A 132,021-nucleotide genomic window follows, 5' to 3' on the forward strand; every position below is an offset into this window, starting at 1 on the left:
TCACTTCCTGAATGAAGCCTTTCCAGGTGCATTGTGGGCATTTTGTTCCTGTGACAATCAAAGTGTCTGACAGAACCATAGGGGAAGGGGGGGAGAAGGAGGGGGAAAGAGGAGGCAGTGAGGGTTGCTAAATGTCCAAGATCATCAGGCCATCTCATCATACTCCCAGCAGCCTAGTCAAGGAGCGTATCCTGAAGGCAACATAAGGTATTCAATCAAAGTCATCTTGTCCTTGAAAGTATCTATTATTGGCAAAATCATATGGAAGTTTTCCGTATGGGCTGTGTTGAAAGCTGCCAGGTTGTCCCAAGCTGATGAAATTTTAAAAGAAGAAAAAATTTAAAGGAGACAAAATGCCTTGAAGTTAAAGGAGGAAAATGAATGTTTCAAAGCTCAAAGTTTCTTGGATCTTTCAAAGCCTTCCTTAGGAGCAGATTAACCCCTTTCCAGGCTTGCAGAGCACCATTCTCTAAAGGATGACAAAGCAGTTCTTCTGTACTACTAGAACAGAGAGCTCTGCCCATGGTTGGTGACTCACTGACTATTTGTCTATCTGAAAACAAAACAGGCTTCTGCCTCCAGAGATAGTGGGGTCCTCATCATTAGAAGTATCCCAGCAGAGACTGGAGGACTCCCTATATGGTATGCTACAGATGAGATTCCTGAATCAGGTGGAAAGCAAGACTAGATGATGCCTAATGTCTCTTCCTGCTCTGGAGTTCTGTAAACTCAATCCCATTCCTACCCTGGAGAGATTAGGTCAAGTCATGGCAAAAGGAAAAGTCCTACTTCAGCCCTGAAGGGTTATAGCCCAATCTTTCTCAAAAGGGTCTGGCAATTCCAAAAGGACTTATGAAAAATGCTCTTCCCCTCTAGAAAAAGAACTGATGTTCTATGAATACAGACTGAAGCCTACTTTTTAAACTTCCTTTATTTTCCTTGCTTTAATATTTGGTTGGTTTTTGCCCCATGGCTAAAATGAAGGCAACTAGGTGGTGCAGGGGATAGGGTGCTGGGCCTGGAGACAAGAAGACTCATCTTCCTAAGTTCAAATCTTACCTCAGACACTTACTAGCTATGTGATCCTGGACAAGTTCATTAACCCTGTTTACCTCAGTTCCTCTTCTGTAAAATGAGCTGGAGAAGGAAATGGCAAACTGCTCCAGTATCTTTGCCAAGAAAACCCCAAATGAGTTCATGAAGAGCTACACATAACTGAAACAACTGAACATCAAAATAATGTGGAAAGTATTTTGTATGACTTCACATGTATAATGGGTATCATATTGCTTGTCTCAATGGGTTGGGGAAGGGGTTGATATGGGAGGAGAAAATTTGGAATTCAAACTTTTTTTAAATGAATGTTAGAAATTAATAGATTACTAGATGGAAACAATTTTTTAAAAAATAAAATGGATCTGGAGAGGATGTGGCAAAACTGGGACACTAATGCATTGCTGGTAGAGTTGTGAACTGATCCAATCATTCTGGAGGGCAATTTGGAATTATATCCAAAGGGCTATAAAAGAATGCATGTCCTTTGATCCAGTAATGCCATTACTAGGTCTGTATCCCAAAGAGATTTTTTTTAATGGTAAAGGACCTGTTTTTATGAAAATATTTATAGCTGCTCTCTTTGTGGTGGCAAAGAATTGGAAACTAAGGGATGTCACTCAGTTGGGGAATGGCTGAACAAGTTGTGGTATATGATGGTGATGGAATACTATTTTGCTGTAAGGAATGATGAACAGGATGATTTCAGAAAGAGCTAGAAAGACCTGCATGAACTGATGCAGAGTGAAATAAGCAGAACCAAGAGAACTTTGTACACAGTAACAGCAATATTGTGGAATGATCAAATGTGATAGACTTAGCTACTATCAAAAACACAATGATCCAGGACAATTCTAAGAGTCTTATAACAATGAAAGCTCTCCACCCTCAGAGAAAGAACTCTTGAAGTAGAAATGCAGATCAAAGCATAGGGTTTTTTGTTTGTTCTTTTGGGTATATTTTGGGGTTTTGGTTTTATAAGATTATTCACTTACAAAAATGAACAATATGGAAAGGTGTTTTGCATGATAATGTATGCATAACCCAAATAAATAAATAAAATGGATATGATATTGGTTAATTAGGTCTATATACTTCACTTCAAGAGACTGAAGAAAACTCTAATCTGGAGCTCATAAACTGAAATTCCCCCCAATAATGTGGTACAGTGGAATGGCAATTGGACTTGAAATCAAAAGACATAGGTTAGCACTTAGTAGCTGTATGACCTTAAGCAAGTCCTTTGGCCACTTTGAAACTCTGTTCTTTTATCAGTAAAATGAGAGGAATAGAGCATACACAGTCCTCCACCAACATCTTCATCTGATGCTCTGACCTGGCAGAGAGGTGACCCTGGATTCTGAAAGCTATTAATCAATAAGCATTTGTCAGGGAAGCTAGGTAGCACAGTGGCTAGAGTGCCAGGACTGGAGTCAGAAGGAGTTGGGTTCAAATCTGGCCTCAGACACTTCCTACCTGTGTGGCCCTGAGCAAGTCACTAAACCCTGATCTCCTAGCCTTTGCCACTCTTCTGTCTTAGTATTGATAGATTCTGACAGAAGGTTAAGACTTTTTAAAAAAACATTTCTCAGGTATCTTCTATGTGTCTGGCAGTGTGGATACAAATGTAGTCCCATACCTCATGAAGTTTATCTTCTACTTGGACTAAGGGGAGATAGAACATGTTCACAGATAATTGGAGGATAGCTGATGATTTCATTGATATAGGGAACTCTCAATTAAGGAAGATCTCTCTACCAATCAACATGGACTGGTTACCTTCTCTAAAATTGAGTCTTGGGTGTCTGAAACAGTGAAATGTTAAGTGACTTGTCCAGGGTCCCACAGCCAATATGTCAGTCAGAGGTGGGACTTGATCTTAGGTCTTCCAGATCTGAGATTAGTTCTCTTTCATCACTATCTCTTATTGCACCACTCTGCTTCTCCTCAGAAATTAGCAATAATAATAATTATTATTATTTATATAATACTTCAAGGTTTACAGAGGAATCTATAAATATGATCTCATTTTCTCCTTATAAACAAATGTGGGGAGGTAAGTGCTGTTATTATCCCCATTCCCATTTTACAGATAAGAAAACTAAATTAGACAAGTGATTCGCCCAGGTTAAGGAAGGACTTCCTTAAGCTCAGAAGTATCTGAATCCAATTTTGAATTCAGGTCTTCTTGACTCCAGGTCCAGTAGTCTCTCTAACCACCATGTCATCTAGCAATTTTTACATAAATATGGTATATATTCAAAGTAAATTGTACACAATGATTTTTCAGAGGTGAGATTATTCATAATTGGAGAATCAGGAAAAGCTCTCAAAGGAAGGTGATGAGCTAAACTTTGAAGGGAACTTTGAAGAGGAGGAGGCTATAGTCCCTTTGCTTCACCTTGGGATAATGGAAAGAGCAATTACAGAGGCAATGGGTCTAAGCTCCAGATCAGGACTTTAATGTGAACCTAAGCAGCCACCTCTCCTCTTAGTCCCATTTCTTTCCTTCATAAAATGGAATCATGATCTTAATATAGCAGAAACTGTTAACTCTTCTCCAATTGCAGAGGAGGTTGTAAAGTGGGTAAGGGCATCCTCAACTTTAACTACACATTTGTCCTGCCAGATATTGTTAGATTTAAAATGGTTGAGGTCTTAAACTGTAGTGATTAAAATAGTGGAAGATATAAATTGTGATAGATATAAGAGAGGGTGAGTAAATTTGACCGCAGAAATATGTTTCACTACAGTGTCTTGGTTTTTAAATCAAATATAAGGTGGTCGCCAGGGAAATATTCCCAATTATTCAAATACCCAAGTCAACTGGGTTTATAGAGATTTTAATTAATACAAATGTGGAATTAAAGAAAAGAGAGAAAGAGAGAAAAAGGAAATAAGTATGAAGGGCCTTAAGCCAACATGGCCTAGACCTGAGTCTTAAGAGAGAGAGATCAGTCAGTCAGTCTTTTAACACTCACCACAAGGTCTGTCTAAGCAAGGATTCTAGTGACACCAGGCCAGTTCCATCTCAGCTGACTTCACCAGAGAGAGTTCCAGCCAGAGTCCTCCTTAAAGAGCCTTCCAGCCAGAAACTGTTCCAAAGGGCCTCTCTCCAGAGCCTCCAGAGGGACAGAGTCCCCTCAGAGGAGCTCCAGCGAGATCTCCTTAGAGATTGTCCTCCACGAGCTTCCCTTCTCCAGAGCCTCTCTCAAGAGATTCTTCCCAAGCGATCCTCATCAGAGATCCTCCAAAAGGATTTTTTTTCAAGAGATTCTGCTTTTTCTTATATAGGGGTTTTTCTCCTATGTCACTTCCCCTAAGTCCTTACATCTACCAATCACTGTAGACTTTTTCCAAAGGACTGCCCATCTGAATTCCTGCTAAGTCGACAAATCTCCTCAGTAAGTCTGAACCAGAAAAAATGCTGCTGTGTCGACTAATCTCCTCAGTAAGTCTGAACCAGTGAAAACACAGCTGAGTCAACTAATCTCATTAAGAGAAAACTTGCCCGACCCTTTTAGGTACCTAGCATCTCATTGTATCAATTCTAAAAAATAGGCATGGCTCAAAGAACTCCTTGCCTTATTATAAGCATGGGTCCAAGCACTTTCTTTGTTTAGCAAGGAGTTTTCTCCCCTAAAGCAGTCTTAAGTACGGGTGGAGTAGAGGTCATTCCCATAGCAAGGAGTTTTCTCATCAAAATGGGGAATGTTCCCAGTCCAAGGTGGAAATTTTTAACATTCACAAGTCTGAGAAATTTCAAGGTTTACAATATCATGTTATGACACCCAAAATTGGTCCACTTTTCCCACCTGTCTCCAGATCATAAGAGGCTTGGCACAGTAGAAGGAGGAGGGAGGCAAAGAGACAGGGGGAGGCAAAGTTCATCAAGAGAATGATATGGAGTCCTAGAACTAAAAATATGGTGTTTCTAATGATTGAGTACATTCTAGGAGATGAAAGACACATAGAACTGTGTCTTGGGGAAGACACAGTGTTCTTATGGATCCTATGCCAAGGCAGGCAAGAATGTCCCCAAGCTCTTGACTCAGGCAGAGACACTCTGGTGACATTCCCCTCTTTGCCTCTGAGGGAGTCTCCTGCTGGGGCAACTGGACTGAGACACCAGCAAGTTGAGAACAGCTGGAGACAATGATGGAAGCCTTATCAGCAGGAGCAGAGACAAGTCCCTGACACCTGGCTGAACAAATATAAGAGGATGTTGGGTTTCACATGCTGGCATCTTCTAAGAAGAGCAGGCTGAGTAATGAGGTACAGCCTACCTACAAGAGAGAATACACCAGCCTCAATAAGAAGCATGTATAGTGGGAGCCCTACCCATTGTGCACTGTGATTGAAACTATGCTAAATACTCAAGGCAGGGTCGCACCCCTGGTATGGCTATTTTCTAGTAACTCCAATTTGACTATATTTGCTTTCCTTGATTTATAATTAACTTTTCATACTAAGCATTGAGAACGAAGGAGAGTCAGTGATTACACTCTCTGGTGTTGTGTCAGATGCTAAAATTCCCTGATTTATTTAGGCATGAACAAATGAGCCAGAAAAGTAGAAGATCTCTCCCTCACATCTTGCTTCTTGGCCCCTTAATGTAAGGAGGGAACCTCTGACCCAAAGGTTATTTTTCCAAACGCTGTGCTGTTATGAAAAGCACATGAGATGATGTAAAGAATTTCATAACCAGAAAGTCTCATGTCAATCAATGTAAGCTATGATTATTGTGATTACTCCCCAGTCTACCTTTCCTTTGTAGCCACCTAGTGATTCCTAACTATTGATCTAGAGTTTTCACAACTTAAATCAGAAATTGTTCCCAAGGAGCCCCTCCTCTTTAAGAAGAATATGAGAGAGTTCTTAGACTATAACTATTCCCAAAGCAGACTCCTAAGCCAAGGGGCTGGGCTGTGGGAATCTAGAGGACCTAAGTTTCCCACTTCCCTGGCATCTGGCATAGTTTAGCAGGTTACCATGGTATCATTCACCAGAAGCCTAGGGAGATAGTGACAGGAAAGCTGGAGAGCAGAGGGGACCACCATCTGTCTACATGGATTTCAGCAGAATTGGTTCCACGTGAAATTATGAGCAAGACCATAAAACTGAGAGGGGGAAAAACAAGATTCCAGAGTCATAATATCATAGAATTTTGAACTGGAAAGAACATTAGGACACAACTTAGAGTTGGCAGAGCTGGGAGAGATTTAAGAAACCTTGCAGTTAAACCCACTTCCTTTCAAAAAGAGGAAACTGGGGTTCTTGTTGAGGAAGGAAATTGGCCAAGTCCAAGGTCACAGAAGCAGTTATATAGCAGAGCTGATATTTGAACCCAGAGTTTGACTCCAAATTCTATGTTCTTTCCATTGCATCATGTTGCCACCTCTAAGAATCCAAATAGCTCCAGATTATGGCAGTCACCTTCATTCTCCAATAACACATAGAGGCTGAAAAATGGAAAATTAAAGGTGGAAAATAATACCCCATTCCCTCCAACCCTATCACTTTAGAACTTCTTTCATGCCTTTGCTAGGAAGGGACACTGAAATGGCATAAGGAAAACTAGGGGTTGGGTCCCAACTCTGTTACCAACTGGTTGTACAGCTTAAAATGAGTCCCTCCCCTTCTCCAAGGGCTTCAGTATTCTCCTCTATTGGACTAGATGATCTCTAAGATAATCTTCCTGGCAGTCTGTGTTCCTAATGTTCAATTTTCAAGAAAGCAGAGACTGAGATAGAGGGACATATTTTTCCCCTTCTAAAATCTCCTTTTGACCCTCGCTGCTATTGCAGCCTCTCCCATATTGGTCTGTTTGAAGGCTGTGACAGATCTGCCCAGAGTCAATTGAGCTGGGAAACCTAGAAGAGGTCTTAGGAGGACTCTGGAGGACTCAGGTGGCTGCAATTTTCATCAGACTGCAATTAATACATAATCTGCAGTGTCTTAGTATTTATTTTTTGCTCTTTGATTAAATAACAGGTTAATGTATGATTTTTTTAAATTTAGTTCTTGGGGCACACACACACACACACACACACACACACACACACACACACACACCATTTCAGGTTTAGTTAGCTTTTGGTCACAAGAAATGGCTTATATTTCCATACTAGCCACTAAGCCAAAGCCAAACATGGCCATAGGAATGATTTTAAACTAGCCTTCTGGGACCTCATCTTCATTAAATTTCAAGGCTGTCAGTGACAACAGCTAGTGTTCCTCTCATTCCCTCTTCATATCCCTTCTATTCCTTTCTTCTTTCCATTGTCTTTCTCCCACTATGACCCTTGCCATCTAGAGCAAGTTAGACTTCCTTTTTCTGGTCCTCAGTGATCTTTTCTGTAAAATAAAGAGATTGGAGGAAATGAAGTAAAATCCCTTCCATCTTTGATATTATATATTCTATATTTTAAGGTCCTTTTTAGTCCTACCATTCTAATTCACTAAAAATCAGGTTTGAGTCACTGATACTGTGCTTGACTTGGAGTCAGAAAGACATGAGTTCAAATCCTACCTCTGACATTTAATAGCTATGTTTCTGAAGGCAAGTCACTTTTAAAAAATCTATAAACCTCATCCATACAGTTTCCCCATCCATAAAATGAGGCTAACAATGCCTATTAATCTATCCCACAAGATTACTATGTTTCAAATGAGATAAAATGCTTTGCAAACTATGCATTATATAAATGCTAGTTATTGCCCTAAGTTCTTTTTCCTCTTAGATTTTGTAATGTTTGAATTGTAAGGGACCTCAGATGTTATCCAGGCAAACTATCTCACATCACAGATTAAAACAATGAAACAGAGAGAGCAAGGAACTTCCCTATAGTCACAAAGCTAACAAGTGGCAAAGCAGGGACTTGAACTCTACTGATTCCAAGTGTTCTTCCACTATATCAAATGTACCCCCACAAGGGAATTAATTAGATGATATGGCTGTCTTTTCCCAAGAAGCCTTCTCTTGGAAGATCTCATTCCTAAGGACCTTTCCTTTCTTTCTCTTAGATGTTACAGAGTATGTGGCTTGTACCTCTCCATGTTACTTTTCATGTAATACTGAGTCATGAAAGTGATCCTTGTTTGTGTCTTATCCCCCAGCTAGATTACCAGCTCTATGAAGGCAATTCTCTATCTGTATTTCCCCCAGTACCCTTATTATGAATTTAATTTAAGTCATAGAATTTTAAAAATTTAAGTGACTTTAAATGTCACTTGGTACAGTCCCCTGATTTTACAGATGAGGAAATTAAGGCTTAAAGAGGTGATTTGCTCAAGGTTACAGAATGAGTTAGCTACAGCACTAAGAGTAGAACCAGCCCCCCTGTCTAGAGCTCCTTCCCCTATAGAACATTGTCTCCTTCTCATACCTCTTTTTTCTTTTCTCATTTCTTCCTTCCTGCCTGTTCCCAAAGCCCAACTAGAGCTCATAAGGCTTCTAATGAAGAAGACTAGCCCCACTGAAGAGACTCAAAGCTAGTCTCTCACTACAGTAAAACCTCAGATTCCATTGGGAAGATTTAGGATTGAGAAGTAACCATAAAATTTATCTAATCCAAATCAATCACTCCTTCATTTTTATAGAGGAAGAGGCCTTGAGAGAAGAAAGGTCACACCGGTAGGAAGTAGCAGAAAGGAGAGTTGAATTCAGATCATTCTGACTTCAGGTCCCATGTTCTTTCCACTATATCATGCTGCCCAGTATCTGGAATCATCTAGGGACGCAGAGGCTTGTTAGTCTAGAAGTAGTTTCTGTTATCCCAGATGATCCCCATGTCAATTGTCCTATCACAGGCTGACTGCCCTACTTAGCCAGCACCCTGAGGACCAGCCCCAGGGAGCAAAGCAATTTCTAGGCTGTTGGCAAAGAGACTGCCAGCCCTCGGATCATTTTCATCCCTTAGGCTCTCAGCAGAAACTGGATCCAACAGGGAACTGACTAGTTGATTTCACATTTATTGTGCCTGTTTCTTCCCAGGAAATCTGGGGACATATCTGCTGAACGAGAGCTACAGCTACAATGAGAGGTAGGATGCCTGAGTGCTAGTCCTGGTTCTACCAGTTAACTGGCTGTGTGACCTAAGACAAACCATGTCCCCTCTCTGTGCATCAGCCTCCTCTGTTGTAAAATTGGGGGAGAGGTACACTAGAGGAACTCTAAACCTTCCAGCTCCAGCAGGCTGTGAGCCATAGAGACTATAGAGAACTAAATTGCATTCCTTGAAATTATAAATTCTAAAGAGACATAGAATCAAAGAAGGAAATAGTGGAGAGAAAGAAAAGAAAGATCTACAAGCTGAGAAATGGCAATCAACCTACTGTGGGCACCTTCACAAAAGGAACAGAGGAATAATTTCCCCTGCTGAGCCTGGAATAGATCCCAACTAGATGGCATAGGGGATATAGTGTTGGACTTGGAGGAAAAAAAGACTTGAACTTGAATCTAGCCAATGACAATTTACTAGCTGGGTGATTTTGAACAATTCACTTTCCCTCTTTCTGGTTCAGTTTCCTCCATTGTAAAATTAGAATAATAAAAGCTTCTACATCTCAGGGTTTTTGTGAAGATCAAATGGCATAACATATAAAGTGCTTTGCAAATCTTAAATGCTATCGATGATTATTACCATTGTTAGAAAAAAAAACTTGATGGTCTCTATTCATGACTTACAGGTTAAATAATTACAGGTTAAAGAATGGAGTAAATTTTATCCAGATGTTAGGTAGAATCTGCCTTAAGAAACTTAAGGCTAGTTGATTCACTCCCTCTAATATCAAAGACAAAAGAGCACTAATCTGGAGTATGAAGACTAGGGTTCAAATATTAGTTCTGTCAATGACCTGCTGTATGCATCAGGTCAAGTCATTTCCCATTGCTGGATCTCAGTTCCCTCCTCCCTAAAATATCAAGATTGGTCCTTAATATGGAGCAGTTATCTTGAGTTCAGGGTGACAGGTCCCTTCCGATGGTCCTGGTGCATTCTATGTCAGAGCTAGTTAGGAATTTAGGAAACTATGCCATTCAGACCCCTAATGGAAAGTAGTTGATGATTTGCTTGGGGAAAATTAAGACTTTAAGTCGCTAATGTCTTTTACTAAAGGTCATATACCAAGTCAATGGCAGAGCCTGGATTAAAACCACTTTTTCAGGAAGAATCCCAGCCATGTTTCACTCCACTCAAGACTACCCTCATTCTTCAAACTCTTCTCATCTTCATCACCAGTCACTTTCACATCCTGGAGAAGCTCCATCCCTCAGACTGGTGACTCTCACCCAGATCACTGCTTAAAGAGAATCTCCAATCATCCTTCACTTTATGGCTCCATTTAATCTCTAAATTTCCTCTCTTCATCAACACCTTCCTTGCTCCCATACAAGTTCCCTTCCACTCCTTTCCCTTTTAGGTGTTATCTTCCTCCATTAAAATGTAAGATCCTTGAGGGTAGGGACTATCTTACTTCTTGTATTTGTATTTCCTTAGCACAATTCCTGGCATATAGTAAAGACTTAAATGTTCACTCTCTCTCCCTCTCCCTTGCCTTCTCTCCCTCTCTCTGTCTCTGTCTCTGTCTATCTGTCTGTCTGTCTGACTCACAAAACTCAGGTCTTCTGATAGTAGGAAACAGATGAGGGAGGGCTTTAGCACCTTAAGGAATCTTGCCACACCTCCTGATCCCTGTTGTAAAGGAATAGGTAAGACTAGATGCTGAGACCTGGCCTTCCTGGATATCTCCATCACCTCATTCTTAAGTCATGACTAGTTCTCAGCTTCATTGATCCAGAAACTCAATTTGATTACTTCCCCTAAGAATCATCAATTTCTGAAGACTGAGATAAGAGAGTTTTAACTAGGGTAGACTTTGCCCAAGGGTGATAAAATCTAGAGGCCAGCAATTGAGGGCTTTTTTTTTTTTTCAGTTCCCAATCACAATCCCATGACTATATCCAGGTAAACTCTTCCTCACTCTCATCCTAAAAAATAATTTCTCCTTATTCTTAGTCCAGTCTTCACCAAACCCCAAATAATCCTTCAATCGCATAGAAATCTCAGTGTTCTGCTTTCCTGGAAGACCACTCCTGAGGTGAACCATCTATTTTATGTGGTCCTTCCCCCAGACAAATTCCTAGTTAAATATGAATTTGATTCACAATGACCACTAACAATTTACAAGCATACTAGTGAATTCAGGTGTCAAACTGGCAGTAGAAAATCCATGTCATATAAGGATTGGTTGAAAGAAATGGAGAGAGGGTTGGGAATGGGAGGATTTTCTAATAAACGACTTAAGGAAACATACTATCTTGAGATACCTGAAAGGTAGTTGTGTGGAAGAAGTATTTGTCCTATTCTACTTGGGCCCTTAGTGAAACTAAGACAATGGGAAGAAGTCAGAGGAAGACAGATTCTGACTCACTCACTGTAAGGGGAAACTCCCTAATAATAATAGCTGTCCGATAATGGAATGGGCTTTCTCACTAGGTGTGCAGCTCCCCATCACTAAAGGTTCTTAAAACATGAAAGTCTTGTTGATGATACTGATGATGTTGTTTTTGTTGTTATTGTTAGAAATGTTGAAACAAAAAGAATTCATCCATCATATATGGATTTAGACAAGGTAATTTCTAACATCCTCTCCTCCTAGCCCTCCTAATCTCCCTTAATGCTAACACTTTATTTCTGTTGATCACAGCTAATTTATGTTGTCTATATCTTGTTTGTATACAGTTTTTGCATATTGTCTTCCCAATTAGACTATGAGCTCCTTGAGAGTCAGAAGTGTTTTTTGCCTTTCTTTGTATCCCAGTGTCCAATACATAGTAAGCCCTTGGTAAATGATTACCAACTGACTGATTATAGAATTAAATAATTCTATTAAATAGACGCACCACATATATTAGATCACTGGCAAAAAGGGCTGATCAAGGAGAACTTTTCCTCTCTACAAGCTAGGAGCAGGCCTCAGACTTTGTGTTCTCTTTATGTTATTTCATTAACTGAATTAACATTCAAAGATGGTTTGCTGAACACCTATTAAGCTCAGAGGCCTATATTAGTCATTAAAAATAACAAGATAAAAAAGACACATTATTTACCATATTTTCTTATGAAGGATAACACATGTACACAGACAAGTATGATATAAATTAGAATGTGTTGAAGGCAGAGGAGAGAGTCAAACAAAGTGCCCTAGGAAATTGCAAAAAAGAAGAGATCAGGTTCAACTGGAATAATCAGGGAAAATTGCATGGAAAATTATAGGACCATAGAATTGGAAATATAAAGGATATTAGAAATCACCTGGTCCAGTCTAATTACTCAAATCTATAAAGAGCTAAACCAGTTGTACAAAAAAATCAAGCCATTCTCCAATTGAAAAATGGGCAAGGGACATGAATAGGCAATTTTCAGCTAAAGAAATCAAAACTATTAATAAGCACATGAAAAAGTGTTCTAAATCTCTTACAATCAGAGAGATGCAAATCAAAACAACTTTGAGGTATCACCTCACACCTAGCAGATTGTTCAACATGACAGCAAAGGAAAGTAATGAATGCTGGAGGGGGTGTGGCAAAGTCAGGACATTAATGAATTCCTGGTGGAGTTGTGAATTGATCCAACCATTCTGGAGGGCAATTTGGAACTATGCCCAAAGGGCGACAAAAGACTGTCTGCCCTTTGATCCAGCCATAGCACTGCTGGGTTTGTACCCCAAAGAGATAATAAGGAAAAAGACTTGTACAAGAATAGTCATAGCTGTGCTCTTTGTGGTGGCAAAAAATTGGAAAATGAGGGGATGCCCTTCAATTGGGAAATGGCTGAACAAATTGTGGTATATGTTGGTGATGGAATACTATTGTGCTCAAAGGAATAATAAAGTGGAGGAATTCCATGGAGACTGGAACAACCTCCAGGAAGTGATGCAGAGTGAGAGGAGCAGAACCAAGAGAACATTGTACACAGAGACTGACACATTGTGGTACAAGAGAACGTAATGGACTTCTCCAGTAATGGCTTTACAATGTCCCTGAACAACCTGCAGCGATCTACGAGAGAAAGAAAAAAATACAAACTATCCTCAAGCAGAGGACAAACTGAGGGAGCGATGCTAAATGAGCGCCCTAATGCAAATACCAACAACAAGGAAATGGGTTCAGAGCAAGGACACATGTGATACCCAGACGAATCGTATGTCGGCTAGGGGAGGGGGGGGGTTGGGGGTTGGGGAGAGGAAAAGAAAATGATCTGTTTCCAATGAACAATGTATGAAAACGACCAAATAAAATAATGTTTAAAAAAAGAAAGAAAGAAAGAAAGAAACCACCTGATCCAACTCCTTCATTTTACAGACAGGTAAGTGAAGCCTAGATATGTTAAGTGAACTACAAAGGTAACATATAATAAGTAGCAGAGCTGGGATTTGAATCCAGGTCTTTTCACTTTAGAGCCAGCATTCACCTATTCCACTATGACAATAACTAGAGAGCACTTAAACTAGATTTTTAAAAATACTTAATTTTTTCCAACTATATATAAAAACAATTTTTAGCATTTTTAAAATTCTGAGTTACAAATTTTTTTCTATTCCTCTCTCCCTTCCCTTCTCATTGAGAAAGCAAGCAATTGGATATAGGCTATATATGTGCAGAATGCAAAATATATTTCCATATAAGTCACATTGTGAAGGAAAACACACACATACAAAAAAATTTTTAATAAAGACAGTAAAAAAAAGAATGCTTCAATCTGCATTCAGACTCCATGAATTATTTTTCTAGAGGAAAACAGAATTTTTTAATCATAAGTCCTTCAGAATTATCTTGGATCATTGTTTTACTTGGATTAGTTAAGTCATTTACAGTTGATCATGGTACAGTATTGCCGTTACAGTGCACAATGTTCTCCTCATTCTGCTCACTTCACTTTGCATCAATTCATTTAAGCCTTTCCAGGTTTTTCTGAAACCATCCTGCTCATCATTTCTTAAAGAACAATAATATTTCGATCACACACATATACCATAACTTGTTCAGACATTCCTCAATTGATGGACATCCCCATAATTTCGAGATTTTTGCCACCACAAAAAAAGAGCTGCTACACATATTTTTGTACATATAGGTACTTTCCCCCTTATTTGATCTCTTTGAGATTTAAATCTAGTAGTGGTGTTGCTGAGTCAAAGGGTATGCATGGTTTTAGAGACCTCTGGGCATAGTTCCAAATTGCTTACAAGAATGGATGGATCAGTTCACAATTCCACCAGCTGGGTTTTAGTGTCCCAGTTCTCCCACATCCCCTCCAATATTGTCATTTTCCTTTTTGATCACATTAGTCAATCTGATAGGTATGAGTTAGTATCTTAGAGTTATTTTAATTTGCATTTCTCTAATCAGTAATAATTTAAAGCATTTTTCATGTGACAAAAATAACTGATTATTTCATCTTGAAGATTGTTTGTTTACATGTTTTGACCAATTATCATTTGGAGAATGATTTATGTTCTTATAAATTTGATTCTGTACTCTATATATTTGAGAAATTAGGTATGAGAAACTTTCTGTAAAAAATTTTTCATGATTATAGTTACTATGTATTTCTCTCCACTCTATAACCCCTCTTCCTTTCATCCTGTTCCTCCTCAAAATTGTTTTCTTTCTGATCTCCTCCTCCCCCCCAATCCACCCCCACTTCTATCAGTTTTCTCCTTCTCTTATCACCTTCCCCTCCTACTTTGCTATAAGGTATGAGATTTCTATACCTACCTGAGTATACATATCATTCACCCTTTAAGCCAATTCCAATAAGAGTAAGGTTCAAGTGTTGTCCACCAGCCATTCCCATTTTCCCCTCCACTGTAAAACCTCTTTTGTGTGAGATAATTTATCCCATTCTACCTCTCCCTACCCCCTTCTCACAGTGCATCCCTCTTTCTCACCCCTTAGTTTTATTTTTAGATATCATCCCATCATAGTCAACTCATGCTCGTGCCTTCTATCTGTGTATATTCCTTCTAACTGCCCTAATAACAATAAAGTTCTTAGGAGTTCCAAATATCTTCCTATATAGGGATATAAGCAGTTTAAGCTTATCAAATCTCTTATGATTTCTCTTTCCTGTTTACTTCTTATGCCTCTCTTGAATCTTGTATTTGAAAGTCAGATTCTATTCTGCTTGTTCTTTTCATCAGTAATACTTGGAAGTCTTCTATTTCACCCAAAATCCATTTTTTTTTCTTCTAAAGGATTATACTTAGTATTACTAGGTAGATGATTCTTCATTGTAATTCTAACTTCTTCACTTTCTAAAATGTATTCCAGTCCTCCATTTTTAAATTGTAGAAACTGATAAAATTTGTGTTATTCGGGTTGTGACACCACATTTTTGTTATTTCTTCCTGGCAGCATATATTATTTTTTCCTTGATTTTGCAGCTCTGGAATTTGGCCATAATATTCCTTGGAAGTCTTCATTTTGAGATCTCCTTCTGGAAGCAATTTTTATTTTATCTCCTGGCTCTGGGATATCGGGGCAATTTTCCTCGATAATTTCTTGATATATGATATCAAGACTCTTTTTTTGATCATGGATTTTAAGTAGAACAATAATTCTTAAATTGTCTCTCCTCAATCTATTTTCCCAATCAGTTGCTTTTCCAATGAGGTATTTCACATTTTCTTCTATTTTTCATTCTTTTTAATTTTATTATATTATTTCTTGATGTCTTGTGACATCATTAGTTTCCAATTATTTAATTCTAATTTTTAAGAAATTATTTTCTTCAGTGAGCTTTTGTACCTCCTTTTCCATTTGGTCAAATCTACTTTTTGAAGAATTTCTTTTATTCAGTGAATTTTTATACATATTTTTCAAGTTAGCCAATTCGGCTTTTTAAGGAGTTCTCCCCATTCAATGGATTTTTGCATTCTTTCAACATTTGGCCTATGTTGTTTTGTGGGTTTTTTTTTACCATATACTATCTTTTAAAGGTTATTTTCTTCACTATTTTTGGCATCACTTTTGCCAAGTTAATACTTTTAATTATTATCTTATATCACTCTTATTTTCTTTCCCAATTTTTCCTCAACTTTTCTTAATTGTTTTTTTTTCCTTTTTGAGCTTTTCTGGGTATTTTGGGGGGCCTAAGACCAATTCACATTTTTCTTTGAGGCTTTGGATGTGTTTGTTTTTACTTTGTTGTCCTCTTCTGAGTTTGTATTTTGATCTTCCCTGTAACCATAGTAGCTTTCTATGGTCAAGTTCTTGTCTGTTGTTGCTTGCTCCTTTGTTTTTCTCCCAGTCTATATCTTGACTTTAAAATGTATGTGAAAGTTGGGCTCTGCTCCCAGGAAGGAGGGGACTTTGTCCCAAGCTTCAGTTTTTTTGTCCTACTTTTTTTAGAGCTAAATCTAGGGATATTTATGTTTGCAGTTCTTCCAAGGTGGTATGATCTAAGGAGAGGTGTCGCTGCTCTCCTGACCTGTGCTCTGGTCTATGAGTAACCAACTCTCTTTTGTGTCCTGAAATTGTTCCCAGGATCCCCATTCTCCTGCAGCCACTCTAGTGTGTTAGTGCTCCTCCTTGCCCTGGGACTGCAATCCAGAATCACATATGGGCAGTGCAACAGAATCTTGCACCTAGTTCCAGGAAAAAGTCCCTTGTAATCTTCTTCTGACCATTCATCTGATTCCAGGCTGAGTGCTCTAGAAGCTACAGTTGCCAATTCAGTCACCTCCAAAAGCTGCTTCTGGCTTGCTGGGGCTCAGCCTGAACAAAACTGTGATCCTCTCATCGCAGTGAGGCACAACTCTCCTGAAAGCCTTCTAAGTTGTCTTGGGAAGGAAAATTGTTTTACCTCACCTTTTGTTGGTTCTACTATTCCAGAATTCATTTTTTTTTTTGCTTTTATTTTTTTTTTTAATATATTTTATTTGGTCATTTCCAAGCATTATTCGTTAAAGACATAGATCATTTTCTTTTCCTCCCCCCCCCAACCCCCCATAGCCGACGCGTAAGTCCACTGGGCATTAGATGTTTTCTTGATTTGAACCCATTGCTTTGTTGATAGTATTTGCATTAGAGTGTTCATTTAGAGTCTATCCTCTGTCATGTCCCCTCAATCTTTGTATTCAGGCAGTTGCTTTTTCTCGGTGTTTCCACTCCCATAGTTTATCCTTTGCTTATGAATGGTGTTTTTTTCTCCTGGGTCCCTGCAAGTTGTTCAGGGACATTACACCACCACTAATGGAGAAGTCCATTACGTTCGATGATACCACAGTGTGTTTGTCTCTGTGTACAATGTTCTCCTGGTCCAGAATTCATTTTGAAGCATTAAAGTTGTCTGAAGGGGAATTTAGGAAAGCTCGGACAAGTCCCTACATTTAATCTGCTATCTTGTTGAACTGGATTTTGAAAGAAGAGATCACTTTCAATAAACAGATATGACAAAAGAAAGCATTCCAAGCTTGAGAGCATCCTATGCAAGTGTATAAGGTGAGGTATTGACAGAACAAGGTCAGGGAATAATGAATAGTCCAGATTGGCTAGAATATCTGGTATGCGGAGGAAGATAACATAAAATAAGACTGGAAAAGCAAGATGGAGCTACATGATAGAGAGCCTTGAATGTTAGGACCAGGAATGTCTATTTTATTCTGTAGACAGTGGAAAGCCTCTGAAAAGTTCCCAGCAGCACATTAACTATAAACTCTGAGGAAGGCCAAAGGAATTATTTGGGTGCCCAGTGATAGTCAAACTCTGTATTGATAAAACCCTTCCCTCCTTTGTCCTGTATAGTGAATCAAACCAGAGTTAGCTGATTGGGCCTATTTTCATAACTCTACTTACTGCTGTTGTTTTGTTTTGGCTTATGTACTTAGTGAACATATCAACTTGAGTTTTATGCCTTGAGGCAGCTTAATCGCAAAGGGCCCTGTTCCAGACGTGTAGGGAATAACTAAGCAGATAAATACTGTGTTGTGCACATGAGAAATAGGGAAAGGAAGGAGAATGAACTAGATCTTGGAGTCAAGAGGCATGGGTCCTAGTCATATTTCTGCTGCTTTCTTGTTACACGACCTTGTAGAAGTCATTTCCTCCTGTTAGCCTTCAATTCCTCTGTGAGGTGAGAGGTTCAAATAGGTAATATATAACCTTTTCAGCTCTGATTTTAGTGTGTATGTGTGCACATATATGCTCTAAGAATTCTTCCAGCTTTAATACACAATAGATTTTATAGTTGATGAATCTCTAAGGGCCAAGAAGCCCTTGTGGAGGCAGAAGGGACAGGGCCATTTCTAGTGTCTGTGAAAAAGAGGCAACCGATAAAGAGGGAACCTAAGAGAAAGGGATGAAACTATAGTGAGTGGCAGATCTTTGTGTGTGTGTGTGTGGCTCAACAGGTTTGTCTAGTCAAGTCAACAAGCTTTTATTAAGCTTTAAGTGCCAGACATTGTGCTAAACCCTAGGGATGTAAATACAAACAAAAAGAAAGAAACTGTCTGCCCTCAAGGAGCTTCTCTTCTAATGGGGGAAGACTAATATAAAAGGAAGCTAAAAAACATTGGGGAGTGAGGAGAGAGAAGGTACTAGCCCACTGTGGGAGGAAAGAGGAATGAGAAAGTTCAAAAAAGATCCAAGAGAGGAATGAAGATATGGATGAAGTAGATGTTTTCCTTAAAATGGAGATTCTAAAAGGAACCAATCAGAGGAAAGGGCCACAGAAGCAGAGTAAACTTTCAGAGCTGGAGCATAGTATAAAAAGTCTAGAGCATCAGGGCCCGGTGAGGAATGTCTTAAAACTGATCTAGGGAGGGTGCTATTGAACTGTAAGTCAATAGGTCAGTAGCATTATATAACAGCCAAAAAGGTTCATGAAAGCTTTGGCTACATAAGAGAAGCATAATGTCCAGAAATAATGTCCCTGTTCTCTGCCCTGGTGAGACCCTATCTGAGGTGTATTTTTAGGAAAAGCATTAATAAGCTAAAAGATATCCAGATAACAGCAAGGACAGTGAAGGGGCTAGAAGTCATGCAAGGTGAAAACAGTTTGAAAGCTCTTTTGGAATATTTAACCTGTAAGAGAAGACTTAAGGGAGAAATAAGAGCTGTCTAGAAGTATTTGAATGGCTGTCATGTGGGAAAGGGATTAAATTTATTCTTCTTAGTCCTGTGGAGCAAAACCAGGAGTTACAGTGAAAGTGGCAAAAAAAAAAGGCAAATTTAGGTTCTAGGTAAGGACTAATTTTCCAATAAATATAACATATACAAAAGAAAAATGGACTGCCTCAAGAGTTTTGTTGGCCCTTACTGAAAGCCTTCCAAGTCCTAGTGACCATTACAGGTGTGATTCTTGCTCAAGTGTGAATTAGACTAAGTGGTCTCTGTCATCCCTTCCAACTCTAATATGTTTTTATAGAAATAGAAATTCAAGTTGTGGTAGGACTTAAATTCCCCGGGGAATCCACTCTTATCATATGTAAACTGTTGCTCCTCTGGCCAGTGGTAATCCTGATCTCTAGATTCCCCATTTGTCCATGGCCTAGAGTAGAATTATTGCCTCAAAATTTCATCTTCCCCTCCACTGAGGGGAATACCCAAAAAAGGATAAAGAAGTCAAATGGATACTGAACCATTAGGCAGAGAGAAGAAATATGGAGGAAAGACAATTGACTTTTCCTCATGGGCCTGACCTGGGTCTTAGAGAGCTCAGTCTTGTACCTAAAAGTTGGGTTTTTTTTAACCCAAATGTAGTACTTCATATTTATCCAAATAAAATCTCATTCTATTAGATTCAATCCAATGTCAGAATATTTTTGTATCTTATATACTGACTGTCCTCCAACTCATTAGCTGTCAATCCAACATTGTATCATCTATTCATTTGATAAACATGCCATCTATGCCTGACCCAAATCATTGATAATGGAAAACAATATGTTATAGTGTAAAGAGCACTGAGTTTGGAGACAGAGAACATGGGTTCAAATTCCAACTCTTATTATTTTGCTGCCAACATGACCTTCAGCAAGTCACTTAACCTCTCAGTTTCATTTTCCTCATTTGTAAAACAAGAAGGTTGGAAAAGATAGCTTCAGAGGTCACTCCCTCCTCTAAGACTAAGATCCTACATTAAATAATATTGGACCGAGGTTAAATCACTTAGGAACACCATTGGAGATCTCTCTCTGATTTGACATTGAACCATTAACAGACATTTTTGGCATCTGGTCTTTCAACCAGTTCTGAATTCCCCTAATTATACTATATTGTCTAGCCCATATCTCCCCATCTTATTAACTCTCATCTCCTTAATTCTTGTTTAAATTTCTCATATCAAAAGTAATGAGTAAACTCACCTTAAAATCCCAGAAGCATTTATTATGAATGCAAGAAGATATATAGATATATATATAGATATATAGGTGCTACTCATTGAGAAGCATGGCCATCTCAGTAGAGCACACCTATGAAAGAGACATCCCTAGCATTCAAGTTTTTCACAGAGATTGTGAGAAAGATAACTATGGACTGGACAACTTTCCAGCAGCAATCTAAACTGTTAGATTTAAAATGGTTGAAGGCCTTAAACTGTAACAGTTAAAAGAGTGATGTTGTAAACTGTAGTGAGTTAAAATGGTGGAAGATATAAATTGTGATAGATATAAGAGAGGGTGAGTAAATTTGACCGCAGACAATATGTTTCACTACAGTGTCTTTAAATCAAATATAAGGTGGTCGCCAGGGAAATATTCCCAATTATTCAAATACCCAAGTCAACTGGGTTTATAGAGATTTTAATTAATACAAATGTGGAATTAAAGAAAAGAGAGAAAGAGAGAAAAAGGAAATAAGTATGAAGGGCCTTAAGCCAACATGGCCTAGACCTGAGTCTTAAGAGAGAGAGATCAGTCAGTCAGTCTTTTAACACTCACCACAAGGTCTGTCTAAGCAAGGATTCTAGTGACACCAGGCCAGCTCCATCTCAGCTGACCATTCAGTGGCAAATTCTGAGACTACGGCAGCTCCAGTGTAACGTATGCCTTCCCTCATAAAAGAGGAACCATCGGTAAATAAAATCAGATCTGCATTGTCTAAGGGAGTATCCAAGAGATTATCTCAAGGCTTTTCTGCCATGGACACTAATGTTTCACAATTGTGTAATGGTTCTCCTGAAGTTGGTAAATCTGGAAGCAAGGTGGCAGGGTTAAGAGTAGTACAATGTTTTAAAGTAATGTTTTCACTATTTAATAAGGTTATTTCATATCTTGTAATTCTCTGATCTGAGAATGGCTGTGTTCTATGTTTTATCAATAATGCTTCTACCTCAGGTGGGCACATTATTGTTAATGGACATCCCAATACTAAATCAACAGTTTTTGTTACTAGTAAGGCTGTAGCAGCTACTCTTCTAAGACATGGTGGTGCTCCTGCTGCTACTGGGTCCAATTTAGCAGAATAATAAGCAATTGGGTGCTGAAAAGGTCCCAAAGTCTGAGTTAACATGACTACTCCTCTTCGCTCATGCACATACAAAGTAAATGGCTTGTTGTAATCTGGGATGCCTAGAGCAGGGGCAGACATGATAGCCTTTTTTAGATCTGACAGAGCTGACAAGTATTCAGGCTCTAATTTGAGGGGTTCAGGAACTGAATCCTTTGTTAATGCTATAAGGGATTTAGTTATTTCTCCATAGCAAGGAATCCATTGTCTGTAAAACCCTATTGCTCCTAAAATTGCTCTCAACTGTTTCTTAGTAGTAGGAGCACTTAAATTTTGAATATTCTCAATTCGTTTTGGGGAAATATAATGAGCACCCACAGATAGGATGAATCCCAAATATTCTACTTTAGGGAGACACCACTGAACTTTATCCTTCGAGATTTTATGTCCTCTTTTGTACAATTCCAAAAGAAGGTGTTTGCTATCTTCTTGACATGTTTTTGCGTCTGTTGAAGCCAAGAGTAGATCATCTACATATTTGATTAATTTACTATTTTTAAATGTTATATTGTCTGTGTCTTGGCTCAAAATTTGCTCAAATAAACTCAGACTTTCCACATAACCCTGTGGCAGCCGACTCCATGAATATTGTGAGCCCTTCCAGGTAAAAGCAAAAAAATGCCTGGAGTTCTCATGTATAGGTATGGAAAAGAAAGCTGAACACAAGTCTACTACTATAAAGTATGTAGCTGTGCTAGGAATAGAGGAAATAATAGTGTTTATGTTAGAAACTATGGAGTGTCTCTTTATAACGTGATTATTCACTGCCCTCAGATCCTGTACGAATCTATAGAGGTGCTTGCCATCGGGCCCTCTTTTTGGTTTTTTAACTGGCAGGATGGGCGTGTTGTATTCAGATTTGCAAGGGATTATTATTCCCTGTTCTATTAATGAGTTAATAACTGGTGTAATACCCTCAATTGCCTCCTTTGAGAGGGGATACTGAGGGATGGAAGGAGGTGGGCTAGATTTAGTTTTTATCTGCACAGGAACAGCAGATTTAAGTAAGCCTATATCCGAAGAAGATGTGGCCCAGAGACTCGGGTATATCCTTAGGTATTTCAAAAGTGGAAGGCTCTTTTGCCTCCTGGTTTTCCGAGAGAAGTACAGGAAGTAAATTTAAAGATTCCTCTGGTACTTCCAATGATAAAGAACCATCTGGTGAACAAGTTATTGTGGCTCTGAGTTTGCATAGAAGGTCTCTCCCCAGCAAATTTAAAGGGGAGTCAGGCATTAAAAGAAAGGAATGTTGTACCTCTAGGGGTCCTACAGACACCATTCTAGGGGCAAGTTTTTCAACTCTTTGGGGTATTCCTGATACCCCCACTACACTTTGTGAATCAACGGAATAACAATTTAAATCTGGTACATTCTTCAACTCACCCTTCTTCTGAATTTTTGCCTTTGAAGCCAAGTCTGGTAATAGTAGGCAATGGTCATCTCCTTATAGAGAAACCCAACAAATTTTGTGACAGAGCTAAAGGAAGTTTTAAGAACATAGGGAGAAAATGAGTGTTATCACAGCTACTAGGGTACCCTATGGGATCTTCTGTCCAATTTACCAACACAGTTGTGATCAGGAGAGATATTCTAAGCTTCTATAGCTCTCTAAACTACATGCATGCACCTTCAGGCTTACTGGAGACCAAGATGGTTAGGAACAGATACAATTCCCAAATTCAAACATTAGTGATTGGTGTGGGGGATGTAGACCTCAGCACAAAAATGAGTTTCTGCCCTTGAGAGGGATAGGGATTAGGGCTGAGAATTAAATAAAATATTATAGACAAATAAAGTTTCTATTCATATCATCTTTTATCTAATCCAGGTAATTTCTAAGTTAATGGCATTAATAGAGATAGTTCAATGAGAAATATCATTGTCAAGTGGATGGCAATAGTAAATACTTGGGCATTCATAAAGTAATCTGACAGATGGAAACAGAAATCAATCTCTCAAACCCAGGACACAGGAGAGATTCAAAATAAACTAGAGAAACAATCACAAAAATGTGGAGATAAAGGGAACATTAACTGACTGATGGCATTCTTAGGTTGTGGACTAGCCACAAGGCACTCTAAGTATAAGTAGCTTAGTAATAATGGTTAGAGTTTATATAGAATTTTAAGGGTTTCAAATCACTTTGCAAAAAAATATTTTACTTTATCCTTACAATTCTGGGAGGTATATGCTATTATTATCCCTATTTTACAGATGGGAAAATGGATACAGAGATTTATAGAGAGTTATAGTCTGAGGTTGGATTCTAATTCAGTTCTCTATCCACTGTTTCACCTACCTTGCCTATTATTTACAATGACAGATAAATAACAAGTATACCATAAAAGTGATGTTAAGAAGCTATAGATATGAAAAGAGATATTTATGGCAATGACCAATATGGAAGTGTGTGTTGCATGATAATATACGTATGACCCAGATCAAATTGCTTACATCTCAGAGTGAATAGAGATAAGGGGAAGGAGGGAAATGGTTTAGAACTTAGTATTTTGGAAAATGTGTGTTGAAAATTATTATTATATGTAATTGGGTAAATAAAATGTCTTTGAATTAAAAAAATATGAAAAGAGTTACAATAAAATGTGTCCAGCTTATGTGGTAGTGAAAGTTCATGCAGGACTGGAATGTGAATACTCTCCTATCTGGACTGATGATATCTCTTTTTCTTTTTCAGTCTTAAATTGGAGAAATCCTGCATAGCTATTCTGGGTTCTATCTTGTTTGCCTCTAGAAATCAAGGAATCTTTGTACCAGTCTAAGCATCATATAGATGAGTGATCACTGGATGAACAACTCCATCCGGCCTGTGGGGATGAGTTTTAGAGAGTTCTGAGAGGGTTTTGCACAATTATAATTTACCCATTTGTTGACAACAATGCAACTTATCCTTATTAGGGCAATATGAATCATTCAGCTGGCTGAGATTCTGATAGTAGGTTCTAGCCAACCAATTAGACAGAAAGAGGGAAAATCCTGGGCGGCATTGTATGATTGATCCAAATGAGTGTCGGATCATTCCAAGAACTACAGTAATAGACTGCATGTGATGTTTTGCATGTATAATAGACCTGATTAGTTCACCTGATCAATATATCCATAGGAATATCAAAAGAGATTTTTTCAAATGTTTTGCTTTAAGTTTAGGCAAACTATAGCTACAATACTCCCCTGGGTGACCAATCTAGTTAACCTTATAAAAAAAAATGAGGTTGGTTTGGCAGGACCTGTACATACTGAAGCCATAGCTTTGTGACTAATTGATAGTTGATAAACACTTATTAAGCATCTACTCATTGGGAATATAAATACCATAAAAGGGCAACCCTGGCCCTAAAGGATCTTACAATCTAATGGTGGAAGATAACACACAAAATAAAATTGAACCAGGTGAGGGGAGACACTAGGGAAGGTACCCAACACAAGGGCATATTAGGAAAGTCAGGGAAATCACCAAGTCATGCAGCCAGATGAGAAATAAGGAGATATTCTGAGCTGAGTTTCCTCCTTAGATGGAGGTTTTGAAGTTCATAGATCCACCCTTCAATAAGAGAGAAAGAAGGTGGTAATGCCAAGGTCTCTCATTAGAGACCTTGCAGAGTGATGAGATTTTCCCCATAATGAACTTCCTGGAGCAGCTTTTTCAGATGTTCTATCACTATCTCTTTAATAATATGTTCTAGGGGAGCAGCTAGGTGGCTCAATGGATTGAGAGCCAGGCCTAGAGATGGGAGGTCCTAGATTCAAATTTGACCTCAGATACTTCCTAACTGTGTGACCTTGAGCAAGTCATTTAACTCCCATTGTCTAGCCCTTATTGTTCTTCTGTCTTGGAACAAGTACTTAGTTTCTAAGACAAAAGGTAATGGTTTCAAAAAATAATAATACGTTTTATGTAATTTGCTAGTATTAGGAAACAGCAAGGTTTTTTTGCTGATGAAAATACAGTACAAGTGGTATGGAGTTTTGCTGCTGATCTATACATAATAAAAGCAAGAATTTGGATTAAGTAAGGGGAAAATAAAGACTTTGCCTCCTTCATTTAGTTTATGTTCTGCCCCAAATTCATTTGTAAGCTAAACCAGAAAAAAACAAAAAAAAAACACTGATAATTTGAAACCTTAAATCAGATAGTTACTTGGGACAAAGTCTTATAGTTTCAGTCCTGAACATAAACATTAAGAGGAAAAATATTTCATCTTAACCTGAAAGCAATCTGCCTGGCTCTTGATAGCTGGCTGCAGTCTAGCTATAACTAAAGAGCTGTCAGCCTGCCTTTATCACAGATAAGCCTCTAGTCACCACACCATTGTAGACTGGAACTGAGATGGATGACAGGTTGTCCTGAAGGAATGAAGCTCAAAAGTTGGTTGCAGGAAGCATTGCTCAGAAAAAAAACTACAAGCAAATAGGGTACAGAGAAGCCCTTAAGAGAGCAAAAGTTGAGGTTCGGCTTAATGACATGAGCAGAAGACACTGACATCTTTGTTGCATCAAAGGCACATGTGTGCTCTGCCATGCACATGACCTGTGGGTTGAGGTAGGAAGAAAGGGACCATAAACTATGGTATTAAGTGGACTTGACCTACAAAGCATGGACTTGACTGATATTTGCCTTATCCAGAAAAGGGAAGTGTCCCAGGTGCTAAAGCAGGAATTGAAATCCATCTCATCCATCTGTGCTCCTTTTTTGTTTATGAATTTGTTTATAGGCTAAAAGAGAGAAGATACTAGGATAACTTTTGCCCTTCCCCAGGCCTATAGCAGTTTTGTCTTGCATGCATTCTTTCAAAGATCAGCCAGTGATTAAGCAAACCCATGCAGTAATTCCTTCAGTGCCTCCAAATATAGTTCATCTAGGGTTACTCTTCCTGATACGCTCTATATTTCAGGCAAACTAGATTTGTAGCTATTTTCTGGCCTTGGCTCTATTACCTCCTCTTGTCTTCTATTCCTGGAAGAGTCCATTCTCATATCTTCCTGTAGGAATCAGTCTCTTCTTCCTAATGCCTCTAAAATGTCCCTACTCAGGAAGATTTCTCTGATCTTCTCTCCCCCTCTACCCCAATCTCCTACCGCAGCACATAACATTTCAGTACTTTAAGCATCCCTGGTTTCCTTAGTGTGGGCCCCCTCTCTTTCATTTTTGCAGAACTCCAGTCTCCCACATCTAAGGTAAACATTTTTGTTAGGTGTGTCAACTAGAAAAAACACAGAACTATTTTTTTTTGTTTTTGTTTTTTAATATATTTTATTTGATCATTTCCAAGCATTATTCGTTAAAGACATAGATAATTTTCTTTTCCTCCCCCCCCCACCCCCCATAGCCGACGCGTAAGTCCACTGGGCATTAGATGTTTTCTTGATTTGAACCCATTGCTTTGTTGATAGTATTTGCATTAGAGTGTTCATTTAGAGTCTATCCTCTGTCATGTCCCCTCAACCTCTGTATTCAGGCAGTTGCTTTTTCTCGGTGTTTCCACTCCCATAGTTTATCCTTTGCTTATGAATGGAAAACACAGAACTATTAAATAGTCAAAATCACTCTTTAATCAAGGGAAAAGGGGTTAGCACTACTACTACTACGACAAGAGAGCTGATTTCCAAGACTGAACCGGAGTCAAGACGCCCTTTGGTCAGCTTTGGTGCAGTAGGTAGTATATCAGTCTAGCAAGCTGAAGGTCCTGAGTTCAATCCTCAGTAAGGAGGGTGTGATATACTGAGAAAGGTTTCTGGAGACAAAAGAGCTATTTGACTTTGGATGGGGTCTGCCTCCCACCTGAAGTGGATGTCTATTGTCTGGTGAAGTGGGACCTTCCCTCAGGGGGAAACCTCTCCTGTGACAAGGTCAAAACCTGGGGTTTCTACCCTCAAACTAAATAAACTGGGGATTTCTAGATTTCCGTGTTGACACTACCAACAACAAATATATAGTCCAATATCAGGCCTCTACAGACAGAGCCTTTTAGAGTTATGTCCTCCTCCTTTGTAGTGAACATTACCAGACAAGAACATGTAATAAATCCTAAGCATTGTGTTAAGTTCTGGGAGAATAAAAACAAAAATGAAACAGTCCCTGCCCTCAAGGAACCTACATTCTATTAAGGGAAAGAACCAAATAAAACGTCAATTACAATGGTGGGAATACATGTCTCTCAATCAATCAGTCATGGGTGATGGTCATTGTAAAGAAACTTATAGATCCTGCCCTCAGGAGATGCAGATTCTGATAGTCTAGAGAGAAGACAAAAGGAGATGAAGAATGTGGGAAAGGGAGATCTTGGGTTTCTCTCTGGATTTCACATATCCTCTTACCATGGATAATTAAGTGGCCTGAAGATGTCCTGACTAACCCAAGTGATTTTATTGTCATTCAGTCATTTTTCTCTCTGTAATCTCCCCTTTGGAATATACTAAAGAGATTTGTTCACCCTCCAAATCAAAATAGAATCTGCAACTTTGATATGCTGCCACCAGGTGGTGGTGGTGGTATCTCAAGCACATGGTCCAAAATAGACCACCTATGCTTTCCCTGAGATTCAAATGAGATCTAAGGTCCTTAGGACTCGTAACCATGAATTTCCTATATTGCCTAAATTAAAAATATTCCATTTTATTAAAATAAGTAAAAAAATAATCTTAAGAGGCATTCTTAAATCCTGAGGAAAAGGTCTGGCGACCCTGCTTTAGTTACAACTCCATAAATTCCCCTTCACTATTTGGCTCACACGGAAGCCAAAAAAATGTTTATCATATTTTAGAAGAGTATTTCTTCCCAATATGGATTGAACTTTCAGCTCTAACATTGTGTTGGAAATATATATATAAAGAAATACACATATGCATATGTGTATATGTGTGTGTGTGTGTGTGTATAGTGAAAATTGGATTTAGCTATCTCCGAATTATAACAATGAAGATACTTAGCTCTTCCTTTATTGTAAAGATAAGATTGTAATATCCTAATTGTAACATTGAAGTTACTTAGCTCTTCCTTTGTAGTGAAGCTAGAATTATAATCCCCAATCTATTTTTAGACTTTAATCTACAAAAAGGTGATAACTCAGTATTTTAAGTACATCTACCCATTTTAACCACAAAAAGGTGTTAAGTAACTACAAAAGGTGAATTTACCAAAAAAGGTGTTAAGTAACCCAAAAAGATATAATCTAACCAAAGAAGATGAGAGCTAAAGAGTAGGCAGTCCTGGAGAAAAGTGTCTGCTGTGATTGGTAGATGTGAAATTTAGGGGAGGTGACACAAGAGAAAAAGATTCTTTAAAAAGAGGATAAAAGGCCAGAAGGAGATATATTCAATTCGAGTTTCGAGTTGGATGAAGGATCTCTGACTCAGAGTTGAACTCAGAGGAGAGACTGGAGACAGACACTTAAGGAGTGACCTGAAGACAGACACCCAGACTTCTTTTCATTTAGATGATTATCATTGGTGAGTGAAAGGCTGACTTAGTGACCCCACCTTTCTGGAGGCATGAAGCCTCCAGGAAAGGCCCATCATCTTGAGACTCTCTTCCCCTAGCTGGGGCTTAGAAATTTCTAACTGGCTCAGAGGAAGCCAGAGTTTTTTTTCTCTCTCTCTCTCTCTCATTCCTTAATATCCTCCCTCTATTGTAAATAAACTACCATAAATTCCATTTACTTTAGTAATTAATTTTGGGATTTAGAAATTAAAATCCCTGGTGACCACCTAATAATATATTTCAGTCTCAACCACAATTAAATTTAACAATAAACATAGATACATAGATAGATAGATAGATAGATAGATAGATAGATAGATAGATAGATAATCTGTTCCTAACTTGAGTTGCTCTAACCCAGGATTACACATTAAAGTATAGTAATGGGAGTGTGGACAATAAAAATGAATTTCTACATCTTATGTAGGAAGTTAATAAATCCTAAAGTAATAACACCACCAACAACAACAACAAAAGCAATAACAACATACATATCCTTAAAGAAATAAGTATCTGAAATACAATAGGTTATCTTTCTCCGTAATTTTCACAATACTTTCTCTATTATTTCTCACCCTCTAAATCTTATCTAATCATCAAAGATTCTTCACTGGGGTATGTACATACCAGGGTGGCCATGTGTCCTTAAATTTCCTGAACTGATGGAATTTGCAGCAATTGTCTTCAATCTCAATCTCAGTCACAGTGTGAAGTTGTTGACTTTCAGCACAAGAACATTTTGAAAGGAGCAAGGCCTGGCCAAGATATAAATTGCATCTTCTATGAGTCCACTTCTCTAGGGGTCAAATGTCCTGTATTTGATGGATTAAGTATGGAGCCCAAGGAAAGTAGATTGCAGTTCCCCAGCCAATCCTTGGCTTCAATGATAAATAATTGTTCACATAAAATTTTATTCATGTTTAGTAAAGATGTTAAAATAGAAAACTAGGAACTAAAAAGGTCTACTTGTTAATGATGTAAGGAAAATCCTGGCTTAACAGTACAGTCACTGCTATGACCATATAAAACATTTGAATGTTAGGACAAATTTTTATGATAGTCCTTTTAGAAAGCACAGAAAAAAACATAAAATCCCAGCCTTCTCAATTAACAAGTAATTTCTTCAGGGACCAAAGACCATAATTAATCAGAATCGTTAGCACAAAGAGCTCCCTCTCTCTTGAATTTCAAATACTGAGGGGAAATTTTGGTCCAATAGAGTATGGTTACAAAGAAGCAGATAAAAATATTCTAATAATGTGTTTTCCTTTTTTTTTTCAATTAGCAAAAATCTATTTCTTCTTTCTCCCACCTCCCCCAATGGAAAAAAAGAAGAAAATTATTGTAATAAATATGTAAAGTTAAGCAAACACATACTAACAATGGAATGGGCTTCTTCAAGGGTTTGTAAGTTCCTTATCATTACAAGTGCCAAGTAGAGAGAAGAATTCCATTTTCTGGGAGTCTTATAAATGGGATACTTGCTCAGAGAGGTATTAAACTAGATGTTCCAGCAAGTATGTTATAGATGTAGAAGAAGGCCACACATGAACCATGCTTCCCATTTTAAGGCAAATAGGAAAAGGGTTTAGGGAGAGGGAGAGAGAGTTGAGGAGAGTGAGAGGGTTAGTGAAAGTGTTATCAAAAACACAGGAAGGAAAAAAAAGAAAAGAGTCTTAAAGAATAAATTAGAAAATATAGAGAAGAGAAAAGAAAGTTCCAAAGGGGAAACAAACAAGCAGGTAATATTGGAACTGTCGTGTGAAACTTGAAATAGATTTTTAAAAACTTTACAGTATGCAGATTCATGGCTTCATATGTACTCTTTATTTCTGTTTTCTTCTTTATAATAGGAAGTATTCACATTTGTTGATGTTTATCAAGTTCTTGATTTTTAAAGTAAATTTTTAAAAATAAAACAGGAGGGCAATCCAAAATTCTTTCAAGTAATAATATCAAGACAAGACAGATTCAGAGAGAATGAGACAGAGAGAAAGCATACTAAGGTTTAGTGAATTGCAAACTGAATATGAATGAACCAAGTAGTGTGATAGCCAAAGAAGCTAAATCAGTTTTGGTTTGTGCTAATGAAATTACCTGGTTCAGGGGAAAGGAGGTTATGGTTCTACTATCCTCCATGCATAAATAGATTACACCTTGAGTATTGTATTCAGGCTTAGGGACAGTTTTAGTAAGGACATGGATGAGTTAGAGAATTCACAAAGAAAAGTAACCAGGATGGAGGGGAAACTGGAAACCAGGCAATATGTGGATTAGTTGAAAGAATGGAGGATGTTCCTGTCAATTAAAATATTGTTTAAGTGCCTACTTAAAAGAGTCTTATGGTACCTTATGCCTGCTGGAATACAAAAACAAAAAACATAGCCTCTTTCCTCAAAAAAAAAAAAAACCTGATATCCTTTTTTTTATTTTATTATTTATTTATTTTTAACATGCTTTTTTTTTTTAATTTTGAGTTCCCAGTTCTCTCCCTCCCTTCCAATCCTCTCCCAACTATTGGGAATACAAGAAATGGGTCAATTATACATGTGAAATCATGCTAAATATTATTTCATATTTACCATGTTGAAAAAAAAAAGAAAAAAGAAACTGATAAGATGATGCTTCAATCTTCATTCAGACTCCATCAGTTGTTTCTTGGAGATGAATAGCATTTTTCATCATAAGCTCTTCAGAACCTTCTTAGATTGCTGTATTAAGGAGAATAGCTAAGTCATTCACAATTGATCATAGTAGAGTATTACTGTTATTATACACAATGTTCTGGTTCTGCTCACTTCACTTTGCATTTATCCACATAGGTTTTCAATGTTTCCTGAAACCATCTTGCTCATTATTTCTTAGAGTAAAAGAGTATTCCATCATAATCATATACCACAACTTGTTCAGCCATTCCCTAATTTATAATTATCCCTCCAATTTCCAATTCTTTGCCACTATCTTTAAAAAAAAAAGGCTGCCAAAAAAGTTTTTACATATATGGATAATTTTTCTTTGATCCCTTTTGTATACAAACCTAGTATTGCTAGGTTGTTTTATAGCACTTTGGGCATAGTTACAAACTGAAGATTTTACATTCTAAAGAGAGGAAACAATGTGTACATAGAGAATTAAATATAAAATAAACAGAAAGTAATTTTGGTGAGAGTACTAACAGTTAGAAAGGTCAGGAAATGGAATGCATGAAGGAAGAACCTGAGCTGACTTGAAGGGAATTCTAATTCTAATTCTAATTCAATTCTAATAGGCAGAGGTGAGCAGAGAAAGTATTCCTATCATAGGGGTATAGACTGTGCAAAGATAAAGAGATGAGAGATACAATGTCATGTACAGAGAACACCTAGAATGCTGACTTAATTGAAAAGGAGAGTATGTAAGAGAAATAATATGCAATAAGCTTAAAGAGACAGATTGTGAAAGATGTTAAATGCCAAGCAGAGAAATGTGTCATTGTATACTGGAGGCAAGAGAAAGCCCTCATGCTTCTTGAGAAGAGAAGCAACTTTGTTAGATTTACAATATACAGGTACTTTAGGAATGACAGCATATGGAAAGCAACATGGGGAAAATTTAAGAAACTGAAGGCAGGAAACCAATTAAGACTGTGACCATTTTCTAGGTGACTGTTGATGTGGGCCTGAACCATGGTTTGACATTGTAAGGGAAGAAAATAGAATGGATTTGAAAGATACTGTAAGAAATAGGATCTACAAGATTTGGCAACAACAACAACAACAAAAATATATATAGCCTATAGAATCTATAAATAGATAGGTACAAGAGGGCTGGAAAGACAAGAGAACTGGGCTCTCTCCTTCGTGAGTCCACAGCCCTCTTTTGGGGTTGGAGGGATCTTCTCAGTTGAGAGGTTGTTAGAGATATGACAGATGATGGATTTATAGAAGAACTTGAATACAGGAACAGGATATTCTCTTGTGGCTCTTGATGAGATCCTCCATCTAGGAAACAGGTCCTGCCAGGTCAAGGACTCAGTTCAAAGGCAAAGAATTCCATCGAGATCTTTCTCAAGTCAGTTTCCTTTCCCAGCATGCCTCACTCTCCAAAAGATGCTTTCTGTCACTCACCCCTTACAGCAATTTACCTGCAATTGCTGCCTGAAAGGGAATAACTAAAGGAATTATGATTTTGAGGAGGAGAGACCAGTTGAGGGGAGAGGTAGATGAATAGAGATAGACACCATATCATATCTTGTTCTGGAAGGACGCTGCTTCCCTTCTATCTTCCTTTGCTGGGCACACAATACAGGAAGAGAGCAGTTAACCAGAATGCATAAATAAGGAATCAGGAGTGAGGTGGGAAGGAAGAAAGAGAATAAAGAGGAAAATCTTTAAAGGAACACTGGCTCTCCATCACTTGAGAGATCCATGTGGTCAGCAGGCAGGTAGGAGTGAGAGAGAGAAAGAACAAGAGAGGAAGAGCGGGAGGGTCACACGTCCTTCCTCTTTATTGATGTGATGATTTCAGAGGTAGGTCATACATATAGAGGATTTACATTGGCTTGACAAATCTGTGACGTACAAACTAGAGGCGTGGTAAGTTCAGCCCGCTCTTTTCAAACTCCCAAAACAAAGACTGCATGGTCTACTCATAAATCATGCATTGGAATGCTGTCAGACCAGTCCAGGGCTAAGCTTTTTGTGACTCAGGTCAGAGATTGATCTTGGAATCCTACACCTCTGATGCCAAGATTCCAAAATCCTCCCATGCACCGATCATTACAAAACTAAAGAAGGCATTTATTAGCTGAATGATCTTGGACACGTCACTAAATCCTGTTTGTCTCAGTTTCCTCATTTATAAAGTGAGTTGGAGAAGTAAATAGTAAATCATTCCAGTATCTTTGCCAAGAAAACTCCAAATGAGATCACAAAATTAGACATGACTAAAACAATTGAACAACAAGGATGACAGGTGAATTTTAGGGGTAATGCAGGTATCCCTTCCACATTGTAACTCTCTCATCATGGTTTTAATACATTGTGGGTCAATATAAGAAATTAAATGGAAATTTTGGAGAAGTTTTACAGAAGCCATAGACAACACATGAAGGCCAGTAACCAACATAGGAAAGGTTTAGAAAACTACAAAGGCATAAAACATGTATAGTACTATACAACACTGATATATTTTATCTTTTATTGCCATAAATATACACAATTTCTTTTTTAAAGATAAAATAAGTAAAAGGCTAAAGTTTGTTTTAAAAAAAACACAAAATCCATTTTATGCAGTTTTTCAAGATCACAGAGGCACAATGTTCATAGCCCCCAAGATATGGACAGTATATTTGTAAAATGAATTCTGCTATTTAATTAAAATGACCAAGAATCTTAATCTTGGAGAAGAGTTTTATAATGCATTTTCCTTCCTTTTTTGCAGAAGTGTGGAATTATAGATATGGAATACTGCATATATTGTCAGGCTTAGTGATCATGTGGGTTGATTTGGCTGACCTGATTTTCTCATTTTTAATTTTCGTTACACTGAATAGCTTACTGGTTTGGGTATAGAAAAGACATGTTCAGAAATAAAGATAAGAGACAAAATTAGTAAATAAACATTTTTAAAATAGAAAAAAAAAGATAGTGAGTCATGCCTTGGATATGTTGCATTGAGGTGCCTATGAGACATCCAGATAAAGATACTCCTTAGGCAGTTAGTGATATTGGATTAGAGCTAAAGAGAGAAATGAAAACTGAATGTGTAGATTTGGGAGTCATAGGAATAGAAATTAATTATACCAATAGGAATTGATGCAATTATCAAGAGAAACGGGATAGAAAAAGAAGAGAAGAAGGTCCAGAACAGAGTTCTGAAGTATACTCAATCATAAGTGGGTTATTGATAACAATCTAGTAAAAGTTATTAAGGAGTGGCCAGAAAGCTAAGAGTAAAATCACAGGAGAATTCTATCACAAAAACACATAGATGAGAAAAATTCAGGAGAAGATGGTGGTCAACAGTGTCCATTATAGCAGAGATGTTTAAAAAACATGAGGACTGAGAAAAGGTAATTGGGTTTAGTAATTAAGAGTTATTCATTTGACCTGGAAAAGAGAAGACATAGGTTGACATATGACTTCTGTTCTCAAGTAAATGAAGGTTGTCATGGGGATAGGGAATAGACATGTTCTGTTTGGTCCCAGAAGGCAGAACTAAGAACAAGGGGGTAGAAGCTGCAGTGAAGCAAACTCAGGATAAACACGAAGTCAAACTTCCCAACAATTTGAGTTATTCTAAAGTAGAATGGACTACTTTTAAAAGTCATAAGTTCCTTGTCATTGAAGACCTTCAAAAAGTGATTTGCTATTTCTCAGGGATAATATCAGGATTCCTGCTTAGGCATGAATTGACTAGGCAAATTCAATTAACTATCTTTTGACCCTGAGATCCTGTGATTCCATATAAAAACCCAAGTAGCTCTCTCTTCCTTTTCCCATTCTGCCCCCTTCTTCCTTCCCAGAACTAATGTCATTTATAATATAACATAATACCCATTGTTATTTAATGATATGGAGTTCTCCAAAGAAATTTCTCCAAAGTTCTCTAGACTTCAAGTTCTTGTTTTGGTCCAATGCTACAGAATTGGAGGAGCTACCTTGTCAATGTCAATGTCAAAGCTACCAATGTCAATGTCTGTTGGTATGAGAGGACAGAGGCTAAATAAAATGAATAGCTCAACATAAATCTGTCTCCACTGCTGGGGAAGCAACTAGAGTAACAGGTTCCACACATTAATATCATAGACCCATTTACTGTCCTAAAGTTTCTTTCAGCACTAACATTCTCTGTTGTAATATATCATGTTCTACATCTACCACTAGCATTCTATATTCTAAATCCCTTTCAGCTCTAACATTCTATGTTCTGAGACCCCTATTCAGTCTGTCAATCTATGAATTGTTAATGGTCTTATCCAATGTTCTAAAGTCACAAATGTCTCTGGAAAATTTATCATTCCATCATATATTTCACAGATCCTAATATTTATGAAGCTAGTGGTAGGGAGAAACACTGACATTAAGCCACTGCGCATTTGAAAAGTTTTCATTTCTTATTGAAAACTAGAACTACTTGCAGACTTGCAAGACAGACTCAGGCCTGTACTTTTAGATCAGAACTTGTTTGTAATAGCCTTGAACACTCCTCCACAGTCTAAGAAAGAACTTCAAAATGTGCTGTTCTCAATTAGACATCTATGAGAGTACAATGTCTAGAATCCTCTCAAATGCAAATGTGATAGAGGGAAAGGGCCTCTAGCATAGGAGTCAGAAGTCCTGACTTCTGCTCTTGGTTCTGCCACTAAGCCATTGTGTTAACTTGAGCAAGTCATTTCTGAGAGAGCAAGTGTCTCCAAGGCTCAGTTTCCTCCTCTGTAAAATGAGATTTGTATTAAGTGATCTCTAATGTTTCTTCCAGTTCTAAATTAGCTATGTTCCTCTGGTTTCAAATTAAGCTGTTACAAAAACCAACTCACCAAATTATTTACATAAGTCTGATTCTACAGGAATTCCAGAAAACAATAACAGTAGGATATCCCATTTCTATTGTGCTTTCAAGTTTACAAAGAGTTTTCCTCCCAAAAAGGTATATAATATAAGAATCATTATCCTCAGTTTACAAATGAGAAACCTGAAGCTCCGAGAGACTATATGACTTGCCCAAGGTCACATAGCTAGTAATCAACCATCCCACCTTCCTACCAGGCTAGGAATCCTGAGGACTCAATGAGACAGAATTATTTAACTTCTTGATCCCCTAAAGCAAAAGCTCCAGCTGGTAAGAGGTTTGGGATTCCAGCCATAAACTTGTGTCCAATTCTATTTCGCAGTTTGACAGATTCAACCCAAATCTGTGGAATTTTTACAGCAGAGGGTAATTCTTTCCCCTTAAAAGTATTGATATCCCCTGGCTCTAAGCATTTAGCATTTTCCTTCAGAGCCTCTTGTTCTAACTCCATCTAGAGTCTCAACCTCTCAAGTTCATCTACAAACTTCCCCAAACTAGAGAATTCTGATGTTAGAATTTAAATTTTAGGACAAAGGGTGTTAAAGCTAGAAAGAATAGAAGAATATAGAATATCAAAGCCAAAGGAGAGTCTTAGAATTAGAATAGGGAAGGGAACTTAAAATACAGAATATAGAATCTCAGCACTGAAAAAGACATTAGAACATGTAACATAAATTGTTTGAGCTAAAAGATATTTAGAATATAGATATACCAAGCTAAGTGAACTTTAGAACATAAGATGTAAAGAAAAACCATTGTGCGTTAGAACCAGAAGGAGATTTGGAAATCACTTAATCCAACCTCCTTCTTTTACATATGAGGAAACTGAGGCATAGAGAGACAAAAAGACTTGCTCAAAGTCATAAATTAGTAACAGAGCCAGAATCATAACTTGGGCCGTTGGGTCCCTGGCTCAACGAATTTCCCTATACCAACTGCCTTCTCTTCTGTACTAAACTGAAAATGAGACCATATACATACTTACTAGAGATACCAATAAAAGTGGCAAAGGCAACTGAGGTGATTCTTTTGTTTTTAACCCTTACTTTCCATCTTGGAATCAATACTGTGTATTGGTTCCAAGGCAAGAGAGTGGTAAGGGATAGGCAATGGGGTCAAGTGACTTTCCCAGAGTCACATAGCTAGGAAGCGGCTGAGGCGAGATTTTAACCCAGGACCTCCCATCTCTAGGCTTGGCTCTCAAACCACTGAGCCACCCAGCTGCCCCCCCCCCACCAAGTGAAGAAATTCTTATAAAACAAGAATGAGTGTTTAAGCAACTCCCCTATGTATTTACTGGGCATTTCCTGGGATGCAGCCTAACCAAGTGTTCCCTTTAGGTAGAAGAATTGACACTGGAAGGAAACATCCAAGAAGGGGTAATATCAGGCCTTTCCAAATTCTTGGCTCTATCTGCCCTTTCTCTTCCCACTCACTACTGTAAGGCTAACCTTTGAAAGCAGCATAATTTGGTGGAAAGTGCACTTGAATTTTTTAGTCCATGGATCTAAATTTGACTTCCAGCTCTGTTACTTACTACCTTTGTGACCTTCAGCAAATCACCACCTCTATGGTCCTCCATATCCTAATTTATAAAATAGTAAGCTGAATCACATGATCTTTAAATTTTCTATCTACTCCAAAACTATTAGCCTTTCTCAATGTCTATTAGTGTAACCTTCTTTCCCACTTCTAATTGGGAAATTAAAATTGACTATAGAATTAGAATATATTAAAGATAAATGGACCCTCCAAATAAGAATTAAAAGCTGAGTGTAGCCTTAGAAAATAAACCCCTAGAACACAGAATTAGACATTTCAAGAAAGTCTTGAAAATTAACAAATCCTTTTTTTTTTTTTTTAACAAGGAAGAAACTGAGGGCTGCAGAAAGGAAGTGAATTGTCCAAGATCACACAATCAGCTAAGTGACAGATTTGGAACACCAACCCAAGACTTGGGCTTCTCAATTCATTGCCCTTTCCACTGTTATGCTGCCTTTTGTCTAACACCCTCTGTATTCAAGAAGGGGAGCAGTGCCTTTGAGATATTGATTTCAATGATCTTCTGGAACTGAAATTAAGAACTCGAATAGAATGCTATCCATACCCCTCCCACAGAAATGACCTTTCTGGCCAACATACTGGGGCTAATCCTCGCTCCCCGTTCCACCCCACATCAGTGTAGAAGTCTGTATACACTACAAGGTGGATGAGTGACCCGCTGACTCCCTCTCTATCTTGCAGCCACAGCTGCTTGCTAGCTCACTCATTCTCCCTATTCTCCCGTTTCCCTCCCCTCACCCCTCCCCCTCCTCCTTTCAGGAAGCCTGGCTCACCCAGGAAGCAGGGCCGCCTGAGAGCTGAAAGCTTCCAAGCCTAGGAGCCCGGAGGAGAGTCGGTACGGACCAGAGCCCCTGTTTGGTACTCTCCTAGTGCACATGTACTAGCCCGGCTCCCCTGCAAGAGGGAGCCAGTCACCACGGAGCAGCAGGAGAACTGAGACGGAAGGCAGAAGCGCGAGAAAGAAAGCTGTGTTCCAGCCGCCGAGGGTGGAAGGAGCCGCAGCCTGCAGCAGGTTGGTACAGTACGGTCTTTGTTGTGAATCGTCCATCTCTCCTCCGAGAGTCAGAGAGAATCTAGTCCTAGGCCCTATTCAGCTGGAGCACGCTCGCTCAGGCAGCGCCCTGGCTCACAGGCTCCCTTCCCTCCTCCTTTCTGGTTCGCCCCGGGTCAGCACCAAAACAGAGGACAGCTCCTAGTTCTGGCCTCCTTGGTTCAGCACCACTCTCATCCTGGTCTCTTCAGTTTAGCCCCACGCTGGGAGATAGCTCCGGAACTCCGCCGCCACTGTCATCTTCTTGTGAGTGCAGAGCTTTTAAACTAGAGTCTCCATAGGTTCAGCACAATGGTGAGGGACAGCTCCCAAACCCCGGCCTCCCTAGGTCAATCCAAGTAGGCAGACTACTACCAAGCCCAAGATCACCAAACCCTAGGACAACTCCTGTACCCCAAGGCCCCCGAGCCGCAGCAACTGCCTCAGCCCCTTAGCCGTGCTGGTCCTGTTGCTCAGACAAAGCAGAGCCCGGGGGACGCTGTGGTCTGCCACTAGATAATGGGCCCCAGAGCTATGGAGCCTCTCTAAATCCTCGCCTTCTCTCCTTCCTCCCCAGAGGAATGTCCCAGTCAACACCTTGTGTAGACACCACGGGCCTTGGCTCCCCCAAGCTATTAATAAACGTGTTTCTACGTCAGAATTTGTTTTGGTTTGGAAGCGTTTTCTGTGGTGAGGAGTAGAGGAGGAAATAAAAGGACAGAAGAGTGTTGTGCCGGGGCTGGGGATCAGGCCGGGATCCTTTAGAAGTGGGAACTAGGTCCGGGAGGACTAGCCCCCCAGGTCTTTCAATTGCTCTTCCAGGGTACCAGAAGCGTGGTTTCCCGGAGCGCTAGGCCTGGGGCCTCAGCTGGGGAGGGGCGGGGGGATGAAAGGGGCGGGAGGAAACCGGTGGGGAATGAAAGGGAGAGATCCCTAGCAGCAGATCTTCTTAAGGTCTCCAGCTTTAAGAATTCACCCGCGGACTGGAACTGCCAGCACCCTGTACTGGCCCCTCCTAGAACATCCCTCGAAAGTGTGAGGCCAGAGAGTTTGCTAAGGGGATAGGGAAATCACTGAGAAGCCGCCTCTCGGGTAGCAGACTGCCTCCTGCTGCTCCTACGCACCCACCGTGCATGCCCCGCCCCCTGAACAAAAAGGAAGCCCTTACCACCTAGATCTGATCTGGAAGCACTGTTAGGGTTTGTCCCGAATGTTTTTAGATAAGAGCTTTGTTTTCCTTTTCTTTTCTCCCCTTTTTCCTTCTTTCTTTTCCTTCCTTCCTTTTTTTTCCCTTTGGTTGTTGTTGCAACGAAGGTAGATGGGAGAGAACATAGATTTTTGTTCATTGAAAAAAAAAATTAAAGCTAAACTGAGAATGTGTGAAGCCAGGAAACTATAAGCAGCCAGGAAATGGGCCCAACATTAATGGGGAAAAGACTGGCTGATTTTTTCCCCTAGGCTTTTCCTGGTTTGTATCAGAACGTGAGGGCTGGAAAGGACCTTAGCCAATAGTATACAAAATATCAGCATCAGAAAGGACCTTCGAAAATAGAATATTGGACATCAAAGGCTTCTTAAAAGATAGAATTTAAAAGCTAAAAATCATCTTAGGATAGAGAAAGATAAGATTCACTGTGTCATACTGAGTAAATCATTTAACCTTCCTCTGCTTCAGTTTCTTCATCTATAAACTAAGACCTGTCCTACTACCTAATAGTAATGTGAAAATCAAATGAGGGGAAAGAAATACACACATTTAAAAAACTGATAAATTCTATACACAAATAAGAGATTGTTGTTGCTATTTTTATTGGGTTCACCCTCTAAAAGCCATTCCAGATCTAAAGCTGTCCCAAATGATAGTAACAATTAAGAGATTTTGTGCAATCAAATAAAGAATCCAAAAATACAAGGACAGGAAAGAACCTTAAGAATCATTCAGTCCAACCCCTTCATTTTATAGTAGAGGGAAATGGTGCCTCAATGGAGACCATGACTTATTCAAGGTCATACATAAAATTAATTGTATAACTAGGACTAGAACCAGGAAATCTCAGTGCCTAGACAAAGGTCATCTCTATGTCAAAGAACCTCAGATTTAAGGTTTTGTTGATTGTATTTTCAAGAGAAGGAAACCTGTTTAGAGGAACTGCTTTGGAAGAAGCAATTTATCTGAGAAAAGATCTAGAGATTTTATTGAACAACAAGTTCAATGAGTCAACAATGTAATATGGTAGACAAAAAAAAAAGCTAATAGAATTTTAAACTGCATTAAGAGAAACATAATGACTAGGTCTAGGAAAGTCAGAGTTGTACTGTACAGTGACCTATCAGGTCATATCTGATAAACTGTTCCGCTCTGGATCCTACATTTTAGAAAAGACATTAATAAAAATGTAGGGTCCAAAGAAGGACCTCTAGATCATTATTTATGAGGATTGGTGTTAGATGTTAAGCCTAGAGAAGACTTGATAGAAGCATGTATTTGAAGGACTGTCATGTGAAGAGGGGTGAGATGTGTTCTCCTTGACACCAGAAAGTAGACAGAGGAATCCTGTGTAGAAGTTTCAAGATGCATATTTATGCTTAGTATAAGGAAAAACCTTCTAACAGAGCTTTCCAAAAGTAAGACTAGATCATCTTGGGATGTAATGGTCTCCTAGGGAATACTCTTGGACAATGCTGCAGAGGTGTCAAACTTACAGCCTCTAGGTACAAAATTCCTAAATTTAGGTGGTACCAGATTAAAATATGTTTTGGAAATGTTTAACAAAATAAGTAAAAATACAATGCAACATAGATAATGTGGATTTGTGGTTTTCTAAGTTGATATGTGGCAGCCATCTGTTTCTATTTGAGTGTGACATCTTAGTTGCTGGAGTTCTTAGTCAGTTTTAGTTTGAACTAGCAACTTCCAAGATCTTTTCAAATGAAGATTCTGTGATTCTGAAAAGAAGAATTTGCCTCTGGAGAGAATAGTTTCCTGCTCACTCTATTAGCAAGAGTTGGAATGTCCTTTCTGTGTATTTTATAAAAGAGACTTCTGTTCAAAAGCAGGTTGAACAAGATGACCTTTGGACCTACTCCAATTCTGATATGCTATAATTAAAACTAGTATATTTGGAGAGATATCTTCTTGAAGGCTCTTATTTTTAAAGTATCTTTTTGGAGAAGTCAGGACATGCCTGCTGGTAGGACCATATTCTGTGTGGGTACCAGACAGAAAATGAAGCACACATGGGATTAATAATTCAGATGATCTGAGCCCTCTGGAGACTATCTTCCATCAGTTTTCTGCCTCACAAATAAGTCCACTACATCCCTGCCCTTATTAGTGGAAGCATTTCTGTTTAAGACCCACCGACACACGCACACACATACACACATATACACATTTAGTAGGCATATTTTCCCAGTAAAGTAGAAGAGTTGTGTCCTGAGGGCAAACAAGAGCAATTTTTTACCTGACAAGTAATATTCAAATGCATTTCAATCCTCAATCAGTGGGTTAGTGCCTTTTTGCAAGGCTAGTTTGAAATTTGAAGTACAGGTGGTAGGCAATCAACCAAAACATGAAATAATGAGGAAAAATGTCACATTCCAATAAAAATATTCCTACCCTCCCTCACCTACATCTGAATTGTGCAGGCATGGCTTTGAAAAAGGAAGTTTGAGTGGTATATGATTTTTAAAAAGCCCTTGACTTGGGGTCAGAAATTTGAGTTTGGTTTGAGTCCTTATTCTGCCATTTACTTGCTGTATGCCATATGCAGATCATTTTCAAATTCTTGTGCCTCAGTTGCCTCACTTGTAAAAATGGGAATAACAACTCAGCTAAGTGGCTCAGTGAATAGAATGGAATCATGGGTAGAAGGCCTGAAGTTGGGAGGACCTGGGTTCAAATTTGACCTCAGACACTTTCTAGCTGTATGACTCTGGACAAGACATTTAATCCCAATTAAGCCCAATTGCCAAATGCCCAGTCTCTTCTGTCTTAGAATTTATACTAATACAGAAAGCAAGGGTTTAAAAAAAAAGAAAGAAAAAGAATGGGGGGGGGGGGTTTGTTACTCTTGGACTAACTACCTCACAGGTATATAATGGAAAGAGGTTTTATAAACCACAAAGTGCTATTGAAAGAGGAGCTATGGATTTATGGCCTGTCTGAATCAAAAGAGATCAGAGAAATTATCTAATCTAATCTTCTTTATTTCAGAAATGGAGAAACCAAGGCTCTGAAAAAGAGAAGGGACTTTCCCAATACCACACAATGAGTCACTGACAGTGCCAGGAGTAGAACATGGGGTGAAAGAGTCTTTCCACCCCTCCTCATTGTACAGAAGAATCCCTCACTAACATTCTGTTTTTCTTTAATTTTCAGACCTCAGAAATATCATCCCTGCTCATCTCTCTAGCCCCACCTCCAGCCCTGAGCCTTGTGAAATTGCAGGTTTTTCTTCCTTGGTCACAGACAAAAGCTCTCTCTGGACCAAGGTGTTTAATGAAATGCATTCAGTCTAGGCCCCAGAGGGACAATTGAATTCTCAGTTCTGTCATGTTGGAGGGAAGGCTTTTTTTCTAGTGAGGAAATTTGATATCTATAGTGAGTATGGGGGATCCAGAACTTGCCAAGTTTTGAAGCCCTCCCACATCTGAAGTGACCTTTCTTCAGCCATTTGACCAGGGTACCCTCAAAATATTCCACAGTTTAATGGATTTAGCTGAATTCTCTTCTTGGGACTAAAATATAGGTGGGAAGCAAATCTTTGTTATATTAATTTCTCAACCACTGAGTTATTAATTTTGTATTCCATATACACATTGATTTTTTCATATCTACTAGCTTCTTCCTTGATGCCTACAAATACATCTAGCTCTCTCCATTAAAAAAAAACCTTCATGCAACTCCATATCACTCCAAACTATCATCCTATATCTATCCCCTCCCTTTCACTTCAAAACTCCTTTAAAAAGCTTTCTACATCAGTGACTCCACTAGGTCTCCTCTCACTATGTATAATCTGGCTTCCAACATAATTACTCAATTGAAACTATTCTCTCAAAAGTGACCAATGACCTCTTAACTGCTAAATCCAAGGCCCTTTACTCAGTCTTCAACTTCCAAGACTTTTTGGTAGCCATGGACTCTGTTCACCATGCTCTTCTCCTGAATATACTTCCTTCATTGGGTTTTCATGGCTCTATTCTCTCTCCTCAGTCTCCTAGGAGGAAGATATGTGCCATTCTTTAAAGGTGGGCATACTTCCAAACTCTACCAAGGCCTATATATATATATATATATATATATATATATATATATATATATATATATATATATATATATATATATATATATACTCTCTCTCTTCCTGAGCTCATCAGATCAAATCAATTCAACTATTATCTCCATGCAGAGCATGGCCAGTCTATACCCCAGCTCTCGACTGACTCCTGAGCTCTAGGTCCATTTCATCAACTACCTATTGAATTGACTGTCCTATAGACATCTCAAACTCAGCATATACAAAAAATAATTCACTCCCCCCCCCAAAGTTACCCTTCTTTCAAACTTCCTTATTTCTACTGAAGAAACCACCACCCTTCTAGTCACCCAAGTTTACAGCCTCAGAATCAACATCAGTTCTTCCCTCTCACTTCTCATATTCAAATGAGTTACCACATCTTCTTAATTCTCCCCACATCTCATATTCATCCTCTTCTCTCTACTCACAAGATGATTAACCTTCAAGCTCTTACATCTTATGTTCTCAAGTTCCTTCTAACTTTGAAATTCTATGTTGTAAGGTAGATCTGATACTCATCCTCTCCTATCAGGACTATTTTAATAGCCTCCCTATGGCAAATCTCTCCTCTCTCCAATCTGTCTTCCATATACTTGCCACTGAAGTATTTCTAAAGCTCAGGTGTGACCACATCATTTCCCTGCTTAAAAATCTCCTGTGGCTACCTGTTGCCTCTAAGATAAAATGCAAACTTTTCTATTTGGCATTTAAAGCCCTTTATAATCTGGCTCTGACCTGATTCTCTAATATTATTGAACATTACTTCTCCTTTACAAACTCTACAATCCAGTCCAACGTGCAGTTCCATTTCCCATGCCCATGACTTTACACTGGCTATCTCCAAAGCCTAGGAAAGTGATGGTGAACCTATGGCAGAGGTGCCAAAGATGGCACACAGATCACTCTTTGTGGGCACCTGGCTACCCTGGCTACCCTGCCCTCTTTAGAGTTCATTACTAGAAATGCAGAGGGACTCAGACAGAGCTGCTCCCCTCCCTCTCCAGCCACTCCCCTCCCTTTCTCTACACTTGCTGAGGACATTCCTTACTTCACCTGCCCCTCCACCCAGCAACCCAATGAGAATGTCAGCACTTGGTGGGGGAGGCACAGGATATGGTCTCTGGAGTGAATGAGCAGAGCAACTGGTCTGGTGGGGGAGGGGGGAGGTCCAGCACTTCATCTCTAAAAGGTTTACCATCACTGGCCTAGGATATGCTCTTTACCTCCTAGAATTCCCACCTCTCTTCAAAGCTCAACTCAAGTGTTACCTCCTAGATAAGGTCTTTCCCAATACCCCATTTACTGATGCTTCCTGCAAATTTCTGCTTGATTGTACACCTAATTGATGTAGAAGAGATTTTGTAATACATGAGGAACAGATTTATATTTTGTAATGTGAAAGGAACTCTAGAATATAGAATGCAGTAGCAAGAAGAGACCTAAGAGATTATTTAGCTCAACCTCCTAATTTTATATAGGAAGAAAGACTTACCAAGTGAAGGTTACTTTCCTAAAGTTACACAGTGAATTAATGATGTGGACAATAACACTGGTAGATCTTGTGAACATCGGGTCAGTGATCATTCCATTATACTAAACTATTTTCCTAAAATCATCCAAATAGATTTCCTTTTTTTAGCCCTAGGAAAGTGATGACTAGGGACAATAACTGCCTCCAGTGGGCAAGGAGCTAATATCTTTTTATGTCCTAGTTGGGTTTGTCTAGTAGAAGGTGTATAAAAGTATGGCAACTTCATGCCACCTTCAGTTGCAACTTAACACTTAGTATAGCTAAGTAGGCAGTGCCAAGATTGCCAAAGCAAGGGCTGTGAATGTTGCTAGGACACCGTTTAGGAGCAGTCAGGTACCAGAAGGCTGTGATCTGCTCTCCTGAGCTTCTCCTTGGAGCTACACTGGTCCCACAGGATGGTATCACATGATAACTATCAAGAGAGGTGAGGTCATGATAAAATCATTGAGTCCTCATAGACTCATGTCCTACCGGAGTTCAAAGGGAGTTTAGAACAGAGAATGTTAGATCCTAGAATGTTTGGGTTTAAAGGGACTTTAAAATATAGAACATAGACTTTCAGGCCTTAGAAAGACCTTAGAATGAATTTAAGGAATGTCAGAACTGGAAAACACCTTTTTTAACATAAAATGTCAAAGGTAGAAAAGACATTAAAATGTAACTATCAGAACTAAAACCCATCTTGGAATACAAAACATAGAATTTCAAAATGAGAAGAATCCTTTGAACACAGAATATTAGATCTGGAAGGGACCTTTTACATACAATTGAATCCAATTCTTTTATTTTCTAAAGGGAAAAACTGAAGCCCAGAAAGACAAAATGACCCAAGTCATCAGATCTAGCACCTTTGACTTTACAACCAAAACTCGGGTCTTAGGTCTTAAGCTTTGGGCTTAATTTCTTCATCTATAAAATTAACATTTTAAACTAGATGACATCTGTGATTCTTTCCACCTGTAGATACATGACCTGGGATCTGAGCCTGAAAATTTGAAACTAATTTGTATAGAAGCTCCTTTTATATATCCTCTCTCCTTTATTTTCTACTCTAGGGGTTTATGCCACATCTGACATGTACAGACTGAGTCGGGAGCTACTGTGCTAGTCAATTTAAGGCAAACACAAACCCAGCTGAAGCCAAGAGCAAAGGTAAGATCATTTTCCCACTTCATGTTCTAACTTTTCTAGAAGTACTCCTCTCATTAGGCTAGTTACTAGCAGCAGAAGGTAGCTTCTAGGGAAAGGAGAATATTTTCCTACTGTGGCCCCAAGTAACTAATGCTATCTCGTCCCAAGACTGAGATGCAGATTGATTAATTAACTCCTTGGATAGAGAATGAAGTAGGCAACTCGTATGAAGGGCTATCTAGATATGGCTGGACAAGAGTCCATATGAAAATGAGCTAGATGTCTTTAATGGCTAAAAGATGAATGAGAGTCAGCCATGTGACTTTTTACCAGAAAAACTAATATAATCATAAATTTAATTACTAGAAAGTGTCTGGATCAAGGGAGGTGATAGTCCTGTTGTCCTTTGACCTAGCCAATTATATCTGAAGAAGTGTGTACAGTTCTAGGGACCATATTTTAGGAGGGACACTTACAATATGGAGTACATACAAAAGAAGACAACTGGGATGATGAGGGGGCTGAGAACTATGTCATATGAGAATCAGTTTAAAGAATTGGGGATGTTTAGCCTGAAGCAAAAAAGTCTTAGGAAGGACATGATCACTGTCTTCAAATATATGCAGGGTTGTCATGGGGAGATGAATTATACTTTCTCAATGTGACTAACAGGGGAGAACTAGGACTAACTTTAGAAAACTACAGGAAGATTCCTATGTCTCATTGAATGTAATTTAATTCTTTACTGGAGATGCCCCACCACAGTGAGTACGCCCCTCTTTGTCTAGACAAGTGAACACAGATATTGGCAATGAATCCAGAGGGCTTCTTTAAGACCAATCCTCATCTGCTCAAGCTTGGGACCCATTAAGGACCCACTGACCTAGAACACTGGTAGAAGGAAGAACTTCCTAATCATTAGACCTGTTCAAAAATGAAAGAAATTGCCATGGTAGGTATGGAGCTCCCTATTATTGGAATAGTTTAAACAAACAGAAGATGATCCCTCTCTTGTGAATGTTCAAGCAAAGGATTCATCCATTGGATAGCAAGTTGGTCTATATGTCTTCTAAAGTCCCTTACAACTCTAAGATCCTACGATTCTGCCTGATGCCCCTCAGCAAAGAGGTGATAGCTAATATGTACAGAACAAGGTGCATGTATATATGTATATATATTTGAGACATGGTAGATTTGTTGTATTTAGCTGAACTTAATTGTTATAAGGATGATTGCTGTTTCTGGAGAGGGCAAATCATTGAGAAATGATCATGATATTTAAAGAGAAAACATTAATAAAGCCCTTTAAAAAGGAAAGAAAGAAAAATGAGTACGCTTTAACATGCAGCAAAAATATTGCGAAAGTCACATGTTCACTAGTAATATGAATTAAATACTTGTGGGAAAATACTTTTTTTTTTTACTTCCAGTGATAGGACTCTTTATATAGTCATTGAAAACAATTGTTGGAAAATTCTTCCTTACATATAGTAGGTGCTATGTAAATGTTAGTTATTACTGGTTGTTTTTGTCACATTATTACTGAGCAAAAATTTGCTTTACTATAATCTCCAATCATTCATCCTAAGACAATGACTCTTCATATCAAGTTTTTAACATTTTTTGTGTCATGGACGCCTTCCCAAGATAATGTTTTTAAATGTGTAAAATTAAAGATTTGGATTACGTTTAAATGTATAAAATTAAAGATTGGATTACAAGAAAAACAATGATATTGAAATAAAGATGTAATTTGGGGGGCGGCTGGGTGGATCAGTGGATTTAGAGTCAGGCCCAGAGATGGGAGGTCCTGGGTTTGAATCTGAAAGACACTTCCTAGCTGTGAGACCCTGGACAAGTCATTTTAACCTCTTCTGGCTTAGAACCAATACCCAGTATTGATTCTAAGACAAAAGGTAAGGGTTTTTTAAAAAATAAAGATGTAATTTTTCCTATCCCAATTCATAGACACCCAAAATATATCCACAGACTTCTTGGTAGTCCATCAACTCCATGTTAAGAAACCCTTATAAGTGGGTCCAAAGTTTGAACTTTTGGAGATTTGTCATAAAGAAACCTCAGGATTCATTATGAATAACTTGTGCTCACTTGTCCAATCTCCAGAAAGGGGCTTCCCCTTCTAAGGTGGCACAGTCCCAGGAAAGAATTCAATCATCTTCAGTGAAAACATTATTTAAGCAACCATTATGTGCAAGGCATAGTATTATGCATTGGGAATATCAAGACAGATATAACAAAGATTCTTCTCTGCAGGAGCTTACAATATTATGAGGGGAAAAGCAAGTGAACAAACAACTATGATAGAAGTAACTGGTATAAATGCAGATGAAAAATCCAAGCAAAGTGCTAGGAGTATTTTAAGGTGGGAGGTATCACTTTCAAAAGAGGAAGAATGCAGGAGTCAGAGAAAGCTACATGGAGCTGGTAGCATCTGATTTGATCCTTGAAAGAATGAAGATAGAAATAGGAAATAGAAGAGAATCCATTCTAGGCAAAGGAATGGTTTAGACAAAGAGATAGAGATTATAAAGGACAGGACAAATAAGAGTAGTCCACTTGGGCTGGAATATAGAGCACATGAATGCAAGCTGTGGGTGATAATGTGTGACAAGTATGTTGAAGCCATATGGTAGAGGACCTTGAATGTCATCATAAAGCATTCTGATTTTATTCAGAAAGCAATGGAGAGCTATTAAAAGTTTTTGAGTAGAGGAGTAGGATAATCAAGACATTGCATCAGGATACTTGAGCCAGAGGGTAAAATGAACTGAAAAGAATAGAGACTGGAGGCAAGGGACTTTTAAAATTTTATTAAAATAGCTCAGGCAGGAAAAAGGAGATGAGAACCTAAAGCAGAATGGTTGCAGTGAAAGAACTTTGTTTCATCTGCAACTGAGCCTTCAGCTCAGTCTACTCCAGGCTGTCCTCCAATATGGGAGAAGTGGAGGACAAGAGAAAAGAGGGAAAGGATAAAAAGAAAATCCTGCATGGGCATGGATGACAAAGCAGGTCAAATAGGTCTTTAGAATTGGGGTTGTTCCATGTCTTTTGAAACTATTGCCTAAGCATTGTTTATTTCCTGGTACTTCTTTCCTTGGCCACCTACTAAACCCAAGGTTTCCCAAGGGGCTGTGCTCTTCTACTCTGGTGTTAAAAAGGCTTTGAGGACATTTCGGTACTAGTTATATTTCCATTCTAAAGAATTAATGGAAACACAACAGAATGTCAAAGGTGGAAAGCTCCTTAGGACTTGGAAAGTCAGAGCTACAAGGAAGCATGGAACTGAGTCCACAACCCCTTCAGTTCACAGTGGAAAAAAACCCTAAAATTTGCTTTCGGTCCCACAGCAAGTAAGGGTCAGAGAACTAAGATCTTATTTCAAGATCGTATTTCAACTCAACAAGCATTTATTTAATTTCTTTTTTTAATTATTTATTTATTCAAGTGCCTACTGTGCACCAGGAACTGTTCTAGGTACTAGGGATACAAAGATAAAATAAAATGGTTCCTGTCCTTAATCAGTTTACATTTGATTGCAGGGAGTAGCACATACACATATAAGTGCAATATATATATATGTTATATATATAAATTTCCTGGAAGAGGGTACAGGTCTAACATAAAGGTCAAGTTGTTATTAATAGAACAAGCATATATTTGAAGGATAGGAAAGAGTATGTTGGGACACTGAAGGGAATGATGTGAAGGAACAGGGAATGGTGATCAGAGAACAAAATTCTTAGCCTGGTCAATTTGGAAATTTTGACTGGAATAATAGGTGCACATCCTTCATAGTAGCAAATGTAATAATGATTTGATTATCAGTCCTTGAGGAATAGGTAGAAGGGGAAGAAGATTTTAAGTCTACAAGTCCTTCAAATGAACTACATACATCTCCTACTACACATAATGTTTCTATTATCAATATACATCAAAAATTTGTGAGGCTGTTCAACTATTCATTTTGTGTTTTGATTTCAAAATTCCCTCTCTCTTTCTCCCAAAAGTATTCCATCCCTTCAAAACCCCTAGACCATCATTGATGGCTTTTGCTGATATATTTCCATCCCTAAATATTGATTGGCCAAATTAGTCTGGAAAATACGGTTTCAACCAAATCAGGATTTCAGGAAGAAGGAAAGTGACTCTTGTCAGAACAAGAGAAGTGGGAGAGTTTCAAGAACTAGAAGTATCAGGAAAGAACTAGTGGCTACTAGTTGAGGGTTTCCCCAACCCCAAGACTCTGGGCATACAGCACCCAGAAACATGAAGCTAGGAAAGATAGTCAAACACATGATCCAAAAAAATGTTTGTGGGCTGAGAAGCTAGGACTCAAATTTAATAAAAATGGAGCTTATTAAGGATAAATGCACAATCCTATATTTGAATTCAAAAGATCTGCTTCACAAGTATATGAGGGGAAGGCATAGATAAATTCCTGGGGAAACAACTTCAGATTTTAAGTGGGCATGAGTTAATGATGTGACATGGCAGTCATTAAAGCTAACTTGATCTTAAATTTTTATCTTAAATAAATTTTAAATTAAAAAAATTTAAAGTTCTTAAAAATATTGCATTCATAGTGGAAGGCAGGAAGTGGTAGTCCTATTATCCTCTGCCTGGGTCAGATCATATATAGAGGATTGTGCCTAGTTCTAGACACCCTATTTTAGATAGGGCATTAGGAAATTGAAGTATGTCCAGAGAGTGAGGAGGTACTGGAAAGTAGGCATGCCTTGGACCAATATTAGGGGAACTTTTAAGGACAGGTCAAAATAGCCAGATTGGTAAATCAACATTAGTCACAAATTCTGCTGCCCATCACACTGAGGGAACCTCAAGAGTAGTTCCAAACCATTTTTCCAAAAACAGTAACCTTGAAATAAAGGTCAGATAAAACTGGGCAGGGATAGAAAGTAAGAGGGAAAAGGGAAAAAACATTGGAAAAGGGCCAAGGATTTCTGGCAGCTCTTCACAAGAACTGAGCTCCCAGGACCAATTCTGGAAACCAATAGAGTGGGAAAGGCTTCCTTCTTACTTCTGCTCCTCTTCTTCTGTCTCTCTCCTTCTCCTTTTTCTCCCACCTTCCTATCTCTTATTTCCTTTCTTAACTCTTTATCCTTCCTCCTTATCTGCTCATTTTCTTCCTTCTGTTTAACTCTTCCTCTCACCTTTCTTATGTTCCTTTCTTTCTCCTCTTCTTTCCCTTTTTTCTTTTCTCCTTTCTCATCCTCCCATCATATCCCTCTTTCTCCTCTGCTATCCCCTTCATTTCCCCCATCTTCTTCTCTTTACTCTGCCTCTCTCTCCTTCTCTCTCATCTTTCTTTCATTTTATTTTCCCCTTCTTCTCTTCCCCTACCTTTGCCTCTCCTTTCCCATATTTTCCTTCTCCCTTCCTTTCCTTATCATATTTCCACCTTCCTTACTTCTCTTCTCTTTTCCCTCTTTTCATCTCCTTTCCTTCCAATTTCATCTAGTCTCTCTCTCTCCTCTTTTGTGTCAGTGATCTACAGGAGTCACTCCCAGAGAAGATAAGAAAGGTAGGAAGGCAAGAAAAAGGCATAAAGAAGGCTCTTTCAGCTTGTATAACCACCATTATACCAGAACCTGGAGATTTCCCATGTTTTGGAACTTGGGAACAAACCTTCAGTAAAGGACTGAACAGAATATCACATACCATTCCTAGTCCTGGCCATTTGTGTCAGACCTTAACCTTCCCCAGTACAACTACTCCCATTGCATGAAAGGGATTTATCAGTAGAACTATGCTTTGAAGGATAGGTATGGCAGAAAGTACATTGGATCTGAGTCAAAAGACCTAGGTTCTTATCTGCCATAAAATCACTATGTGACCTTGAACAAGTCCCTTTCCTGGTCTGAATCTATCTTTCCCTCTACAAAATGAAGAAGTTGGACTAGTTGGTATCTAAGGTCCCTTCCAGATATAGCAGTCTATGTCTCTCCAAAGATATCCTGGTATTTGGGGGAAGAAAATTTTAAGATTAGAGGGCAAATGGGGATGAGTGTGATAAGAGTCTTAGGTGTTTCTCAAAGGAAAATATCTCAGTTGATTCTCACTGAAACCAAAGAATATGAACCAGAAATAAGAGAGCAGGAAATCAGGACTCAAAAAAATTAAATGATTTGCCCAGCTAGTTATATGTCAGAGCCTAGGTCCTAATATATGAATGAAAGGTTTCTTCCCTTCCATTCTAGAATCTCAAAGCACTTCACATTTGCTACATATGTATAAAGCCTACTTTCCCAAAGAGAGAACAAATATAAGAAAATTGAACTGAACAAATATTAATTATACTTGCTATGTGCCAGGCACAGTGCTTAGAACTAAGAATATAAAGATTAGAATTATAAAGGCCTTGCCCTCAAGAAGCAAAACCCATTTGGTGTTTCCTTGGCAGAGATACTGGAGTGGTTTGACATTTCCTTCTCCAGCTCATTTTACAGATGAGGAAACTGAGACAGATAGAATTAAGTGACTTGCCCAGGAGCACACAACTAGTAAGTATCTGAGGCTGAATATGATAGATGAGTCTTCCTGACTCCAAACCTGGTATTCTATCCACCTCACCACTTAGCTGCCTGGCACATAATAGGTATTTATTAATGTTGATTAATTCATTGATTCAATCACTTTCACAGGGAGAAAGGGAGGGAGGAGTCAGGGAAACTTTGAGGGGAGGGAGAAGAGAGAGAAGCAGGGAAGGAAAAGATATAAGAAATCCATTCCAATCATTGATGGTATCTGGGGCCTGAGTGAAGACACAGTAATGGGAAAGGAAAAAATGAGAGTGGGGAACAGAAAGTCATCCTCGTTAGCTGGACTGTAGAATCCTGTAAGAGAAGTAAGTAGTATGAGATAACGCTGCAGAGGAGGTTAGAAACAGATCATAGGGCACCTAGAATGACAGTCAGGAGTTTGAACTGTCTTTATTAGGCAATGAGGATCAACTGAAGGCTAGAAATGAGATCTGCTAAGGTGCACCCAACAAGGTGGTGGCCTAGCATGGCTCTTACTTACCCTGAGTGGTTGCTCTCCCTTCATTGACACAGCCTCCTCCTCATGGTGAGTTTTCCATTCCACCCCCATCCTAAGGGAGCATAATCAAGGGGCATAGTTGTAAATTTGTTTCTTTAAATAAAAGGCCCTGAGTTTCCTACCAAATAGTCTTTTAGGAGATGAAACGAAGCCAGTCTTCTCCATGCCACCCAGTATTTAGCACACAGTGAGCCACATATTTGTACAGAGAACAGGCATGTATATAGAGATAGAGATAGATATAATCTCCTCTCCAGATGGGAGCTATTTCTGCAGGTGACTCACCAGCACTGAAATCCACTGAGGAATTCCATCCTGCATTCAAAGTATCCAAGTTGCAGTCATTGCAAAGCTGCTTTTTCCTGCGTGGTAGGGGATTTTGGAATATCCCATAAACCTTGTTCTAAACTGAATTGTGTCCGTCTCCTCACCAATACCACCACCTCTCTCTCCCCTCTCCTAGAATCATAAATGGAAAGAGTAGAAAGGAAGCTCAGTTTATAAAATAGCTAGAAGAAATATCAGAATAAAGAACACAAATGTCAGAGGTGAAAGGGACCTCAGAGAACATCATCAACAGAGAAGGAAACTGAGGCCCAGGAGATTGAATGGTTTGCCCAAGATGGTATAGCTGGGACTTGCATGGAATTTCTATCCCTAAGTTCAATGCTTTTCCCACTTTGCTACCATTATTATTAAGAATGTTGATATATTTATATAATATTTTGAAAGATAGCCTGGCTTAATGGATAGAGAGCTAGCCTCTGTACTAGGCTAGGATCCAAGGCTCCCCTTCTCCCCAGTGAAATGTTAGTAAATGTTTAACAACCTGCTCATTGAAAAAATGTACCCATGCACTTTTTAATTTAATCTGCATTATTAATGCAGATCAATATTAATTATTAATCTGCATTATTAATTAAAAATAATCAACCTGAATTTTCTCCATCACTTTCTTAAGTCTCAACAATCAACAAAACAATAACCAAGCCTTGGTTTTACAGCATTTGCCAGTTTCTAAGGAATAAATGCTCTCACTGAAAATTTAACAATCTGCTCCTGAGTCAGTATGACTAGGGTCCAGCATACCCCTCCCACTCCCCATACCTCCTTATTGGTGGTGTTCTCCTGAAAAAGTCACTTAATTTCTCAGTGACTTCACAATTCTCTAAGACCATGAGTGCCCTGGTAGCCTCTGATTTTAATTAGTTGAAGAAAGAATCACAGATGTCTTTCACAGACAAAATACTTTACAATTTTTGTATGCATTCTCTAATTTGAGCTAATATGTTAGGTAGATCATAGATTATCACCACCATTGTACAGATGAGGTCTACAACTAAGACCTAGAAAGAAATGACTTCTCCAAGCTCACACAGCAAATTAGGGGTAGAGTTCAAAATAATAGCCAGACCTCTTGACTCACGCTGTACTGTTTCTCTACTTTGTATTTGTTGTTGGGGAGGGGAAGGGCAAGAGTATCCTGAAACTAGATTATAAGAGCTCTGGAGAGCTAGTTGTTAAATTTTCAATGTGAGCATTTATACCTTGGAAGTTGGTAAACACTACAAATAAGTGATTGATTTATTGTTTTATTGATTGCTGGACTGAAGAAAGTGATGGAGAAAATATTAACAATGCAGATTTAACTTAAAAGTTCATTGACCTTTTTTTACACATATACTCAAAATCCAGTTGTTAAATATATCCAGTATATCCTCTGGAGGATAAGGGGTCCAGAATTGTTACTTCTTTGCTGTGAAAATCGTCCATCATTATAGAAGTCCCTTCAGAGATACAAATGGACAATTCATCTATGATTTATAGGTTTGAGTTGCCAAAGAGACACAGAGATTGCCTCACTCCAACTACCCAGTCAATCAATTGATCAACGAATGTTTATTAAACATCTACTATAAACCAGGCCCACTGCTAGGGGCTAAAGATACAAAAACAATAAATGAAGCAATTCTTTTTTTAAGATCATCCCCTTCACTTTTAATTTTTAAATTATTTTTTACTTTTTAAATTTTTATTTAATTAAGAAAATTTTTCCATGGTTACATGATTTATGTTCTTTTCCACCCCACTCCCATAGCCAGCAAGCAATTCCACTGGGTTTTTGCATATGTCATTGATCAAGACCCATTTCCATATCATTGATAATTACACTAGAGTGATCGTTTAGAGTCTACATCCTCAATCATATCCCCATTGAACCATGTGATCAAGCAGTTGTTTTTCTTCTGTGTTTCTGCTCCCACAGTTCTTTCTCTGGATGTGGATAATGTTCTTTCTCATAAGTCCCTCCGAATGTCCTGGGTCATTGCATTGCTGCTAGTAGAGAAGTCCATTACATTCAATTGTGCCACAGTGTATCTGTCTCTGTACAATGTTCTCCTGGTTCTGCTCCTTTCACTCTGCATCAATTCCTGGAGGTCGTTCCAGTCCCCATGGAATTCCTCCAGTTAAGTGAAACAATTCTAAATGTCAAGAAGATCACATCTAATTGGGAGGGACAACAAGTATATACAGGATAAATATAAAGAGAATAAAAACAAAGGTGTTTGGGAGGGAGGGTATTAGCATCATTTTTTATCAGAGGTAGAACTTGAATCCAGGACTTCCTGGCTTGTTATATCTCCATCATACTAAGTTACCTTTTATATAGTGGTGGTAGTGGAAGTAGTGGTGATCTTGGTAGGGTCATGGTCATGGTCATAGTGTTGATCAATGGTAACTCATTTGTTTAGTGATTTCTGGTTAGTATCATAGACTGTCTAGGGGGCAGCTGGGTGACTCAGTGGATTGAAAGCCACACCTAGAGATGGGAGGTCCTGGATTCAAATCTGACCTCAGACACTTCCCAGCTGTGTGACCTTGGGCAAGTCACTTAACCCCCAATGCATAGCCCTTTTTGCTCTTCTGCCTTGGAACCAATACATAGTACTGATTCTAAAATGGAAGGTAAGGGTTTAAAAAAAAAAAGACTGTCTAGTCAAACCCCTAGTCCCAATGGGGAAAATATGGGGTCATACAGCTAGTAAGCAGCAGAGCCAATACTCAAACCCAGGTTCTATCTTACTCTAAATCCTGTGCTCTTTCTACTTTACCACAAAGTACTTTATGTAAATTCTATAATTTGATCCTCCCAATAACCCTATGAGAAATATATGGCAGAATTTATTGCTCTCGTTTTATAGGTGGAAAAAATAAGGACAAGAGGGGGATTGTCTTACCCAAGGTCACATAGTAGGCAGTAAGACAAGATCTCAGACCCAGATCTTCTGTTTCTATTATCTATTATCTTCTATTATCTTGCTAGGGTCTTACCTAGGGACCATAGTGCTCTCTTTTAGATGAAAATATTTCCCTCTAGAATAAGGGATTTTTAATCTGGTCCTCATCAGAGGTAGATTTCAGGGAATCCACTTGGATAGAGAGAAAAAAATTACATCTTTATTTTCACTAACCTCTAACTGAAACTTATGATTTCCTTCAATTATGAATGCAGGAAACAAAGCATTATTCTGAGACAGACTTTATGAACTTTACCATAGTACCAAAGGTACTATTAGCAAAAAAAAAAAACAAAGGTACAATTAGCACAAGAAATCTAAAACAGGGAGCAATGAGACATTAACAATCAGTGGAGTGTAAGCTCGTTGGGGGCAGACTGTTTTTGCCTTTATATCCCCAACAGAATCCTAATAAACCTTTTTGAATTTAAATTAGCTTTATAGGTGAACAAATATAAAGTTCAGATTTAAAGATGTTTGCTCACAGCCACACGGTACAAATTAATGTTCCTTCAACCCTTCTCATCATACCCTCCTTTTGAGATTCAGAAGCTCATTGAATCAGTTGTCTAGACTCTACACCTTCTGTCCCTATTTCCACATCACTAAATCCCTTCTTTGACCTTTGATGTTCAACTTCTATCCTTACTATCACTGAGAGTTAACATCATGTAGATTCAGAGTTCCAACAAGGAACCCTTCTTCCACAATGGCCAAATTCTATTTCTGTATGTGGTGGGGAAAGAAGTCAGAAATTGCAAATTAAACATTTTCCAAGTCCACTATTAATCAAAAATGCAGGCTATTTAATTCCCTAACAAAACAAATGGGTGGGCAACATATAAACTCTAGAACCCAATAATTATGAAGTGAAACTACACTGAAGAAGTCCTGTAGAACTCATGAGTGACCATAGGTGATAATTACATAATCAGATTACATAACAACATAATCAAATTAAAGCAGCAAATTCTTAACCTTGAGTCTCTCAGGTGGGGGAAAAAATACATCTCTTTTCACTAACCCTTGATTTTCCTTATAGTCCTATGTGCTTTATTTTATGCATTAAAAGCATTATTCTGAGAAGAGGTCCATAGACTTTATCAGGCTTCCAAGGGGTCCATGATGCAAAAATATGTGGGGGGGGAGGGGAGTGGCTAAGTGGCTCATCAGATTGAGAGCCAGACAGAGATGGGTGGTCCTGGGTTCAAATCTAGTCTTAGATAATTCCTAGTTGTGTGACCCTAGAGAAGTCATTTAACCCCCATTGCCTATCCCTTAACACTCTTCTGCCTCAGAACCAATACCAAGAAGATTTTCTATACTATATCATATATATATATATATATATACATATATGTTAGAAGCCCCTGTTTTAAAGACTTGAAAGGGAGCTGTGAACAATGGTCAGCCTTCTCTTCGCATCCCCCCAGAAGGTGATATTTATAAGATTTAGACTTGGAAGGAACCTTATAGAGCCTTTACTTAATCTCACCCATTATGTGGATGAGAGGAGGAGGCTGATGCTCAAGGTCACTCAGTGGTACAAAGTGGGGAAGCGCTTTGAACCCATACCCTTTGACTTCACATAGCACTTTGTTAGTATTCTCACTTTTCCTTGCTTGTGCTATTGTTGTTCCTACTTTAAAATACTATTCTCAAGTAGGTCTCAGTTGAAGTTGATTCATTGGAGAGAGTAAAGAAATGATGAGATAAATGCTAGATGAAGTGAGGTTCGAGGACACCACATAGTGGCATGGTAGATTCTAAAATGAGTTTTGTGTTCCATTTTGAGCATCACATCTTAGGAGTGAAACTGAGAAACTAGAGGTTCTCCTGAGCAGACCCTCTAAAGCAAGGGACCTCAGACTCACAACCTGGGAGAACCCATTGAATGAATGAATTAAGCATTTTCTGCTTAAAGAAGAGAAGAATCGTTGGAGACATGCCACAAAATCCCAGATGGCATCTAATCCACCCCTTTCTTGAACAGTAACTATGGGATCATAGATTTAGGACAAGATGAGACCTCAACAGCTATTTGGTCTAACTCCGTCATATTACAGATAAGGAAACTAAGGCCTAGAAAAAAGTTAAAGTGACTTATCTAAAGTCTGCTCTGGGATTTGAATCCAAGCCCCCTGATCGCCAATCTAGCAGTTTTTCCACTGTAGCACACTTTCATTTACAACACACACCCCTCCCCAAAACCAACATCCAAATGATTATTTCTAGTAAGGAAGAACCCTGAACTCACTTGATGTTTTAGTCAAACAGGACAGATGTTGTAGGGCCTGCTATTGTAGTCCTAATTGAATACCCACACTGTTCCCCAAATTCAACACATTCCATTGCCCCTCTCTGGGCATCATACCTAGAACATGATCTTCATCTCCTCTGCTCATCAGAATTCTTTTCTTCCTTGAAAGCTCAAGTGAGTGAAGTTTCCCTTCATCCCTAGTTATCAATGCCCTTTCCCTCTTCTAATTGCCTTCTAGCAAATTGCCTTATCTTTATCTGGACAATGTCTGCAACATAGTAAGTGGTTATCAAATGCTTGATGACAGTCTGGCTGACTGAATCTGTTGAAACTCCCAATAAAACATAAATTCTCTGAGGACAGGGATTTTTTTAATGCCCAAAGCCTGGCAGAACATCATCATCCCCATCTCTACTGCCTTCATTAGCATTAGGCATTTGCATGATACTTTTAAGTTTACAAGGCATTTATTCTGCATATGTTAATTTATTTAAGTGCCATTATTATCCCCATTTTCCATATGAGGAAACTGAGTCACTGAGAAATTAAGTGATTTGCCCAGGGTCATACTGATGGAGTCTATGGCAGGAGTCTTCCTGACTCCAGGTCCACTGTGCCACCTAGATGCCTACATAATAGACACTCATTAATTTTATTTATTTTTAATTTTTTTACTTTTTAATTTTGAATTTATTAAATTTATTGAGTTTAATTAAATGGAATTGAGTCCTTTCCTTCCTAAGACAGCTGATTCTGAACTTGAAGGATATTGACATATTTCTTTATAGTAAATCTAAATCCATCCCTCTGAGATCTTTGTTTTATGTAACAAACCCTCAAATGCTTGAAGATTCAACTCCTTTTAATCAATTCTTCTCCAGCTTAAATATTCCCATTTCTGTTGTTCTTATGGCATGGTCCCCTCATCTTTGTGGTCACCCTTCTTCAGGCATACATACCACAGTTTGGGAGTACATCAAATAGGAGATTTGGAATCAGGAAGACCTAGGTTCAAATCATACCTCTGGACCTTTCTTGTCATGTGGCTATGGGCAAATCACTTTTACCTCTCTGGGAAAATGGAAATAATCTTCCTTCTCAGGATTGTCAGGAGAATTAAATGAGATAATATATATAACTTATCAAACTTTAAAGCACCATATGAATATAAATAAATTGCTTTTACCTTTCCTAAAATGTAGTACCTAAAACTGAAGGAAAAGTTTTAAAATCAGACAGGGGAGCAGCTAGGGAGCTCACTGGATATAAAGTCAGGCCTCTCCTGGAGACAGAGAGTCTTGGGTTCAAATTTGGCCTCAGATACTTCCTAACCTGGCCAAGCCACTTAATCCCCATTGCCTAACCCTTACTTTTTTAGGCAAAAATGATCTTTTGATGCAAATGATTTCCTAGTTGTGCCTTCCCAATTCATTTCTAATAGCAGTCTTCCAGCATCTAAAGGCCAACATAGCATCTGACACATTGTACATCTTGGAAAATGCTTGATGTTGATTGATTGATTGATTGATTGTCATAAGGAAAAAGGATTATATCTGCTCTGCTTGGCCCTAGAGAGAAGGACCAGTAGTAATGGGGTGCACATTATAAAGTTGTAGATTTTAGCTTAATATAAAGAAGGGAATCCTAATAATAAGAACTGTCCAGGAATAGAAAGGGACTGCTTCCTAAGGTACCTACTGAGTTTTCCATCACTGGAAATATCCAAATGATTAGATGACAACTTGTTTCTCTAGTGAAGATTCCTGCACTAGAAATGAGGTTGGACCAGATAGCTTCCAAGGTCACATCTAATTCTGAGTGTCTCTGATTTTAAATTCAACTGGAGGAACCAACAAAGTATACAAGCAGAAATGTCAAGCCCCAGGATTCAAAATACAGGAATGATAGTCAGATAAGAAGTCGCATATGGAGATATGTCTCTGGACATCATCTCAAAAGATATTAAAACTGGGGACAGCTAGGTGATTGAGAACCAAGCCTGGATGACAGGAGGATCCTGGGCCCAAATCTAGCCCCAGATACTTCCTAACTGTGGGATCCTGGGCAAGTCACTTAACCCCCATTGCCTAGCCCTTACCATTACTCTTCTGCCTTGGAACCAATAGTTAGCACTGATTCTAAGAGAGAAGGTAAGGGTTGGTTTGGTTTTGTTTTTTAAGATATTAAAACTTTAGGGCAGGATCTTGAAGAGAGGATCAATAGCAAAGAGGACAAGATCAAGAGGAGAGCTTTGGAGAATCACCAATTCAGGAAAGAGAAACAAAAGGCAATAAAACGAAGAGAGAATCTGTCAGAGAGGTAAGATGGGAATGAAGAAGATGGTCCCTCTGGAGTGGAAGGATGTGATAGAGTCAAGTAATGAGTGTGGGTTACCCATGGTAGATGGAGAGGTCAAGAAAGACGAAAAGAGAGCAAAGCCACTGGATATAACGATTGAAAAATTATTCCCTCTTCACCTCTACCTTAAAGAGAAGTGTCACTAGCAGCCCCTACCTTCCAAACCCTGGAACCCATAATGACTGGGAGCAAGGGATCTCCACCCTGCCTTCTGACACCTACATGTTTCCATGTTTCCAGGGCAGCTGCCATTCATTCTTATTCAACAAATATTTCTTGAGCACCTACTATACATGCAAGAGAGCTAGAGAGGTTGTCCAGAGACAAAAGTCCCCAAAGTTCCTGTCCTGAGAAAGTTTAAGGTCTAGTAGAGGGTATAACATGTGGACATAAATATCTGTAGTACCAAAAAGAAGCTGGTAAGGGCCATAGGACTTGGACAAAGTGCAATGGGAGTTTAGAGAAAAGAGAAATAATTTCCAATAGAACAGTCTTCATGGAGGTGTCTGGGCCCAAAATGATAAGAAAATTACTGACAGCTTTGACACTCTAAGTTCTATGTTCTAAGCTTCCTCCCAGATCTGAAATTTGGTGTTCTAAGATCTCTACCAGCCCTGATATTCTGCACTTTAGTGACCTTCCAACTGTAACACTATATTCTAAGGCCCCTTCAAAGTGCTAATATCCTTTGTTCTTTGTTGTAGGGTCCCTTCCAACTCTGATATTCTACCTTTTAAAGTGTGTTGCAGCTCAGTCATTGTATTTTCTATTTTCTAAAGATCCTTCCAACTCTGACATTCTATGTTCTAAGATTTGCCCCAATTCTGACATCCTATATTTTATATTCTCCTCCAACTCTAAGAATCCTTTGTTCTCTGTTCTAACGTCCCTTCCAGCCCTGCTTTTCTGTGTTCTAGGGTCCCTACCACTATTCTATTTTCTAGAGTTCCTTCTAACCTTCCTTTTTTGTGTGTTAAGGTCTCTATTAGCTCTAGTATTCCAAAATTCCATTTCTGTAATTGATCTTGTTTAGCACCCAAGGTAGAACCTCTAGGTCTCTCAAGGAAAGGTCAAGAAGCTTCCTGACTGTACCTCCATTCTCAGCCCGTCCATTCGCATCACATTCTGCTGAGCTTTTCAGATAATGAGCATCCCTCCCCCCTGCCAGGAGCTGCCCTGAATGAGCTCCAGTAGGGACCTTGTGAGTAAATTGAGCTCTGGAAAAAAGCTAAAAGGAAGTTCAAATAGCATTGCTCTCCTTTGATTAGCACTTTATAATAAAAATATGAATAGCTCACTTTTCTATAGTGCCTTATAATTTACAAAGTACTTGACATACTAATTATCTCATCAAAGTATCAAAATGGAATCCCACAACAGCCCTCCAAGATGGCCATGTATTGTTATCTGCATTTTACACATGAGGAAATGGAGGTTCCAAGCAAGGAAATGGCTTGTTCAGAGTCACCTAGATTAGCCCCTTATCTAGATTCCCAGCAAACCCTCCTAGACCCACAGCCTCTGAGATTCTCTACTTCCAACCTCAGGCACTAAACGCAAAAGTTAAATTTTTGAGGTGAGCTGCTCCATAACTGATTCAAGTTATGGTAACCCCAAACGGAGAGAGGATTCCTGCAGAGGCTGCACAAAGAGGCAGTGGGAGTAGAGAAGGGCATTTCCACCCTCCTGAGGCTATATAGCCAGTCAGGGGAGGGGGGTGATAATCCAGCCTTGCTCCTTAATTCTTCTCCTCCTCCTTCTCTATAGTGAGTCATCTGATACTTCATACCCAGCCAGGCTTTGAGAGAAGAGGACCTATTTTATTACAGTATGAGGAAGCCATAGAACAGTGAATGCCTTGGCCCTTCTCAGATCCAGTCTTATTCAACCTAACTGTCCCGGAACTCATTTTTTTTCTTGGTTCCAGTCTGTTTATCACAGACTCTTAGAATCTCCAAACCATAAACTCAGAATGTTGAAATCAAAGATTCTTAGAATCTTGTCATTATAGGCTCTTGGAATTTTAGAATCTTGGAATCATAGATTCACAAATGATGGAGCTCAGACTCTGACCCAGGTCTTTGGCCCAAGACCAGGAATTTTTCCAATAACACCAATTCACATTTAAATGGTGTTTTCAGGTTTGCAAAGTATTTTACAAACATTTCATTTGACCCAGGCCAACTCCTTTTCTCCCTTACCCACAGTTCCAGATAAGGGGCACAGGAGACTGCTTTATCATGAAATTATCAGTGTCCCAGTCCATGATGGAAAAGTAATTTGTAATAAAAAAAAAAAGGAAGGGAATGGAAAGCAAGACAAAGCAGGGCAAGGCATGGCAAGGGAAGGAAAGGGAAAGGAGAAAATAATCATCTATTAAACACTAGCTATATGCTAGACATTGTTCCAAATGCTTTACAAATATTTCCTTTTATCCTCACAACAACCTTGTGAGGCAAGTACTATTATTATCCCTATTTTAGTCCAGGAAACTGAGGCATACAGAAGTTAGGTGACTTGCTCAGGATCACATAACTAACAAAATATCTGAGGCTGCTTTTAAAAAGAAGTCTTCTTGACTCTCCTGACCTAGTGCTCTATCCATTGCCCTGCTACATAGGGCTAAACTCATGACAGAAAGAAGAATTATGATTGTCCCTTTAATCAGTCAATCAATGGGACACCCCCCCCCCAAGCTCTAGTTTACCTTGTGCCTTGCTTAATAAGAACAGCCCCCATTTTCTGGCACTTTACAGTTTACAAAATCTTTCCCTAATGACAACTCCGGGAAATAGGAAGTGGAGGTATATTCCCTACTTAACAGATAAGGAAACTAATATTCCGAAATATTGCTCAAGGTCATTTAATAAATAGCAGAGCCAAGATTCAAAGGCCTCCTGACTCTGGTATAGTGAAAAGAGCACTGGATTAGAGATTAGAGGACCTGGATATGAACCTTCACTCTGCCTCTGACTAGCCGTGTGAGCTTGGACAAGTCATTTAATTCTATGAGTCTCAGTTTGTTCATTTGTAAAATGGAAGCGTTGAGACTAAATGAACTCTAAAGTGCTCTCCCAGCCAGCCAACAATTATCAAGGGTTCTCTGCCCGTATGTGCAGGGAACATTCAAATTCTTCCAAGAGCTTTCTCGCTGTGTCCTTCAAGAGGACTCACTTATCTACTGGGAGGCAGCAAGATAGAAAGGGAAGGGCTCTAGGCCAGGAATCGGAACTCTATGGGCTTGAAGCCCAGCTATTACACTTGCTAGCTGTTTGTTTGGCCCCAGACAAGTCATTTTCCTGAGACTAAGTTTCCTCCCCTATAAAGCGAGCTGGTAGGAACTTCAGAAGTCCTACCTTGTACAACCCTGGCATAATACTGTTAGTAGAGGACAGGCCTAGGATTCCAACAGGAGTCTTGACCCCAGACTCAACGCTTTCTGCAGTGCTCATCTGATAATGCCTGTGCTCCTATCTCTCCAACCCTCTCCCTCCCTCTGTGCTCTCTTCCTGTCTCTCTGTCTCTCTCTGCCTCTCTCTGTCTCTGTTTCTGTCTGTCTCTCTGTCTCTCTGTCTCTGTCTCTGTCTGTCTCTCTGTCTCTCTCTGCCTCTCTCTGTCTCTGTCTCTGTCTCTCTAGCTCTCATAACTGATCATTGCTAAGGATAAGGACTGAATCTGAGTTCCCTGATAGTGTGAATTTCCTTGGAGAAACTCCCTCTATCAATACTAAGCATAAAGAACACAGAAGAGAAAAGGAAGGAAACAAGCACTTAGTAAGCACCTTCGATGTACCAGGCACTGCTCTAAGTAAGCACTTTACAAAGCTTATTTCCAATTTGATCTTCACAACAATCCTGGAAGACAGGTGCAATGATTATCCCCATTTAACTGATGAGGAGAAGGAGGCAGGCAGGAGTTCAGTGACTTACCCAGGGTCATGGAGCTAGATTTGGGCTTAGGTCTTTGTGACTTCAAACCCAGCATTCTGTCCACTAGGCAGCCTAAGAGGATAAATGATTTGCAGAGTCCCACAGCCACTTGGCGTGAGAGGCAGGATGAAGACCCAGAGGCCAGCTCCCTATGCACTATACCCCACCATGCTTATGTTTTGTAAAGCGTGGTAGAAATATATGCAATCGGTTCAGTGGCTAGAGAGGCAGACCTTAAGATGGAAGTCCTGGGTTCAAATCTGGTGTCAGATACTCCCTAGCTGTAGGACTGGGCAAGTCACTGAAGCCCCATTGCCTAGTCCTTAAAGCTTTTCTGCCTTGGAGCCAAAACACTGTAGGGATTCTGAGACCGAAGAGAAGGGGGTTTGTTTGGCTTGGTTTTGAAAGACAGAAAGAAATATGTGCAATCATTACAACTAGAGACATGTCAGGGAAGGGTTAATCTTGCACCCAAGGGCTCCTCGGATAGAAAAGTGCTGCGGCCCAGGAAAGGCCCAGGCTGTGACAGAGAAAGATTATGTAAACAAGAGCCAGCCAGAGATAAAAGTAAGTGATTGCCACCCACCAGTGGAGGAGAGTGAATAGGTATTGAAATTCACTTTCAATAATGCATGTCCTCCCCCGCACTAGCGGTAGGGCCTCGGGAGGGGGAGACAGAGGCTCTTTAAAGGGCCAGGCAGTACCTTTCCCTTATAAGGATCGAAGGATTAGAGCCAGAAGCTCTTGGATCCTTCGGGTCTGCTCTCTCATTTTACCCAAGAAGAAAAGAGCCTAAGGAGGTCAAACGACTCAACCAAGGTCACACAGCTATCCAGGGGCTTCGAGGAAGCAGTTTTTTGGCCCAAACCTGTAGAAATTCCCAGCAAGAAAACTCAGTGTAGAGAATACTAGCTCTGGACTCAAAGGACCTCTGTTCAAATCCCAGTTCTGTCACTACATGTGTGACAAGGACAAATCCCATCTTCCCAGGGCTTCAGGTCCCTCATCTTTAAAATGAGGGGGTAGATGGCTTCTGGGGTCCCTTCCAGGATCCAGGATCCTTCTACCAATGCACATCTGTAAAGGCTCCACCGCTGACAGCCTTAGCTTCCACAGGGTGCTGAGGAGTCAAGTGACCGGCCAAAGGTCACAAAAGCAGCAGGAATCACAGGTAAAACTAGAAACAGAGGTCCTCCCAATTCCAAAGCTGGATCTTGATCCTCTGGCCAGGCTGTCCCGGCTAAACAACAAATCGCCTCTTTCCCCACCAACAGCTAGGCTCAGGATCCCAGGAAGAGGGTCATGGCAGATCTAAGGCCCAAAGCCAAACCTGGCTGCCATAGGAGATTTCATCCTACTGCTGACCTAAGGCAGCCACACCAGCCTAGCCAAATCGCATCCCAAGGGAGAGGCAAGGGGTGGCATGTACCAGGAGAGTCAAACCACTACCACCATTTCAACCAGCACCTCCTTTCAGACCAGGATGGCCATAGCTCAGGCCTGGGAGAAGCAGTGCCATCACTGCTTTCAGCTAAGCCCCCATAGCCATCATTCAAAGAATCAACTTTTTTTTTAAACCCTCACCTTCCATCTTGGAATCAATACTCTGTATTGGCTCCAAGGCAGAAGAGTGGTAAGGGCTAGGCAATGGGGATCAAGTGACTTGCCCAGGGTCACACAGCTGGGAAGTGTCTGAGGTCAGATTTGAACCTAGAACCTCCCGTCTCTAGGCCTGGCTCTCAATCCACTGAGCCACCCAGCTGTCCCCTAAAGAATCAACTCTTGTGGAGGGCAGATGTTGCAGGCCCAGCCTCATGGACAACAAAAGCTGTCAAGACCCACCCTAGAAAGAAAGTTCTTGACACCAAAGTCCTTGGCACCACAAATTGGGCCAACATCTGAAACAGATATGGTTTTTATCTGTGGAAATAACATTAAAGAAGAAGCCCCACCATCTGCTTCACTACTGTACCCTGAGGACCAGGGGACCTTTCCATCTGACTTGCAGCTGAAACCTTCTGTGTTTTCTGTTTCTCCCATTAAAATGTAAGCCCTTTAAGAATAGGGGCGGTCTTGCTTTTATATTTGTATCTCCAGTGGGTAGCACAGAGTTCTGCTCAAAATAAGCACTAAGTAAATACTTTTTTACCCATTCATTCACCCATTCATACTGAAGCCTAGGTAATTAATTGTCTAAGATTCTTTGAGGATGCTCTGACTTCCCCCAAAGGGTCAGTATTTTCCCCTAACACTACTCCCACCAGCCATCTGACAAAAAGACTAAGGCGGGTGGAGGGGAGAGGAGGATGTTGTGGTATGGGGGCAAGAGAATTGAGTCTTGGAAGCTGAGAGTTCATGTTTGAATCCCAGCTAGGGTACTTATTCATTCCATATCTCTAAAATAAAGGGATTCGAACAGATTATCTCTAACTAAAGACTCTTTCAGCTCAGTTCAAAATCCTGGATCCAAGGGACCCCAAAATTATTACTCCTGAGTCTAGGGTTTGGGAGGGTTGAGTGAAAGGCAGAGAATTGTGTTCAAGCCATAGGATCATGAATTTGAAGCTGAAGGAGAACTCAGTAGTCATCTATTCCACTCATTTTACAGGGAGGAATCTGAGGCTGAGAGTGTTCATAGATTCAGATCTGGAAAGGACACTCAAGGCCATCTATTCTAATCTTCTCATTTTATAGAAAAAGAGACAGAAACCCAGAGAAGTAAAGTGATTTGTCCAAGGACATCCAGCTAACAAGGGGCAACTAGGTGGTGCAAAGGATAGTGCTGGACCTGGAATCAGAAGACTCATTTCCTGAGTTCAAATCCAACCTTGGATACTTACTAGCTCTGACCCTAAGCAAATTACTTCACACTGTTAACCTCAGTTTTCTCATCTGTAAAATGAACTAGAGAAGGAAATGGCAGATCACTCTAGTATCTTTGCCCAAAGAACCCCAAATGGGATCACAAAGAGTTGGACATGACTGAAATAACTGAACCACACCACCACCCAGCAAATAAGTAGCCAAGATAAGATTTGAACCCAGGTCTTCCTACTCTAAATCTAGCACTTTGTGCCATGTTGTCAACTTGGGCACCATACTTTAAGAGGGGCACATATAAACTGGAATTTGTCCAGAAGAGGGCAACCAGGATGGATATGGTGGGGAATGTTAAATAATGCCAACTGAGTATCAACTGAGGAAATTGGGGTGTTTAACTTGGAAGAGAAAAGACTTGGAGAATATGATAGCTTTTTGAAGGATCAAGCATTTTGAAGGACTGTCATGGGGAAAAGGAATTAAGTATTCTCCTTGGCCTCAAAGAATAAAATTAGGAACAATGGAAGGAGGTCATAGAGGCACATTTCAGCTGAATATCAGGAAGAACTTCCTGATAATTAGATCCACACAAGAGTGGGACTGAGCTCCCCAACACTGATGCTGTTCAAATGGAAGCTGGATGGCCACTAGTCAGAGATGTCATAGATGGAAATCCTATTCAAGTAGAAGTAGTATATAACTTCTGAGATACATTTCAACTGAGATTCTATAACTCTGAGGGTCCACTTTTTCGCCACCAATAATTCACCCTTCTCCCTATCTTCCCTCTAAATAACTCGGCATGTTGAAAAAGAATGTAGGGGCAGCTAAGTGGCATAGTGGATAGAGTGCCAGGCCTGGAATCTGGAGACTCTGGGTTCAAATCTGGTCCCAGACAGGAAGGAAGGAAGGAAAGAAGGAAGGAAGGAAGGAAGGAAGGAAGGAAGGAAGGAAGGAAGGAAGGAAGGAAGGAAGGAAGGAAGGAAGGAAGGAAGGAAGGAAGGAAATTTGGTGGTGCAGTGAATCGAGCACTGGGCCTAGAGTCAGGAAGATCTGAGTTCAGATTTGACCCCAGGACAGTAACTAGCTATTGTGACCTTGGACAAATCACTGATCTTCCATTTACCTCAGTTTCCTTATCTATAAAATGGGGAAAATAATACCACCTAATTCAGGGTTGTTGTAAGAATCAAAAGAGATAATAATTATAAAGTGCTTAACACAGTGCCTGGCAAAAAGTAAGTGGTGTGTAAATGTTAGTTCTCAAATGAGCTAATAATTATAAAATGCTTAGGACAGTGCCTAGAGCATCATTAAGTGCTATATAAAAGTTAATAATTTATTATTATCTAATTTGAGTCTCACAACAACCTTGGGAAATAGGTGTTATTATTATTCCCATTTTTATATGGGGAAACTAAGGTAAATGAAGGTTAAGTGACTTGCCCAGGGACCATTACACCATCCAGCTACTGACACTCTGTGTTCTAAGGTTCCACTTCAGCTCTGAACTCTAAAGCATCTTTTAGCTCAGACATGCTAATGATTCTGTGTCTTTCATCACTTTCACTCCTCTATATCATTTTGGGCCATCTTGGTCATCTCTAACCAAGTAAACAACAGTAAATAGGCTCCCCCATTGCCTTCTGGTTAGACAACCCTACATATGAAAGGTCAAGCTAAATGAATGAGGCATTGGTAACCCCAGTTACCACAGGGCAGCTGGCCCTACAGAGTCTTGACTTCCAGAAGACTTGGGCTGACCAGTCCCTATGCTGTCCACACCCCTTCTCTTCCACTGTGGGCCAGACTCATTGATTACATCTAGTGCCTACCATCCCTCCTTCTAGCCAGAGTTCCCCTCACTTATGGGAAAGCAATGATAAGATCTAAAGGGGTAAAGGTCCTTATATACAATCTAGTTTAACCTCCATATTGTACAGAGGGGGAAACTGAGGCTGGATAAACTTGGTCATTTTCCCAAGGGAACACATCATATAAACAGGTTGAGGTCAGGTCACAGGGTTATAAAGTCTAAGAGCTAGAAGGGCCCTAAGAGGCATTCAGATTCAATCCATGGCTGAACAGGAATACATACCCTCTATGTATATCATTAACAGGACTTTAGTAGCAATATGAATCCAGTCAATGGCAAGATTGATTAGATTTGGACCTGGATTCAAATCTGACCTCAGACACTTCTTAGCTATGTGACTGGATGAGTCACTTAACCCCATTTGCCCTTCTGTCTTAGCCCCTTAGCCCTTCCGTCTTAAAGTTGTTACTCGGATGGGGGTGGGGGGTGGGTGTAAGGAAAAAGGAAATATTAGATTTAGGATCTGGAGAGATGCTTTTGTTCTATAACTTTTAATACTTGTGTGACCTTGGGAAAATTACCTTTGCCTCTTCAGGGCAGGGTTTTCATCCATAAAATGCAGGGGTTGGTCTCCATCAGAGGTTTTTAGTCTAAGGTCTGTGAAATATTTAAAACTATTTTATTAACTATATTTCATTGTAACTGGTTTTCTTTGTAATTCCAAGTATCTTATTTTATTCATTTAAAAAAATTCATTTCTGTAAAGGTCCATCATCTTACCAGACTGCCCAAGAGATCCATGGCAAAAAAAAAAATGGCTACAGTCCTCTAGTCTGGATGATTCTTGAGGTCCTTTCCAACTTTAAATCTCGGGTCTATTGACCTTGCATGAGACCAGGCTCTGGACCTCTCTGGAACTCATTCCTCATCTGTAAAAAGAGAATTGGATTAAATGACCTCCAAAGTCCCTTCCAGCTTTAAAATTCTAAAACTGTAAGGCAGCCTGATTGACTTCTGGACAGCTCTGATTGCCAGGTAGTTTTTCCTGACATCAAACAAATCTGCCCTTTCTGCACTTTCCCTTACTTCTCTGAGATCTGCCCTCTGGGGTCAAGTAGAACAAGGTCGACTGTCTCTAGGTCCTGGCTTTCTACATTGCCACCCACTGCTTCCCTCATCCTTCCTTCGAGGGCCAGCTGCTTTTGTTTGGCTGTCAAATTTCAAACAGGCTTCTGGAAAACCCAATTACCTCCCAAAGGCAGACTGGCCATGACTAAATGGAAATCTCCCTCTCGATCAGCCAGCTGTGGGAGAACCCAGCACAAAGCCAGCTTTACAAAGACAAGGACATTAGAAATGAAGTGGGATTTTTTTTTCCCCTTAGCTTGGCTACTTCCTTGCTGTGTGCCCTCGGGCAAGTCATTTTCCTTCTCTAGGACTCTGTTTTCCCATCTGTCAAATGAAAGGGTTATATAACATGATTTCTAAAGTCCCTTCCAGATGTGTTATTCCATATTCTATGTTTTAAGTTCCTATGCAGCTCTGACAGTCAATGGCCTTTATACTAAGACCTCACAACATAGACTGCCCAAAGATAGAATGGGTTGCTTCGTCAGGTACTGAGCTCCCTGTCACCCAAGGTGTCCCAACAGAGGATGATCCCTTGTCAAAGAGAAGATAGAATAGGAAAATTGCCAAAGAGGTCTGAGGTCTCTTCAAGGTCAGAAAGGACATGAAACTAAGATGCAGTGATTGGTAATTTAGAGTGAGTAAAAATCAATCTCTGGAGAGTCAACTAGTCCAAATCCTTGCTGAATGAGAGAACTGGTTTCCTAGCCTTGGGTTCAAATGCTATTCATTATCCACATCAGATCTTCTTCCCTTCTCCGGGGCTCAGTTTATCCATCTGTAAAACAAGGGGGTTAGATTAGTGGTCTTTGAAGGTAGGAGCCAGATCCCTCAATATGGTGAAGGAGAAAAAGAGATCCAGCCTTACTATCTAAGTCTGTGGAAGTGTGATCAAGAAAAGCTTTGAGCTGGGTCTCAGCAGATGAGTAGAATTTTGACCTGGAGAGAATATGCACCAGAGGCATCTCAGTCTAGGGAACGGGATGGTAAATGCAGGAAGATACGAAAACATAGGTTGTAGGGGTCAGTAAGAAGAGAGGCCTTACCAGGTCAGGGAGATATATTAAAGATAAGTTAGAGGACAACTAAGTAACACAGTGGATAGAACAACAAGCCTGGAGGTAGGATGGTCCTGGGTTTAAATCTGGCCTCAGACACTTCCTAGCTGTGTGATCTTGGGCAAGTCACTTAATGTGGATTATCCAACCCAGGCATCCCCAAAATACAGCCCGCAGGCCACATGCAGCCCCCTGAGGCCATGTATCCGGGCCCCACTGCACTTCCAGAAGGGGCACCTCTTTCATTGGTGGTCAGTGAAAGGAACACTGTATGTGGTGGCACTGCAAAGTGCGGCTTCACTCATGTAACAGTGCTACTTCCGGTGACATAATCCTCTGCGTGGTGCCTTGTTCTGAGAGTAATTGAACAAGAACAAGGCGTCATGCAAAGGATTATATGGCTGCACAATGGAAGACATCAGCATGGTGAGCGGTGATCTGGGGGAGGGGATTCCACACTGTGTATACTGCTGCCCGGTATAGTGGTGGCAGTGCTGGGCCTGTGCAAGGTGTGGCAGCCTCCGCTATCCCAGACAGCGTATACAGATTGGTTCATAGTTTTTTGTATACTCCAGCCCTCCAACGGTCTGAGGGACAGTGAACTGGCCCCCTGTGTAAAAAGTTTGGGGACCCCTGGTCCAACTCTTACAGATCTTCTGTCTTGGAAATGATACTAAGATGGAGGGTTGGAGTTTTAAAAAGAGATAAGTTTGACCAGAAACAAAGGATGAGCAGGACTTCAGAAGGATGGCTTTAAATGCCAAGCCAAGAAACTTAGCTTTGCTGCCCACAAAGAACTAGCCAGAGTCCTACCTACCTCTGAGCTCTCAGAACAGTGAATTGAGGGTTTGCAGTCCTCCCTGTGAGCCCCAGAACCTTGACTGCAAAGTTGCCGTGGGAAGAGTATTAAATATAAAGTCAGAAGATTAAGTTCTAACTGAGTGTGACCTTGGCAAGTCATTTGCTTTTTCTAGTCTCCAGTTTCTTCATCTATAAAAGAAAAGACTTGAACTCAGGGACCTCAAATAGAACCAATGGCCTTTTGACATAGAAATATTCTTCCAAAAAATGCTGATACCCTATTTCCCTCCCCCTACCAGTCCCATCCAGGTATGGGCAAGAATGTCTGGATACCTCAATGCTGAAACCACTCTGAGTGAGAAAGGGGAGGCATCTCACTGGAGTTCTTTCTCTCCCTAATTCCAGGGCTCCCTTATCTTCTCTCTAATATCCTCTGCCACAGGTTGCCAATCAGGAAGACCAGGAGACCCCAACTTTTTTGAGTGATTAAGGGTTCCCTGAATCCCCAAAATAATGGGACTAAAATATACAGTAATCCAGGAGGACTGAGTGGAGAGAAGGAGATAGGTAAAAATCAAACCCCACAAGCCTGATCCCACCCTCAAAGCGTCCTTTGCCAAGGAATCTATTTTTAAAACCAATATCTGAAAACCCGTAACCTGGGAGATGAATACCCCTCCAAATCCTTTTGGGCTTTGGGTGGCAGAGTTCAGGCTGCTTGTAACAAGCCCAAAAAGCAATCAGGGAGGAATCCTTACACTGCAGTGGCCCTCTGCCCAGGAGTGAGGGGAGGTAGGCAGAGAATGCAGAGTACCCAGAAGAAGAGGAGAAATTTCATCATGTATAAATTTCATAAAACTGTCAAGTGTTAGAAATGAAAGGGACTTTAGAACATAAGAGTTTTAGAACCAGAAGAGATCTAAGTAATCATCTAATATAAATCTTTTACAAAGCAAATTTCAGCAGAGCTTTGACTGCATGACCAGTCACCTGGGTTCAAGGATGGCATCAGAGAAGTATGGAGAGGTCAATTTGGGTGGGTGGGGTGGCAGAGAACAAAGAGGAAGTAGTCAGGAAGGAGGATAGCTGCCATGCTTGTAAATGGACCTTGAAGAAAGTACAATTCCAGGAGCACTCAGCACAGTCTCTGTTCCCCTCTAAGTCCGTCTGATTCAGTGACCCTGTTGAGATGAGCTCTCTAGATCTTTCCAAACATGCCAGCTGGGTTCCTGCCAAAAGTACTGTCCCTTGCTTCTTTGGCAGCCATCCTCCAGACCTGGAGAGGGCCAACTGCCATGTCTTTATAGACTGGACAGAAGAATGACTAGGACTCCCTAACTTTTGTTCCTTTCCTGGAAAGTTGATTGCTCATATGAGGTCCCCATATAGCCATCAGCTCTCCCCTTATTCCTTATCCCAACCTATGACACTCACACAGAATCTCTTTACTCTTTACATCTTCATTTCTACATATATACAGACATCTTTGCTCCTTCCCTAAGGAAAACTGAGGAAACCAAGGTCCAGAAATGCTAAGTGATTTCCCTAAAGTCAACAAGGTAGTATCAGAGGGGCGACTGGAATCAAGATCTTCAGACTACAGAGCCAATGCTCTCTCCTTGCCCCACTTTCCTGCCCACTTCTGACATTCTATATTCTATGCTATAAGATCCCTTCCAGCGAAGAATGTTCTATATTCTAAGGTATTTGCATTTGCTGTTCTAAGTCCCCTTCCTTCTCTGACATTCTATGTCTAAGGTTCCTTTCCGATTTAATATTTTATGTTCCAAGTTTCCTTCCAGTCCTAAAGGAGAAAGAACTCCTTCTCTATAAAGGAGAAAGAGCTGGATGGAGTAATGTCTTCCACTTCCCAGGAGGGTCAAGATTTGACATATAAAGGACAGAGAAAAGGTGTACAAGTATCAGGCTCTAAAATCAGGCAAGAGCTAATTGGGAGCTGGAGAAATGGAAACCTCTAATTCCATGCTTCCCCCCTTCCTTCTCTTCTCTCCCCTCCCCCTCTCCACCTGGAAGAGAAGGCCATCTGTTCTCTCTGCTAGAGATGCATATGAAGAGGAAGCTAAATTTAAAGACTAATATTACTTAACGTTCATCTTCAAAGTGCTTTATACACTAATTGCTAATTAATCCTCCTAGCACCCCAGAGAGCTCCATGTACCTTCCTGTCCCCATTTTACAGATGAAAAGGACCTTTTCATGGTCTGCACCATGATCTGGCATTAGAACCCTAAAATGATGGGATTATTTCATAGCTAAAAAGAAACCTAGAATAGAGGATGTTAGATCTGGAAGTGACCTTCAAACATAGAAAGTCACAGCTGTAGGCAACCTTAAAGCTCAACTAATCCAATCACCTCATTTTGCAGAAGAGAAGACTGAGACTCAGTGACTTGTCCAAAGATATTTAGTGGGGAGGTGGCAGAGCAGGAACTAACTAAGAGGTCCGAGACCCCTCAATACTCTCAGTCTTGGCCAAAGCCCAGTTACCACTCTCTTTTTAAACATCTGACACAATGAAATATCTACATAAAATGATGGCTTTACATAAGGTGAGTTTTCCAATGTGTATAAAAATGAATTTCTATAAAATGAATTCTACTTGTCTACTAACTTCCATTATGAAACCATGAATACATTCCCAAGGGGGGGAAATATCCCAATAAATAAAAATGAAAGTTCATTATGGAAATAGCATCCATAATGCTAGTATTCAGGATTATCCTCTAGTAAACGCCTTTTTTTTTAGACCCTTACCTGCCATCTAAAATCAATACTGTGTGTTGGTTCCAAGGCAGAAAAGTAGTAAAGGCTAGGCAACTGGGTGGGGGGAGGGGGGCGGGGGGGTTAAGTGACTTGATCAGGGTCACACAACTAGGAAGTATCCAAGACCAGATTTTAATACAGGACTTCCCCTCTTTGGGCCCAGCTCTCAGTCCACTGAACCCCCGGTTGTCCCCATAAACTCTTTGCTTTAGTAAACCAATAACACTAAATTTGTTTCCACCTACCATCCCCACATATTAATTCTCTTTTCTTTTACAATACTCTGCTACTATTTGCCCTTTCTACTCAGTTAATCCATCAATCAAGTATTTATTAAGTCTCTCTTAAGTCTTTAGATGTTCTTCCATGCCTGAGGGATCTCAACTCATCACTACACTCACAATCATGTGTTATTGTCTAGGTACTAATGATATCTAATGGAACTAAGCTGCATTATTTCACTGAACACATTAAAAAAAAAAAAAGACCCTTGCCTTCCATCTTAGAGTCAATACTGTGTATTGGTTCCAAGGAAGAAGAGCACTAAGGGCTAGGCAATGGGGATTGTGACTTTCCAGGATCTCACAGGAAATGTCTGAGGCCAGATCTGAACCCAGCACCTCCCATCTCCAAGCCTGGCTCTCTATCTCATGAGGCACCTAGATGCCCCTACTGAACTCAATTGGTAAGCTCATATTAGACTAGATGATTTCCAAGGTCCCTCCCAACAATAAGTGCTATGATTATATTGGATGCCAAACAATACACCCAGTGCTAGAAGAGATCTCAAGTTCAATGAAGACAATGTTCTTATTCTTGTGAAGCTTCTAATTGAGCAATATCTTACATACATAAGTAGAAAAGTTATTAATATGTGTTAATTAACCTGTCAAAATTAATATATGTTCATGAGATTAGAAAGGTGCTATGAGAGATCAAAGGTGAAGAACTTTTACTAGCTGGCCATCAGGGAAGGCTGCCTGGAGGAGACTGCATCTAAATTGAGTTTTGAAGGCTGGGCAGAAACACAACAAAGAAAAAAGAGGTTATTTCAAGTGCATGTAACAGATTAAGTAAAGACTCTGAGGTGAGAAAGAGGTCATGTGAATGGTCCAGTTTGGCTGAAACTTAGACTATGTGGCAAGAAATCATATGAAAGAAGGCTATAAAGGTAGATTATAGAGGCTCTTGAAGCCTACACTAAGGCATTTAAACATTACTTTTCAAACCCAACTTTGTTTTGAACAATCATTTATTTTCGCTCTTTCCTCACTTCCAAGTTGGGATGGGAGTGTGGGAGGGGGGGGACAAAATGAAAAAAAAAATTCTTGTAAACAAATATATACAGCCAAGCCAAATAAATTTCCACATTGACTGTCCAAAAAAAGTATCTTACATACATCTTATATATATATATATATTGAGTCCATTGCCTGTCTGTCAAGAGGTGGATAATATGCTTCATCATAGGTCTTTTGGGATCACATTTGGTCAGAGTTCCAAATCTTTCAAAGTTGTTTTTCTTTATATTGCTGTTATATAACTTTTGCTCCTGGTTCTGCATTCTGCATCAGTATATACAAGTTTTCTCAGCTTTCTTTGAAACCCTCCCTCATCATTTCTTATAGAGTAATAATATTCCATTACACTTACATATCATAATCTGCTCATCCAGGCTCCCAAATGATGGACATCCCTCAGTTTTCAGTTCTTCACTACTACAAAAAGAGCTGCTATAACTATTTCTCAATATGGGTCCTTTTCTTTTGTCTTTAATTTATTGCTAGGTCAAAAGGGTATGCACAGTTTACTGACTTCCAGAATCTAGATCATAATTCCAAATTGCTTTCCAGAATGGCTAGATCGATTCATAGCTCCACCAACAGCGCATTAATGTACCTATTCTCCTTCAGTCCCTCCAGCACTGTCATTTTCATTTTTTTGTTATCTTTGCCAATCTGATGGTTACAAAATGGAACCTCGGAGTTGCCTTAATTTGCATTTCTTTAATTATTGGTGATTTGGAACATTTTTTTAAAAAATATGACTGTTGATAACTTGAATTTCTTCTTGTGAAAATTGCCTGCTCTTCTTATCCTTTCACTATTTATCATGGATATTTCTTGTTCTTAGAAATTTGAATCAATTCCTTATATATCTTGGAAATAAGACCTTTATCAGAGAAATTGGCTACAAAGATTTTTTTTTCCAGTCAACTGGTAGAATTGGGCCTTATTCAGAAGCTGAAGACTCAGCAGAAGGACAGAATGACCAGCTCTTCCTAACAGAGTCATCTAACATTGGAAATAATTGATTTCATTGCAGTGAGTTTCCCATCACTAGAAATATTCGAATGAAGTTTGGAAAACTGCTTCTGAGGATGCTGTAGACGGCATTCATGCCATCTGACCTTGAGATGACCTCAGAGATCCTTTCCTACCTACGTCCTGGGGATTCAAGACAAAAATGAAACTGTCCCTTTCTCAAGACTCTTACATTCCACTGGGCAAAAGAATACGTAAAGTTAAGCTTGGTAGACATGAAATTTTCTAAACCAGTTCTGACAGAGCCTGGTTTTCTGTAAGAGTCAGTCTTCCTAACTTCAAGCCCCACACTCTATCCACTGCACCATCTAGCTGACCCCCTGTAAAACTAAGGGGTTGGACTAATTCCAGGATTCTTTGATTAGATCACCACCCTAACTCCTCTATTGAGAGGAAAAGTTGTAGAGTCCATTGAACCCAGGAGGTCCTGGGTTCAAAGCTAGCCTCACACACTTCCTAGTTGAGTGACCGTGGACAAGTCACTTGACCCCCATTGCATAGCCCTTACCGATCTTCTGCCTTGGAACCAATACACAGTATTAATTCTAAGATAGAAAGTAAGGGTTTAAAAAAAAAAAACAACTCAATTCCTGTCCTAGTATAAGATTGTGGGAGGGGGGGAGAGGGGGGGTTAATTATAGCTAGGCAACAGTTTATTTGAAAAAAAAAAAAGACCTGATGGTCTAAGAGACTACAAATTCATTTCATGTTAAGAGTGAAAAAAGTTAATGTGGCCTTAGACTAAAGTAACAAAATGTATATTGTCCAGAAAGAGAGTGGTGATAGATCTTCTGAATCTTATTCCTCATCAGATGACATTTGGAGGGAAGAGGGGGAGGGGCCTGTGCTTCATTCAGGAAATCCTATCTTATGAAGAATATCAAAGAGTTGGGGAATACCACCGCAGAGGGCAGAGGGACCAGGATGGTGAGGGGAGCGGAAACCGTTCCTTATATGGATTGGTTGAACAATGTGGTGATGTTTAATCTGAAAAAGAGAAGACAATGGAAATATAATGGCTGTCTTCAATTATTTTAAGGACTATCATGGAGAAAGGGGATTAGATTTACAAGTAGCAATGGGTGGAGGGCAAGGGGGAGAAAAGGAAAATGTTGCAGAGAGGCACATTTCAGCAGGATAAAAGTAAAAACTTCCTAATAATGCAAACTGTCCTAAAATGGAATGGATTGGTCAGTTTCCTATCACCATAGGTTTTTTGTTTAACCCTTACCATCTGTCTTAGAATCAATACTAAGTATTGGTTCCAAGGCAGAAGAATGGTAAGGGCTAGACAATGGGGGTTAAGTGACTTGCCCAGGGTCACACAGCTAGAAACACTATAGACTTTTAACAAGGTCTGATTTGCAATTTGTTAAGTCTGTTGTAGAAGGGATACCAGCTGGGGTAAGGGCTAGATTACGTGCCCCAAGACTGTTTTCTAGTTCTAGGATTTTGTAAAAGCTTTCAGAGTTTGGGAAAGGAGGGATCAGAAAGAGATTGAAATGTTTGGAAAGGTTTTTCTGAAGAAGGTGGAATCTGAACTAGGTCTTAAGATGAGGTAGGAGTTGGAAGGAGGAGGAGTTAAAGGGTATTTTAAGTCAGTGGAGTCAAGGGAACAGTGTAGGCAGGCCAGCCTAACCAGAGATGTAGGGAAGAAAGTAGTACAATACTAGATAATAATAATTACTAATAACACTGGTAGATGAGAGTAGAAAAGAAGGTTGGAACCACATTACAAAGGGTCCTGAATGCCAAACTAAAAATTCTGGGCTTTCTCCAGACAGTAGTTCTGGAAAACCCTCTGTAAATGTTCAGTTGTTTTCAACAGTTGAAGAAACTAGGGCAAACAGAGTGACTTGCCCAGGGTCACACAGCTAGTAAGGGTCTAAGGTCAGATTTGAAAAAGCCCAGTGCTTTTTCTACTACACCACCAATAAATAGCCCCTCCCTATTAAGGATTTGAAATGCACAGAGCTGGAGGGTTACACGTTACAGAGAACTCCAACATTCCAGGTAGGCTGTGGTCCCAGAGCCTATAGGGTCACCACCAGCCTGCATAAAATTCAGAAAAAACAGCTTTGAGTTCTGTGTTCTCCGATTATTATTGTTATGACCTTGGTGAGCTACTTCTCTTCTCCACACTTCAGTTTCCTCGTTTGTCAAATAGAGATAATAATCTTTGTACCACCTACCTTATAAGTTGTTATGAAGAAAGAGCTGTATAAGCCATAAAGTACTATAGAAATATGAGCTCATTATTATATTTCCAGCTTGATATATCAATAGTATGCTGATATTATAATGACACTCCTTCACATGAATGACACTTTCACAAATACTCTCTCATTGAATCCTCACAACAGTTCTAGGAAAGAGACTAAATAGGGATTATTCATCGCATATCCCCAGGAGAAAACAAGCAAACCCATAGTGGGAAAATAATAGTGACTTGCCCAAGGTCACACAGATAGTAAGAGAGGGCTTTTCACTAGACCTTGTTGCTCCTCTGATATACTCTTTTTGTTTGTTTGTTTGTTTGTTTGTTTCTCTTCCAGATTATTATTTACTTAGCCATTTAGCTTTTTTTATTGATTAATTAATGAATTTAGTATATTTTCCATGGTTACAGGATTCATGTTCTCTTCCTCCCCTCCTCCCTCCCCCACTCCCAGAGCCAATGGGCAATTCCACTGGGTTTTACATGTATCATTGTTCAAAACCTATTTCCATATCATTACTATTTACAATAGAGTGATCTGATACACTCTTGAATATAAAAAATGTAGCTTAGAGATCATTCTCTTGCTTTACAAAAGCATATACTGATACCCAAAAAGGAGAAGTGGTTTAACTAGTTTCATAGAAGCCACTTCATGACAGAAATGAAACTGGACCTTAGGTCCCCTGCCTCTCAGTCCAGAATACCATCTAGACTTTTATTGTTCAGTTGTTTCAGTTGCATTTGACTCTTCATGATCCCTTTTTGGGGTTTTCTTGGCAAAGATACCTGAGTGGTTTGCCATTTTACAGATGAGGAAACTGAGGCAAACAGGGTGAAGTGACTTGCCCAGGGCCACATAGCTTGTAAGTGTCTAAGACTGTGCTTGAACTTGGGTCTTCACGACCCCAGGCCCAGCATGCTATCCACTGCACCGCCTCGATGCCCAATCTGTCTGGATTATCATCTCACCATCCAAAGTCACCTTCCTTAGTGAAAGCTTTGGGAGTAATGTATTATCCTTCTCCCCCATAACTTGGAGAAGAGGAAGCTGGGTTATTGTTGGCACATCCATTGGGACCGCTCTTAGCTCTTGGGGTTGAGTTCCAGATGTGCGTGTCTGGCAGCAGCACAGGTCCCCTCGTGAGTCTGAGGAATAAGTGGGCAACCCCAGAAGCGACAGATGTGTTTTGACACATCTCCCTCCCCCTCCCCACGTGGCTTCCGTGATGTCATGAGTCAAAATAAGCCAGCCACACTCCCTGGTGGGATGTGTTTATTGAATTCTCGTTTGGGTGGGAGCTGTACCGACAACCAGCTAAAAACAGGAGCATCTCAGCTGTCACGCCCAAAGTCCCCTCCTCTAGGGAGTAGAAGATAGTCCCTCCCTGATGGGGCTCAGGGAAGAGCCACTCTGGGGGTGGAGTAAGAGGAGGCGGATAGAAAGAGGCTCATGAGCCCTCTGGGGATAGGTGTTTGGGAGCTATTTGGTTCAACTGCTGTGGAAAGACTCTCAATGAGATGCCCTTGGAGAGGAATCTTTCTATGACCTGGCCCAAGCATCTCGAAAGTCACTTCTCCATCCACCTTAGTTCTATATTCAGTCCAAGGTGCCTTCCAAACAGAACCATCCCAGGCCAGAAGAGGATCTAACAACTCAGCCTCTTTCTTCAAACCATCAATCAACATTTATTAAGTGCCTATGATGTGCCAGGCACAAATATATTTGATCCCCATGCTCTTACTTTCCATGTATACATACACAGACACACACACGCACATTCACACATTGCTTCACTATACATCCCCCATGCACATTTCCCAACCTTTTTTTTTAACCCTTACCTCCCATTTTGGAATCACGGGTTGGTTCTGAGACAGAAGAGTGCTAAGGGCAATGGGGGTGAGATGACTTGCCCAGGGTCATACAGCTAGGAAGTGTCTGAGGCCACATTTGAACACAGAACCTCCTATCTCCAGGCCTGGTCACCTAACTGCCTCTTCCCCTATTCTTTAAGGTCATCTCTCCACACATATGCAAATATCCTCCTAATGACTAAGAATCTCAGCAATCTATTGCCTTCTCTTTGGAGCCTCCATTAATTTTAGACCCAGACTGTACTGATACTTTGAATGTTCAAGACATCTGAGAGCCAGCCTGCTTCAGCCAACTAAGTCCGTCCAGTTCCTAGTTCCTTGGGATGAGATAAAGCACTTGGAAATGGAGGGAAGTAGGGCAAAGAGATCTGTCCATCCAGAATGAAATGCCCTCTTAAAAACAGGCTCCAGTTTGTTTTCTTAGTAGCTTTGTGACTATACCAAGTTGTGCCAGTTGTTATTGCTGTTGCTCAGTCATTTCAGTCATATCCAGCTCTTTGCTATTCTATTTGGGGTTTTCTTAGCAAAGATATTAGAGTGGTTTGCCATTTCCTTCTCCAATCATTTTACAGATGAGGAAATTGAGGTAAACAGAAGTCAAGTGACTTGTCCAGCATCACACAACTTGTAAATAACTGAAGCCAAATTTGAGCACGTGAAGATGAGTCTTCTGACACCAGAACTGGGACTCTATCCTCCAGGTCACCTTTCTACCCTGTAAAATGAGGAAACTGGATGAGATAATAATAATAATGACATTTATGTAGCACTTGCTATGTGCCAGGCACTGTGCTAAGTGCCTTACAAATATTATCTCATTTGATTCATTACTACAATTATTATGCTCATTTTATGGTTGAGAATGCTGAGACAAACAGAAGGGTTACACATAGTTTGAAAGTAACTGGGACTGAATTTGAACTCGGATCTTCTTAACTCCAGACCCACCACAGCACATAGCTATTCAAATCTGCTCATTATCTTCAAGGTCTCTTCCAGGTCTGGCAATATCTCTGTAGCTAAAAGTTCTCCTGAAACAAACTTGGGATTTTTGTTAGAGAATCATTGAAAAATTAAGTTTAAAAAGTCAATAGTGTACAAAAAAGTGGGGGGAACTATTTAAAGACTCTTGTTTATAATCCCAGAATAATTGTGGCAAGAATCACAGCCATCAGTTGAAAATAAATCTGTTGTGGCAAATTTGTCATTAATTCATGGGTCTCACCATGTCCCTGCCCTGCTCCAAAACCTTCAGTGGCTCTCCTGTTGTTCATAAGATAAAATAGCATCTGAATGGCATCTGAAGCTATCCAATGTTTGGATAAGGGATAAGGGATAGGAAAAAATGCAAAGGTTGTCTCTAAGAGTGAGAGAAGTTAGCCACAAACCCTGGGAAAAGGATTCTCAAAGGGGGAGCTCTCCAGAAGGGGGTTTGGGGAGTTTACTGAGAAAAACCATCACTCCTGAACTGCCTTCTCTCTCCCAGGAGTTGATGGAGCCACTGTTCTCCAGCTCAGAGAGAAGACAGTTCAGGAGTGACCAATTTTTTCCTGTCCCTTATCCCTTATCCTTACACTATAATCTGTCTCCATCCTAGCTTTCCAGCCTTATTTCTTATTAATTTCCTTCTCATGGTCCCACCTTCCAGCCAAAAAAGACTATTCTCTATTTCTCTTCCTTCCTTCTCCCATCTCCATGCTTTCTGGAAGTACCTTCCATCCCTAGAACATAGTCCATCTTCATTTTTGCCTGTTGAAATGGTTCTCTTCCTTCAAGTCTCAGCTCCTTATCATCTCCTCCATGAAGCCTTCCCTGGTCCTCCCCACCTCCTCCCTTAAAACTTCACCTGGCTTCCTTTGCACCTAGTACAACCTACTGTGCATCATTTTTCTCTATAGACATGTTCTATTCCTTCTGTTTAGTTGTTTCAGTTGTGTCTGACTCTTGGAGTTTTTTTTGGCAAAGATCCTGGAGTGATTTACTCTTCCCATCTTCATCTCATTTTAGAGATGAGGAAATCAAGGCAAATGGGGTTGGTTAAGTGGCTTGTCCAAAGTCACACACTATTAAATGTCTGAGGCCATATTTAAACTTGGGTCTTCCTAACTCCAGGCCTGGCACTCTATCCACTGTGCCACCTAGCTTCCCACTGCTCCTTCTATTAGTCTGTAATCTCTCTGAAGGCCAGGGTTATACATTCCCTTTTTGAATTCAATATTTTGTATTGGGTTTTATATTCTGTGCCCAGCCCAGAGCTCTGCACATTTATTTTCATCCAGATCTGCAGATTCAATGCTATGGAGAACTCTTCGTTGTGAAAAAAAATTGCCATCATTGATGCAGATTGCGGACTCATCATTAATTTATAGCAATGGGGGCACTGAAGAATTAAGTAACTTATTCATATTTATATACAGCTAGCATGTGACAGACAGGACTTGAACCTAAATCTTCTTGATTCTACCTACTACATCACACTGCCTTTCATTTTGCACATAGTAAATGTTTAATAGGCATTTAGTCCATTGAACTGAATTAAATATAAAGTAGCAAAAGATTTAAAGATGGAATAAGCATTAGGGCTCTAGTCCAGCTCCACATTTTACAGAAAGCAGCTCGTCCAAGGTCACACAAGTAGTAAATAACAAAGCTGGAATTTGGACCCAGGTCCTCTGACTCCAAATTCTCACTTTCTCCACTGTTAAATTGAATCCAAAAAAAAGATATCATTCAATACACTGGAAAGTTCAAAAATTGAGACTGCTCAAGTGTGTCCTCAACATGTGGTGACCAAAAGGGCTTCAAGGAGGACCTTGCAAAGGACTCAAAGTCAACACTAAGGGGATCTTTAAATACACCAAAGAAAGGCCTCAGTCCAAGAGCCAGGGGAACTATTTGATGTTCCAGGCACTAGCAGCTGTAGTTGGGAACAGGAAAAGAAAGATCAAAGAAACCTAAGTAATCTTTTGCCTGAGGAAGAATTCCACCCCAAAAATGCCTTTTGAAGCAGAGAGGTTGAATAAATCAGCTCAAAGACAGAGAGAATGGTGGGGCTGAATACAGATAACTTAGCACTAGAGGGGATCCACCTCAAAGTTCTGAAGAAACTCAGGGGCAGAATTGTGCACTGTAGGCCCAAACCTACTGGAGTTCCAACTGCCCAGAACAAGGAAGGGCTTGATCCTGCTATCATCTACCCTGGTCAGACCCTATCTGGAGTATTATGTTCAGGTGTGGATGACACATTTTTTAAGAAAGGCTGGCAGGGGCAGGTGGATGGCTCAGTGGATTGAGAGTTAGGCCCAGAGATGGGAGGTCCTAGGTTCAAATCTGGCCTCAGACACTTCCCAGCTGTGTGACCCTGGGCAAGTCACTTGACCCCCATTGCCTAGCCCTGACCACTCTTCTGCCTTGGAGCCAATACACAGTATTGACTCCAAGATGGAAGGTAAGGGTTTAAAAAAAAAAAAGGCTGAATCATATCCAGGGAAGGACCATGAGAAGGGTGAGGGAACCAGAGCTCATGAAACTCTGAGGATTAGTTGAAGGGAATAGGGATGATTCTCCTAGAGAAGAAAAAACTTATTGGGATGTAACTACCTATTCAAGTATTTGGAGAGTTAGAGGTGGGAACAGGGAAGGCATTAGTCCTGCTCTGTTCAGGTTGAGAGGGCAGAGCTTGGAACAGTGGGGGGGGGGGGGGGGGGGAGGGAATTATTTGAAGGAAGATTTCAACTTGATAGAATGAAAAACTTTCTAACAAATACAATTACCCTATGTTATAATGGTAACCCAATGGAAGTTCATAATGAACTTCTCTCACTTCCAGTATTCAAGCGGAAATTGGATGACCAATGGGATAGATGGGATTTCTGTCCAAGTATGAATTGAGCTAAATAACCTCTGAGGTGCTAAGTTTCTATGATTCTGGAAGCTTCATGAGGGCAGGAAATATGCTCTAGACATTCAGTGGAAAGAGCACTGTCTCTGGAATTAGAAGACCTAGATTCTAATCCTACCCCTAACACTTACTGTATATGAGACTTGGAGAAAGTCACTTAGGCATTCTAGTTCTCCATTCCCTCATCTATAAAATGAGAACGTTGGACTAGATGGCCTCTGAAGTCCCTTCTGGCTCCAAATTTATGATTCTATTATTTGGCAAGTTCTTGGGGAGGGCAAATAAGTATATGCATGAAAGGCAATCTGTGCAAACTACCTGTTTAGAGCTTTTAATAAGCCTTTGGCAAGGCCCCTCTACCAAAAACTATTTTTAGAAATTAGTGTTGCTATGAGATTAGGGAAATTTTTATCATGGAAAGAGAATTGGTTAAGAGACAAGAAACTATGAGTAGGCTTAAATAGGAACTTTTCTGGCTTGAAAAGTATATTAACAGCAGGGTCCTCCTATAGCATCATCAAATTAACACTTTAATACATGCTCTGCCACCCCTAAAGTCCTATTTCAATACCTTGCTGGGATATGAAGATAATTCTTGGTTACAAAAACTGTGCTAGCAAAGAAGGGGACTTTGGCAAGTGCCTTCTAACAGGAAAGGTTTCAGGTATGGACCCAGAAAAAGACTACATGCCTGTCATCTGAGGACTAGCTTCACTAAGTGCCCAGGATCCACCTCACCAGAGGGTTGGCCACCAGGGCATGAATTTTGTTGGTTATAACAAAAATGTAAAGACTATCCATCAAGGCATGGAGAGGGTGGGAGGTGTGTTGGGGGAGAAAGCACCCATGCAAACAGGATCACAGGTCCTTGGAGGATTGAAGTAAGTATAAATGATCTGAAGGAGGGTGCATACAGTGACATCTCTCAGTCTGCAGCTGCCTCGAAAGCTTTCCCAGAAAGTTAAATGCCAAGATGAGAGGAAAAAATTGCAGGAAGATCTTGCTTGGGTGTGTGAGTGGGTGGAAAAGTGTGGGCAAGTGGAAGGTTCAGGGGAAAATCATCCAAACTACTTCCAAGGTGTCAGGATCTGAGATACTGTCCTGTTCTGCGACAGAACACTAGACCTGAGATCACTTCCCTAATCACTGCAGTTGAGATCCAGTGAGCAATATGGAGATGGAGCAAGAAGCAAGAGAATCCAAAAAGAGTTGTGATAGGGCAAAGCCAAGAGAGGGAGGTTGCATTTGAGGACTAGGGTTCAGAAGAACTGAATCCTCAGAGGATCAGATGGGAAGAGGTTAGATGAGATGGAGAGGAATGCTGGGACAGTGGAAAAAACCCTGGATTTGGATTCACAGGACCTGGGTTTGAATCTCAACTCTGCAGCTTACAGACTGCTCGCACAATGACCAGCATATAATAAGTGTTTAATAAGGAAAGGGAAAGGGATGAGCATTTATATAGCACTTACTATGTGCCAGATGATAAGCATTTATAAATATCTCATTTCTGTATCTCGTAAATATCCCAGAAGTGTTTGCTAACTTAATTACTATCACCTTTGTGACATTAGGTAAGTCACATCCATAAAATGAAAGATTTTAACTAAATGACTTCAAAAGTCCTTCCAGCTCTGATTGTGAGCCTACAAAATAGATAGTGGAAGAATGAAAATGAAACTGGATGGAAAGGCAAGAGACCTTGGTGTCATTCTGGATTTCACCATTCATTCTTCATAGGTGTTGTTATGAGACAAGCTTTTTTGTAGTTCTCCAAGCACCATAATAACATATACAAGTATCATCATGACTAATAGTAGATTCTGGAAGGTTATGCCAGTAGAACATAATTCCTAGAAGGTCTCATAAAACAAAATGCAAAGGCTTCTAGTTCTGGTTCAATGATGGTCTTATGGGTGCCCATTGTCCAAAGACCACCCTAATTGCATCAAGAGAGATTTGGCATCAGAAATTGAGACAATGGGAGCTGAATGTTTGTTTGTTTTTTCTCATAAAGCATCTCAGGTAAACTAAGACAATTTGCTTAACCACTCTGAACCATCCTTTCCTCATTTATAAAATGAGGAAGTTAGACTAGGTAATCTCTAAAGGGCTTTCCAGTTCTAAATTCAGTTTTTTTAAAAAAACTATTAGGTATAGAGAGTAGGTTGAAATCTACATTGGTGTTTAGGATGCTCACACTGATGAAATTCTGGGTCCTTGAAGTATTGAAGTCTGAATGATTTGTATTATTAGGATTATAGTTTTAACTCCCAAACTCTGACCCCATTCTTCCCTGAACACTATATAAGCCAGTAACTCCAAGTTCTTCAGGGGATCACAATTTTAGAGCTAGAAGGGACCTCAGAAGTCATCTAGCCCAACCTTCTCATTTATAGATAAGCAAACTGATGCCCTAAAAAGATAAAGAGAGCTTAAGTCTTATCTAAAGTTGACACAGGTAATAAGCACCATAACTGGGATACAAATTCAAATCTGAAATTGGCACTCTTCCTGTGACATCACATTAGGACCCAAATAATGATGAAATCCAGTCACTGTCCTCTGCAGAGTCCATTAGGCATGCTGGCTAACAGTTTCCTGCCCGAGGACTCTATAGCCTCAGCATCTGGGCCAATTACAATGAGCTATTGGCTTATACTTGACTTTCAAAGGATCTCTTTAAACCTAAACAATGTAAAAAGAAAACACATGGATTTTTTTAAATCATTAAAACAATAACAGTGGTTCCCATTTTGATACAGCCCAAGGGCCTATAAAGTCCTTATCTCACAACAGCCCTAGAATATAAGTAGTGTAGTTTTAACTATTCCCATTTTACAGATGAGTAAATCGAGGCTGAGAGAGATGATGCAATTTGCTCAAAGTCATATAGAGATAATAGTCGACAGTGGCAAGATTCAAGTCTCAGGGTCCTCACACCCAGTCCGGTATCCTCCTCACAAAGCCCTATTCTGCCTCTTTGAGACCTTATCTCTCTTCAACCTGTGCCTTACCTGACCTGCCTTTGAGTTCTTTCCCCACTTCCCCCACCTCTGAGCCCCTCTTGAATCACCTCAGAAAACTTCCTGGCGCGTCTGCAGAACGAAGTTTCCCCAACACCACCCACCCCTCCCCAAGAGAGAAACAGCTGGCGGGTGAGTGGCAGGGAGCAGGCATTTTTAGATTTGTGGGTGGCAAATTCCTCCCACCCTTTGGCAGAAAATCCAGGCCAGGGCCACCTCCCAGCTTCCCTGAGGCAGTTCCCATTGCAGGAGAAGAGGTCAGGACCACTCTTCCTAGAACCTAGAGAGAAAGAAAAGAAAGAACAAGAAAAGTGATGGATTTAATAATAGCCCACATTCTTGTACTTTCCTAAGCTTGCCTGGCAACTTGTTCAAGGAGCAGAAGAGCTTTATAGCTAGTAAAAAATAGATCTGGGATTTGAACCCAGGTCTCAACCTCTCATGCTCTTTCCACCATGCACTGCCCTACTTTGCCATTAATTCCTCCACTAAGTTCTTTCATTCCCCATTCCCCTTCAGAGCCCCTGGGAATCATGAATGGAAGAGACCTTTTTTTGAGTGGGCTGAAAGAAAGAAAATAACTACAGTATTTTATCTAGTGATAGCCCATTGCCCTGAGATAGGGCCCAGAACTCATTAAATAAGAAGTAGCTGAAAAAACACCATCCAGATGTCCCTTACATTAAGATTAAAGCCCATAGTATTAAAGTGTGAAGTGGAAAGTAAAGCAGACTCTTTCCCCCAACCCAGGTTACTTGAGTTAACAGGCTATGAGACAGGAGGTGTGGATGGAGTCTAGTCCCAGATTCTGGAAATTATTTGCTAGGTAACATTAGACATGTCATTTCACTTTCTCTGAGGCTCAATTTCCTCCTCTTTGTAGCAAGGGGATTAGACTAGACAAGAGGTTCTTAATCTAGGGTGTCCTTGAACTTGGTTAAAAAAAATTTTTTTTGATAACTGTTTCAACAGATTTGGTTTCCTCATAATTCTATTTAGAAAGGTGATTCTGAGAAAAGGTGCATTGGCTTCCCCAAATTGTCAAAGGACTCCAGGATACTCAAAAATGTTTAAGAATCCTTGGACTAGATGGCCTCTACGGTCCCCTCTGGCTCTAGGGATCAATTTCCACCGTCTAGGGCCCCTTTTAGCTCTGACATTTGATGTTCTGTGTTCCAAGGGCACTTCCAGCTCTAATTCTCTGAAACTATGACTTGGCATTTGAAGGCAAAAAGAAACAGTGGGAGGAAATAACAGTTTCAAGACTGTCCAGAAAAGTAAACTAGAAAGTTAAAGTTATGGAAATGCTAGGGAAAAGCCCAGAAATGGTGGGCTACAAGTCTGAGCTCCTGAGTTCATTGTCAATCCTGCTCTCAAGTCCTGACTCCTGACAGAAAATACAAATGCTTTCCCTTTTCTAGGCCTTACCCTCACCAATGTGCAGCGACAGAAATCTATGGGAATCGTCCTTCTCCCACCCTCCCTTTTTCCTTAGAGAATAAGTGTCTGAGGTCAGGGACACAGAGACAGAGGAAGATTTAGCCCCATGGGGGGACCCTCCCCATCCTTAGAGGGCTGGAGCTGTGCATCCTTCTTCTTTTCTTTCTTTTCTTTAAACCCTTGCTTTCTGTCTTAGTAACAACTGTTAGAGATAAAGGCAAAGACTAGACCGGAGTTAAGTGACTTGCCCAGAGTCACACAGCTAGAAAGTGTCTGAGGCCACATTAGAACCCAGATCCTGCCTGTTCCAGGCCTGGCAATCCATCCTCTGTGTCAACTAGCCACCCCTCTGTGTTCTTCTAATGCCTGTTCTCTTCCCATTCCTTGGCTATTTCTTCCTTTTCTCCTTTCTCTCATTTCCTCTAATCAGTCTCTCAACCAACTCAGTTCCAAGAGTACAACTGAGCCAAAATTCACCATCCTAAGTAAGAAATAACTGTAAACTTGGGAATATCTTTGTTGTTAATTTGATTCGTTTCAATTCTACAAGCACTTATTTGCATGTGAACCAAAATCCAAAAGGGATCAGATCAAAGAACCATAAAATGTCAGATCTGGAAGGGATCTTAGAACATAATATGCCAGAGATAGAAGGAAGCTTAAAACAGAGAATGTCAAAGCTGAGAGGGACCTTAGAAAATGTTATTGTTGAGTCATTTCAGTCATGTCCAACTCTTTGTGACCCCATTTGGAGATTTTCCTGGCAAAGATACTGGAATGGCCATTTCCTTCTCCAGTTCATTTTACAGATGAGGAACTGAGGCCAACAAGGTTAAGTAACTTGGCCAGGGTCACCCAGCCAGTAAGATTAAAGGCAATTAGGAAGAGAAGGCCCTAGCAGCCAGGGGATCAGGAAAGGCCTCATGTAGGTGGCAAATGAGCTGAACTTTGAAGGATAAGAGATGTAGATGAGGAGGGAATTCATTCCAGGCATGGGGACAACTAAGACAAATGGCCCAGATTAGGGAGATAAGGTGCTATATATGAAAAATAGCAAGAAAGCCAGTGTGTCCAGATCATAGTGTATGAGGAAGAAAACAATGTGGAATAATAATGTTTCTTGAAGCCAAGCTGTGAAATGTTTTCAATAGCAAACAGAAGCATTCATATTTATTCCTAAAGGTAATTGGTAGCCACTAGGATTTACTGAATTGAGGCGTACTATCATAAGATTTGTATATATCTATATACAGAAATACATACATCTCTATGTGTCTGTCTGTATATATGTATAGAATATATATATAATATGAATCATAAAATAGAATCTAGGCCAAATTTTTAAGTATTTCGAAGTCAGAGTTGAGCAAGAAATGGAAAATCTTAGGAACCACAGGTGGTGTTTTCATCACTGTTTCAATCGAAGATAAGGGTTTAAGAAGAGAAAGGCACATTTGGGAAATGAACAGCTGGTTAAGAAGATGATGTCTTGAGTACAGGATGTAGATTGGTGATGATGGTTTAAAATATAGGAATGACTCTTAGCCAGAGAATAAAAGCATCTAACAAGGATTGGTTAAAAAAAAAATAGTGTATGTGCCTAGAGTCTTGAAAAATCTAACAGAAAGAACTTTAAAGTGAAAAGGAAGGAGGGAGAGAGGGAACTGCCTCTGTAGTATACCAAACTAGAGATCATAGATACTAGCTAAAGTGTAGGAAAAACAATAGGAAAGGCCAAAAATTCGCAGGAGGCAAAATACAAAAAAAGGAAACAGAACATGACCTCAGATGTCTATTTACAAACATACAAAGTAGGCATTACAAACAAGGTGTACAGGAAATCCTAATACAAAGAGAAAAGTTGACCTTGATGAGATCACTAAGACTTGATAGGATGGGAACCAAGTCTGGAATATAGCAGTGGCAGAGTATACTTTATTCAAAAAGAATGAGTTCTGTAATAGATGAGATTTGGAGTAGAGCACTAAGAAGGTGCTGTGTTCTATGAGCAAAGCAGAAATTCCATAGCTCAAAAGAATTGTGAGACCTGCACTTTTAGAGACATCCCTGTACCAAATGTTCTCATGGGCCATTTGTGCCCAACCTGAGGGCCTTCTGAGATTGGTCTGATTAGCAAATTAGTCACATTGTACAATAACCTCCAACATAGTCTTGTCATTTTGGTCCTCTTCAAGTACTGAGGCAACAAAGATTATAATAATTTTTAAAAATACTTATGTGAGAAAATTAGAAAATAGAAGTGGGAAACATGGTGGATAGCATTTGTGTGAAGATCAACAGTCAGAAACAGAAATGATATTATCATCAGGATATAAGAGATCATTCGCACACACACAAAAAAGGAAATATATGAAGAGTTTAGAACATAAATCAAAAGCTTGATACAGAGACTTGATGAAGAATTGATAGGGAATTTCAGTTACTGGGTCATCTACTATAGCTCTTCTCTGCCAAAAGGAAAGCAGAAAATTAGTTTATTGGATTGCATTAATCCAATTTGCTGTCAAGTCTTTTTATTTCTACCTTCACAATCTCTTTTAAATATGTTCCTTTCTCATACAGCCACCACCTTGCTCCAGGGCCTTACAGCCTAGACTCGTTATTTATATATTATTTCCCCATTAGAATGTGAGCCCCTCACATGTGTTTTGACCTTATTTTGCATCCCTAGTGTTTAGCATAGGGTCTGGCATATAGAAAGTGTTTAATAAATGCTTGTTGACTTCCTGACTAATTTAATGATAAATAATTTCACTCTTCAAAAAGTACAAAGACAATGAGGGGAATTGTTATTCTGGATCAAATTCTCACTAACAAGAAACTGTTTACTGACTTAGAAATGATGGGAGCTCTGTGAACACTCAATCTTACAATCTATGTTGGAGAAAAAGAAGAAATCAGAGAATAGTCTGGTTTAGCATTCTAGCACTTCCAGGGAACAGATTTCAAAAGGTTCAGAAAAAAAGCATAAATAATATCCTTTGGCCTAAAACTCTACAGGAGAACTCATTCCACAAGAGATAAGAAACTTTCAAGGATGAAATTCTAAAGGCCCAAAGGAAAACAATTGTGATAAGGAAAAAAGAAGAGGTTATCTAAAGAGAATAATGTGGTAGTCCAGTGAACTCATCAACCAAGTCAGATTTATAAAAAACATGAACAGAAGATGAAAGTCAGGACAAGTAATAAGAGCCAGATACAAATACATAGTTCTATAAGAATAGTGCTAAAACTAGAATAAGTTGAACTCAACAAGAAAAGCTACAAACAACAAAAAGACCAAAAATCAGGAAATTATATTGGGGGGAAAGAGAAGGGTCAAAGAAAGGATTAAATGGTTATTTGGGACGAATGATGAAAATAATGGACAATAGAGTGAAGGTAGAGCTTCTCAATTCTTGCTTTGCTTCTTTTCTTTCAAGAAGAATGATTCAATTGGAAAGGAGGGGAAATGGCTTAAAAGGAGTTGGGATCCAAAATAAGTAGGGAGATGATAAAAAACACCTATCTGATTGTAGCTAGATGGTATGGTGGGTAGATAGAGTGATGAGCCTGGAATCAAGAAGACTTGTGTTCAAATCCAGTAGTAGATATTTAGAAAGAAAGGAAGGAACAAACGAACGAACGAATGAACGAACAAACGAAGGAAAGAAAGGGAATAGATATTTTAGTCACCTTAGCATGGTTCACAGCTCCACCAAGAGTGTATTAGTATGCCATTCTTTCAACAAAGAGCTGAATCTAATAAGATGAATTCAATAAGCAATAAATGTAAAGTCTTATACTTGGTTTCAAAAAAATCAATTTGTCACATATAAGATGGGGAAAATATATAATAACTCAGCTATTCACCTGAAAAATATCTGGGAATTTTAGTAGACTGAAATCTCAATATGAGATGATATGGTAACCAAATGGCTATGATATGGTAACCAAAAGGATAGTGATACAATCCCAGGGAGACTTAAAAGAATCATGGTACTCAGGTCTATGGAAATGGACGTCCAGTTGAATTTTGCTGAGCTAGAGCATGCCTAAAGAATTGTCTTCAGTTATGGGTACATTTTCTGAAAGGTATTGATAAGCTGGAGAGCAATCACAGAAAAGCAATCAGGATCATGAAGGGTCTTGAAATAGTGGCATATATAAAACCAATCGAAGGAAACAGGCATGTTGAACTGGGGAGGAGGGGAGAGAAGGGCCGATATATAAGGGAAACATAACAAAGTATTTGTAGAGTTATCATGCAGAAGAAGAATTATATTTCTCCTGCTTGGTCCCAGAGGGATAGAACTCTTGGTAGCATTGACAATCACAGAAAGACAAATGTAGGTTTGATGGGACAAAAAAGAAATCTAGATCTATCCAAAAGGGGCATGGTCTGCTTCAGGAAGGAAATCTTTAAGAAGTTAGATAACCACTGTCCAACAGTATGTTGTAGTAGAAATTCTTGTTCAGATACAAGTTGAATTAGTCAACCTCTGAGTTTTTTTATAGTTTTAAAGTTGCTTGTTCTGTTACGTTAGAAGGTTTCTTTAGCACATACAAGCTAGAATGCCAGAGTTGAAATCAGAAGTGGAGGAGTCCTTAGATTACAGAATATTAGAACATAGATTGCTAAAGTTGAAAGGATCTTTAGAACATAGAATGTTAGTACATAAAATCAGTTGAGATTTTAGAACATAGATCATAGAATGCTAACAGTAGAAGAAACCCTAAATTGATATCATTTAGTTCAACTCCTTCATTTTTACAGATAAAGAAACTGATGTCCAATGAGGGATAATGACTTATCCACAGTCACCTATATCATGGAACTGGTGCTAAGAACCAGATCTTCAGCCACCCTAAATGAAGGGCTCTTTCCACCAGACTAATTCTATCATAACCCTTCTCATAATTAAAAAAAAGAAAAAAAGTTAGATGCCAGCAGTACCAAAATATTTATGGCAAACCCTTTTCATGGTAACAAAAAACTGGAAACAAAGTGATACTCATTGAGGAATGAATAAGCAAATTGTGGTAATGTAACAAAGTAGTGATGTAAGAAACTTACACAAAGAATACACACAAGTATGTAAAGACATGAATTGATACAAAGTAAGGCCAGCAGATGACATAAGAAAATGCCCTGATATTATAACAACCATGGCATCAAAGAACAGATATTAGAAAATTCCTTTCCATACTTCTTTGTAGAGATAGGGGACCATGAGTGTAGAATACTATATGTAACATCAGACTCTTTTGATGATATTGGCTAGTTTCGTGGAAGCTTTTTTTCTTTCTTCCTCTTTATTATAAGAGATGCCTCCCTGAGAAGGCATTAGAGGAGAAATAAGATGGAAAATATAGGTGATATAAAAACACATTAAAAAATTTATTTTGAAAATAATTTATAAATGAATCACATTTTTCAGACACTTGCTGGCCAGGTAGGATTTTAAAATATTAGAGCTGGAAGAGATCTTAATATGTAAAATTTTCACACATAAAACAGAATGCCAAAATCAGGAAGGAACTTTGAGATCTTGTAGTCCCACCCCCTCATTTTACAGATGAGAAAAATGAGGTCCAGAGAAAAGAATAGGTTTGCCCAAGGTCTCTTGACTCTGAGCCCCTGCTAAATCAGACTGGCATACATATATCATGGCAATTTTGCATTGTCCTTCAGATAAAATCAATCTAGTTACGATGGCTCTGGGTAATGTTTTCTATCACTCAGATTTGTCAGAGCTCTCCCTGTTAGCATCTGAACATTGCCCAAGTGTATTACTGTCACTCAGCTATTTGACAGGTGCCTTCTCTTGTAAAACCAAAGGCCCCCAAGCAATGAATCCTCAGCTCCCTATGATAATAATAATAGTAATAATAAATCACTTCCATATAGTAGAATCCAGGTTTACCCAGTGCTTTCCTCACACCTGTTCTGTGAGTTAGGACAGTATTATTATCCTTATTTTATAGATGTGGGAAGTAAGGAGAAAAAAGGAAGAGATTTACCTAATGAATGATTTGTTAAAGCTAGGATTCAAACCTAGGTGCCCTGAATATAGCATTCTTTCCACCCCACCGGCAGGTTTCTTATTCAGGAAGAAAGCTAATGTGGTGAGGAAAGTGCTGCATGGGTAGTCAGAATGCAAGCAGCAAGATTCTTGGGGGAGGGGAGAAAGGGAGAGAGCTGGGGGGAGGGTGGGAGATCTCCAAAGCATAAAATTACTTCTGGGCCTATTTCATTTCCTTGGCCAGAAGCACTGGGGCAGATTAGCCTCCTTTGTTCCTGTTCCTCAGATGCAGACTGCTTCCGGAGATGAGAACTGCAATAAGGCCCCTTTCTTTCATTCACTGGCTTTATCTAAGACCAATATCTGCTAGCAGGAGAGGAGGGGTGTCGTCAGTTATGAATTGGAACTGAGGGGCCCCCTCCAGCTCAAGCATCCATAACTGGCCTCTGATGGTTACCTATATGACAAAATGACAAAATGTAAATATCACGGTAACATATGCAGGGTTGGCCTGGTGCCAGATTGGAGGGAAAAGAGTGAATTCAGGGACACCCTGAAAACTATTACCCCACTCCTGCTCTCTCTTGCTTTCTCATTCATGTAGCCCAGTTCACAGTGGACAGAGCCTTTCAATCCACACAGAGAGATAAGGCTTAGTCATACTCAGAATTTAAACAGTCCTGACAGAGGGAGCATGGGGACAAATTCATCCAGGAAGGTCTGTTTTAACTCTTGTAATTCTTAAGATTCTGTGACCCATTAACCTAAGATTCTGCCATTCTGGTTGCAGAATTCTTAAACTTACTTAGCATGCTGATCCTAAAAGTTTATGAGTATGAGTTTATAAGTCTAAGATTCTATGATATGCTGAACCTAAGATTCCATAATTCAAAGGTTCTATGATTCTAAGTTTCAATTATTCAGTAGCTGTCATGCCGAAGAGGGATTAGGCCTGTTCTCTTCAGACCCAGAGGGCAGAACTATTGCAGGAGCAATATGTGGAAGTTGCTGAGTTTGGGCTCAAAAATCTTCATGACAATCACAGTTGTTCTAAGGTGGGATGTTCTGCCTCAGGGAAAAAAAAAAGTGATTTCCCATCGTTGGGAAACCTTAAATGGAAGCTGGATGACCAATTGTACTCTTGATCATGTACAGGTTGGATTGCATGGTTTGTCAGTTCCCTTACAGATCTGAGATTTTGTGATTCATGATATATGAATGACCGTTATGTCATCCTTTCTTAACAGCAGGCTTTGATAACAGGAGGGGAGAGAGAAAACACAGGGCTTTTGGATATCAAAAGACTGAGAGAAAGATTGCACAAAAGTGCCTAAAAAAACCCTAGGAAGGCAAAGGCTGAGGTTCTATAGATAAATTTTGAGAACTCCCAGTCCAGTCCTGTAATGTGGTGAATGAAGGGTTGGTTGGTAGAATGGCAAGTAATTATGAACTAATCCACGAAAGTTTACTGAAGGATTTGGATTTTGAACCAAGTCCAAAAAGAGAAGGTAGAAAGAAGACAGTAAGAGTTCAGTTTTAATAAGAGGCAGAAGGCAAGAGAGAGTGAACCTGAGGCCCAAACTTAGACTCACCCATACCATCTCATACCCATTTGCCCCACAATTACTCCCTATGACCTTGGAAATAAAGTCCAAACTCATTTGCACGACATTCTAGATCCTGAGACCACCCTGCCTTAATGTAAGTTTAATATTTCTACCAGATACTACATATCAGTGGAATGACCCTACTCTCTCCCCTCTCCCCTATATTTTTTCACCTCCATGCCTTATTATATATATAATATAGTTCTCTATCCCAAGAATGTCTTCCCTCCCTCTCTTCTTTGACTTAATAATAATAATATTTTCTGCAAAACACTTTTCTTACAACCTTGTGAGGAAAGGGTGAAGATGGCTAGTTCATGTATTAATAATCCCATTTTACAGATGAGAAAACTGAGGCCCATGAAAGGACATTGTTCTCATGAGACTCATGCTTCCTTTAGAATACTGTCAAATACCAACTTTTTTTGGAGTCCTTCCCTGATGACCCTAGTCATTAAAGAACTTTCCTCCTCAGACTTTATATAGCTCTTCATCTTGTATTTCTTGAATATAATTATCATATGCTATCTATGCTGTATCCTCCTTATCTATCCTGCCACTACTTGATGAACTCCCTGAAGGTGGAGACAGATGCTTATTTAAACCACACCATTCTCCAAAACCCAAACACAGCATAACATGGAATCCAGTACACAATAATTGACTGGTAAGACAAATGAAATCAAATGCAGATGTAGGAAAACAGCTAGCATAAACCAGGGTAACAAGTGGGCCCAATGAGAATTTCTGATATGCTAATACCCCCTGGAGGCAATTGCTGGTTGGAAGTCAGAAGTAATGGTCAGACCCTAAGAACATTAAAAGAGCTAAAAAAATTAAGAAGGATGTCAGAAGCCTAGGCTATTATATGGCACCTATATAGCACCTCTTATATTACAAATTTCCCTCCCAATTGGTCCATCATTTCACTGAATCTTCATAAGTTAGAGTGTAAGAATTGTTGCAGACAGTGAGATAGAGTGCTGGGTCTAGCATCAGGAAAACTTATTTTCCAGAGTTCAAATCTGACTTCTGATCTTTGTTGGCTCTGTGACCCTAGACTGGAAAAGTCACTTAACTCTGCCTCATTTTCCTCATCTGCAAAATGATCTGGAGAAGGTAATGACAAATCATTCCAGTAGCTTTGCCAACAAAACCCTCAATTGAGTCACAACAAGTCAGACATGACTAAAAACCAATCGAACAACAGTGTTACTGCTCCTATTTTGCAGACAAGTAAACTGATCCCCAGAGAAGAAAAGCAATTCACCCAAGTTCACCTAGCAGGTTAATGGAAAAGCCTGAGTCTGAAATTCCAGGTCTTCCAACTCTAAGGATTCTACCATTTCCACTAAAAACCACCATACCAAAAGATACCCCAGAGAAGAATAGTCATAGGCAGTGACTAAGCAATGCCAGGATATGTCTGAAAGAATAACAGTTTGCCCCAGTTTGTCTTCAGTGCCAGGTTACTGTTGAGAGAGGAAGTAAAAGTGAAGTTAAAAGGATGGATTGATGGTAACAGGGAAGAGAGCCTCATAGGATCAATGTATTGCCATGGAATCTTGGGGGGAGAGGGAAACACTTTTCTGGCAAGACAGAGATCATTTCTCACTTCAAGTTTGAAAGTCAAGTTGAGCTCCCATCTAGCTGCATGACGCTGGACAAGTCATTACCCCTCTAAGAAACTCAATTAACTCCTCTGCAAAATGAGGGGGTTGGACTTCAAAGCCCTGCCAGCTCTGACATTCCATGGTTCAGGGATTCTGGGATCCAACTGGATTGGCACTTGGGCCAATGAGCCCATCCTCCCTTATCAACATATTTGCTGTATCTGACAGTCTTAATTCTCTCCACATTGTTCCCAGAGCTTCGTGCAAAGTACTATCATTAGCTTCAGGGATTAGCTTTGCCTGAGCATTCAAGCCATATATCATTAAAATCTGTTCAAAGATGGGCTTCCCAGGGTGCGCTGAGTCTGCTGGTAAATAGGAATTAAAGGCAGAGCCAGGCCTTCTAGAATAGCATGAGGGAAGCAGTATCTATATTTCACCAGGTGACTCTAAGCAGCTGTCAGAGATGGCTCTGCAGGGCCAGCGGTAGGAGTCAGACTGGTTCTTGTTCCCATTTAGATAAATGAGGAATTCAAAAGTTCTAGACAAATTCAGACAACCGGTATGATGCAAGGATGATGATTGGGGTGTGAATTCCCATTTCTCTGGTGAGAAGCTGGAGGACAGGCAAAAATGTAAATGTCACTATAAAAATATCTGTAGAGCAAAAGTCACATTTCCATAAGTCTGTAGTGAGTATATCTCAGGGAAGATGTTGGTAGCACTATGCTTTCTAAGGATCTCCAGGCACCCTTCAGCCTTGACATTAATTATATGTGTGGCAGATCTACTATCATAGGCAATATGTGAAATGGAAATAGCATCAAATGAAGTCAGAGGACCTGGGGTTAAATCTTGTTTCTGTGACACACTTGCTCCATGGCTTTGGGTAAATTACTTTACATCTCTTGATCTTGATGTATTTGGTCCGTAAAATCACAGGACTGGATCAGATGATATCTAAGACCCCTTCCAGTTCTAAATCCTGTGATTTAATTCCTAGGTCCTCTCTCGCCAGTAAGATACCAAGCAATCAGATTAATTTCATCATAGAGTGTGAGAAATTAAGAAGACACCTCAGATATCCCAGAAGCATAAGGCTTTAGCTAGCCCAACTCCCTCATTTTACAGATGGATAAACTGAGATCCAAAGAGATTGAATGACTTGTGTCCAGTGTCACACAGTGAGCATCAAGGCTAGGATTCAATCACAGGGCTTCTAATTCTGTCCCATAACATTTCCACTGTACCAAATTGTCAGTTGGTCCAACTTCTAATCAATGCAGAAATACTCTCTATACCTTTTTTATGGCTAATCATTCAGCCTCTGATTGTACATCTCCAGTAACAAGGAGTTAACTGAGCCCCAATGCAGGTCATTCCATTATTGAACAGCACTGACTAGTAGACAGTTCTTTATGATGAACTGAAATTTGCCTCCCTTTTGTTCCTAGTTCTATATTCTAAGGCTAAGCAGAACAAGATGAATTTCTCTTCTCCAAGACAGCCCTTTAAATATTAGAAAACAGGGATACTCCAAGTTATTCCCTTCTTATCTCTAGGTTAAATATCTGTGGTAACTGATACTTGAATGACATCATTTTGAATCTTTTCCCCCATCTTGGTCTCTTTGCTCCAGCTTTCCAATGCCCCTCCTAAAATGTGATAGATACACAGATCTGAACACACTTTTATTTAAAGCCAAGCTGGGTAGTTATCGCAGTTTGTCCTTTCGAGTCATATCCCTGTCAAAGGGGATCCCATCAAGACCAGAGTAATGCTGACCAAATCTCTGTATCATAGGGGAAAGGGAGGAATTAGGTGTGTTTCATAATACACATAATATGGGACTGCTTCCCCATTTGAACTAACCCCTTAGGGCAGCCATCAGTAACAGAGTCCAATGAAATGCCAGGCTCTACTTTCTCATTCCTGAATAACTAAACTTTAAAACTGAAAAGAGCTTTACAAGAGAGACTTTTAGAACACAGAATATGAAAGGTGGAAGTGGCTTTAGGACATAAAATGTCAGAACTGGAAGACACCTGAGTATACAGAATTTCAGAGCTGTACAAGAACTTAGAATATAAAATGTCAGAGATACATGTAAGAGAACTTAGAACATAGAATGGCAGAGCTGAGATGGACTTTAGGGCATAAAATGTCAGTGCTTGATGAAACCTTAGAATAAGGATATCAGAACTGAGAAGAACTTCAAAGAACAGCTAATCCAACACCTTCATTGTAGAGAGAAGGAATCTGAGGTCCAGATAGGGCCTTAAAATCAACACAGTGAGGTTGTGGCATTGCTGGAGCTAAAACCCAGATCTTTTGAGTCTGAATCCAAAGCTTACATCACTCTGTTTCTTCTGCTTCAGTAATCCAGGACTGAAGCAGCACCAAAGAAGAGATGTAACTTAAGTCATTTCAGCTTTGCCATAGCTGTGACTTATTTATGAACTACTGCAACTCTTCCCGGGTCCCTGTGCGGGGTGGCAGCTCTGGAACAGTTTCCCTTCAGCCAGGAATTATTAATATGGGCAAGCTGGAAATAGAGATGGTAGGCAAAATACAATCATTCACTGGAGGGGATAAGGAGGAAGGGGAAAGAGGGAAAATCAGTAATAGGTGTTTTTTAAATTCATGGGAGCCTTGGGAAGAAGGAAATTTGTCTCCCTTACTCCGATTCCATCCTTGAGGATGGTAAGGTAGGAAGAATCTCTGGTTTGGAGGAGATGAAGGAGTGGGGTCAGAAGATGAGTTCCTTAAAGAAATAGGGCCAAAATTATTTCAGTTGCACATAAAAAGTCTCTATGGCCTTACATAGGCAGTGGGGAAGAGGAAGGAGGTTAGTGTTTTGAAATCCCCAGAAAGCAAATGCTGAATGTAATAAAAATCCCCTAAAGGTATACAATTAGTCTTCTTGTTCTCCCTCTCCCCACACAAGGCTATAAAACCCTCTGCCTCAAAAGGCACTTTCATCCATTTACCCAATAGTCACCATAATGATAGTCATAATGGGAGAAAGTAGGTGTGAGAGTATGGATGGAAGTAAGGAAAACGTTTACTCTGTGTGTAGGAAATGGAGTAAGGAGGAAAGGTGAGATAAAATATAGAGAGGAAATTAGATACAGAAAGAAGGAAATCATAAAAGAAAAAGAGGAGTGGTAAGGGAGTGAGAGAAATAAGAGAGAAAGGGCATTAGAGAAGGGAAGGTGAAGAGAATGAAAGTGAAGTGACAGAAAGGAGAGGGAAAGAAGGCTAAAGAATTAGAGAGAAAGGGAAGAAGGAGAGAAAAAGAGGACAGGAAAGAGAGGGGGAGGGGGAAAGGGAAGGGTGGGAGGGAAGAAGAAAGGTAGAGGAAGAGAGAAGGAAGAAGGGAGAGGGAGAGAGGGAGGAAGAAAGAAAAGAGGGAGAAAAGGAGGGAGAGGGGAAGAGAAATGGGGAGAGAAGAGAAGGGAAGGAGAGAAGAAAGAAGGGAGGGAGGGAAGAAAGAGAAAGAAGGAAGGAAAAAGGGAGAAAGAGGGAAGGAGGGAGGGAGAGAGAGGTTGGTTTGAATTTCCCATCTGGAAGGGGAGAGGCAACGCGTCAGGGGCAGAGTGATGGGAGGGATTGGAGGAGGGCGTGTTTAGCCGCGGTGGTGGCAGACTGGGCTCCGGGAGCAGAGTTGCACTTGGCCGGGACCGGAGCCGGAACGGGAGGAGGGAAGTGAAGGCTGAAGGCGGCGGTGGTGTCCATGAGCCAGGCGGGATCCCTGCAGTGACTGGCGGGCGTCCGGGGCAGCGAGGTCAGTGTGAGCGCTGCTGGTGGGACTGTACAGCGGAGGTAAAAAAGGGTCTTAGCTTGGGGGGGGTGCTGACGGGACAGATCCAGAGGGAGGGGTTAGGAGATCTGGCGGAGAATCTAAGACAGGAATCGAGAAGCTACGGGACTGTGAGGCTGAGTCAGGGGCCCAGAAGGGGTGTCCCTCTCTAAGCAGCCTCTGCCTTCGAAAGGAAAGCTTGTCTCCCCCCCTCCCCAGCTCTAATACCAATAGACCTAAGGTGTCGAGGATCGGGATAGCATCCTTGGCCCTCTGCCCTAGCTCGGGAAGCTGAAAGGGGAGGGTCTCGGGAAGCTGAAAGGGGAGGGTCTCGGGTTTCGTTATGAATCACCCCCTCTTGAGGAGGGAAAAGTCACACACACACATGCACGCACAACACACGCGCGCGCGAGTGAGGGCGCGGGCGCGCGCACACACACATTCACACACACTCACACACACATACACACACTTCAGACCAAAGACTGCAAGACGGCGGGAACCTGCAACGGGGGAATGGGGGAAGCGGGGGAACAGGGGAGAGGAGGAGGAGGAAAAAGGAATGGGAGCAGTCGAGAAACTGAGTCTGAACCCCAAGAGGGGAGGGCCTACCCCAGCTACTGCAAAGTTTCCGACCGACTTTGCTGCTGGACCTGAGCAGGAGTCCCTGAGATCTGGGCATCTCCTGCAGTGGCCAAAGAACCTCAGTGCTGGGTTTGGTGCGACTGTCTCCGAGGAGATGTCTCTTTTCCACTGTTCTGCCAGATATATTTATCATGTTTTCCCGTTCCCCACCTTACACACACACACACACACACACACACACACACACACACACACACACTGCATAATGGCTCTCTGCTCAGGATACTTCCTGCAATCCATCCCACCCACCCCCAGAGGACACCTTCTCTCCCTCTACCCTACCCCCCTCCAAAATTCTTCCATCGTTTCCTAATACAGTACACCTCCTCGCTTTCCAACCCTTACCGCCACCATTCTCCCTCACCATAAGATAGTCCCTCACTACTTCCCTCCAAAAATACCTCATTCCTCTCAGCCCCCAAAATGCTTCCCTCTTTCCCATTTCACTGGGACACCTGATTTCAATATCGATATCCTAGACAAGAAGAGAGGAAATCCTAGGCAGGAAAATGCAGTTGACTTTCCATTTGAGCTTGGGTGGGATCTAGAATCCAGGATCAGTAAGAATATGTCCCCCAGTCCTGAAGGTATATTCTGCCACTTTCTCCTCTCCTCTCCTCCCCATAGAACTTCACCCTCAGTTCTGGAGTCCAGAGATGACCTAGAGTAGGAGGGGAGGCCATTCAGGGCCAGAGACACCTCTTGGTGGCTCTGCTCCTGCCTATGCACTAGGATCTTCTGGGTGATGAGCTAAGGTAATGAAAAGTCTTCTTGGAGTCCTGAAGACCTAAATTCAAATCCCAACTCCAACATTTGCTAGCTAAGTGACCCTGGGCAAGTAGTTTCTTTTCTCTGAGCCTCATTCTCCATATCTTAAAAATGGAGATAATACTTACACTACTTACCTCATAGGGTTGTGAGGAAAATTCTTTGTCAACTTTAAGGTGCTATGAAAATTGGAGCTATTGTTTTTTTGGTATCTGAAGGAACCCCCCTTCCCCACCCAGCAGGAAATATTTAGTGATATTGAGCTGAAAGAAGCACTTGTGAAGGTGTTTGGGCATGCAGGAAATCTCACCCCAGAGCAGAGCAAGTCATATAACTTTTCCAAGCCTTTGGTTTTCTCATCTGTAAGAATACTCATTTCACAAAATGGACTGTAAATAATGTAATGGATTGTTGGATTTCTAAGATCCTTTCCAATTCCCAATCCTATGATTTAACCTACATTTATAGAATTTAGAGCTGAAAAACAACTGAAAGATCATCCTAGGCCAATTATTTTACAGATGAGGAAGCTGAATCCCAAGAAGACAAGTGATTTGCCCAAGGTCACAAAGCTAGTGACAGAGGGATGGGCACCTCCTAACCCTAATGCTGCCATCACCATCTAGCTCCCTTAGCTCCTAAGCTCAACCTGGGAGAATAATAGGATGGGGACTCTATGTGAGGGTATAATGGGGTGAGGGATATAGTGCAGAGGCCTTGTGCCCAAATTGAGAGAATCAAGTCCAGACCTTGACCCTGACAGGTTTGCAAAAGCTCTGGAAGCCAGCTAGAGGGGCCCCCTAGCGGCATCAAATACAAATGTGAACACGTGTGTATGTGTGTGTGTATTCCCCTATGAAAACTCAGAAACATAAATGCATATACTCAGATTCAAACACATACAAAAATATGCAGACTCATACAAAGATTTATGCATATATGTATACAATCAGACACATAGTCATACAAATACATACATACAATGTGAAATTCACCCATACAAAGACCCACAAAACACACATTTAGATATTGTTGCACAGTCATTCTGCTGGGTCTTTGCTATCATTTGCTCAGCCTTATGGTGAGTTTGACTATCAAAGATGTTCGTGCCCTACCCCAGTCTCCATTCCCTTCCTACTGCTGCTGCCACCATGAATGTTTGTGGCTGGCTCATTCCTTCAATGCTGCTGCATCCCAACAAAAAATGAATGCAGAACTTCATGTCTTCCTTCTATTTCCACCAAAGCCTTAGACCAAATTTTCCTGTATCTGCCTATGCCTTTTTATGTATATGAGAGAGAGAGAGAGGAGGGAGAAGGAGGAGGAGAGGGAGAGACAGAGAGAGGCAGAGGGGAGGGGGGAGGGAATGAGGGAGAGAGAGGGGAAGAAGGGAAGGGAGAAAAACCAAAAGAGAGGAGGAGGGAGGGAGGGGAGAGAGACCAAAAGAGAGAGGAGGAGGGAAGGAGAGAGAGAGAGAGAAATAGAGAGAGAGAGAGAGAGAGAGAGAGAGAGAGAGAGAGAGAGAGAGAGAGAGAGAGAGAGAGAGAGAGAGAGAGAGAGAGAGAGAGAGATGTCAGCATGAGCATGTGTACAGGACTAGGTGTCCTGGGAGAAGATATCCACATAGGTATGTTTAGATGACTCTAGCACATAGGTGTAAATCTAGGGCTGGATCCACATTTTTGCCCAGCCCTGAGCCTCAGTCTCTGATCAGGCAATATTATTCTGTGTGGCCAGCAAGTGCTATCGGGCAAGTAAGACCCTAATGTCAGAATTCAGGGCCTTGGCCATTAGTGTTTTTTAAGACATCTCTCCTTCAGATCTTGAGCTTCTGCTCAAATCCTGGCATCTTCCTCTTTCTTCTCCTACTTGGTTCTGTCCAGAAGAGACTTAGAGATTATCTAGTCTAACTCCCTTATTTGATAGATGAGGAAACTGAAGCCCAGAGAGGGAAATTGAACTGTCCAAGGTCACACCAGATGAACTCGTTACAGAGTCAAGATTTGAGTATAGATTTCCTAACTCCTAGAGCAGCACTCTTTTCCCTGCCTTCCGTCTAGAATGAATGTGGACAAAACTTCTGAAAACCCAGAAAAGAAACAAGATTTGGGAACCTAACTCCAAATTTTCAGAGCATGAAGGATATGACCTCAAAGGCCACATTGCTGACCTCTTATAGGGATCCTACAGTCAGCTAGGCAAGGGTAATCCAGACTCTTAGAAAACTCCAGGAACAAGAAATCCACTGACTTTCTAAGATCCCATTCTACCATGAGACAGGTCTTATCATTAAGAAATTCTTCACAAATTCGTATATATAATTTAGGTCTGCCTCCTATAACTTCTCCCAGTTTCTCCTCTTTGTTCCTTCTGGATCTAAGCAGAATAAATAGAAGCCTTCTTCCATGAGACAGCTCTTCAGATAGGGAAGAGATCATATGTGTACTGGAATGGCATATGTCAAGCAGAAGAGATGCATATTTGGGAAGATTCCGGTAACACATTTTTCTAGCACTTAACTCTACAAAGTGTTTTCCCTTCAGCACAACCCTGTAAGTTAGGGAGAGTATGCATTATTTTCCCCATTTTGCAGATGAGGAAACTAAGCTGAAGCAATTTGATGAACATTATACAAGTAGTAAATGTCAGCATAAGGATTAGAAGCTAGGTCTTCTCACTCCAAGTCTAGGGTCTTTTTTACCATATAGCAGTTGCCATAAACCCCAGAGAACGCTCCATACTCTAAATCATTAAGCACCAATTGGAAGCCTTGGATCCTAAATCGAGGACCTAAGAATACCTGAGTTGTTGATACAGTATTAAAAAGAATAAGACTTTATTTCCAGAAACCTGGGATCTGACACCCATTGTCCGACTCAGGTTTGGATCTCAGATTTGACACCCAAAGTCAGATTTAACCTTTGCTAAGTTGTTTCACTTCTTTAGGGACCCATTTATTCCTTTCTGAAATGAAAATAGTAATCCTTGTGTTTCTATCTCCCAGAGCTATTGTTGTTTTTTAAAGAAAACATTTTGATAAATCTTAAATTACTATGGAAATGGAGATGGAGGTAATTATTATTTCTGATTCAAGTGTATTTCTGTGGAACTCTGTCTTCTACTATTCTACCTGTCCCTCCTATCCAAAAAAATGATGTTTGTACCTCATCAGGATCATTTTTCCTTTCCAGGTGGCATTTTTCCTCTCAGCAATCCCACTACAAGCCCTGGATGCAAATTCTGCTGCTGGTTAAAGTGCATTAATTGGAGTAACAACCATGGATTTTGTTATGAAGCAAGCCCTTGGTGGTGAGTCATACAGTCATAGAGCATAAAATGCCAATGTTGTAAAAGTCTTTAGGATATAGATTGTAAGAGCTAAAGGGGGTCTTCCAACATAGCCTATAGAAGTTACAAGGGATCTTGAAGCTATCTGGGTCCCATTTAGGCCATCTCACTTTACAGAGGGGGTACTAAGGCTCAAGGAGCATAGAACAAGTTTGTAGCTGAGCTAGAACTAGAACACCAGTTATCTAATTTCCAGGCCTCCCAAACACCTACTTGCTGTTATTATAAAACAAAACAAAACAAAACAAAAATCTAATAAACATGCATTGTTTACCAAAACTAGCACATACAAAATACCATGCTGGGCACTGGAGTTAAAAAAATGACAAACAACCCCATCCCTGCCTCAAGGAGTTTATAATATGATGGGGGCTAGAAAGAAGAGAATACAGCATATATATGAGGATAGTTTGGCAAGACTTATTCTTAGTAACTCCATGTTAGCCATTTGTGATTATTTAATTCTTTTCTAAATGTTCACAAACCATCTATTTAATAATCCAGACTTGAATTTTTCCTGAAATGACCATCTGGTTTATTGTTCTGTAGCTATTGAAATCCATCATTTCCCCCAATTATTAAAAAGCAAGACTGCCCAATCTCTACTGGCACCTCTCCCATTTTCCATAATTGCTCAAAGGCCACCAATAATAACTTTATTTCACACCTATAAATTTCTTCAGCCCTCTAGAATTGAACCCACCTGGACCTAGAGACTGATACTACCTCAGAGCTTGCTGAATTCTCTTTTCTGATCTCCTCTATCTTGGAATATAATTTCCTCCTTAGAATATTTTGTTCAAGCTTTTATCATCTCCTGCCTGAAATCTTTAAGTATTCTCTCTTTTTTTAACCTTTGCTTTCCATCTTAGAATTAATACTGTATATTGGTTCCAAGGCAGAAGACTGGTAAAGGTAGGCAAGGGGAAGGGGTCAAGTGACTTACCCATGGTCACACAGCTAGAAAACAAGAGACTAGATTTGAACCTAGGACCTCCCATCTCTAGGCATGACTCTCAATCCACTGAACCACCTAACTGCCCCCTAAACAGACTCTTAATTGCTCTTCCTTCTAGTTTCATCTCTCCTCACTCTCCACATAGTTACCAAAATAATTTTTCTCTACTGCTTAAACATTTTCAATGGCTCCATATTGCCTCTAGGCTGAAATACAAACTCCTTAACCTGGTATTTAAAGTTTTCCACAAGCTGGTTCCAGCCTACCTTTCCAAGTATTTCATTTTACTGCTTTTAAGGCACTCTCCATTTATTCAATCAGGCAGACAATCAATTAACAAGCATTTATTAAGCTTCCATTATTTGTTGGGAATACAAAACAAAAATTAAACAATCTCTGCCCTTACAGAGTTTAATAGGTAGCTAGGGAGACAACAGACACATGCACACACACACACACTTACACACATGATGCTAGGCATTTTTTTTTCCCCTGGGGGAAGGTAAATGTGAACGGTTTCAAGTAGAATGTGGTCATATTATTTAAGTTTTGAATGAATCTAGAAATTCCATGAGGCAGAGAGAAGGAGAAAGTACATTCCAGAAATGGAGATAGCCAGTGCAAACGGAAGAATGCATTCCATACTCCTTGCTGTTTCACAACCTCAACATTCTATTTCTTAACACCAGGTCTTCCAACAGGTTGTTCCATACCTGGAATGTACTCCTTCCTTTTCTCTGAGTATCTCTAATTTCCTTCAAGGTTTGGCAAAGTTACCAATTCCTATGGAAAGACTTTTCTGGGAATAACAGTACTTCTTATCTCCCAGATCTGTTGGAACTTCAGTATAAAGGTGAAGAAACAGGAATAGCTATCATTATTAATAAGAGACATGGCAGAGGCAAGTTAGTGGCTCAGTGGATAAAGAGCTAAGCCTGGAGATGGGAGGTCCTAGGCTCAAATTTGGCCTTAGATACTTCCCAGCTGTGTGACCCTGGCAAGTTATTTAACACTATTTGCCTAGCCTTTACTGCTCTTCTGCCTTAGAACTGAAGCTTAATATCAATTCTAAGAAATAAGGTATGCGTTTTTTAAAAGCTTGACACTCTCATCCATTTACTCTACCATATTATAAGTTTCCTAAATCCATGTCCTGTAAAAAGTTATCAAGGACCCTGTATATTATAAGTTTCAATTCTGACCAATATTTCAAATATGGGGGATAGTTGCCTTTTCATAAGATCTTTCATCAATGACCTCTGAGATTATATATAAATGGCTTTCTTCTGTGAATTCAAGTGCACCAACAGAAATGCCCAGATTCAATATCTATTGAATAGAACTTGTAAACATTGAAAAATAGGAAAATGAGGGTGTGGGAGTATGGGGGTGAGAGACAGAGACAGAGAGTAGACATCTATTCTAACTTGTGCCAGTTGAAGCTATCTGGGTCCCATTTAGGGGACTCCCCACATTAAGTATATTTAATTGGTTGTCCAGCCTCTGCTTAAAGACCTTCAAGGAAGAAGAACCCATCAGTTTTCTAATCAATTTAATCCACTCCTGGACAGATCTAATTGTTGGGAAATTGTTTTAGGGTGTTTTTTTTTTCCTTCTGACATCAAGGCAGAATTTACCTCTTTGTAACTTCCACCATTTCCTTCTGGTTCTGTCCTCTGGAGTAAAACACAGCAAGTCTAGTCCTTTCCCATTATAGCCCTTCAAAAACTTGAAGACAGCTGTCATTCTCCACCCCACCTTCATCAAGTCTTCTCTCCAGGCTTAAAAAGCCTAATTCTTTTCACCTGATTTTCGTATAGCATGTACTCAAGGCCCTTCACCATGTTTGTAGCCCTCCTCTAAACCCTATCAGTATCCTTAAACCATGGCTCCTAGAACTGAACACAATACTTCAGATAGGATTTGATGAGAGAAGGATAGAGGGGCTACCTCTTATGTATTCCTAGACGCTGCACTCCTCCTACTATAGCCCAAGGTCACATTAGTTTTTCTAGCTGCCATGTCATACTTCTGACTCATATTTGCGCTTGTGGTCCACTAAACCCTCAGATCTTTTTCAAAATATTTGTTGCCTATTCATGTTTCCTTCATCTCATACTAGGAAACTGGGAGGTTGTTCCCTACTTCAAAACCTTAGATTTATCCCTATCAAATTTCATCTTAAGTAAATTGGGTCCAAAATTCTAGTTCATCAAGATACCTTTAGATCCTGACTCTGCCATTCTTGTGTTAGCTGTCCCTCCTGGATCTGTATCTTTTGCAAATTTGATGATCATAACATCAATGCTTTTACTCAAGTCACTGATAAAAATGTAAAATAGCATAAGGACAAGCATGGATCCTCAGGGAGTAGCCACTTTGTTTATAAATCAAAACTGAGAAGTAGCAGCAGCATGTTGTAGATCTGAAGTCAAGATTTGGGCTCTACCACTTACTACCTATGTGGCTTTAGGTAAGTCACATCTCTTCACTGGATCTCAGTTTCTTCATCTACAAAATGAAGATGTTGTAAGAGATGATACCAAAGGTTCTCTTCCAGTTTTTTAATGCATAACCCCCTGGTTGTTAATGTTCTTTATCCCCTGGAAATACTTCATATTCATTATCTATGCATATGTTGTATTCTTCCCTTACCCCAACTGGAATATAAGCTCTTTGAGTGCAGGAACTATTTCATTCTTGGCTTTCTAGTAACAGTACCTAGCATAATGCCTTGCATATAGTAGGCACTTAAAAAATGTTTGATAAATTGAGTTGAATTGTTTTCTCTCCTTTCCCATTTGAAGACCATCCTTCTTGCTAGAAAATTTGATAGAATTGAAACCAAGTAGTTCGACTTCCTTATCATCTATTAGCATTATGCCATCTTCTATAAACAACCCTAAATATAGCTTCAAAAGTCCTAGCATTTTTCCAGGAACCTCAGCATTTTCTGAACTTGAGCCTTCCAAACCCAATTTTGATCAGTCTCTGTGTAATAATGGGAATATTAAACCTGGGTAGGAAAAGGGATCAAGCCCTTTGTGATGCAATCATAGAAGAATTCAAGTCAGGAGAATTAGGTTCAAGTCCATGCCTTGCCATTTGCTAGCTCTGTAACATTGGGCAGCTCAGCTCCTTTGCCTGTGTCTTACTTTCTTCATGAGAGGATTGGCATGAATACTGTTCCAGGGCACTCCCAGCTTGGATATTCAATGATTCTCCAAGTCTTGTTTTATGAATTAGAATATATAAGTTACTACTGTCACTTTGACAGTCATTGACTTTAATTGGCTGGCTCTTGATGTCAATTTTGTTCTCTCTCTCTCTCTCTCTCTCTCTCTCTCTCTCTCTCTCTGTGTTTGTGTGTGTCTCCCTCTCTTTCACTCACTCTCTCTCTCTCTCCCCCCCTCTCTGTCTCTTTCTTTGCTTCTCCTTGTCTCTGTCTCTCCTTCCTTCCCTCTCCCCCTCTTCCCCCAACCCCTCTCTCTCTCTTGTTACCAAAGCTTGCCTAACCCAGCCTAGCCTGAAATCAGCTTACCCAAAATAAAAAATCTGATGGAGTTTTTTCTTCCCTTAAAAGCAAGAAGATAAAAAGAAAAGAAAATATAACAAATATGCAGAGCACTGAATTATCATTTTACTAAGCCCAGGGACCACAGCATTACAGCACATCAGGGCTATAAGAGACCTTAGAACATAAAATGTCAGAAACAGAAGGACCCTCGAGATCATCTAATTTAACACTTTACAGATAATGAAACTGAAGACCATAGAGGTTGTGACTTGTCCAGTGTTTTAAGGTAGTAAAGGCAGTCATCGAATCCAGGTCTTCTGACAAGCTGAATGTTCTTTCTACTATACCAAGCTGCCATTTCTCCACCCCCTTAAATAATCTGACCAGAGTGACCAGTACCACTTCCAGGATACATAAGCCCCATTCTTCTCCACTCTAGATTTGAAACTATCCCTGATGCATAGCCAGCTGCCATCTTATTTTAAGAGAATTCCTACCTCATACCCTCAATATATACTCTTCTCTAATTCCACTTATCATCCTACTTTCAGGTTTTATATTTACCATTCAAAATTAATGTCTTCAAGGCCATTCTCATGTCCTTCAAAAGTCAGACCTTATAATTGCCATAATTCAGTCCTCCCAAGCCACTTTATCAGGCCTTACCTTACTCCAGCTAGGTGGCACAGTGGATAGAGGATTGGTTCTGGAGTCAGGAAGACCTGAGTTTAAAACTGGCCTGAGATTCTTATTAGCTGTGTGACCTGGGGCAAGTCACTTAACCCTGTTGGCCTCGGTTTCCTCGTGTGAAAAATGAGCTAGAAAAGGAAATGGTAAACCATTCTAGTAACTTTACCAAGAAAATCCTAAATGGGGTCATGAATTGGACATAATTGAAACAACTAAACTATACCTCGCTCTACCTGAAAATTTTCTCACAAGATTAGATAGAATCCCAGACATCTACATAAATGTTCTCAATTCAGTTCCTACTGGTTGCATGCCTTCTGTCCCTAAGCTTGCCTTAAAAAGTGGTAAAGGACAAAACAACGATTGAAAGGTCTTCGGGTAAAATCTTGATGGCCAATTTTCAGGTACAGAGATAGTATTCCTGTTCAGATAATAATTGAACCAGATGACTATTAGAGTGATTCCAATGCATAGGTTTTATAATTCTGTTCTTGTACTTGTGTTTAATAAATCTGTCTGTTTGAGAGCTCTCTGTATAGTCACATTAGATTCTTTTGAGAGCTCCCTCTTTTTTCCTCATTGAAATCATTCATGATTATATTGTTATAATTTAATTATTGAAAGCCTCCCATCCTGCTTTATGTAGCCTGTTAAGGACTCATGTCTATCATTTCTCTGAATTTTTGAAAATGTGGTGCATTTGACCATGAAAATATTCCCTTCCTTCACTTTTACAAACTCTAGGATGGCAGGGTCACTCCCTTCCAAATTTCTATCATTCCTCTTTGTTGGTCAGAATTTTTTTCTATACTGGCTAGTTGTTCCTTTCCTTATTTCCTCCACCTTCTGAGTCTACTATGATATCCTCTAAGTGGCTGGACAGTCTGTAATACATGATCACAAGGATATTACTTCCGTTTTTCTTTCATTTAATCCTCAAACTCCAACAGCCAAGTCCCTTCAAATTCAAAAATCTTCTTCATATCTTTTCTAACACATGCAATATACTTTCCCTCCCCTTTTATTACATCTGCCTTACTAAATATCTCTGTTTCACCTCACCATCCCTTTTTCCTTCTGTCCTTCCATTTGTCTTCTGCCTTTTCTTCTATCTCTCATTGGACCTCTTCCTCTCTCCTTGCCTTCCTTTTTTCACTCTTCCAGTCCTCCATTACTTCCTCTATCCACCCTTCTCATTAGCCACTCTTCCATACCTTCATGCTTTCTTCTAGTCTTTTTTTTCCTTCTTCACTGCATTTTTCCTTCTAGTGATTTGCCCTTCTCTCTCTTTATCCATCTATCGTTCCTCAGTTCTTTCTTCCCTTCTACCTTTCCCATGTTCACTTTTGGCTCTCCCTTCCCTCAGATTGATTCATATCTTCCCTCCTATTGCTCCACAGGGGCCACCAAAGACATGGGGAAAATGTTGGGGGGTGAGGAGGAAAAGGACCCAGATGCCCAGAAGAAAGAGGAGGAGCGGCAGGAAGCCCTACGGCAGCAGGAAGAAGAACGCAAAGCCAAGCACGCTCGCATGGAGGCAGAGCGGGAAAAGGTTCGGCAGCAAATTCGAGACAAGGTCAGTCTGTCCTTCCCACTTCCTTTCCTTTACCTTTCCCAAGAATTGCCTATAATCACCATTCCTCATATCTGATATAGCACTTCATAGTTTACAAAGAACTAATTTGGTCTTCTCAAAAGTCCCCTGAGCTAGAGTAAAATATTAATATTCCCATTTTATATAGATATGGAAACTGACATTCAAAAAGGAGATAAAATTTTTCCAAAGTCACACAAATGAGTTATTACCAGAGCCAGGATTAAAATATTGTTCTGATGTTCTTTCATATAACCTGGGCTGGTTCCATGATTACTGGGAAGAGAACATCACATATCCTCCCAGTCCAGCCTCATTGATACCCTTCTCAACCCTGTAACCAATAATTCCTAGGACAGTATATGGGAAGTCCTTGGAGAGCAAGTTCCTGGAGGAGGATATCCTGTTCTTAGCTTTTGGCTTGGAACCCACCATCCCCCTCCTCTCAACCAAGCTAGGACTCCTATTGGTTATAAGATATTGGATTGAATTTGCAGTCAGAGAATCAGAATTTGAATCCTGCCCCTTCTATTTACTACTCCTGCCAATAACCTGGTTTGAGTCTCCGTTTCCTCCTCAGTAAAATAAAAGGATCAAACTAAGTGATCTCTACATTCCCTTCTAATCCTATTAGCCTAATAACCAAGCCAGGGCTCTTATGGCAAGGGCACAGGTGGTAGAATAAGTTGAAGTTGACCTGGCCAGTAGTACTGGAGAAGGCCTCACAGCTGGGTTCCCCCTTTGCCAATTCTTCCTCCTTATACAGTATGGCCTGAAGAAGAAGGAGGAAAAGGAGGCTGAAGAGAAGGCTGCCCTGGAGCAGCCATGTGAAGGCAGCCTGACCCGCCCTAAGAAAGCCATTCCGGCTGGTTGTGGGGATGAGGAGGAGGAGGAGGAAGAGAGCATCCTTGACACCGTTCTCAAGTACTTACCTGGACCTCTCCAGGACATGTTCAAGAAGTAACCCTGGCCTCAACTCCATTCCATTCTCAACAATCCTACTTTATTTTTTATTTATTTTTTCCACTTTCCATTCAGAATGAATTTTGAAGGGCAAACCTCATTTGGCCTCATCCCCCCCCCCCCTCCACCCTTCACATGAACTGAGACCCAACCCCCTCATTTTAGGCTGGAAACTCCCAGGATTCCTTCCCTGTTCAGTGCTGTACCCTGCCCCCACACTGCCCTGGACCTCTTGAAAAGCCCTAAGGAAAGAAGGCTGCTGGCCTGGGCTGAAGGCCAGAAATTAGGACCAAACAATTGATGACCTCAGGAGAGGCCTAGGATGTGCTGAAGTGGGAGGAAAGGTCTGACCACTGAGTCCCACACGCACACACTCTTCCTGAACCTCTTCCTACCTGGAACATTCCTCATGCCTTGAGCATGATTTCCACTGCCAGGGTGGGGAAAAGGGCCAGCCTAGTGGGCCCTGGGGGAAGGATGTATAGGAGAGGAGGGTTAGGTTGCCTGTTCTTCCTCTACTACTCTCCTAGAGATCACTGGAGCTCTAAGCCCTGTTCCCCAACCCCAATGGGTCAAAACACCCAACACATTCCAATCCTGCCCAACATAGCCCAAGGATAGAGGGGCATGGGCCAGCACTGGGTCCTGCATTTGGGAGCCCATTAGCCATCCCCAGATATATCTGTTCCCTTCTTATGTCCTCAATCTCACTTCAGTTCCAGGGACTTAGTTTACCCTGATAAGAAGAATCCCTCCTAGCCTAGTCCCTCCCTGTTCCTGGATAGACCTGGGAGTTGCAAGAAAGATCAATTGACTGTGGGAGTTATCAATAGTCTTTTAGTCCCCAGCCCTGGCTCATGGATCCATAGTCTTCCCCTATTCCCCTGTCATCAACGATCTGGATAGGCCCAGAAGTAGAGAGAGGACTTGTGCCCTAACAAAAGGAGTATTCTGGAGATCTGAGGGGCTGCTGAGTAGAGATTGGGCAGGGAACTACCAGGAAGGTTGACTCCCATCCCTTTCTCAGTGGAGCAGATCCTTTCCACAGCACAATAAAAGGCTGTCCCTGTGACCCCACTGTACCCCAGGGAGCCTCCACTCACATCCCTGTAGCCACTGTGGAGCCTAGCCTATGAAGGGGGTAGCTTGACCTCTTCTCTCCTAAAAAGGCATGATGGGCCCTCCCTTCCCCAGCCTGGACTTCTTTCCCAAAATATGGTAGCCCCTTCCAGACATGTACTAACAGCTGGAGCCATCAGGCAGCATCAGTCTTCAACTAGAGAACACCAAAGGGAGAGGAGGTGCTGCTCCCCTCCCCACCCCTCAGCCCATCCAGACGCTTCCAGGGCCCCAGGAGGCCCTAGGAGGGATCCCCACAAGCAGGGTTCATGCTGGGGCACTGAGGACAGGCTCACATTCAGTGTAGCCTTGATCTCATGGGAGAAGACAGCCCTAGCGGAGCTGTTGCCCTTTCATTCTAGCTGAGGACCTATCCACCTACCCGCTAAGCTCCAAAACAGGAATCTGTCCATCCATCTATTGGTTGGTTTTATGATCAGGAAAAAATTCTCCTCTCAGATGTGCCAAGGAAGGCCCTATCAACCTGATTCAATCTTACTATAGCTTGTCCTACTTCCCATACACTTCACCACCATCACGAGAATTACTGGGGAAAAGAATGTGTAAGTATGTATGAGCCTGAGTGGAATGGGCGTAATGGTGGCAGTAAGGGTATGTATGTAGTTGGGATGGTGTGAATCTGTTATAAAGATGGATGTGTGTATGGACGTGTCAGACTGTATGTATTAGAGATTATAGGAATGCTGGGGATACGCATATGTATGTAGAGATGGTGTGGGTGTGTGTTTTAGAAAGTGTGTATGTGTGCTAGGGATTGTGTATCTGTATCACAGATGTGAGAGGGTATGTGTGTGTTAGATTATGTGTTTAAAATGGTATGTGTTAGAGAATGTTTGTGTGGATGAGGAAGAGTCATTACAAGGGTATGTTTCTGTGTGTGTGAAAATGCATGTGTAACACTGCTGGCTGACTAGATGCTTGAGAGTATAGGCCGGGCCTGGGAAATACCTTTTCTCTTCTCTCAGAACAGTCACGCCCATCCCATCACCACCCCTGGAACAGATGTGAGAGGAGAAATTTTTCCTACAGTCCAAGACCTTCCCTCTTCCCCTTGGCTCCCTGAGCCAAGCCTTTGTCACCCTCCTCTTTCACTGGATGTGAATGGGGAGAATCCTGTGTGAGTCCTGGGAAGCCCAGACTGGTCTGGGTGGCCATGGGAGGAACAGGACTGCCCTTTGCCCATATAACAGAGAAGCCATGCTGGATAGAGGGGTGGAAGAGGGAGATGTCTCAAAGAGGGTTGCTATGCCCACCCCTCGCCTCCCCCCTCCACCACTTTTCACCATCACACCAGTTTATTCTGGGGTGTTTCATTTTAGAGAATTTTTCCTTTAATTTCAGAAGAGAAAGCAGCTCACGTCGTGTCTTCTCTGTCCGTTTCCAATAGTTAAAGCCATATCAGTTAGACTGCAATACTTTAAAGATGAGGGGGGAAAAAAACCATAGATTTAAGAAAAACACAAAGGGAGTTTTGTTCATCCTCTCTGTCCTGGGGTGATCTGATTCGCCAGCCCCCAGGCCCTCCCTTCCCCCCCAATTCCAAACTCCTTCCCCTGCCTCTTTGTGCCCCAGTCTCTGGCCCCCAGGGTCACGTGTTTGTGAGTGTGTCTATGTTATGTCTCTGTAATGGGGGAAACTTAACCCCCTCAACTGCTGTATCACCCCACTGTTGTCTCTGCTTGTCCATGGTTGCCGGAGTAAGATGGTCACGCTGCAAGGTCTCGTGGAGCCAGAGGTGAGGGGTAAGCTGGGCTAAGTGAAAACTGACCAGAAACTGGATAGTCCCTGAGCCATTTGCCTCTTTTCAGAGAATGTTAGTAGCTCTTGTCATCTGTACTCATCATGAGTTCCAGGGAGTTTTTCCAGAGGTTCTCTGACTTCTGGGGACCAGTGCCAATGTATGTAAGGTATCTTCAGGAAAAGAAAAGGGTCTAGAAATTCCCAGTCAAACATAGGGTCTACAGACATACAAAGGGAAGCCCAGTTATACAAGAAACCCAAAGTCGCTAAAAGGAATTTCCAGATACACAAGGGATCTGCAGAAATACAAGGGGATTCACAGATGCATGTACAAAAAGAATCCAAGACACATAAGGTCTACTGACCTAAAAGGGATAAGTTCAAGTAAAAAAATGTTTAATAGAAAAAAAAAAGGTCTGCAAAGGAATACAAAGAATTTCTGGGTGTAGAAAGGATAGTATCCCTCCTTAGTGGAGAGGGTCCTGAGGCCTTCAGCTGCCTAGGCTCTTACCCTTTGGAAAGGCCTATCTGGGCTCCTGAAGCACTCCTCTCCTCCCCCTCAGGGCACAGGACTGCTGCTGCTGCTGCCATACTGGCAACCAGAGATGGGCCCCTGAGAGTAGCTAGTTCTCCACAAAGACCTTTCCACATGCATACCAGACCTCCTACAAGTTCAGGACTCAACCACCAGCTGCCCTGGGAGGTCCTGACCACCCCAAGGTGCTGGCTTCCTTGGGGACCACTCCTTAAGAAACAGGATCAAGGGTAAAGATATACCCCAGCAGACTGTTTCTAAAGAGTCAAAGAACTGTAAGTGCAAGGACACCTCTAAGCCCAGTCAAGCTTTGCCTAATCCAGGCACCCTCAGTGGGTAGGTCAAGAAGGGATCTGGGCATGATATAACGTGTGCACGGTACATAAGCCATAAGGAAAAGAGGTGCCATGTAGGTAATACATTGGTAGGGGAATATAAAGAAGTTCATATGATGTACATATGTGTCACACATACTCTGTAGCTGACCAAATCTCCCATTTGGGACCTTAGCTGAAAGGCTGATGGATGCCATATTTAAGACACAGAGTATCTGGAGAACGTAGGGTCCCAATGCCATACTTCTTTAGGCAATAAGTCTGCCCCTGGCAGCCTGGTTCCTGAGATCCATACAGAGACAAGAGGTAAAATAACCAGGTTGACAGCCCACCCTGCCCTTAATCCAAGATGTAGACTCACTTCTCCAGGACTAAGTGGCTTGTGGGTAACTGACTCCAGGAACCTGGGGAGAAGAGGAGGGGTTTTGGAAATAGTTTTAATAGGGAATAGCCTCCCTATTGATTGAGTCCATCTGGAAGCTGGGGGCAGGACCTTTTCCCCCCATTTCTGGACCCTCTACCTCCACCTTCCCCAGAGGCCCCTCGGCCCTGGTCCCAGGGGGAAGAAGTGTATGGTGGGGGGCCTTAGGCCAAGCTGAGTGACCATCTTGCTTTCCCCAGCCTCAGAGACAATCCAATCCCCAACCCTCTTGTGTGTAATTGTGTCCTTGTGCCCCGCAACCCCTAAATGTGTCAGTGCCTGGGGGGAGGGGGCTCTCTCCCACCCCCCCTGAATCTGACCTAAAGCCATGGCTGCCGCTCCCCCCATCCCCAATCCCAACTTTGTATGACGCAAAAAGCTAACTACAGATGTACAAAATCAACCGCGACCAAGAAAAGATATTGTACAGCTCTCCGTCTGTCTGTCTATCTATCCAATGGGAAGTGGGAGGGAGGGAGGAGGACAGGGGAGGAGTGGGCACAGTCATTTACTAGGTATGTAAGGAACCTCAGGAAGTGATTTTACAGATGCAAAGAAATGCCCCAGAACAGCAAGGAGTAATAGATCATCAGAGCTGGAAAGTATTTAGAGACCATTTAGTCACAAATGTGACTCACAGAATTTTGAGAGCTCTTAGGGCCACTCAGTCCAAACCATACCTTGACAAGGATCTCCTCTATACTATAATCAAATTTCCTCACTGTTATTATTGTACTACAACTAATATCAGTGGGGCAGCTAGGTAACACAGTAGATAAAAGGCCAGGTCTGGAGTCAGAAAGACCTGAGTTCAAATCTAGCCTCAGACACTAGCTTTGTGACTCTAGCCAAGTCACTTCATCCTATCTGCCTCAGTTTCCTCATATGAAAAATGAGCTAGAAAAGGAAATAGCAAACCACTCCAGTATTGCTGCCACAAAAACACCAAATGGAATCAAGAAGAGTGAACTTGCCTGAAAGGAGTGAACACAGTAATAATATTCATCCCTATTTATAAAGAAGCTCCCCCTACCTTGATATAAGGCTTGTAAAGTTTTATGTCCATTCTTTCATTTGGTTCTGACAAAGACCTCATTGTGTGCTATTATTATTTCTGTTTTACAAATAAGGAGTTGAGGATCAGAGAGGTTAAATAATGTGCCCCACCAGACTCAGAGACAAAGTGCCCCAGGTCACACAACTGGTGTCTTAGGCAGATTTTGAACTTGGATCCTTCTGATTCCAAGTTCAATGTTCTCTCCACCACAGCCTTGTATAAAGAAGGTTCAAAGATTCAGAGGAGAAGAAGGAAGTTGGCCTAGGTCACACAGCTTACCTAGTGGTAAGACTCAGATTGAAGGTCAACTGGTCTGCTTCTAAATTCTGTATATTTTCTACCCTATTACATGACCTTCCTCATGTAGTGTTTGTGAGAGTTACCTCCCTATACCCATAACTTTGGCAATCATGCACTGTTATGGAAGGAGCACGAAGGTGGAGACAAAAGATGCAAGTCCAAGGCTTGACCACTACCTGGGTGACTTTGGGTCCGGGAGCCACTTTTTATAAAATTCTAAGTTTCCTTTCAGGTCCAGGTCTTATCCTCTTTCTCACAGTCAATGCCAGGGCCTCTATGCTTCCAGAAATTCCTTAGGCCCTCACTTGGGTATCCCTTCTTTCCCCTCTCACCCAGTGGAGGCAAAACAGAATTGAAATAATTTCATCCTGATTATTCAAGGAAGAAAAAAATAAATTAAAATATCCAAAAGCATAAAGCAGTCGTTTCAAGATAACCCTGTTTATCATCCCCAGGATCACAAAATGGATAAATTTAGGACTGGAAGGGACCTTAAAGAGCCTCAATTCCAGCTACTCATTCTACAAAGAAGAAAACAGTTTCAAAGAGATTAAATGACTTGCCCAGATCACACACATCCATAAGTGCTGGAAATAGGATATGAACACAGATCCTCCTGACTCCAAGTCCAGCATCTACTACTCCATCTGGGGCTGATTAAACGCTATTATTAACATGAAGAAAAGAACCCTCCTGAGATCAGAGGTCAGAGTCCAACTTGTGACTCTAAGCTGAGAGCTGCACAAGGCAAGCCAGAGTTTCTTGGGGCAAGCAAAGCTAGGGAGCCAGGAAAGGACTGGCAGAGGTTGGAGGAGGGGATGTTGGCACAGAGTAGGTCAGGAGAACTACACCACAAGAAATGGTGACATCAGTGACCATATGTCTCATGCAACAACCAAGTTGTTCACAGTGTTTTTAGGGCTAGCTCAGCTCCAGCCCTCGGCCAGGACAATCTTCTCTTTTTATATCATGTTCAGCTATTCTATCTCCATTAAATTACTTTCTCTCCCTCTTCTGAAAGAAAGGCAGTGGGGCAGCTAGGTGGCTCAGTGGCTAGAATGCCAAGCCTGGAACCAAGGATCCTGGATTCAAATGTGGTTCTGATACTTCCTAACTGTGTGACCCTAGGCAAGTCATTTAACCCAATTGCTTAGCCCTTACAGAAATTCTGCCTTGGAATGGATACTTAGTATTGATTCTAAGACAGATGGTAAGGGTTTTTTTTTTTAAATGAAGAAAAAAAAAGCAATAAGCCTTAAAGTGAGTTACTTCCCTGTGGTGGTTAGACAACAATAGGTCACTAATTGCTAAAGACCTTAATGCTGTCTTCTAAAAGACCTCTACAGATCAAGGAAGGCTTATCCTCAGCTCTGCTAAAACAAGAAAAGAAGGTAATTTCCATCTAAATTCACTCAATCCCTAAAGAGCCATTTCCTCTAAGTCTTTCAATCCATTAAAAACAGTGGGTTCTATTTCTATATCACCTTAACATTTTCCAAGCATTCTCCTCTCAACAATCCACATAAGGTACTAATATTATGTCCATTTTATAGATAAGGAACCTGAGATTTAAAGAATCCAAGCAACCTGTGGGGAGTGAAAGAATCAAACCCAGGACCAAGTTCAGTAGTCTTTTAACTGCATTATTCTGATTCTTAGGCCAGGAGGCAACAGACTCCATTTGTTACTCCAGGTAGAGGAGACAGGAAGAAGAGAAAGTCAAAAAGTTGCTCCCATACCTTCCTCCTTATAGGCATTTTCTTAGGGCTCCATCCTCATGCTCTCTGGACTGTGCCTATCTGTGCAAGTCCAAGGATCTCAAGGTACAGATCTGGACCCCTCCAGGCTGACCCAAGCCCATGCTAGCAATGGAGACATGGGCTATGACTCCTCACCTGATTTCAGATAAATGTCTCCACTCCTAAGGCCTGGTGCTTACAGTGGGCCCATATAGAGAATCTGTGCAGGGCAGGGCCATCTAATCCTAGGGTCAGACCCAGGCTCTCAGACTCCAATTCCATCCCTCTTTCCATTTCACTATAATGCTTACTAGAGTAGAGAATCTGTCCTCACTGGGTCCCCTTGGCCAAGGAAACTTATCTAAAACAAGACCATTTTGAACCAGAGTATATTGGGCACATGCCTTGTGGGGAATCTAGAGACAGCAGTCTCTAGTGACACCATTTAGGAGAGATTTCAATTACTCCTATACCTGAACCTGAGAAATTCAACTCAAAGCATCATCCAGAGAATCTTTATGAACCCTGGTCAGGATAGTCTAACCCAACACACCTCTCAACATCAGAAGTTCTAAAGCATGGAGCAGCAAAATACCTGGATGCCTAGAAACCTAGCTGGGCAGTTTCATGATAAAATTCCTATAGGAAACTTAGGAAAACTTTTTTCACCAGATCAGAAGCCAAATCTTAGATTCTTCTATTTATTTTTTCTCCAGCAAAGCCCATTAGCCCCTTTTTAATAAACTCATACAGTTCAGTTGCACATATCAGAGAATTGGTTGAAGATACTTGGAGAGTTTAACTTGGAGAAGAGAAGACTCAGGAAGGATGATAGCTATTTTCAAAGTATCTGAAGGAATATCATGTGGAAGAGGGCTGAGACTTGTTCTGTTTGACCCCAAAGGGCCGAACCAGAAATAAAGGAGAGGTGCTGAAAAAAAGCCATTCATTCTGTCTCACTTCTAGAAGTGGCGAGTTCTCTCTCCTTAAAGGTCTTCAAGTAGAGGGGATGACCACTTATTGGGAATGTTGTAATGAGTTCATTCATATATGAGTTTCCCTTGGTAGCTTTCAGATTCTGTGATTCTGTGCTTTTTGTTGCAAGAGGAAGGAATTTCATAGTATGAGGAACCACAGAATGCTAGAACATTGAATTCCTCAGAAACTCTGAGTTAAGGACCTGAGAACATAAGACAGAGAAGGAAGACTATCATAAATAGAAAGAATCATGGATTCTTATTCCTCACCATCTCTCATCTAACCTGTGACAGTTACCTCATAATTGGTCTCCATGATTCTGTTCTCCTCACAGCTTCCTAAATAAATTTGACACAATTGAGATGTGACCTTGACTCCCTGTTACCCCTAGGATAAAATGCAAACTCCTTAGCTAGACATTTAAGGCTTTCCACAATCTAGCTGCAAACTATCTTTTTTAAGCTTAAAATATGGAATGTGAAAAATGGGAGGATTCTTATAACAACGAACCCATAATGTTAGAACTTTAAGGGCACCTAGAAAATCAAATTTGGACTGTCCTGGTTAGAAAGAATCTTCAGATATAACACGTCAGAGCCAGAAATCTTGAAAGAAAGAAACTGAAATGTCAGAGCTGGAATCTATCATAGAACCTGAAACATAACATGTCAGAACTGGAAGAGTACCTTAGAATATAGATAGAGAATGTCATATATACAGGGTACATTATAACACATAATGCCAGAGTTGGAAAAAAAAACAACCTTAAAACATGGAATAAGGAGTGGTAGGAAGTAGTGTGGTTAGTTCCCATTCACCAATTTTTCTAAACAGATCTAGAAAATGCACCACCAGACTGAATCCTTGTGGGTAAATCCAGGAAAAATCCCAGTGAGTCCTTTGTCCATCTTAACTCAGCCCAAAGAAACAGGGAGATCTTTGGACAATGAAGGCAAGAAAGAACCAGAAGCAGTTAGCAAATGGAACACTCCTATGCCCAGGGAGAGGCTGAGCACCAGGACAAGAAAAAGTTACAAATCCAGATCAAACCACTGCAACAGAATCAGGTGTGAAAAGGCAGTTCCAGATGGCAGATCCAGGGCAAAGTGAGAAGGGGACCTGAGTATGGCAGCTCTGGCATTGCCAGGCTTTGAGTGATAATTGAAAAAAGTGGGATATTAAGAAGCAAACAGTGATTTGGTTCAGACCACAAGAGCAGAGCAGTACTTCAGTTCCAGCATCTAGTCCAGGCTGCAGGGAAATAACCAAGTCAGGAATCCCAGACCAAAGAGGAGCATAACTCAATTACTCTGAACCAATAAAGTTTTCCAACTGGCTGAGAGGGGCTGAGTCCAGCAGCAGTCTACTCTTGTTCAGACCCAAACAGGAACTTGCAGAGCTCAGACCAAGGGGACAGCAAACAGACTTTGCCCTGCATCAGACCATTCTGAGATCACTGAAAGCTTGCAGGTTGATCCACAATCCACCTCTGAGATCCTGGAATAATACAATATACAATACTCCTAAGAAAGCATCAATAGGACCTGCCCAGACCTTCCCTCTAGAAATTCAGAAAAGCCCAGTCCTAACATCAAGTTTAAAGTCTAGAAATTAACTGGAATAACAGGACAGATAAAAAAGAATGCCACCATAATGAGCTTTCGAGATAGGATGCCTAAGATATAATGCAGGAGAAGAGAATGACTCAAACTTTTATAAGTAAAGTCTCACACAGCTTGAGAGCAAACTCAACGAGAATTCCTGGAAAAGACAACACAAAAATTAAAGTGTTAAAATATGTTTTTATAAATGGAATGAGAGTTCTTGAGAAAAAAATTGGAAAAGGAATTAATAACTTGGCATGAGAAGCACCAAACCTTAACCAAGCAACAAACTCTGAAAATTATAATGGATCAAATAGAAGTCAATAACTCCATTAGACAGCATGAACTATTAAAACAAAATCAAAAAGCTGAAAAAAGTAGAAGAAAATGTAAGGTATCTCACAGCAAAAACAAGTGACCTGGAAAACAGATTGAGGAGAAAATAATTAAAAATCTGAACTCTCTGAAGGCCATGACCACAAAAAGAAACAAGATAGGCTATTTAAAAAAATCTTAAAAGAAAATTACCCAGATCTCTTAGAACTAGAGAGCAAAGTAGGAAGAAAGAACCCATGGATCACTTCCTAAAAGATACTCCAAAATAAAAAACTTGGACAAGTATATTCCAGAAGGAAAAGAACATGGGTTTATAGCCAAGAATAATTTACCCAGTCAATCTGAGTATAATGTTATAGGTAAAAAAATTAACGTTTAACAAAAGAAAAGATCTCTAAGCATTCCTGACAAAACAATCAAAACTATGGAAAATCTTTGTAATCCAAACACAGAAGTGAAAAGCAACATATAAACACAGATAAACAATGATAATGGACTAAAGGATAAATTCACGTTCAAATATAGAATGATACATGTGCTCATTCTGAAACCTATCACCATGGATCACAAAAGGGAGTCTAATTAGATTGAAGGTTTGGAGTAGTTATGTCTTAATGATCTTAAAGTAAGAATGGAAAGAGGAGAAGAAGAATGCACTGAGAGAGAAAGAAGAAAAGGGAGATTAGGGAAAATTATCTCATATAAACAGAAAGCACAAATAAGTAATACACGTCTATATAAACAAATAAGAGAAGCTGTTTTATATATATATATATATATGTATATATATATATATATAACAGCTTCTCTTCTCTATGTATTATATACATAGGCTGACACTTGAATCTCACTCATACACAAAATGAGGTAAAGAAATACATTTTACTCAACTGGAAAATAGGAGGAAAAAAAAAGAGAAGGGGTGTGGGGAGAGGGAATTACAGGGAGGGCATGTTGAACGGAAGAATTAGTCCTAAGTAAAACAAACTCTAAGGATGTATAAAAATATTTATAGCTCTTTTGGAGGTGGCAAAGAATGGGAATCTGAGGGGGTGCCCATAAACTAGGGAATGGATGACTAAGTTATAATATATAAATGTGATGGAAAACTACTGTGCTATCACTGTAATGTCAACCAGGGTTCTAGAAAAATCGATGAGGAAATATGCTGCCCACCTCCTGGTAGAGAGGTGAAAGAGTACAGAATGAGACAAATTTATTTTGGGCATTGCCAATGTGGAAATTTGTTTTGATGGACTATACATGTTTATAATGGGTTTCGTTTATCTTATGTTCTCAATTGCAGGGGTCGCAAGATGAGAAAGTATATGGAGTGAAAGGGTAAGAAGGTAGAAACTGACTAAAACCAATAAAACACAGAATAACAGATGGAAAGAATTGTAACATGTCAGTATTGAGAAAGACTTTTAAGCTATAGACCATTAAAACTGAGAGGGACCTAACACAGAATGTTAGGGCCAGAACTAAAACTAGGAATTCTCACACATAGAGCAATTTAGTGGAGACCAGGGTTGGAAAGGGAATAGGTCTAATGCATGATCATTTTGTGTGTAATTAAGGCCAACTAGTGACAGAAGTCAAGTGATTTGAAGATGGTAGGGAAATCAAGATATTCAAGGGGGTTAGAGGCTGGGGATAGAACTAAATGTTAAGTACTACATGTATTTGAATGGGGGAAAGTGATTCATACATGGATATTGTATATCGACTATATGGAATGAATTGAAGTATACTCAGAAACCTTCTGCCCTAAGTTCTATACTTCCCTCAACCAAATCAAGTCAACAAGTAATTGTTAAACACTGCGCCAGGCACTGTGCTAAGCACTGGACATATCAATAGCCCCTGCTTTCAAGGAGCTCACATTGTAATAGAGGAAGATACTGTGTAGATAGCTATGTACATACTATATTCCTTTCTATTCTCTGATCTACACTTCCCTTGACTAACATAGATACCAAATTATTCTCTCACTTTCCACCCTCTAACAATGGCATCACATACTACCTTAAATTACAGTTGATTGTGTAGCGATGGGAATGGGGTTGCTAAGGGAAACTGTGGAGTCTCTTTCCCTAGGGATTTTTAAAGCTAAGGGAGATGCCTTTCTGAATGGGACAGTGAATTGAATCCTGATTTAAGGCAGCAGGATAAGCTTAATGAAGTCCAGAGAGTCTATATACCACAAAGGTTCTGGAATTTTTTAATCCAGTGTTCCTTCTAATCATCATGGGGCCCTATCTGAAGCATTTCCAAATCAGAAGGACATGCTAAAGCCCGCATTCAGCTGAAAAAAGCTTCAAGAACCCAATGCCATCTCCACACTATGACAAACTATCAGAATAGGACTTAAGTGTATTAATCAGTGGTATCTGAGTACCAGCCTAACAAAACCCAGGGACACATCATGAGATTAGCAAGAGGATGATGACATTTTTACCACATTAACACTCAAAAATCATCTAGGACAAGGGTTTGTTTGTTTTAACCTGGGGGTGGGTCATGTTTTTGGTATTTTTATGGCTATTTCAACATAAATTATCCCCTTTGTTATCCTCTGTATTTCATTTTATGCATTTTAAAACATTCTGGGGGCAACTGAGTAGCTCAGTGGATTGAGAGCCAGACCTAGAGATGGGAGGTCCTAGGTTCAAATCTGGCCTCAGACACTTCCCAGCTGTGTGACCCTGGGCAAGTCACTTAACCCCCCATAGCCTAGCCCTTACCAGCTCTTCTGCCTTGGAACCATCACACAGCATTGATTCCAAGACGGAAGGTGAGGGTTTAAAAAAAACAAACATTCTTAGGTGGCCCTAGGCTTCATGAGATGGCCAAAGTGGTCCATGATACAAAAAATGTTAAGAACCCCAATCTAGGAAGCCGTATGAAGACTGTGATCAAATCAGAGGGGGGAGTTCTCTCATCCTTAATATCATAGATCCTTGAAATACCAAAAGAAATTGTTCTTATGTAACATTGACTACCCTGGCCCCCACCTCCTGAAGGCCAGTCATGCTAATTTCTGCCCCACCCCCACAATACCTTTAAGAAATCTTAGGAGTGCCTAGGGTTGCCATTGACTCAATTCCCCACCAATGGATTTCCCTGCAATTATAAGGAGTCACCTGTACCCCAGTTACATTTTGCTACTAATAAGGGATTTACTTTTAAAAAGGAATATTTACTTCAGAAGATATAATCAGAAATATACAAATATTCTCCCAACATATGTGAGGCATTATCCCTTCACCTCCCCTACCACCACAATCTCTAGAGATGGGAAGGGAGTAAGTTCACAGCTTCGCTTGGTTCCTATAGAGCACAGTCCCACTCACAAATCTAAAAACTCCCCTCAGTCTTGCTGGGCTGCTGGCTGGATGTCATATTCTGTTTGAGATCTTGATTCCAGGGTATGAATTCCAGTTCTGGTGGGGATCATCACTAGCCCTTAAAACTAAAAAAGGACAAATAAAACATAACAGAAACAACTCCCCCAGACCCATTTCTCAGAGTTGGGGTAAAAGAAAGGGAACAGGGGAAGGAAAGAATATGAGCCAGAAAGAGAGGCAGGGGAAAAAATCTACCACTACAATCTTGCCATTTTTAAGGATTTACCTGTTCCAGTTATGCAGCCATTCAAAAGAGCCTATATTTTAGGGGTGCCTCCATGTTAGGTGAACCAGACATGCTCCAAAGGCCTAACAAGCCCTTTATTATTTCCCATCATTTCACTGACATCAATGTACTATTTTATTCTCACATCCTAGTAACTCTAAGGAATGAATGAAACTCTAAGGAAAATGGAAATAACGAAAAGGAAGAAGTATTGAATTAGACCAAAGGAGACTATTCAACTCTAAACATGAAAAGAAAAAAAATGCACCCACGCCCATAAGTGTTTTCTGGCTTATTTGCATGAGAGATGCAGTAAAGAGTCACCAGTTCCATTCTATACTCCATCATGATATGTGGTTAAGACTAATCATTTTTCTGTCAACTCTACTTTCTCTCCTAGGAATAGTGGGAGAAGAGTCTTTATTTCAGACTCTTAAGAAATAACTCTCTGCCTACATAATATTTGAGTACTCATTCATTTTCATTCACCAAATAAATATTTATTGAGTAGCTACTACATGTAAGGTCATATTCCGGTTTACCACTCCATTGTCAGGATGACAGGAATGAAAACAACCAAAGGACAGAGCGGCCTATGATAGGTATCTTGCAAAGATATTCGTTCAGGGATGAGGTCATTAAGAGTGGCAGAGTCCCCTCTAGAACTCACAAGTCCTGAATCTACAGCCAGTACCAAGCTGCATAATACTGGACAAGTCAAGACATTCAGCTAATAAACATTTATTACCTATTGAGTGCACCACTGAGGATACACAGAAAGGCAAGAAACAGACCCTGTTGTTGGGGAGCTCAGTCTAATAGGGGAGATGATATGACAACAATTGTGTACAAACAAGATCTAGACAGGATAAATTTAAAACAATGGGGGGGGGGGGGGCAGGGGGGTACAGCTACATGGTTAAGTGGATTAAGAACCAGGCTCAGAGATGGGAGGTCTTGGGTTCAAATATGGCCCGACATACTTCCTAGCTGTATGATTGGGCAAGTCACTTAAGCATTACTGCCCAGCCCTAACTGCTCTTCTGCCTTGGAATGAATACACAGTATTGGTTCTTAGATAGAAGGTAAGGGTTTCAAAAAAATCAACAGAGAGAAATCATTAGCAGAGGTGCGACACCCTCCAGAGGAGAGGTTGAATGTAGAATTTTAAACTGGGTCTTGAAGGATGCCAGGGAAATCAGAAGGTGACAATTGGGAAGGAATGTACGAGGCATGGAAGACAGCCAGTGAAAATGCCCAGTGTGAGAGATAAAGTATCTTCAAGAACAATAAGAAGCCAGCTTCACTGGATCACAAAATGGTACATGGGTATAAGAAGACGGGAAAGGTCACCTGTCTGGGCCTCAGTTTTCT

At 40.4% G+C, this 132,021-nt stretch overlaps 1 protein-coding gene across 3 annotated transcripts; it reads left to right on the top strand.

Annotated features, from left to right (window-relative positions):
• Positions 1-38,611: 38,611 nt before the first annotated feature.
• Positions 38,612-121,429, top strand: CPLX2 (complexin 2). 3 transcript variants are annotated; one of them, XM_007474100.3, is made up of 5 exons: positions 38,612-39,192; positions 47,100-47,196; positions 108,948-109,065; positions 115,670-115,845; positions 116,630-121,429. In XM_007474100.3, exons 3-5 carry the CDS (start codon positions 109,035-109,037, stop codon positions 116,825-116,827), a joined length of 405 nt encoding a protein of 134 aa, XP_007474162.1. In that variant the 5' UTR covers positions 38,612-39,192; positions 47,100-47,196; positions 108,948-109,034; the 3' UTR covers positions 116,828-121,429. The 3 variants fall into 3 exon arrangements, with proteins under 3 accessions (XP_007474162.1, XP_001370865.1, XP_007474163.1); XM_001370828.4 differs by lacking the exons at positions 38,612-39,192; positions 47,100-47,196 and adding an exon at positions 103,911-104,328; XM_007474101.3 differs by lacking the exons at positions 38,612-39,192; positions 47,100-47,196 and adding an exon at positions 103,925-104,366.
• The last annotated feature ends 10,592 nt before the right edge of the window (positions 121,430-132,021 follow it).

This window comes from Monodelphis domestica, chromosome 1 (genome assembly GCF_027887165.1).
Source record: "Monodelphis domestica isolate mMonDom1 chromosome 1, mMonDom1.pri, whole genome shotgun sequence".
In the NCBI taxonomy this organism is placed as follows: domain Eukaryota; kingdom Metazoa; phylum Chordata; class Mammalia; order Didelphimorphia; family Didelphidae; genus Monodelphis; species Monodelphis domestica.

Coding starts and splice junctions, on each gene's coding strand:
- CPLX2 (XM_007474100.3), top strand. CDS start 109,035: ATGGATTTTGTTATGAAGCAAGCCCTTGGTG. Junction 109,066..115,669: donor TATGAAGCAAGCCCTTGGTG/GTGAGTCATACA, acceptor ATTGCTCCACAG/GGGCCACCAAAGACATGGGG. Junction 115,846..116,629: donor GGCAGCAAATTCGAGACAAG/GTCAGTCTGTCC, acceptor CTCCTTATACAG/TATGGCCTGAAGAAGAAGGA.